The sequence below is a fragment of the Ammospiza nelsoni genome, chromosome 5, assembly GCF_027579445.1.
Source record: "Ammospiza nelsoni isolate bAmmNel1 chromosome 5, bAmmNel1.pri, whole genome shotgun sequence".
In the NCBI taxonomy this organism is placed as follows: domain Eukaryota; kingdom Metazoa; phylum Chordata; class Aves; order Passeriformes; family Passerellidae; genus Ammospiza; species Ammospiza nelsoni.
This window is the reverse complement of record NC_080637.1, coordinates 7,465,042-7,609,220: the sequence shown is the minus strand read 5'-3', so window position 1 is coordinate 7,609,220 and position 144,179 is coordinate 7,465,042. Positions and strand designations below refer to the sequence as shown.

General features: G+C 43.6%; 1 protein-coding gene across 1 annotated transcript; it reads left to right on the top strand.

The window, feature by feature from the left end:
* Positions 1–70,152: 70,152 nt before the first annotated feature.
* FAM107B (family with sequence similarity 107 member B) lies at positions 70,153–131,667 on the top strand. The gene is made up of 4 exons (XM_059472418.1): positions 70,153–70,289; positions 122,300–122,483; positions 126,474–126,627; positions 128,544–131,667. The coding sequence occupies exons 2-4, from the start codon at positions 122,356–122,358 to the stop codon at positions 128,658–128,660; spliced, it is 399 nt and encodes a 132-aa protein (XP_059328401.1). The 5' UTR covers positions 70,153–70,289; positions 122,300–122,355; the 3' UTR covers positions 128,661–131,667.
* Positions 131,668–144,179: the final 12,512 nt, after the last annotated feature.

The following is a 144,179-nucleotide window of genomic DNA, read 5'->3' as shown; positions in this document are numbered from 1 at the left end:
CAGGTACCTGATTCTCATTCCAAGAGCCATATGGTCTTCATTTAAATACTGGACAGTATTTACAAATGGGGGAGTGATACAGGACAGCAAGAGCTCCTGCAGGCCAAAATGCATTGTTGTGCAAGCTGGAGGTCACTTTGGACCTTTCTAAAACCCAAAACAGACACTGAGATATGCAGATGTGCAAGACTCAGTTAGAAAACAGTACAAAGAGAACTTTAAGGTTATTGGAGATGAGGGACTGAGATTGTTTTGCTCCCAGTGCTGAAAATTTACACATCAGGAATTTAACCCTCAACATTCTGCACTTTGGTTCCTCATGAGCTACTACTGGAAACATGAGTTTGTCTTAGTATGTCACTTTTTGCTCAGTATTACACCTTACAGGAATATGAAAGTAACAACTACAGGGAGAGTCTGACAAACATCTAACAACAAACCAGGCTAGAAAAATAAATGGAAGACTATGACCTTGTTGGGAAAGACTGAACGCCAGATTTCTCTCTAGAAGTTATTAGCAGGTAAATGCCATGTTTGTATTCAGAGATTTTCTGAATACCAGCAGCTTTAGGGCAAATAAGAACAAGCTGCTGCCCTCAAGAGTTTATAACCTTTTACAAAGAGACAGGATATGTATAATGGGTGGAAAAAAAGAAGTGATTACTCTCCTCCATTTTACAGATAGAGATCAAATAACATCTCTGCTATCACACAGGAAGCCTGTGGCAGCACAAAAGAGAAGGAACTGGGATTTTCTGGAAGCAGATGCTCTAACCACAAACTCCCTTCTTGACTCACTTCCCACATATTTTTGTTTTAACAGCCAGCCTCGAGGCACTGCACACTGAAAGAGGAAATGTCTCCCTTTACAACCACCCAGCAGCAGATGAGTTTTAGTAGGATGCTTCCATGGTTTTCTCTGGGGAGAGGGTGAGGAGAGCAGTGGTGACTTTGGGAGGGGCTGGGAGATATCACCATCGTATTTTCAGAAAAAATCCCCTTGCCCAGGATTCTTCTCCTGGGAAGCTGAGAAGCCTCAGAGAAAAAGGAAAACAATATTATCTCATTTGCTTCTCCTGTGATTTGCTGCTTTGGAATGTGGTTGGAGATTTTTTTATCCAACATGTGAATTGTTTTGACTTACTGGCCAGTTATGGTCAGGCTGTGTCGAGGCTCTGGAAGGAATCACGAATTTTCCTTTAGTATTTTTTAGCCTTTCTGTATTCTTTCATGTAGTTTAGTATAGTATTCTTTAATATAATATAGATCATAAAATAATAAATTAGCCTTCTGAGAACATGGAGTCAGTTTCATCTTTTCTCCCTTTCTCTGAAAATACCACAGGGCGATGCAATGCTTCATGTCTGGAGGAGGAGCTGGGGGACAGATCCTGCCTGTGCTGCAGGAGGGTGTGCTGCACATGGGGTGCCCACCCAGTACCCCATCTTCCCATTCCTGACCATTTTCCCATCTCAACGATGAGCATATCAGCCAGAGCCTGGCAGCACATTTTTGATCCAAGCCAGTGACAGATGAACGATTTGGGGGTTTATCGCTAATAACCACCCGAGCAGCGTAACCAGAGCCAGTTTTGCTATTGTTATGATGACACTGATACAGTGTTGATGCTGTTATGGCTGCAGAGCTCGGGCTACATTATCTTTTTGCCTCCTTCACCAGGTAACTTGAGGCCGTGGCACTATTGATTGAGGACTGCTGGTGCTGGAGCATCCGCTCCTGTAACCGTAGCCTGCCGGGGCTATGGGGCTATTGTGAGGGCTTTGTTCAGCTGCTGACAGCTCCCAGCAAGAGCATGCAAGGGCTGCAAACGTTTGTATTGTGCCTGCACCTCTTTGCCTTGTGGACAACAGGAGTGGGCTGCAGGGAGGAGATAGCGGGCTGACTTTGGAGGAGGACGGAGCAGGAGGTGTAGCACCCCACTTCTGAATGCTCCTAACAGCAGAAAAGGGGGTGCTCTCTCCAGGGAAGGCTGGAATGCCAGCATGCCAGGGCTCTCATTTTGGGCACTGCTGTGGATGTGAGTGCAGCCTGTTGATTATGCAGCTGTGGAAAGCAGGCTAAGCGGATCCGATAACCTGTCATCCAAGATGCATCCTTTCCCTTGCTCAGCCCTGCTCGCCTGCTTCGGAAACACACCTGAAAACACTCCATTTGAGCAGCCCAACGCAGCTCCTGTGTCCATGGAGGAGGAGGAGAAGGCAGAGGCAGCCCCAGCCGTGTGCCTGCAGCCACCCACAGCAGCAGCAGCAGCCAGCAGCATCGAGCACAGGGGAGAGAGGGACAGCGAGGAGATGTTCAAAGGCAGCAGGAGCTCTGAGAAGCAGAGCAGCTCCAGCAATCACTCTGCTGCTCAGGCAGTGCCTGCCACCACCCAGCCAGCAGTGTTTGCTGCTAAACAGCTGAGCCAGGAGGTCATTGCACTCTGCACCCACATCCCCAGGCCCTCCATCATCCACGTGCCAAAGGTGAGTGCTCTACAAGTCCCTGTGCAGCAAGGTAAGAGAGCTGGCTCGCTTTTACTGAGTACAGAAAGGGTAGGGAACAGAAAAATCCACGGGAGCATTTACCTTGTATTGGTTGGCATGTGGTCAGGAAGGGACTAATGGCTGTTCTCACTGAAATAATACAATATCACAGCTATAGATTTCCTGCTCTATTATCAGGAGCCTTAGGGGATGTTTGTAATAATACCAGGCATTTTTACAGTATGTTTTGATCACTTGCCTTCCTATCTCTTGTTGATCTTCCCTTATTTTGGATCTCATCCAAAATCCCTTGAAATGAACAGGCATCATCTTTTCCCCCCTGACTTGAATGAATGCTGCATTTTTGCCACCTCAGCCAAGTGCCTCAAGGCTGCAGAATCCCTTTTCCATCTTATTTTTAGCTTGTGTGTGTTTGGAGACAACAATAAGGTTTTGAGTGCAGTTTTGGTGCATTCAATTTATTCTTGCTTCAATAAGATCACAAAGTTGGGTGTTTTGCCATTGTTGTTACTAAAATAATAAATAGTAATGGACAAATGGTGCTGCTCTCATTTTCTCTTGGCTAGGTAACTGGAGATCACAGGCTTTCCCCCCCCCCGATAAACACTGAGGAATAGAAGCCGCATGTGGGACTCAAATTCTTTATATCACAGCTTTTGTTTAGGAGTCCATTCCTCTCCCAGTTTCCCTGCCAAATCACCTTTATTCAGAGCGCTGCTGTTTGCTTCCCCTTCACATCAGGCAGTACTGTGCTTGGCAAAGGTATTTGTCCTTCTTGTAGAACAGGTGCTAGAAAAAGGTTTAATGTGAGATATATCTGAGAATCAGAGTTTCCAAGTGGGTTATGCTGCAATTACCAGAGCTGGGAGCTCTTAGACCACCTCAGTCCTGTTGCCATCAGCCACAGCTCCCACACAGAATATAGGTAAATAATATAAAGAAGAAATAGAGTTGCCCAAGAAAAATAATTTGTAGAAGGGACTGACTATGAAGGTGCTCTGGATTCTGAAGAAGAGCTAGCTGGCCATTATCTGAGGATGGAGTCAGTACATTTACTCCTTCTGACATTCAAGGAGCCAAAACAGATGTTATCAAGGTCTCCCCCACGAGCTGTGGTTTCACTTATTTTGTTGCTTCCCTTCTGTAAAACATTTCTCTGGTTTCACTTTTGTTGTTGATGTTGGATTTTGTTGTTTTGCTTTGCTTTGCTTTGTTTTGCTTCGTTTGGTAGTGGTATTTTTGTTTGGTTTTGGTTTCTTTTGTATGGTTGTTTTTGGTTTTTTGGGTGTTTTTTGTTTTGTTTTATTTTGGTTTTTTGTTTTTTGTTTTTGTTTTGTTTTGGGGTTTTTTCCTTGTTTTGGAGGTTCAGGGTGGATGTTAGGAAAGGCTTTCTCACCTGGAGGGCAGTGCAGCATGGGAGGAGGTCACACAGAAGTGATGGGGATGCTGTGCTTGGAGGATTACAAACTTGGCTGGACAAATCAGGGCTGACCTGGCATACCCTTGGCAGCCCATCTGGCTTTGAGGAGGAGGCTGAAAAAGAGACCTCAGGAGGCTCCTTCCAGCCACCATTTGTGTGACTCTGTGATGTCTGCATTTTGATGCATGCACACAGCTTGTAAGCATCTTTTTGCTGTCCCTGAGACAGCTCTTGTGTGGTATTTTCTGGGGTCCCCCGTGGCAGGAAGGAATGAATCTGACTTCATGTTCTTAGAAGGCTAATTTATTATGATATGATATATATATGATATTATAGAATGCTATACTAAAACTATACTAAAGAATAGAGAAAGGATGCAGACAGAAGGCTACAAAGAATGATAATGAAAACTCATGACTCTCTCTTCAGAGTCTGACACAGCCTGTCTGTGATTGTTTATCCAACATGTGAATTGTTTTAATTTAATGACCAATCTCCAACCACATTCCAAAGCAGCAAAACACAGGAGAAGCAAATGAGATAATATTGTTTTCCTTTTTCTCTGAGGCTTCTCAGCTTCCCAGGAGAGAAATCCTGGGCAAAGAGGATTTTACAGAAAATATGATGGCGACACTCTTGGTTTTTTAATGGTGCTCTTGGTGTGATGCTTTTGGCTTTACAATGGTTTTGTGACAATTTCTCCCCTCTGTCTCCTCCCTTTCAAGCACTTCATCTTGCCTTTACTGACCTGCTGCTCTTCCCTGTGCTGTCAGAGCCACTGCCAGCCCCTCTCCCAGGCTGTGAGTGCTCACTGTGGCAGAAAATGTTCCTTATGTTGGGCACCTCAAACCTCCACAGGCTGTGGTGTTGGAACAGGGAGTGCTGAAGGGGCAATCCATGCTTATGCAGTGGTGGAGCAGGGATTCTGCTGGCTAACCTGAGCCAGGGGTGTCTCCAGGAGTACACATGGTCCAATTTTGGAATAAAATTTATAAGAATCTGCAGTCAGAGGAGAAGTCAGGAATGGGCCCAATCCCTCTGGATAATCTGGGTGATTCAAATTCAAATACAAGATACCACTTCAAATCTTTCATCACTGGTTTTAGGGATTTTTTAAAGAACAAGCTCCAAAAGAAACTTCAGTAGGGAGTGGGAAAGAGAGAGGGAGGTTATGGTCAAGGCATGTGATGGGCTGGGGACCGCACACACTGCTCCTGGTGTGAGAGGGAGGAAGAAGATGGAGAGGAAGGAGGGTGGGCAGCACACAGGACATCTGGTGTACATGTAAGGGAAGGGACTCAGGGAAAATGTGGTCCATGAGGAGAGAAAGAGGAGCACAGGATCTCTGTGAGCAGGGTGTGGGTGGCCTTGGTGGGAGGGTGGAGAGGAAAGGAGAGGAGGAAGCACAGGGCTGATGGAGATCCAGGGCTGGAGCATTTCAGTCCCAAAGCAGAGCTCATGCCTGTCCTAAAATAACAATATCCAGACATTGCTTAAGGAGCCAGTGAGGCCCAATGGAGAACGCTGAGATTTCCATCCTCTTTGTCATATCTGAATTTCCCTTTGTATCTCAGTGTCTTCAGCTATAAAACAGACAGAATTTGTCCTACTTCCTATGCAATCACAGTGAAATCTATAAATTAAAATAACATCTAGCTGCTAAGTGGCAAAGGCAAACATGCTATGTCCTTACAGGGATCTCACAGTCCTACACAGGAAATCTTTAATTCATGTTCTTGCATCAAATTCTTCAATAATAGCTGAATTAATGTGAGGATAAATGTTCATAGTATTTTGTCTCCTTCATTTCTGAGATTACATCAAGGGGCTAAGGACAAAACACCGAGGACTTCCAGCATCAAGACCTGCTGTCTACCTGTCAGCATAATCCCTTTCAAGCAGAGAGCATCAGTCCAGTTTTCACTAAGAGCACCATACAATTCTCATTTGAACACATAATATACTAATTAAAGAGATCTTCCAGCTGACTCTCCCTCCTGGGACATGTAGTCACATATTTTGGATTACAGTGGAGTTGCATGCATGTAACCAAATCCAGAATTTGATCAATTATTCCTTTTATGAGAAGACTGCATCTGCTCCAGATGGAGCCAAGCTTAAATCTGATATAGACATGATCCAAACAGAAATTAGACAAGAAAATAATTACCAAAGAGATTGAGTTACAGTTATTTGGTCACAATTACCATGGCAGCAATATGCTTGTAAACAACCAACCATCATTTTAATATTATGGGGTTGCCTCAGTAATAAAGCATGATTAAATTTCAATGAAGTGCTTGACATCTTGCATCTTTGTCCTGATTCTGATGTGTAAAGAATTAATTCTCTTGTGTTTTGTGTGCTGGAGAGTCTTTATCAGCCTTTACAAGGCCATAAATCAAAGCTGCCAGAACTAAAGACAGGAACTTGCTTGTCTGGTCTTTCAGCCTCAGCTACAGCATAAAAAATTTCTCATCTTTTATTTCCAAGTACAGTTTTAGCAACTGATAAAGTCTGGGGTGAAAACTTAGAGGAAATCCTTATTGCTCTGAACCAACAACTGTGCTATGACTCCAATAAATGTTTCATGTTGACAAAAGCATATCAGTGACCCTTTCTACTTGCAATATCACTCACCTGACTTAAACTCTTGACCTTCACAGCTCAGATTGGTTTATTTTCCAAAACAAAAGAAGCCCAAACATCATCCAATGCATCAAGGAATCATTTTTTCCCTTTCAAGCTATTTGAGCTACCGGAAAACCGGAAACTGAGAGCTTATACCAGAGATCATGGGAATGTCCTGGATGAAGATTCCCATTGTTGCTGGGAAGCCTTAAAGAAATTGGCCTCATCTGCAACTTCCTAGACAAAGTGCCAGTCACAGCTTCAGGGTACACAGAACCCTTCAGAGGATCTCATAGCTACTTTCAAATCTTGAATATTTAACTTTGTCTGTTTTGCATTTCCACCTTTTTGGTACCTGGAGCAGCTCCTTGGCTAGAGAAGACAGTGGATTTGACACAGTGAAGTTTATTTTCAAGACTCTGGACATAACACACAGACAACAAAATTCACAACAACTTTACAGGCTATGGCCCAGAACCGACATGAGTGTCAGGCTAAGGATGTAAAATGAAGCTGGTAGTGACTTGTCACACATTTACAGGAGGGGAAAGTGCTCACTGAGTAGAGACACAGGACTGCAAGGATGAGCACAGTTGAGATGGAGGATACCCACCACAGTAGCCTGGGCAAAGCCCTGCACTGAAGTTATACCCTGTAGGCAAACTCCATAAATACACTGAATATATCAACAGCTCATTGAAAATAATGGGACTTCTCACAGTCAAACTCACTGATAGATTTGTAACACCAGCTCCTGGGGACACAATGCTCCTGAGGATTCCTGACACTGAGGAATAGAAGCCACCTGTGGGACTCAAATTCTTTATATCACAGCTTTTGTTTAGGAGTCCATTCCTCTCCCAATTTCCCTGCCAAATCACCTTTATCAGAGCGCTGCTGTTTGCTTCCCCTTCACATCAGGCAGTACTGTGCTTGGCAAAGATATTTGTCCTTCTTGTAGAACAGGTGCTAGAAAAAGGTTTAATGTGAGATATATCTGCTGGAATGAAGAAACTTATCAGAATCAGTTTCCAAGTGGGTTATGCTGCAATTACCAGAGCTGGGAGCTCTTAGACCACCTCAGTCCTGTTGCCATCAACCACAGCTCCCACACAGAATATAGGTAAATAATATAAGGAAGAAATGGAGCTACTCAAGAACAATAATTTGTAGAAGGATGAGGATAATTGAGATGGAAGATACCCACCAGCAGTGGTCTGGGCAAAGCCCTGCACTGAAGTTATACCCTGTAGGTAAACCCCATAAATAAACTGAATATATCAACAGCACATTGAAAATAATGGGACTTGTGACCGTCCAACACACTGATGGGTTTGTAACACCAGCTCCTGGGGACACAATGCTCCTGAGCATTTCTGGCACTTCTCATGCTCTCCTGGGAAAACAGCCCAGGGTGGCTGTGCTCAAACTCCCCTCAGGAGCTGGCTGGCCCTGTGTCTGACTGCTGCAGGAACCATTTCAAGTATGCTTTGGGAGTTGTTAAGTATTTTGATAAGCAGCTAATAACTAGCAGGAAAAGAACATAATTACTTGGTGTTTGGCAGCTGCTCAGTACTGAGCTGTCCTTTTGCTTACCTTGGCAAAGGCTTCACTGCACCCCTCAGCAGAGGGTGTTTGTGATCATTTCATCATATAGGACTTGCACAGGGATAGTCTTTTCTCCAGCAACAAGGAAAAACTACTTTTATTTTCCCCAGTATTACTCTAGTGCAAATTTGCTTTAATTGAATCAAATTAAACCCAAAGGATAAACCCATCTCTTCCAAGTGCTCTAGCTGGATGCCCAATCTCAGGCTGTGGTTGCCAGAGGAGCATTAACACCCTTGGCTCCTTTGATATCTGCAGGAGCTTAGCATCTCAAATAAAACAGTGTCATTTACACAAATCATATTTATATTTTAATGCTTTGGCAAATTCATTAGGGAGATTATGGCCCTGGCCATTTGGCCATAACCCTCCAAGAGACTTGAGAGAGTCCTTGGACAGGATTGATTTTTTTTTCCCCCTCTCTGTTTCCTTGCTCTCTATGACCAAAATCTCTTACTAGAGCATGCTACTGTAATGTTTCCCTTCAAGTCTCCCTCTTAATCTTGACTCTGTAGCTGGCAGCTGTCTGGGGAGAGTGTGTGTGGGCTGGCAGTTCCTCACTCTCAACATAAACAGCACCTAAGTGAAACCAGACTTTCTCATTACATTTTTCTCTTTGCTCTCCACTCCCACACAAACACAGAGGTAATGGCAGCTCAGAGCCTTTTATGCTGGCTAACACACAACTCATTTTCCTCCATGGCCTGCACATATGCAAAATAAAATCCATCTTACTGGTAGAAGCAGCAGGCTCTGGTCAAAGAGACGCTGTGTCCCATCCCAGGTTGTGTTGTCCCCAGGTTGGCACATGCCTCACAGAGAATGATCACTGCCAACCCTCTCCCACCTGCAGAATTCCCCATCCCACAACTCCCCTTTCCTCCCTCACATGGCATTGCTTAAGCTGACCCCAACCCAAATGGTGCAGTTTCCCCTGTTTGACAAGAAGCTTTTCTTTTTGCTTTTTCTGAATCTCTCTCTCACCTCTCACTTCCTCAGCTTGCATCAGCTGGGTTATTTTTTGCAGAGGGGTTATGCAGTTGCATTTCAGCTGCTGTGCTACAGCATCTCCTGCCTAGCAGAGTGATGAGGGACAGCCTAAGAGCTTCTTTTAGCCCTCTGCCACACTGAAACCCATTCCAATAGCTCTCAGGAGCAATGAACCTCCTCTGTGCCAAAAACAATAACAGTGGAGCTTTTATAGAAATATAGAAACAGTGGAGCTTTCAGGAAGTGCTTGGAAGTAATTTAAAGGGGATCAAGGAGAATTTGTGAAGTTTCATGAAAGGTACTTCTGAAAACAAGATATTGTAACAGGAGCACTTTGAAACCTCCTCTAGGAAATTGGAGACCTCATGAAACTTGACAGGTTTTGGGTTTCATCACCAACACAGAACAGCCCAGGGTCAGTGAAGAGTTCATAGCCCTTCCACTCTTAGGGTAAGCACGAGGGTCCTGGGATGCTGCTGTGTGAGTAAACACTGGCATCCCTCTAGCATTCAGGATGTGGCTTTTGCTCACTTTAGCATCTGCAGAACTGCTACTGTTTTGTCACCACATTTCTCTTCACAGAGAAAAGCAAGGCACGATTCTTCCCAAGAATATTTCTGGGCTTCACATTCTCTGAACCTCAGAGAAAGAAAAAACAATTCTTATCTCATTTGCTGTGCTTATGTTGTGCCAAAGTAGAATGCAATATGGAGATTGTTTCCTAAAGTGATGGTGTTTTGTTTCCTTGGCCCATCAGTATCAGGGCCAGGGGTGTGTGTGTGTCAGGACTGTCAGGTGACAATCATGACATTTTGTGCAGTTGAGTGCTTGGCAGATTCAGTTTAGATGTAATATAATATAGTGTAATATAGTACAGAATAATATAGTATAATAAAGTAATTAATTAGCCTTCTGATAAGATGGAGTCAGATACATCATTCTCTCCCCTTTATCAGGGTCAAAAATATCCACTGTACTATTCAGCTCCATAGGTGTTCAAGCCCTGTTTGCATGTTCTCCACAGCCTTGCTCTGAACTCAGTGTGGATGTTATGGTAACATCCTCCTCCCTCCTGCCTTTCAGTAAATTAAAGGGTGTTTGCAGCTCTTGGGGGGAGATAAGATGCAGTTTGAATCAATGGAGTAATTACAGAATATGATACTAATGGGACTGATTTGAATGCATATCTAAGGATGAATGCTGTGGCTCCCTGCCCAGACAGTGCACACTTTCCCCATGATGAGTTATTTATGACTTGACACATCACAGCTCTGCTGTTTTGTCGTTGATAAAGCAAACTCTGTGCATTCTCACTGATCCAGGGCTGGCTGCTGAGCAGTTTTCACATCTGGTACAGCCATGGCCACTTGTGGTATTTGCTGGGTCCCCAGGATGGAGGATGAATTGAGAATCTGACTCCATGTTCTTAGAAGGCTAATTTATTATTTTATGGTATTATCTTATACTAAAGAATACTATACTAAAACTATACTAAAGAATACAGAAAGGATACCAACAAGATACTAATTAAAAACTCATGACTGACTCCTCAGAGTCCTGACACAGCTGGACAGTGATTTGTCATTAATTTAAAACAATTCACATGAAACCAATCAAACAACCACCTGTTGTATGAACAATCTCCAACCACATTCCAAAGCAGCAAAACACAGGAGAAGCAATTAGATAATAATTATTTTCATTTTTCTCTGAGGCTTCTCAGCCTCCCAGGAGAAGAAATCCTGGTGAAGGGATTTTTCAGAAAATATGACAGTGACAGCCACTCCCTCTGTGTCAGCAAAAGCAGAAGAGGAAGGCTGGTAGAGCTTCACCAAGGACAAGTTGTGCCTGAGTGGCCACAGAAGTGTCCTTCCTTGGTGGAGTGACGGCACCAGTGGACATGAGAAGAGCTACTGATCTCATCTACCTGGACTTCTGGAAGACCTTTTATATGGTCCTCCACAATATTCTTGGTTTGAGGTTAGTTTTGGTAACCTGGGAAGTTCTGTACCTAAGCAGCCTGATCCAGCACCAACCTACTCATCAGACAGCAGGGCTTTGGGGACTCTGCCTGTGAATAAAGATCAAGCCTTACATGAACCTGACCTTATTTGTCCAGAGACATAGAGCTCAAGAAATCCAAAACTTTATCAATTATATATATATATATATATATATATATATATATATATATATATATAATATAATATCTGAATATAATGATAAATTGATAATGATACACAGAGTATATATATATAAAATATATATAATATTTATATATATATAATATTTTTATATAGAAATATATATACATACTATATATAATATATAAAAATACATAATATCTATATACATACTTTGTGTATTTATATATAATTATTATATAAATAATATTATATGCTATATATTATAATATATAGTATATAAATTAGAATATATATTATATATCTATCATATCTCTATTCCATATATTTTTACATATATGCATTTTATAGTATTATTATATACATAATGTAGTATTGTAATATATAACATATATAACATATATATTATATATATATTTATAGATTATATATATACATACTATGCATATAATATACTATGCGGATCATTATCAATTTATAATTATATCCAGATATAATAGATTGCAGTATAAATATTTTGAGTCCTTCAGAGTGCACTCTGTGTGGAATCACACACTTCTGGCATGACAGCATTCATCTTTGCTTCTGCTTGTTTTCTTTGTCCCATAGCCATGTGTTGAGGACAGTTGTACCCAGAGATATTGTTACATCTAATGCACTGGGACTGGGTGTTAAAACAAAGTCTTGATCTGAAGGGCCACAGCTCAGCAGTCCAGCTGTACCCTGAGATCAGCATTCAGCCTCTCCCCATACAGCACACCTGAATACTGAGCTTTAGAAAAGTATTATCTAAGCCATAAGAATACAGGTCTAATTTCTTGATTATTTTCAATGGAAACATTTAGACCAAAACCAGTGCACCAACAGTACCAAACCCCCAAATCATCTGGGCCATTAATTCCTCTAATGAAACTACTGAGCACAGCCAGACTCAAGGGTTTGATATGGAGGGTCCCTCCCAATGGGAATTGTCACTGCTTTCAGAGCATCAGATGCAAAATGCTGTTGTTCGGGCTCTGCTTCAGACTGTGCACACACACACACAGAGCTTTGTGTTGGGTAAGGACTCCAGTGGAGGCTGAACACCCCTCAGAGCAATGGCAGGCTGCTGTAATTTGGGACTAAACATCTGCTATACATTTGGAATGGAGCCCTGTCCTGTCTGCCTGCTTTCCACACACCAGCAGTCAGGACTCTCCAGCTGTTCTGTCCAAATTGGTGTTTTTTGTAACTAGCACTAGCAGAAGGGACCCTTAGCTCTCTGCTCTGCCACAAAGCAGACAGATGCTGTGCTAAAAGACAAAGCCTTCTCAGGGATCAGGGCTGCCCTCTCACCTGTGCACACACACAGCTGCCTCCAGCCCTGCTGCTCTACTGGCTGCATGAAGGGAAGCTAAGCACACAGCTAACAAATAATTCAGTGGGTACAAGTTGCTGAATGATATTTAGTCCCAAATGCCACAAACCATGTGTTCCTTGCTGTGCAATTTCAGATCTAAATAGTGGGGGTTAATAAAAAGATCTAACTGACCTGTTTGCTGACAAGATTTGTGTCTGTCCTTTGGTTTAGTATCAAAAGCAGTGGCTAGATGCCAAAAGATAATTTTTTGGTACCTAAAGTGAAATTTTAACAGATACTTCTTGCCGCTGAGTACCTTGAGTCCTTCACTTGTCGTGTACAGGAACCAACCCCTGCTAACCAAAACCTGGCAATGAAAAGCAGTAATAGGGCAGGACCTTGTTTCAGTGGTAGATCTCAATCTTCCACAGCCCAGCTGTGTTACCATCATATTTTTGGAAAAATCTCTTTGCCCAGGATTTCTCTCCTGGGAAGCTGAGAAGCCTCAGAGAAAAATGAAAACAATAATTATCTGATTTGCTTCTCCTGTGTTTTGCTGCTTTGGAATGTGGTTGGACATTGTTTACCTACAGGTGGCTTTTTCATTTGTTTCATGTGAATTGTTTTGACTTTATGGCCAATCAGGATCAAGCTGTGTCAGGACTCTGGAGAGAATCACAAGTTTTTCATTAGTATTTTTTTAGCCTTCTGTCTGTATCCTTTCTCTATTCTTTAGTATAGTTTAGTTTAGTATTCTTTAATATAATATAGTATCATAAAATAATAAATCAGCCTTCTAAGAACATGGAGTCAGATTCACCATTCCTCCCTTTGTCGGGAGGCCTCACAAATACAACACAGCTGCATGATCTAGAACCTTCCAGAGGAAAAAGTTACTAAGTGCAGTGTGACTTTGCTGTCCAGGTTGCAGCACAATGAGATTTCAGATGACTGGTGGTACAAATTCTTAATGGCTGAGTGTTGTCTTCACCAGCACTGTTGCGTTTGTGTGAGCAAAAGTCTGCCTTATTCCCTATGAAGACCACAGTAATGTGTGTTCAGCTTCTTTCAATGTCTCAATGGGAAGGTCCTTTCCTAATATTAAGCTAAATTTGTCCTCTGATTCCACAAATCTGTCCAAAATCTCTTCTGTTCGCTGCCACCTTCCTTTGCAGACCTGCCAGACCCTGACAAACCTCTCCTTTAATGTCCCAAGGCTTCATGGTACTCTCTGTCCCAATGCTGAGTGGGTATGTCACCTCCTAGACATTAAAAGCAAATGTGTCTCAGGCTAAAATCAGTTTCAGTTCTTCTTCCTTCTACTCAGCTCTAAAACCTGAGTGAGCTTCACTCCTTCATGTTGTGTTTTTCTCCTCTCTCTGGAATTTTTTTCCACTTTCTCTGCTATTATTCAATCGTATGTGATTATTTGACAGAAGCATCTAATATTCATTATGCTGCTACCATTAAATTCCCATTATGCACAAACATCCACACTTTGCAGCTTTTAAAAACTGTGACATTTGTAAATGAGAAATTTTAAAAAAGCCCACTAGAATAGATTTTTCATGTTTCAGCCAAATATAGTCATATGAATAATTTCAAATGCTGCAACCTCATAATTTCAAGACAAGCTTGTTTTTACTGCACAAGAATTCAGCAGTTCCTCATCTGCTATTATAGCTTGGTTTAAAAGAAAAGCATGTGAAATCAAGTCCCAGACCTTGAGATCCTCTGGTCTGAAATCAAGCGCAATTTCTGGAAGGGAAGAGTGGCAGAACCAGCTCTCAGGAAACTCAAACAATAAACCCAAGCAGTAAAAGAAAATTATTTATACTGAGTCACCATCCATTAGCAGAAAAACCTCCCTAGTAGGATGGAATCTGTTGTACAATTTAGAGTAGTGAAAAAGAAAAGTATTTAAGGTACAAAAATGAGATGATAGATACAGGTAAATGTATAGGGAGCAGGGGAGGATTTTTGTGCCAACAAGATTCTCTCTGAAAGTCACAGTCAGAGCCCGTGGGTGCCTGCTGCTCCTGCCCCAGCACAGCTCCAGGGACAGCAGGGACTGGAACCAGATATTTGGGCTCTGACTGAAGCCAGTGGCCTTCAGCAACTGCTTGTCCTTATTTTTCTGGCTATTAGTTTTTGTGGAATTCTCCAGTTTTCAGAGGGATTTGTCTTTCTTGCAGGAGGATTTTCCCAGAGGACTTTGCTCATACATGTAGGGCAGAAAGCAAGCACAAGCAGATTTTAATTAAACTATTCTTTCAGCTCCCCAGGCTTGTGCAATTTAGCTTCTTCTCAGAGATAATATTAACACTTACATCATTTTTCAGTATCGTTAGTTTTGCTTGTGGAATTGCACTGGCAAGAAACCCCCTGGAAGCAAATGCTCATTGAATCCTATTGTTTCCATTCCCTTCAGCCATCATTTCTCAGCCAAAGAACAAATGTTACCAGCAACAGGAAGGAGCTTGATTTTCCAACAAAATCAGCAGAATTGCACATGCAGAGAACAAGCATAATATCTCACTAAGATCTGCCTGGTTAAGGGAGTTATTTGTCAATAAAATGTTTAAAAATTAAATAGAAATTGGTACTCTCTGTAGAGGACTGAGGTGGGAGACTTGGAAATCAGAGGCAGAGGTGTGGAGGAAGGGAGAGAGCAGGGGGGTGGGAAGTGGAGGGGACCTTCCAGTGGCCCCCAGTCAGCAGCTCTGCCCCTCTCCTGACCCCTGTGTCAGCTCATGAGCACCCTGATTGCCATCTGAACTGATAAAATAAACACCACCCCACTGGAATATCCCAGGATTGGCCTCTCAGGCCTGTCAGGGCACAAGCTCAAGCTTTGCCCTGCTCTGAAGAATGGACAGATAAATAGGAAAGTGGATTGAGTGAGTTAGTTATTACACTGCCCTCCAAAGTGCAAACCCTGAGCCACCTCATGTCAGAGGCTCAGCGTTTGTTGCAAGCACAGGGAGAAGGGGCAGCTCTCCTGAAGCTAAGTGCAAAGCCCAGTTAGGTTTAAACCCCGAGAGGGAGGAATGCAAATATAATGCAGATATAAAGAAGCATCTGGAGCCCAGTGTGCTCTCTCAGCAGACTGTGGGTGCCAGGCAAAGCTGGGATCATGTCAGCAGCTGACACTGACACACACTGGGGAGATGTCTCATCACCATATGGGCTCCAAACCAGAGATGTGCTGCCACTCTCCTCCCTTTCACAGGGTGAGATGCTCAGGGCCTTCCCCTGGCCTCCTCTGTTGTCATTATAGTGCAACAGTTCTATTGTCATTACATTGCAAGGGTTCCATATTGCTAGAGCTTTGTCCCTCCTTGGTGTTTCTTGCAGGCAGCTCCTCCAGGCACTGACTGTTCCTTGTCCTCACAGCACCAAATGACTCCAGTTCCCACCAATCCACTCTTTTATAACACTCTTCTTACTGGCTACAGCTGTGGCCTGTTAACATCAGGCCTGCCCCTAATCTTTAATAATTAACCCAGCTGCAACTCTTTAGGGGGTAAGATTACTTTCTATACTACCTTTATTTACTCATGTTCTAAGCCCCTGGGCTCCCCCATCTCCCTGGGCAGGGATGGATGCAGGAGAGTGAGCCCTGGCTGTACCTGCCCTTGGGCCATGGACATCACTCCCCAGCACAGGAGGGGACTATATGAGCTCAGAGGGTTTTTGCATACCCAGAACTCTCCCCCATATCAGGTTGATGTTGATAATTGCTGCCCCGAGATGTGCAGGATGTCTCTGCTTTGGCCTGTGCAACTGAAGAACGAGTCTGGACTCTTCAGTTTTAGGTCTTGAGGTTGTTTATTAATTCTTATCTATAAAATTTTCTTTCTGCACAGCCAAGATTGCTCAGCAAGGCACCAAAGGCACTCTGACCGCCCCTGAGGCAGTGTTGTTTTTTTATACTACAAACTATGTATAACATATTTACACTTAATTCCCAATACCTATCACCTATGTTAGACAGTGCGCTTCTATTCTAAACCAATCCCAAAGGGTCAACATCACAGCAGAAAATGGAGAACAAGGAGAAGAAAGAAGGACAAGATACGCCCTGATTCCTCTATCTTGTCCCCATAACTCCCATACCAAAAATCCTAAAATCTACATTTTCACCCTGTGAATATTTTATTATTACACCATTCAAACCTGTATGACTTTCACATCCTCATACAAAGCTGGTAACTTGCTCCAAGGGTGAAAATCAAATTCCCAGGTGTTCTGGGCAGCATGCCAGGGTCTCTGAGCCCCCTGGCAGGGGTTCTCGGCAACTCTGGACACCCAGAGGGATGCACTGAGTTCCGACACCCCCAGCCTGCAGGACTGTGTGGAACACACAGGTTATTTAAAGAAACCATGCTGCTCTTCAAGATGCACCAAGGCATTGGAGGAAAGAAGTCTAATTTAATCTGATGGGTTTTTTGTGACAACTTTCTTTCCTAAAATTCAGTGTCACTGTGATTTTCCTCTCTGCTCTGATGGCTGTCACAGTATGTGGGTCTGGCCCTTTGGTCCTTTACCACACTTTTTGCTTTCCTCTCCTCTCAGCCTGCCTTTCATCTTTTATTTCTTAACATTTCTCCCTAAAGTACATGTGCTGTTATAAAACTTAACCTGGCTTTTGAAATGCCTGTGTAATGCATAATAGGAAATGCTAGATATGGGATCTGGAGGATGCTGCTCCCCCACTTCCTTCCCACCCTCTCCAAAACAAACAAATAATTTAAATTTTTGGGCTGATGAGCTCTGTGAACTGGTTTTGCTCGAGGCTTTGGACCCAGTGCAGTTCGTTCAAGCACAACCAGGTGGAGTCCTAGAAAGGCAAAGAATAAATGCAGAGGGTGTGAGTTCTAACCCCGCCCATCACCCAAGAAATCCCAGCCCATGGGAGAGCATGGCCAGCAGGAGGCAGAAGTGGGAGGGAAAAAGAAACTCCTAATGCTGAAAAACTGTAAGTTTTGGGAGGTGACTGAAACCTGTCTTGGTCCTGCTTCCTCTGCTGTTCCTCCCGAGGTCCGTGTGGTTTGAACAAGAGCAACACAGAGACCTGACGGTGTATTTTGTCATTTCAATCTTTTATTCTTTGTCCCAAAACCATTTCATGCCTGAAATGATGTCTCTTTCTGCTGAAGGAATCTTTATTGTTGTTTGGCAAACAGAACAAAACAAAAAGCCAAGACGGAAAACTTGGACCAGCTCTAATAGCTTTATTAATATTCACCCTGACTGTATGTCAGAAAGCTCTAGTTTCATAAAATGGCTTCTAAAAGTATCGATGTTTGCTAACAGTGGGGCTATTTTGGCTCTGCTCTTCTGTCTTTCCTGGCTGTATCATTAAATGCATCACAAGGGTGACACCAGCCAACCTCCAGAAATACCCAACTACAGTGATGCTGCTGATTGTCTGTAAGTGATCACTTCAAAGGCTTTTAATGTGTTCTGGCCCTCAGTCCTAATGGATCTCTGAGGATGCCAAAGAGCAATAAGATAATGGTTGTGTGTGTGCTTCCCTGCTCCTGCCAGGCTGCTCTGTGCAGGTGGGGCTGGGGCAGGAACCCAAACCAGCTGCATTGCACATCAGGCCTGCAAGTGAAATAATAAGGCGCAGCTTAGGAGGATTACTGAACTGATGCAAGGGGTTGGCATCCCATCATCTCTCTGCTCACCCCAGGGGAGTGTGGTGAACATGTGTGATTCATGTTCTGGGTCTTGCAGAGGACACGGGCAATCTAATATGGCAAGGCAACTGTTTTTCAACAAGAAATTAGAAGTGAGCTACTCCACTTTGGATTTTTAACCTCTTTTTATCTTTTAGTCCATTGAATGGCTTGAAAACAAAGGCGGGGAAGTTTGGGAAGGAATGTCCCAGGTAACTGGGATGCAGGGATCTGATGCAGAGCTTTCCTTACTTCAAATTATAACATATCCTATCCATCATTATCAGGAGATTTGTGGGGCTGATCCACTGCCAAGGTCAGATTAGGAGCTCTGGAAGTTTAGCTTTGGTTTCAAAGGGAGATATTCAGGCACTAATCCTTTGCAGGTCTGCACAGGAAGGCAGAGGGGAGTTGTCTCTCTGCTGAGGGACTGACAGATTTATTCCCCTGCTATCTGCACAGAGCTGGGCTTGGCAAGGGCAGCAGTGGAAGACATTAAGCCCTGCCTTGCTGAGAGAAGCAAATCATGGTGGCTTCCCCCTCCTGGCAGCTCATTTCCCTTTCCCTTTCCCATCTTTTGTCCCCCTTCCTGCCATATCTAGGTACCTCACAGCAGCTCTGGCAGCTGCACCCCCAAATTGCTACAGCTCTGCCAGTGGTTTCTCTTCAGCACCCTCTGTTCTCTGAGAAAGATCATGTACAGAGCATGGTGGCTTGTTCTCAACTTAGGGAGCACCTCCTAAACCAGCTCTACTCCCTGCTTCAGAGGGACTTAAAAACAAAACTGTTGCTATAGGACATGAAAGAACACAAGCGCACACTGCTGTTCTCAAGGTGAAGAAAAAAGGGAAGTTTATTTTCTAACTCTAACATTTATAGTTTTCTAAAAGTGACAGTGGATTGGAGGGTGACAGTGCCACCTCTCCAATGACACTGGACAAGCTAACAGTTTATCAACTTTCTCTTCTTCTATAAAGGAATGCAAAACAATGAGTTATTTACAGAAAGTGTGTGAGAAAGTTTGCTACAAAAATGTCAACATCAAAAAACTTAGAAAATCTTAAAAAATCAAGGTGACACAAAATCTCCTGCCTAATATTTGCAAAGCCTTCTACAGAGCAGAGTCTGCAACCTCAGTGCCCCAAGCCTGCCAGGTGCTGCTGAAGGTGAGGTGGTTGTTCTTTCTGGACATTACACCTGGATTGAAGGTGGATTACAAGGAGGTACTTCCTTACACTTTTGGAGCATCTCCTGTTATAACCCAGATTTTGCAGAGCAGCCTGTGCAGACAGCACATGCTTCAGGTTTGTGTAGTGGCTCCTCACCTGCCTTCCTCCCCAGCAGAGCCTTCCTCATCTCCAGAGTCCTGGCTGCAGAGGGAGGATCCCTTTTTCCTCCCAGCTTTGGCCTGTGGGTTGACACATGGATCAACCTTGCCCCATCTGCTCTCCTGCCCTCTTTATTTGTCCCCTCTGCTCCCTAATTTCTTGCCACAGTGGGACTCAGGAGGTTTGGAGCAGGTTTTGGTGGGGCAGGGAGCAGTCTGACCACAGCAAGCCCAGACATGGGGCTGGTGTCACCACAGGGCTCTGCTGCAAACACTGAGGCTCACTGTGAGACACAGGCTCCATGCTCTGCTGAGCTCCCTGCTCCCCAACCTTGTCCCTCCTAAAGGTATCCCAAACATCACTGCAGGATAAGAAGCTGTCCTGAAAGGGTTGGGGTGAATGGGTTCTCCAGAGAGCAAAACTGCTCATGACAGCTCCCACCCACACAGCAGGGCTGCTCCATCCTTTCATTTCCACCTTGATCCAGGATATACCCTGGCAAGCAGCCTGCAGGCTCAAGTGACCTGTTGGCCTCCATCCCCTGCTTGCACAAATTCTGCAAGGAAGTCTGTCAATACTAAAACACCCAAGAAATGAGTTTGTATCAAATTCCTCTGTTCTCTCGTCAGACATTTGAAATCAGACTGTAGCTGACAGCCAGAGGTTGGACCACTTCACATTCCTGGGATATAAGTTGCTTTCCTTCACATCTTTCATACTGGGAGCCTCTCATTTATGGTACTCCCACATCCCTGCAGGATAAAAATTGCTCATTTCTGCTGATGTGGTCATGCAAAGTCCTCTAGAGAATTAGAAATCACTGCCTGTCTTCAGAATGTTGATGTAATAAAAAGAAGGCACTCTGAAAGAAATCCATGACAAAATGAATAGCCTGAAAAGGCAGAATCTTTATGCACATCTAATCAAACCTCCCAAAGAGCACAACCATTGACTGTTATATAGCAATATCCCCACAAAGACCAACAAGAAAATTCAGCAGCTTTTCAGCTTGTCTTTGAAAGACATGTCTGTTTTACTCCATCAGTTTTGAAAAGACATTGCTTAGAGCTAAGGAGCATGAGGGTTTTATTCAGTTTCTACAGAAAAAGAAAAGGGGATGCAGCCTTCTTCTCATTGCTGATGGCTGAATTTACTTCTTTCTCTAAATTCTTGTATCTTGAGCCTCTTGTAGGCATTTTTGCCTGGTTAACTTCTAGGAATTGTTCCTCAGTAATGAAAAATTCCTTGTTAGCAGCATCCCAAACACCACATTCCTGATGGGCCTTTGAACTCATGGGAAGGCAACACCTTCCTTTTCTGGAAAGCAAATCTGGACCAAGGATTTGGAAGTTATTTGTGCTTGGAATGCAGAATGCATTTGATAGGAATGCAACGGTTTGTTCCCTGCCAAAAATCACACCTGTGAGCCTTTGATTCAGGGAATCCTATTGTGATGAAAAAGGCTTTGTAAAACAGCAGTGTAGCCTCCCCCTGTGAAACAGAAGATTAAATCCTGATTACCCTGCTGTTGACTCGACTGTTAGCAGCTGAAATATTATTTGCTCAACACACTTAACTCAGTTATGATCTGCAGAAAGATGCTGTGGTTAGAGTGATTCTGAAACACAATAGAGCTGCACAACTTCCCCATTAAAAGAGAATTATTCTTATTTACCAAAGGGAAAATTAAAAGCAGGTTTTCACGAGAAGTTCAAGCCAGCCCAGCTCTGCCTGGCTGCCAAAAGGGACAATCCTGCTTGCCTGTCCAATCCCTTCCAACCCTGTTCCTGGCTGTGCATTCCTGCCACCCTCACTGTGCCAGGCTGGCAGATGTGGAGCCACATGGTGAGGCAGGTCAGCCTGCTAATCTGGCTGAAAAATGAGCCACCAAACAGATCCAACCGGCTGGAAGCTGCACCCCAAGCTGTGCTGACACAAGGGAGCAAGAAGAAACATGCAGCCAGGGCAGGGAGTAGGCAGGACCACATCTTTGGGTGACAATATGGTCTCAGATGGGCTTAAACTGTGAGCTGTGGGTGTAGGGGCTGAGGGTCAGAGCAGTGCTGGGACTGGTCCAGCACAGTCAGGTCCTGCTTCCCTCAGAGGTTTTACAAGCAGAGACCAGAAAATCTCCTGGCCAAGACAAGAGGAAGGCTGGTGCTGGCTGCAACCAGAGAATGAGGGTTGAGTGTGGTGGGGACCCAAGCCCAGCAGTCTGGCCAGTGCCCACATGTGGGAGCACAGCACCAGCTCTGCCCTGCCAGGGCTTGTTGTGGTCAGGAGCTGGCTTGGAGATCCCAACCCTTTGTGTTCATGTTGATATAAAGCTGTAAATGCACATGATGGCCCAAGAGAGAGATGATGCTGGTGTCTGCCATGGACAGGCAGTGAAGCATTTGCTGGGAGGGGCATAGGGAGTCCCTGTGACCGTGTTCACAGGGGTGCCAGGATGAGGGAAGAGATGAGGATCTGACTCCATGTTTCAGAAGGCTTGATCTATTATTTTATGATATATATTATATTAAAACTATACTAAAAGAATAGAAGAAAGGATTTCATCAGAAGGCTAGCTAAAAATAGAATAGAAAAAGAAGGAATGAATAACAAAGGCTTCTGTCTTGGACTGAGAGTCCAAGCCAGCTGAATGTGATTAATTACAAACAACTTTATGAGACCAATCCCAGATGCACCTGTTGCATTCCACAGCAGCAGATAATCGTTGTTTACATTTTGTTCCTGAGGCCTCCCAGCTCCTCAGGAGGAAAAATCCTAAGGAAATGATTTTTCAGAAAACATGTCTGTGACAAGTCCCCAGACCTTTTCTTCTCATTCCTCCACAAGGGTCAAAAGATTAATTTCCTGGGGCAATAAAGAAGGGAGTAACCCCCTCCACATTGCTACTACCCCATGTAACATGCATTTAACAACTTGTGCAATATTAACAACTCAGTTCCCACTGCAGCTGTGTCCTCCCCCAAAGCTCACATTATATGGGCTGCTCCTGGATCACAGGATTCAGTACACCCTCAGTGAGGAGATCTCTCCCCAGATATCTTTTCTGTGGTCTGCATTTCTGCATGTTTCATGCTGTGCTGCAGGCTCTACTCAGCCTCCTGTGGCATTCACATTCTCTGAAAAAATCCCTTCACCCAGGGTTTTTCTCCTGGGAAGCTGAAAAGCCTCGGAGAAAAGGAAAACAATTCTTATCTCATTTGCTTCTCCTGTGCTGTGCTCATGTGGAATGTGTTTGGAGATTGTTTACCCACAGGTGATTGTTTCATTGCATTCTGCTGTGAGTTGTTTTCACTCTTTGGCCAATCAGGGCCAACCTGTGTCAGGACTCTGGAAAGAGTCAGGAGTTTTCATTATTATCCTTTTAGCCTTCTGTAAGTATCTTTTCTGTATTCTTTAGTATAGTATAGTATTCTTTAATATAATATAGTATCATAAAGTAATAAATCAGGCTTCTGACGACATGGATCCAGATGCATCACTCCTGCCTTTGTGGGGGCATTCCCTGCATTTAAAATAGCTTCCAGCTCTGAGCTGATGCTCAGCTCACCCCTCCACATGCCACCTGCACAGAGGGGGGCTGGAGCAATGCTGGGCATAAATCACTGAGGAGGAACGTGCCCATTAAGGGAGGATGTGACAAAGCCCTGCACTAAGGCACCCCAGGGCTGTGCATCTTGTTTTCATCTTGTGAAAGCAGAACATTTTTAGATGATATTTCTACCAACTCTAGTGATGTTCAGATAAAAGGATTTCAAGTCTCTTTGGCTCATTTTCCTGTCTCATCCAGCAGAGGAGTGCAGCCCCTGTGATCTGGGTGCTGGGTGTCCAGGGAGCTGAAGCTGCTGCTGCTGTTGCTACCCACCCTCCTTGCACTGTACATGTGCCATCAACTGGTTCCCAAATATTAACAAGGATTTTCCTCTTAGCAAATCCCAGCTAAAAATGTGGAAGACCTCATCTTGAGCCAGCAGGAGCTGTAGAGACAAGGCTATAAGGCCAAGGAACAGGCAGAGCAGTTGAGGCTGAGAAACTGTCCTTCAAGGCTCCCACAACACAAATTCAAGATCAAATTTATTGTTTAAAATCAGCCCAAAAGCGCAGTCCATCCTCTCCCTCTTCCTTCCCCACCCTGCAGGCCTGGCGCTGGATTGAAGGTTGGTGCATTTACAGAGTGACAAGGGATGGTCACCAGAGTGACCAAGTGCTGGCACTGAGCAAAGAGCTTCATCCTAAACTGATTTGCTTCTCTGAGGGTCCCTTTCAGCTCTGGTCCCATGGAACTGTTCTGCTAGACAAAACATTTGCTGGAATTGTTAAAGCTGCTTTGCTGATAAAGATCTCACCACTCCCTCCCCCAGAAGCTCTACCAAGCTTCAGCAGAAATAAGAGCACACAGAGGCTGCTGTTCTGCTGCCAGCTGGCCCATCCCACACTGTGGGGGTCAAAGAGGATTTTGGGGTGATCAGTTCATGGCTCGGGGGGGCCTTTCCAGCCTGACACACCCGGGTGCCCCTGGACATGCAGGGACATGATCTGGCAGGTCTCTCTGCTCCACTTCTGACTACACCAGATCACCAGCCTGTTCCTTCTGACCTGTGGGCAATAATCAGGTTTTCTGTGGGGATTGGATCTCACTGCACTTCCCATGATCGAGGCTGAGGGGTCTTTTTCAGTCTCTGCAGGTTTGGGTACCCCTGATTCTGAGTGCATTTTCTGCACCCAGGGCTCACAGTGGGAGTGTGCTCTGTGGGAAATGGAGACACTTCCTAAAGAGGCTTAACTTTGCTCAAACCTTCACAACAAGAACAAGCAGAATGGGGAAGTCTTTATCCATCAGATTAAAACAGACTTTAAGCAATTCTCTTCTGGAACAAGAATACAGTGACCCCCATCTGAGTAACTGATAGCCAAGAAACACAGTTATTACACTAATTAATTTATTAATAGCCAAGTACCAGTCATGAAAGAAAGGTACTTGCTTTTCTGGGACTTTTATCTGAATGATTTAAGGTTGCGTGACTAATTCATGCTTTTGAGCAGACCAAGCTGCACATTAATCTGAGTTTAGTTTTTCCAAAGGGCAGTTCAATTCCAGGTTTTCAACACTAATAGACTTTTATGATTGCAGAAGTGAAGTTGAAAATAAACCAGAGACTGCAGAACGTTCTTTACTCTGAATGTTTGGTGACTTGTGGAGGCCAAGCAGATTTATGTATTTCTCCTTGTAGAGGTCACATATTTTTAGCTCCCAGACAATTTTGTGAGATGCAGAATCATCAGGATCTGAGACAAAAGTAACCAGAGACTTTTAAAAGTTGGTTCTGGTGTCTGTGTCTCTTGCTCTGGATTGTTTTGAGTTTTTTTTTTGTTTTAGTCTTTTTTTGTTATTTTTATTTTTGGTTGGTTTTTTAATTTATTTTGTGTTTGGTTGTTTTGTTTTGGTTTTTGTTTTGTTTTTGTCGTTTGTTTTCATTTAGATGGGTTTTTAAAATTATTTAAGACTAGAACATCATTGGATGCACAGGGATAGATGGATGGCAGAGGCTCTTTGGGAGTGAAGTTCTGCCATGCTGAAGGGGCACACCTGAAATAAGGGAATGGGAGTTGAGAAACCCATTGAGGAATGTGTAGAAGACACCCAGCATGTCCTCAGGGCCAAGAAGAGAACCTCAGTGCCAGAGAATATCAACAGGGGAGGTTTGCATTGGAGAGAAGAGGGATGGGCACTCTGAGGAGTGTCAGGCAAAGTTTCTGCTTTGAGTTTTACAGCCAAGGCTCCAGCTGCTAATCCCTGGGGAAGGCTGGATGGAAGGCTGCTGGGCTTGTGCATGTGAATATCACACAGAAAGGTGCTCCAGAACACATCCTAAACAGGAAGATCTGCTTGGTGAATTGTAGTGGGATCTGCACACATGTAGTGCAAAGGAATCTGAAGAAGCTGCATCCTATGATGTACTGTCCATAGAGCACATCACTGCAGTGCTCTTTGACACAAGTGACATCTGCTGTGTCACTTGAGGCCTCTAGTGTGCTACTAAAGGCCTGAAAACACTGGTGATTTAGGCTGGAAGCATTCTTCAAGTTGTCTGTGGCATCCACTTTTGCAGTGCTCATTTACTCACAGGACAGGCTCTCTCTCCACAGCCTGCCCACATTAATGTGCACTCACATTAATGTGGGATTAAGATTGATTCAGGATTCTTTGGGCTGCTCTGATTCCCCCTGGGAGCTGCAGAGGCCCCTTGCTGGTAATGCTCCATCCTGGCATGGAGGCTCCCAGGCAAGGGGCACCTGAGCCTGGATGATGGCACCCAAGTCCCTGAGCCCCTGCCCCTTCATGCTCCCTCTCACAACACAGAGCATCCTCTGCCATCCCACAGCAAATTTATTTCCTTCCCCTGCTTTGGCCCAAGGGAGATCAGCTGAGGGCTACAAAGGGAAAAATTAAGAGAAAATATCTCAGCTGTTCCCCTGCTGTGTGGGAGCACAGATACAGCTACAAGTGGCTGTAGCTCCTATCTTCTGGGAGACAGCTTTTTAGGAATGATGAACATTACCCAGAACTTTAAAAGCTGTCCTGGGCAGTGAGGGGAAGGACAGTGCTGAGAACTTCAAGATTTGCTTTTATAATTTGATTATCTCTGCCTTGAGATGGACACTTGTCTGCGGGTCAGGGGATCCTCTAAGACCCTAACTCCTGGCAGTAGGAAAATGGCTGCTTTCACATTTTTAACCAAACTCCACATTTTTAGGAAATGCTTCCAGCACAATCACCTGGAATTCTCTCCAGCCTCTAAGTTCTCTGTAAAACTGAGAAGTGAAACATTGCTCCCACCCTGTTTCCTCCCCTTAAACCTCAACATGAAGGGCTGGACAGAGAAGGGAAATTGCATGAGCAAACATTTGCTCTTAAATAAATTCCAATTGAGAAACAAAAGAAAAGACTGCAGCTTTTTCACCTGTCCCTTTCCCTGCCCCACCAGCTCTACTGGAAGGGACCCCTGTGCCATTCACATTCTCTGAAAAAATCCCTTCACCCAGGGTTTTTCTCCTGGGAAGCTGAAAAGCCTCAGAGAAAAGGAAAACAATTCTTATCTCATTTGCTTCTCCTGTGCTGTGCTCATGTGGAATGTGTTTGGAGATTGTTTACCCACAGGTGATTGTTTCACTGCATTCTGATGTGAGTTGTTTTCATTCATTGGCCAATTTGGGCCAAGCTGTGTCAGGACTCTTTCCAGAGTCAGGAGTTTTCATTATATTTTTTAGCATTCAGTAAGTATCCTTTCTGTATTCTTTAGTATAGTATAGTATTCTTTAATATAATTTAGCATAATGATCTTTAGTATAATATTAATAATATAAAAATTAGTATAAGAATTCAGTATAGTATTCTTTAATGTAATATAGTATCATAAAGTAATAAATACTAATAGTAAAATATTATAGTTCGTATAATATTATATATATTATGTAATATATATAATACTAAATAATATATATAATACTAAATAATAAATAATACTAATAGTTATTATAATATTATAATTAGTATAATATTAATAATATAATATTATATAATATGATATAATATGATATAATATAATATAATTAGTATAATATTAATAATATAATATAATATAATATAATATAAAATAATATAATATAATATAATAGTCTTCTGAGAACATGGAATCAGATGCATCATTCCCTCCCCTCATTGCTGGAACTGCATTTACAGTAGATCCCTCTAACCCAGGCACCCAAGCTCTGCTCCTGCAGAAACCCCTGTGCAGCTGGGGTGCAGGCAGTGCTGCTGCCCTTATTGCTGTGTCAGTGGATTGAGGAGCTGTTCCTCCTTGGAAGCTGTGCTGTGCATCCCCAGTGCCCCCCACACCAATCAGAGGAGAACTGTGGGGTGACAGAGAGCCTGTATTCCTCTTTTTTTGGCATTTTTCATGCTCCTTTACTCCTCTGGTGCAGTTAATGTGCAGCTGATCCTGGAGCTCTGACACCTGCAGCGGCCCAGGGGCAAAGGGGCTTTCAGAGGAGGGAGAGGGATGAGTGGGTCTGGGGGTGTCCCAGGGAAAGGGGGCTCCTCGCTCTGGGTGTCCCTGTGAGTTTGGAGAAGCACCTGCAGCACATGCTGGGGTGTCAGCAGCCTCAGAGCAGGCAGGAGCAGCCCTGCTGTGGGATATTTTCCATTCCTGGGTGTTTGGCAGCTGGCTTCAACCACAGAAACCAGCAGCTTCTGCTTTCTCAATTCTTATTGCAGAGCCCTTTGCAGCATTGCACAACTTGGCCTCACATCTGGCAGTATTGCTGTATCAAGGACAAATATATAAATGAGGATTTCATGAGGATTTCCTTTCTTTTCCTCTTCCTCTTCCCCCTTTGCTTTCAACTTTGCTGTTTTGCTTTAGGCAACCTTGCTTTGTCTATGGTGTGGAATCATAGAATAATTAAGGTTAGAAATACCTCCAAGATCAAGTCCAACCTTTGATTCAGCACCACCCTGCTCACTAAACCACATCACAAAGTGCCACATCTGCTCCTTTTCCAGTTCCACAGAGCCAGCAGTGCCTTCCCTTGGCACCAAAACACACAGCAAGAGTGAGGAGGTGAGGGAATATTTTTATTCAAGGACATTGTCTTCTAGACTGTGTTCCTTAAATATCCAGTCTGTCAAATACAGTCACACACTGGCTGGATCACCAGAAGTTGTGTGGGATGCAGAGGAAGTTGAAGGCAACTGTTCCTAGAAACTAAATGTCTCAAGGACAAGACTTTAGGTAAATGTTAATGAAAGTAAAGAAATTAGTAAAGAAGCCTACATGGCTTGTTCTTTGTGAAAAATGTGTACAAATGTGGTATTTTCTGGGTCTCCAGGATGAAGGAGGAATTGAGAACTTGACTCCATGTTCTTAGAAGGCTAATTTATTATTATATTATATTATATTATATTATATTATATTATATTATATTATATTATATTATATTATATCTATACTAAAGAATAGAGAAAGGATACAGACAGAAGGCTTAACAAAAATGATAATGAAAAACTCATGACTCCTCAGAGTCCCACACAGCTGATGGCGATTAGTCATTAAGTTAAAACAATTCACATGAAACCAATCAAACCTGTTGGATAAACAATCTCCAACCACATTCCAGAGCAGCAAAACACAGGAGAGGAAAATGAGATAATTATTGTTTTCCTTTTTCTCTGAGGCTTCTCAGCTTCCCAGGAGAAGAAATCCTGGCAAAGGGATTTTTCAGAAAATATGACAGTGACATGCAAATACTGCTATTGCCATAACCATGATCTATTTTTATGTCCTCTCCATAGAAAAGTACCTGGATGTGCTGAGGGCAGACAGGGAGACCTGGCTCATCCTTCTGCCTGTGTCCAGCTCCAAGCCTAAATTTCCTCTTCCCATTAGCCACAAACTCCTGAGTTGAGATTTTCTTGCCAGTTTTTGGATGGATCTCCTGTGCTCTGCCTCTGAGCTGCTCCTTTATGCAGAGAAAGCTTTCACCAGGCTCCCCAGTGGCAAATATCTGGCCACAGCTCATGGCCCTGTTTTGCTTGAGCTGTTTGTCACATGTAACACATTTTTGTGAGCTCTGTCCTTCCCTTTCAGATTTGGGGAAAATTCATGATGATGCTGTAAAAGCCAGAGAAAAGGAATATAAAGGGATTTACCTCTTGTACAAATATTAAACAATAGTTCCTGTTGTAGCCTCCTGTCTCCTTATCTTTCTAAAGTAATAACAAGTAGCTTTAATTTAACTCCCACTCTCCTTACAGGTTTAGCCACTCTGTCATTATTAAAAATAAGGCTATTTCAGGTGATTGGGTGATTGGCAGTAAATTCTGGTTTGGGTGAGTGGGATTCAGCTTGTACTCAGGAGCTCATGTGTGTCTTTTTGCAAGTACAGAGCAAATACTGCAGGAAAGGCAGAAATCAGGATAGGGAAAAACCATGGAAATCAACAAGTTTAGCCAGGGAATGTGCTGTTTTGTAGCAGTGAATTGGTTACAGAAAAACTGTCTGTAAATCACAGTCTGTTTCTGGTGGGTATATCATTCCTGGGAAAACAAAAAGCTGCAAACTTTGATTTTCCTCCAAACTGGTCCAAATGGAAAAGCCTTCAAAAATTTCCATGAATATACTAATTTCTGCAAGAAATCAATAAAATTCCATGTTCACAGTAAGGCTTTTTTTTTTTTTTTTTTTTTAATCTTGTATTTATTACAAGGCCTAGGATCTTCCCTCCTCCCCTTCATTCAGTTTGTTGCTACAAATCCTTTCTCAATTCAGAGATGCTCAACAATTGCAGGCCCAGTTTACTCTCATGGCACCACCTTTGAGACCCAGAGGGTGGAAGATCAGGACTGACCTTCTGTTTTTGACAAACAGGATGGAGGCTGGAACCTGATTCCAAGCAGAGGCGTTAGAGTTAAGTGTTTGAGAGGCCTTTGTTATCTTGAGGTGGAATTAAAATTTTGTTGATGCCTCCAGTGCCTTTTAATACAATCAAAAGGCTTAGAGACAGACAAAGTGAGGCTTTTATTTCAACTGGAAAGTGGTTTCTGCCCAAAGAAATTGTGAGAAAATGTTTCTGTAAGTGGACAAAGAGGTTTTCCAGGCAGAAAGTATGAAAGCTGTTTACATGGGCTTCAGCATTTGATCACAAAGCCTAGGGCAGGGCTGGAGAGAGCTTGTGACAAAGCATTCTTCCTTGAGGAAAACCAGCAAGAGGGAGTGAACTTCGAGAAGAGATCAGGCAAGACCAGTTTGACTGGCTTTAAACCCCTCCAAAATGCCACCTCTCTTTGTGAAAAGCCGTTCTACCATAAAGAGAACCCTTCCCAAAGCCACTTTGCAGTGCTGGCTTTGCCACTAACCTTGTAACTCCAACAGCCTCAAAATAAATGAGGTGAGAAGTGAATCCTCTCAAAAAAACCCCCAAAAACCTTTCTCAAATACGATTTTGAGAAATAGTATTTATTTCTATACATCTATTTGTATATTAAAAAAAAAAAAAAAAGAAAAGAGTGAAAGCAAATGCGTCCAGGAAATTCCCCACTGACTTGCTGTTGATTTTATGCAGAAAGAGCTCAGATCCTGCAGCAATGGGAAGCTCAGGACACATCTGGAAGCTTCTTCTGGATCTGAAAACCCCAAACCAAGAGCAGCCTCTGGCTCCCACATGCTTTTGGGCTGTGTGACTTGCACTGTTTGTGGAGAAATGTGCTTGCCTTACACCCACACCTTAAATTAAAGGGGAATATTCTGCTCAGAGAGCTCTGATCTGGGTGAGGGATGGGTGAGTGTGGATCAGCAGCTGTTTGCTGACCTTGAGGTCAGGCTGGTGCCTTTGCTGATGGGGTAGGATGGGGTTTTCTTTTTTAGCTTATATCAAGTTTTATATGCCCAGAATTGAGCACCTGTTGGGACCCCACTAAAGCCAACTGCAGTCCTGGGCAGGTGAAGTTTTTATACATGGGATTATCAAGGTGAACCACACAAACAGTGCCAGTCTGGCTGGATTAGAGACACTCCACTGTCCACCATCTGAAAGGCAGAGATTCCATCTGACACCCAGAATGGCTGATTTGTGCCTCACTGTCGCAGACATCCTTTATGAAAAATCCCCTCTTTAGGATTTTTCCTCCTGAGAAGCTGGGAGGCCTCAGGAACAAAATGTAAACAATGATTGTCTGCTGCTGTGGAATGCAACAGGTGCATCTGTGATTGGCCCATGTTGGTTTTTTTAATTAATGGCCAGTCACAGCCAGCTGGCTCAGACAGAGAGTCCGAGACAGCTGCCTTTGTTATCGTTCTTTCCTATTCTATTCTTAGCTGGCCTTCTGATGAAATCCTTTCTTCTATTCTTTTAGTATAGTTTTAATGTAATATATATTATAAAATAATAAATCAAGCCTTCTGAAACATGGAGTCAGATCCTCATCTCCTCCCTCATCCTCAGACCCCTGTGAGCACTGTCACACCTCTCCAACCCTGGGGCCTGGATTAGGGAGCCTGCCTTGGCTTTTGCCACCTGTCCTGTGGTCCCTGGGGGCAATCCCAAGTTTGCATGAATAATGCATCAACTATTCTAAATTATTGGGAGCTCAGAGTGGTGATGATTACACTATAAACATGGGATTCTGAGTGACCTTCACAGTGGCACCTCCCTGCCAAATTTGTGTCTTTGTCAGGGCTTTGGCCAGAACAAGCCCCAAGTCCTTTCTGCTCAGTCATTCTGATAGCTCTCAGATGAGGATGTGGACACTTTGAGGGCAGCTCTGGCCTCCAGGCATTTGTGTGAAAGGGCAGTGAGGTCCCTTGGTGGGGTTTAGGAGAGCCTGGGAGCGGAAGCTGAAGTGTGGGTGTGTGGGATGTCCCCCATGGCTTGTCCAGGCTGAAGGAAACCATCTGTCAGATCAAGTGCTCCCTGCTGGCCTGGTGGGCACTGAAAAGACCCAGCAGACAGGACCTGTGTGAACACCCATCCTCCATCCTTCCTGTGCATCCTGCTATCAGTGCCTTTTTCAGCATCCCACACCTTTCTCCAGGATTTACTTCTATCCCTGGAGACTCAGTGGGTTTTGTTCTTTGTCAGGGACTGAAGAGACACAGTCTATGTTAGAGAAGCACAAAGGCAGATTTTCTGCCAAGAAGAAAATTCTGTGGTTTGTCTACAAGCTGCAGAAGCACATCAGAAACATGTAAAAATCAAAGCTGAAAGTCCAAACAGAGCCATAGTCCTGCTATCATCTGTCCCCTTCCCCTGACACGGACCTGGGACATGAATCAGGAGGGTTTATTGATCCTTTGTTCAGGTTTCTTGGCTGGTCACTCATCTACCACTTACCTCAGCCTTGTGCTTCCTTTTCAACCTCTCCCCCAGCAGAGCCCTTCCAGCCTGTGTGGGGGCAAAGGGCTCTGCTCCCCAGCTCTGTCCCCTTGTGCCAAACCTCTGCCCAGATTCTCAGTGAGAGGGATGGAGGTGACAAGTGCCTGCTGGACAGATTCCCAAATAACTCTCCTATGAGAAGGGTGCTGCAGAATTTAAACCAGGTGTGGTGGTGGGAAGCCAGAGGTGACTTTACCAGACGAGGTGGGGCACAGCAGAAGAGGGGAGAGGTAAAGGGCCAAGGTCTGGGGTGAGGGTTGTGCACCCCACTGCATGGCTGGCTCTCAGCTACATGACCATTTCTTTGCAGGGTGATACAGCTGCATGCTCTGCTGGGCCAAGGGGAAACAGAAAGCTCAGCTTTAATTATTACAGCCCAAATTACATGATGGAATGAGCTGATCATGTAGCTTGTCTCTATGTCATAGTTGGCATATGGAGCAAATGCATTCATTTCCAAGGATTATAGGCCAGAAATGTAGCTATTATAAATCCTCTTATCTATTCCACGAGGCACATAAGAAAACCTTTTCTTTTTATCTTGGAAGGGCTGAAATATGTATGAAATGTTACTTGCCCTGCACACCCATAAATATGGCTCTTGCCTATCCTGGTGCTTTCGTTCAAGACATTATTTCATCCCCCTGGCATTAACCACACCAGCCCTCCCTCACCAGCCCATCCTGACAGGGAGGAGCACTCAGGCTCTGCTTGTCCCATTGTTCCCTGATCCATCTGGGTTGGGCACCCCAACCCAGCTTTGGGCTGAGGTGTGACCCTCCCTGCAAGGAGAGACACAAGCTTAGTGCTTGCAAGCTCCAGAGTCATTGATACTCTGGGAAAGTTTACCTGGATCCTGTGATGGTGTTCACAGGGGTCTGAGGATGAGGGAAGAGATGAGGATCTGACTCCATGTTTCAGAAGGCTTGATTTATTATTTTATGATATATATTATATTAAAACTAAACTAAAAGAATAGAATAAAGGATTTCATCAGAAGGCTAGCTAAGAATAGAATAGGAAGGAATGATAACAAAGGTTTGTGGCTCAGACTCTCTGTCTGAGCCGGCTGGGCTGTGATTGGCCATTAATTAGAAACAACCACATGAGACCAATCACAGATGCACCTGTTGCATTCCACAGCAGCAGATAATCATTGTTTACATTTTGTTTCTGAGGCCTCTCAGCTTTTCAGGAGGAAAAATCCTAAGGAAAGGATTTTTCATAAAAGATGTCTGCGACAGGATCCAAGCCAAGCTAAACCTGTGCCTGATGGAGAGGGGACCACTTTCCTTCCTCTCATCCTTGGGAGATGGAATGGAGAAGATATTCCCAGCATTTACTGGCAGGGAGTCTGTTACTCCACATGGCTTCTCTCCTAGCTTCCCTTTACTGCTTTTCTGGTAGATACAGAAATTAATTTATTCTTAAAAATAAAAAAGCAGAAAAGTGACACTCTCCCCTTGGATCCACCTGGCAGCTCCTGACTAAGGAATCCCACATTGCCCCATCAAGCCTGGCCTTGGACACTTCCAGGGATGGGGCAGCTTCTCTGGGCATCCTGTTCCAGAGCCTCACCACAGTCAAAACACTTAAATCTGATTGAATTTTCCAGGAGAGAGTGGTGGCCCCACATAGCAGGGAGCTACACTTGTTTGGATGCTTTGATGCTACATCCTGCAGCTACATGAAATAACCCAAAATTTTGGTCTGCTGCAGTAAAGACTCACAAGATTGATCTCAAGTCCCCACTGCATTGTGATCTGTATCTTCCAGGATATCTGGCTTCTGTGTCCCCAAAATCTGCCTGAAATTTCCACTTCCTGAAAAAAGGAGATGGTTTTAGAGACAGAGTATCACCTGTAAAATGAGAACAGAGCACCTCCAGCATACCTCACTCATCCATAAGCTCAAACCCAAACTAAACACCTGTGAGGCACCTTGGCAACATTTTGAGTCACTGCCTTCAATGTCTGATGAATACTGTTGTTTTTGAATTTTCCCCAAACATGAAGAATTTCCTATTTAGACCTTTCCATCTAGAATTTTCCCATGGAGAAGATTCAATTTGCAGCAAGTTGATGGTGCTGCCATCGTGGTGGTGAGGCAGCCCTCAGAGAGCTGCTGAGGGATGAATGATGAGAGGGACTGAAATGGTGCAGGGCTTACAAAGCCTTTGCCTGCAGATGGTGTGGCTCCCTCTTGGCATATCCCCTTGTGCTGGGCACCATCAGCTTTACTCTTACAGGGACTTTCAGTGTGGCCATGAAATGGTGCAGCAGGTGGAACCTGGTGTGCTCCAGAGCAGTGGAAAGCCAGGGAGATGGCAGAAGCTGATGGAGCCTTCACCCAGCATATCCCAGTGGCATTGCCAGCTCTTCCTCTCTGTCATTGCTGCTGCCATCTCCTCCCCTCCATCCCCACTATTCCCACTTTGCTTCTCTCCCCTTTCCGTTCTGCCTCACAAAACTGATTTTCCTAAGTCAATGCAGAACTTAATTCTCATTCATGGTCTTCTTTCCCCACCACAAGATTTCAAAGAAGCTTCCAAGTGGAAGAGAACATTTGCTCCTTGCCCCCCACACGGCTGCTTTGTGTAGTTTCTGTCAAAACAATGCTGAATAGCAGCAAACTGTTCACTGACCCGTCACTCGAGAGGCTGCTGTTGTCAGCAGGTTCTCCATAACCTCCTCATCCATCCTCCCCCTCCACGTGGTGCCTTGGGTGTGTGACAGATTTGCAATCCACACTGCATTTTTAATAAGCCTGTCCTCCCTCTTTGGACGTCAAAGGCACTGTTCTGAAAGTCAATCTCAGCCTCTGACCTCTCTGAGCTTCCCTCTTATATTTAATCTGGAAACACTACTCTGAAAGACGAATATGATCTGCCTGCTTTATGTCCAGCAGTGCCTCCCTGCCTTGCCAGCAGCTCTGTGGCATTTTGCCACTGCCAGCACGGAGCCCTCCAGGCTGGCTCGCTCACACTCATGGCCATGGCCCCAGGTGCCACAACAACACAGCTTTAAATACCTTCAGGACTCAGCCACCTCCCTGGTGCTCTGGTCTGAAAGCAAAACCAGTGAGAGACTCCAAGTCAGAAATACAATTTATAATAGCAAAAGGGAAAAAACCCCACCAAAATACATGCAGTAATACAAAAGAAAAACCAAAATACAACCTGACACCCTGTTGGTCAGGGTGTTGGTAGCAGTCCAATTGGAATTGTGGCTGCAGCCCTCCTGCAGTGTCAGATGTAGTTCTGTTGGAGCAGGGATCCTGTAGAAGGATGGAGTTTTCCTCTGAAGATCCAGTGGAGAAGGCAGCTGTTCCTCTGGGAAATCCAGTGGAAAGGCTGCTCTGGTGTCCCAAAAACTGAGATTATATCCAGGTAGGAATGCTTGGCTCCTCCCCCTGGGCAGAGCATCTCACAATGGGATGCTGTAATTTTATCAGCCAGGCAGTGACACTCACTGGCCCATTGACAGCAGATGTCTCCCCAGAGGGAGGATTGGTTGTGGAAGAGATAAAGAAAACTACCCAATTAACAGAAGTGACCCACTTCTAACTGATGGCAAATAGAATTCACATTGCCTTGCAATCTAGGACACCTGGGCAATCAGTTCCACTGCCTGGCAGCTCTCAGGGTAAAAAACTTCTCCTAACCTCCAACATGAACCTCCCCTGGTGCAACTTGTGGCCATTTCCTCTTGTCCCATCACTTGTTAATTGGGAGAAGAGACCGATTCCCCCTGCTACACCCTCCTGCCAGGGAGTTGTAGAGAGGAAGATGCTCCTTCCTCAGCCTCCTTTCATCCAAGCTAAACACCCCCAGATGTTCTTCACCAGATTTGTGCTCCAGACCCTTCCCCAGCTCCATTGCCCTTTTCTGGTGTCATTCCAGTCCCTCAATGTCCTTCTTGTCATGAGGGGCTCAAAACTGAACCTAGGATTCGAGGTGAGGCCTCACCAGTGCTGAATACAGGGGGACGGACAATCACTGCCCTGGTGCTGCTGGACACACCATTGCTGGCACAGCAGATGGCAGGGCTCATCTCATCTAGCTCAAGATATCCGAGATTGTGAATCAGAAGTTTGGTGGCTGTGAACAGATTTTTCCTCTGAATGCTGAAGACATTTGCTTATCAATGGGCAAAATAACACAAAAACCAATAATTTGGCCTTTTGCTTTGTTCTGTACTTGACATCAATGGATTTTTCAAAGGAAAGGCGTTAGTATTTTAATAAGGAAAATGGAATAATTCCAGTGAAACTTTCTCCTTTGAAATGGAAAAATAAGCTTAATGACTTCAGCTGGAGCATGGGACAGGCAACACAGGGTTCAAGTGTCAAGATTAAATCTTAGATTTAGAGGTGGCTCCAGCCAGCTTTTCCAGTCAAATGCTGTGTAATTCTCTGATGATTTCTGAGCTTCACCTCCTCCATAAGTACTACGGGCATTATGGGGAGTGATGCCTGACACAGGGCTGTTGGGAGCCTTGCTTTCATGCTGGGCATGAGTTACAAGAGTGTTTGATGAAAGATGATTTTGATGCAATTCATGTATTCTGTCTGGTATTAGTACTATTCAAAATTTTGTCTCGTTTTGACAAACAGTTTAGTGGTTTGCATTTTTCCTCTTTTTCTTTTTTTTTCCCGGCTTTCTGTTGGGAAATGCAACATAAAAGGAAGAAGAAGATGAAGAAGAAGAAGAGTCACCACAGAAGCAGCTGGATTTGCCAGTCTTGGAGCATGAGCCCTTATCAGGTATGAGTGATGTTCAGAGCTTGCACCCATTCTGTGGTGCAAATTAAAATCAGTCTTTTCTAGATGGGCCTGGGCTGGGATGATAATGTGCTGACATTCAGATCATGGCAAATGGAAAGAGAGATATCTGTGCTAACAGGAACTTGTTGCATGTCCATTACAGTTTGTCTATTGCCCTGGGATCTGTTTCCATTTGTGAGCACCGTGGTTCTCTGGGTCAGGCACTTGCAGCTAATGCAATTGAAATTGGCCTTCACCTCCTCGCTTGCAGAAGGCAGTGACTGTGGGTACATGCAGTGTTTGATCTCTCCCTCAATCTGCACACTGCAGAGACAGGCTCTTACAGCATGAATAGAGAGGAATTTGTCCATATCCCCCTATAAAGAACTTAATTCTCTTTTTGCTAACAAGAAATGATGGACTGTGAAACCTCTCTGTAAAGTTTTGGATATCAATCACAGCCAGGCTAAAGGTTCTTAACTCCAGTTTGGTAGATCTTGCTGTTAAAATCATTGGCCAAAACATCTGTTAAAAAGAAATCCAGCAGAGACTCTTTTTCTGCCACCCTGACTCTGTTTTGGTGGGAAATTCCTGCTTCTTCTACCTTCACCTGCTCAAATTTATTTTGGGAACCTTGTGTACCTCCTGCATCCAGACTTGTGTTGGGGAAGTGGACAAGAGGTATTTCTCACAAAGAGAAGCCTTCAGGCCTGCTGAGAGAACATCCATCCTCAGTGTCACTGTCCCTTCTCAGGCCCAGCTGCTGTATCTGCCTTGTAGGCTCAAAACCTGCAGGGATTCCATTTTTCTCTTGTGGCTTTCTAGACAAGACACAGCAAAGGAGAGGCCAGCACAGCTTTCAGCTCTGTAGTTTTTCCCTATCTTTCCCTCCCTGCCTGGTTTGCTGTGTGCAGAGCAATAAAATAAAACATTCTCAGCAAATCTGTGGTTACAGATTGAAGGGAGGGCCTGTGTTTAATATGGGCCCATCCAGACAGGGTCTGGATGTCTCAAGTGAGACATCAGAGCTGGAAAAGGAACCTGGAAAGGGTTGCCTGGTCATCTATTTATGGTGTTTAAAATTTTCTGGGTGAGTGAATGAATTGCTTGGTAATATCCAGTGCTGGGAATTTTCTGTTTATTTATGATAATAATACAAGCCCTGGTGCAAAGGGCTGTCACCAGCTGCAGATGCTGAGATTTAGGATGCTGGGAAAGGGAAAACAAACAACTGAGCAGCTGCTGGTCAGGGCAGCACATCAGGACAAACCTGCTGAGGGATGGCATTCAAACTGATAGAGATGGGGGGAAAATGTAGGTGGAAAAAAGCCTTAAAGCCAAGCTGTGCCATCCTCCCCACTCATGTCAGCTCTGAACCAGCCTGGCATGGACACTCAGAGCTCATGTGCAGCATCTGTGCCACGTCCTGAGGGAGCACTGCAGGGATGCAGCAGGGAAATGAAACATTTGTACCATTGTAGCTTTTACCCTCCATCACTTGCAATCAGTCACGAGGCTGCTTTTATTTTTTGTGGCAGAGGAATGGAAGTGAACCCCTGGCTGTGGCATTTACAATCCAGCAGGCAAATTGGTGGGCAGAGATGCTCTGAGAAGCACACAGCTCTGGGATTGCTGTTTCAGAGGCAAGTGGAGATCAATATTGAACCACCATTTATCTAAACTCCACCAAAGAGAGAACATGAGCAAGGTTTATGTCATTTTCCATGCAGATGAATAACAGATATTTTCCATGTAAAGTCTGAAAAGCTCAGACATGATTTTGTTATTGTTTTTTAATATTACTCAGAGGAATGTGAATTTTTTAAAATAAAAACCCACATATTTTCCTGACTTGAAAACAGAATGGTGCCAACAGAAAGGCGAGTTTGTGAAGAAAATACTCTTAAAAAAAACATAAACAACAAAAGGATTGTTTTAAATAAATTGTAAAATAATAGAAAAACCTGACAGAATGGTTTGGATTGGAAGAGACCTTAAAGACTATCCAGCCTGCCATGGACAGGGACACTTCCCACCTGGATCAGGTTGCTCAAAGTCCCATCCAACCTGGCCCTGAACATTCCCAAGGATGAATATCTGAAAAAGAATCAGTTCAGGACCAGCAAGATGCCAAGAGGAACTGGGAGGAGAGACAGAAGCTCTGGGAAGCACATTGATGTCCATCTGCTGTCTGCATCTATCTGAAACAGCCTTTCCCAGCCCAGATCTCTGTGAGGCTGGGCATGGAAGCTGGCAGGAGCTGTGCTGGGCGGCAGTGAAGCTGCTTTGCATGGTGAGGCTGAGGGAGTTTTCCCCTTGGCACCCCCTTAGGCCTCCCTCCAGGCAGGCACTAGATCAGATCTTCCTCTCCTGGGATTACCCAGGCCTGTTACTGCAAAAAGGGACAATCTCTGACCACAGACAGCACATGACAAACTCTGACCACAGACAGCACCCATGTACTGCTGGGGACCCTCCCGGTGAGCTGGCAGGCTCCAACAAGCTGCAAAGTATTGTATTGGCAGGGAACCTCATGGCAGGAGGGAATGATGCATCTGACTCCATGTTCTCAGAAGGATAATTTATTATTTTATGATACTATGTTATATTAAAGAATGCTATGCTAAACTATACTAAACAATACAGAAAGGATACTTACAGAAGGCTAAAAAGATAATAATGAAAACTCCTGACTCTTTCCAGAGTCCTGACACAGCTTGGCCCAAATTGGCCAAAGAGTGAAAACAACTCACAGCAGAATCCAATGAAACAATCACCTGTGGGTAAACAATCTCCAAACACATTCCACATGAGCAAAACACAGGAGAAGCAAATGAGATAATAATTGTTTCCCCTTTCTCTGAGGCTTTTCAGCTTCCCAGGGGAAAATCCTGAGGGAAGGGATTTTTCAGAGAATGTGAATGCCACAGCAAAGGGTGGAAGAAGGAGCAGCACCCCTGGCAGAGCCAGCAGGAAGGGGTGAGAGTGTTTGGCTGCCCGGGGAGTGAAAGAGTAGGGGAATTAGTCGACAAATTCCTCATCTTAGCAGTGCTCACCTTTCTGCAGGAAGCCAGCCCCACCTTCACTCTCTGGGCTGGAGCTGCCACACTGCTCCTGCTGCTCTTGACAGGTCCCTCCATAGCTCTGGGTCATTGCTGGAACATCTGTGGCACAGGGGGGATCCCTGCCAAGGGCTTCAGTGTGAGCCCTGTGTGATGCACAGAGTGAGTCTGCTCAGCCTCCTCAGCACTGCTCTGTGGTGGTGTTCACAGGGGTGCCAGGATGAGGGAAGAGACAAGGATCTAACTCCACGTTTCAGAAGGCTTGATTTATTATTTTATGATATATATTACATTGAAACTATACTAAAAGAATAGAAGAAAAGGTTCTCATCAGAAGGCTAGCTAAGCTAAGAATAGAAAGGAATGATAACAAAGGTTTGTGGCTCAGATAGAGAGCCTGAGCCAACTGGGCTGTGATTGGCCATTAATTAGAAACAACCACATGAGACCAATCACAGATGCACCTGCTGCATTCCACAGCAGCAGATAATCATTGTTTACATTTTGTTCCTGAGGCCTCTCAGTTCTCAGGAGGGAAAATCCTAAGGAAAGGATTTTTCATAAAAGATGTCTGCGACACTGCTCTGCAGCTGCAGCCTCAGCAGCCCCATCACCCATCACAGACACCACGAGCAATGCTGGCACAGGCTGTGAGCTCCACAGGGACACAGCACCCAGGGAAAGGTCAGCTCCCCAGCCCAGCCAAAAACCACCCATCCCTCCTCCACAAACCTGGAAAGCAAAGTCAGAGTAGGAAACCAAGGGGAATGAAGGAAAAACAACGTTCTGGGTCCTTGCTAAAGAAAACCCTCAGGGTGGCTCCTCTCTTCTGCTGTGGCTGCAGCTGCTCCACAAGCCAAATGGCCATGGTCCAAGCAAAGCAGAAAGCACATTTCTGAGCAGGAATCAGGGGCTTTGCAGGTAACTGGCAAGTGGATGTAGCTGCAGTAATTTAATATATTAAGGACGCTGCCTGGATGAGCTGTCCATCTGCTCCTGCACCAGGGAACATGATTAAATCTTCTAGTGATAAAGAATATGGAAATTCCAGCTCTGGATGGTGAGCTGCCCAGTGAGCCAAGGGCCTGTGCTCATTCCTGCAGCTTATCAGGTCAGCCTGTGCTGTTGGTGACACTACGGCAAACATCTGCCCTGTTGCAAAATTACTTTTTTAAAAAAATGTATTTCTTAATCTAGGGCAGACTTCCTTCAATTCTGGCGGGATCAAGCCACAGGTATTTTTAACCAGCTCTGAAGCAACTGCATTTTTGCTCAGCTGCAAACCAGAGTTTTCTGGGTTCAGCAGGTCCCTCCTCTGCTCACAGGGCTTCTCCAGAAAGCCACAACTTCCTTCTACAGCTACCAGAGAATGAAATATTTCGTGATCTGGAACTTTATCTTTTTCTAAGACAGCAGCTGCCATAATAAAAGCCTCAACTGCCCAACCCTTGGCAAAAAAAGCTGCTTGAGCAAAAGTGGAGGTGCAGGTAAAAAACTGGCAAATGAAGCAGGTCCTAAGAAAGTATTTTGCTGAAGGAACCCACTGGTGCAAAGGGGAGTTCAACCTCTGATTTGGGCCTTGCAAACCAGCAAATACCTCATGATCCAGATTAACCTCCCTCAGCACACTGCAGGTTTCTTTGTGTGAGTGACTGGGGGTCAAGCCAGCCATGATCTTGCAGGAAGAGTGTGAATCTGTGGGAAGAAAAATCTGGATTGTTTCCATCCCTGTTACACAGCACCTATTATGTCATATATAAACATGAAGCTGAAAATCCCAGGCAGTGCTGAAAATAAAAAAAGAAAGGGCCCAAGGTGGGCAGGTGTTTTATTACATGGAGCTCCCTCAACGTGGCTTCCCTTCCATTGACAAAAATTCTTTTCTTGCTCAAAGCATCACCAGCATCACAGATGCTCTTCCAAATTACAGTCTGTTTGTTTACATTGAGCCAAAAATAAGAACTTCAAAAAAATCCCTTCCTGCAGCCCAGGATGCAGATATAGAGCACACACCTTGAACATAATTTAAAATAACAACCCATGGCACATGTGACTTGATCCAAAATACAAATAGCACATGACATGGCAGGGACCAGAGAGCAGATCCTTTCATGTTGGGTGAACTAGCGCTGCCCTGTCTTTCCTGAGAGCAGGAGCCTTTGTCACAGCCCATCTGAAGGGGGCAGACAGAGGGAGGGCTCCTTGTCAGCCCCCCCAGATGCCAAGAGCTGGGGGTGTCCCTCTGCAGGACATGGAGAAGCTGCAGGGCCTGGAGCACCAGCCAGCTCAGTACAAACTGCTTTGGGTACTGCTTCCCAAAAAGCAGATGGTTTGCAGTTTCCCTGCTGGTGTGGTTGATAGGCAAGCACAGGATGGGGGATTTATCTTGAAATGGCCAAATGGAATTGGGAATCTGGAGGGATTTCTGGCATTTCCTACTTTCAATCAGAATAAATGCACTTAAAGATGACCTTTATCTTGATATCTTACCCCTACCTCTTCTAATGCTGATGTGAAAAACAAAGCAAAGAGGTTCCTGGAAATGTGAGGTTGAAGAAAAAAAGGTGCTGGTCCTCCTCTTTTTCCATCTCTGGAAAGGGAATGTGGTCATTAAGGGGTTTGGCAGTTCAGCCTGGTTATTATTTTATTCCACGTAAATCCAGAGTTCTTTCATTGTGCTCAGTGAAACTTTCCTCACCTCCTACTTTTTTTAAATAGAAAATATAAATCACTTACATTTAAACTACTTTTGGACCACCATAGATCCCTAGCCATTAAAAACTTTTTACTGGAGGAATTAGTGCTCTCAGTTAAAATTTCAGTATCCTTGAAACAGAGTCAGCAAAACTCCTGACCAATTAAAGCTTTTGCTTTTAACCATAAAAGTTGTTTCCCAAAGAAAATTCCAGGAGAACAATCTGTTGTCAGCATTGCTTTTAGGGAGCACTGAACCTCTGGCAGACATGCTGGATAGAAATCCTCTTCAGGAAGCTTCTGCAAGGAGTTTTCCTCCAGCCTTTTGTATCTCCCAGATTCCTTCTCTCCAGAATTGGGTCTTCCTCTGTGCTCAGTGAGAGATCAGCCACTTTGGCACAACAGACTTGGGCCAGGTTTTTATTCCTCACTTGGGGCTCTCCAGCAGCTCCAAGCTAACAGCTCTTAGAAAAAGACTTCAGAAAATAAAAAAAAAATAGTTTTTGTATTCAAAAATATTGCATTTCCTGCTGTATTTCAGGAAAGTCTGTGTGCAAGGATCCAGATGAACTGTCCCTCTCCACGTCTGCTTGTGTGACAGGGGACATTCCCTCTCCTGTCCTCCTGCAGAGTAAGACTTTGGGCATATTGTTTCTGTGTCCTGAAAGGCCCCTTAGCAGACAGGCCTTTCAGTGAAAAAATTGTTCCTAATATCCAACCTAAACCTCTTACTTCTTCTTCTTATATTCTCCTTTCTTTTAACTCAAGGCAATGAAGTACTGTGTATGGAGGAGGTAAATGAAGGCTCATATAATCAAATTCTTTAAATTCTTCAGTCTTGAGACCCCTTTTATGGGAGAGTTTGGGAGATACAGAACTTGCATGGAGCTAGTTAGGGCAGGAGAGATATAAAAATACAAAAATTAAGGGTGTTTATTAGCACTTGTAGAAGGGAAATATAATCTTCATAGCTGAAGGGATATGATTATCTGCTCTTGAAGTCAGTGGTTTCAGACTTATTTGGAGGTTTGATACTCATCTGGCTGGACTTCAGGTCAGAGCCAGTGCAGTGATGCTCCTGTTGTTCCCATCCATGTGCATGTCCCATTCCTGCAGCCAGACTCTTCCTGAGGAGTCAGTTTTGTATCCAGGCTGGATCTGTCCCTAATTCTGTCCCTTAAAATCCCAACCAGCCTCAAACTGAGTGCATACAAAACAGGAAGCACCTTAGGGTGCTGCTGGAAAGCAAATTTCAGTAACAAGGAGCTGTTTGCACACAGTTCAGGGATTTGGCAGCTCCTCTTACCCAAGTCAGTAGAAAAAACCCATTACCATTATCTTCCAATCTTTGAGTGCTGCTCTGCACACTCAGTGGCACTGTGTTTACCAGTCAGCACTGGTTCTATTTGTGAAAGGGGAGCTGCAAACAAAGGCCCAGCTCTTGTCTCCAGCAGCGGGGGAGGATGGATTTCCTGTGGAGAGGAAGCTGGGGCAGGTGGTGAAAACTTTGTGGAAAGATTTGTTTTGCCAGCTGTGGTGTGGTGGGACACATCCCAAACACCCCACACCTATGGCTCCTGCTGCTTGTCATGCAGCAAGAATAAAACCTCAGGTCTCCTGGGCTTTGCTCAGACTGGAAAGTGCATCCTTAGAGCCAGAAAGGTCAGCAGAGTATTTCCTGCCTGCAGAAAGTGGCATGTCAGTGAGCAGCAGCACATCTCCATGCGCCAGGAGGAGGCAGGGAAAAGTCACTGAGGAGTTAGACAAAGCCAAGTATTGCTGGAAACTACAAAGAACTGTGTGATATCTGTGATGTAAGGGCTGACTAGAGCAGAGAGAGATTAATTTCTATTCTTTCTGCTACAGACAGAACAAAAGCACTCACACTACTCAGCACCAAGCCATGCCCTGGGCATAAAATCAGTTATTTACCCAAGAAGGGATGAAAGCTCCTGGTGCTCTGGGGTCAGAGCAGGCAGGACAACACCAAGCAGGGCTGCTGCTCACAGCACAGACTGAACAGCACTGTAAATAATTCACATTCCCCCCCTCCCAACCTCCTCTCCTATTTCAGTGTGGAGAGTGGGAGGGTACAGGATTGGTACCAAGAGGTACCTGAAGACCCTCCAACAGTGCTGAGGGAGGAGTAAATAAAGAAACAGATTAATTTAGGTGGTTTTCCAGCTCACGCAATGAAAAATTGTGGTTTTCCCCCTGGAAAAAGGGCTCTCCTTCCTAATGGCTGGAACTGCATGAAGCATCCCAGTCCCAGGCCATGCCTGGAGCAGGGTAAATGATGTGCTCTGTGAAATATGGTCAGGTTTCTGTATCAGATTGGCTAAATATGCTTCTGAGGCAGCAGGGTCTTCTCCATGCTAGACTGTGCTGATGTGTTTAAAATAGCTTCAGCACATGCAGATTCCTGCTCCCTCTGAGGGCCCTCAGATCCGTCTGCTCAGGCTGGTGGAGCCCAACTGCAAGAAGCAACAAGCTGCAGGACCATCTGCCTTCAGAGCGGCACTGCCAGGCAGAGCACAGCCCAGCACAAAGCAGCAGGAGCAGGGGACGTCCACGCAGGGTGGTTTGTGCCACCACGTCCCAACAGGGCCACCGGGGTCCCCAAAACATGCCCACACCTGCTTCCCATGGGAAAAACAATCTGTGCCACGAGCTTGGGGCTGAGGAGGGACAAATCACCTCCCCTGGGCATCTCCTCCATCAGCACTGCTGCAGGGGTGGATTTGGGCCCCATTGCCTGTGGGGAATACCAAGAGGAAGGAAATGGGACATTTTTATTTTCAGGTGAGAAGCACTTGCTGTGGCACACCAAATAGATCATGGCTCTGATTTCTATAGGAGTACTCCTATACCTGGGGGCCTGGAAGGGAGGAACCATGAATGTGAGCATAGTCCAAGGATTAGAAGAACACCCTGGGGACCTGGCTTCAGGTTTTGTTCTGCCACAGTCCCTCTGTATGTCCCTCTGTATGTATTCCCATTCCTGGAATGATTTAAAAGAGAGGTGGATGTGGCACTTGGTGGATGTGGCACTTGAGGATATAATTTAATGGTGGACTTGACAGTGCTGACTTAATGGCTGGAGCTGATGACCTTAAGGGTCTTTTCCAACCTAAAGAACTCTATGATTCTATGATCATTGTCCAGTTTGTGTCTCACTGAGCCAGTGTTAATGGAAAGCAATGCCATTTTCCATGCTAACAGTGGTCTGGAGGAGGAAAGATGTGCAAGACTGCAGAGGGCTGAGCTGTTGCAGAAGAGCACAGGGAACAGCCAGTGCAAGGGAGCTGAGGGTGTACAATACATCCAGCCCTCTGACAATTTATTCTGTGCTTTCTTACATTTCCACTTGGCTTCCTCTCCTGCCCCAGCCCAGCTGCCCACTCTCTCACTGAATATCTGATTTCCCAGCTGGTAATCCTCACCCCATCCACATCCCTGCTGAATGGGGTCTAGACAGCCTAATTGTATTTAATCCTAGAGCTACATCAACCCCCCAGCTAAACCCTGCAGTTCTGTGCACCAGGGATTCATTTGCACACTCATTCATTCTGAGCACGTGTCATTGAGGAGAACTTGGGGATTAAAAGGTGAGGGTGAGGTGAAGATGAAGGCACATCCTCCCCAGTGTGGGACAGACAGCACTGCCTCGGACTGAGTTTTGTTTATGATGTGACAAATGTTGAAGGGAGTCACAATATCACCTCAGAGCACCTCGTGCTGTCCTTGCTCTGCTACTGCTCTTGGCATCTCTCTCTCCTCCTTTGTGACCCAGCCATGGTATCTGTGCACATCTGAGAGGGGCACAACTCTCTGCACACTCTGCCTGCCTCACAGGAATCCATTGTGTTCTTCATGGGCACCATGCAGTGTTGCCTTCTCATTTCTGCTGCAAGACCTAGAAATCTCTTAAAATCACAACCCATTTTTCCTTTTGTCTCCCTTCCCTTGCTAAAGAGGGACTCAGCCTCAGTAGGGCACCCCATAAGTGCACTGGGGGACCCAAGCTGAAGAGCTGGCCTCTGAAATGACAGCCTGGCCTCTGAAATGACAGCCTGGCCTCTGGTGAGATAGACAAAGGGCTGTGGGACGTTCTGGGAAAGGCACACTGAAGACCTGGCTGGTGTTTTTACTTAACACAGGCTATTCTCTATCAGTCTCAAGGGCATGTCTGTGTGCAAGCTTCAAGTTTTGGAAAGTGTGAAAATGAGCTGGATGAAATCAGGAAGGGAACTTATCTGGCTTTGCAGCAGAGCCAGGGGCCAGATGCCGAGAGGTTACTGGGAAAACAGATGACAAGGTTTTATTATGACAAGTGTTTATCTTCAGTTGCTCACAAACATTCTTTGTCAGGAGAGGATGGGTGGGGAAGAACAACATCTTTTTCTGTTTTTTGAAGCCTTAGAAATAGAGACAAATTCTTGCTATGGCAAACACCCTTGCAAGTTCCAACAGCCACATGCCCCAAGGAAGCAGTGGAGCAAGTGGGAGAGGTCTTTGGCAGCTCATGCTGTGGTGTCACAGGGCTGCCAGTACCCTGAAACATGTAAAGGATAAAGGGGAACTTCATGGCAGTCAGGGGGAAAGGGCAGAAAGGAGAAAACCTTGCCTTGGGACTGGGGTGTTTGAGGAGTAACAGGGTGTGGCGGTGTTTTGCAGGGAAGAGATGAGAATCTTCACTCCATATTTCAGATTTATTATTTGTTATGTTATATTCAGATTTATATTTATTATAAATCAGGTTGATTTATTATTTTATGATATATATTATATTAAAAGAAAATGATATATTAAAACTATACTAAAAGAATAGAAGAAAGGATTTTATCAGAAAGCTAGCAAGGAATAGAAAGGAATGATAATAAAATCTTTTGACTGACCAGAGTGTGAGCCAGCTGACTGTGATTGGCCATTAATTAAAAACAACCAACATGGACCAATCAAAGATTCACCTGTTGCATTCCACAGCAGCAGATAATTATTATTTTTCTTTTCCTCTGAGGCTTCTCAGCTTCTCAGGAGAAAAAATCCTAATGAAAGCATTTTTCATAAAATATCATGGCAACAACAGGGAAGGTGTTGGAGTCAAGGGTTGGACTTTTATGGACCTGTTCACAGCAGGAAAGACTCAAATGTGGCTCCTCTTACACAGAGGACGTCCTGAAGGAGATTTATGAAGCAGAGAGAAGTGGGCAATAAGGGAACTTGGCAGAACTGATGTGCAGGTCAGTGTGAAAGGACAGCCAGGGCGCATCTGTGAAGGAGCAGCTCCTCACACTGACGTGCACAGCTACCAAAACACCATTATCAAGGCCAGCTTTCATTGGTTTTCCTCTCTTCACTGACTTTTTTTTGCCCTTTCCTTTTTTCTCTACTGTACCCAAAGCAAACACGCTCTGCTCAGGCTGCTGCCCTGACACAGCAGCCAGGCTGGGTTAAACAGCAATCCATGTTTTCCAAGCTGGGTTTAGCAGCAATCCATGTTTCCAAAGCTGGGTTTAGCAGCAATCCATGTTTTCCAAGCTGGGTTTAGCAGCAATCCATGTTTCCAAAGCTGGGTTTAACAGCAATCCATGTTTTCCAAGCTGTGTTTAACAGCAATCCATGTTTCCAAAGCTGGGTTTAGCAGCAATCCATGTTTCCAAGCTGGGTTTAGCAGCAATCCATGTTTTCCAAGCTGTGTTTAGCAGCAATCCATGTTTTCCAAGCTGTGTTTAGCAGCAATCCATGTTTCCAAGCTCCAGCAGATGAAGTGTGAAGCACTTCCAGCCCCTCACAGGCCGGCTCCCAGTGGGGCAGCGGCTGGTGCACTGAGCAATGTGTTTCCTGCCCTGCAGCAGCAAACCAGAGGTGGATGGAGGAAACAGATGTGGAAAATACACAGAATGCACTGCCTCCCTCCCCCTCCCCTGCAGCCTGTCTCTCAGAAGCTGCAAAAAGCAGATTTGGGGTTTTTTTTTTTTTGGTGTGCTGGTAAGGACTGCTTGGTTTTGCTAATGGAAAAGGGCTGCTGGTTCTGGCAGTGGGGTTATCATGTTGCCATGCAAACACACAAAGCAGGAGGGAAACACTTTGCTTTTGTCTCTTGCTGTTTTTCTTACCATTAGTCAGGTAAAAACTTCACAGGGCAGCTTGGTGGGTATCCCAGATGCACCAATAACAACAATCTTCTCTCTGAACCACTGACTGCAGTGGGTGTGATGCCTCTGGTCATCTCCCAGCTCCTTGCAATCCCAGCTGGAAGGGTACAACGGTTCAGCCACCCCACGTGAGCAGAGGCTTGGGATGGCTGAAGTTTTATCTCCAGCAGAGGTGAGTGTTCATTAGAGTTTGCATTGCCAACAGCTCAGCTCTCTGCTAGGGAATAAATACACCACCCTCAGATGCAGCAGCTGCCAAAAGCCTGGGAGCACAAACCTTGAAACACTCATTGGGCTCCCTCTGAAAAGAGAATTTGACAGGCCTACACTTATTTGCATGGAAAATTCCTTAAGGATGGGGACTGGGATCTGCACTGCTCCGAGCAGAGGTTTGCTGTTGCCCACTAAATGTTATCTTGTCCATTATACCTGGTGCACATGCAAATTCTCTCATTCTAATTGGAATATCTAGCTGAAAACAGCCATTATGGAAATTCCTGTAATTATTAGCTATACACTTTATTTAGTCTTGGATTGCACTGAATCAGGAAGAGAAGTCTGATAAGGGTTTGGAAGAGGGCTTAGATACATCAAAATATTCCACAGAGAATAAACCCATGAGGGATATGGTGAATCTCTTAGTTAAATAGATATACATGGTCCCAAAATACCCCTGCAGCTCTCACTTTTGATGAATTTCCCAAAGAAAGCCCTAAGAAATTGATGCCATCTCCCCCAAACACCTGGGAACCGAGAAGGCTTCCAGTGCATCACTGGTGCATCAGCCTTCCTCTTTTCTCTGGAAGAGCATGGACATGGCCATGGACAAGAGAAGTTTTATGAGGCAAGCACAGAGCCAGCAGAGCTGGGACTGCTGCCTGGGACTCAGCCATCAATCCAATAAATAATCACTAAATGAAGAAAGCACTGCTGCTGCTGTCAAAACCAGAGAAATTTTTATCTTCAGTTTCACAGGAAACTGGATGGGCCCCTTAATCTTCCTTACTTAGGGAGGGGCAGGGGTGGGAAAATGCAACTTTTGCTACGGAAGAAAAAAATTGTACAGATAATGTGTAGTGTTTTTGTCAGGCTTTTAATTGCTGTTGCCAAGGAAATGTATACACTTGGGTCAGGGATAGTGTAATGACAAAATGCAAACAGCTTGATTCATGTTTGTAGAGACACAGAGCCAAATTCATCCCTGGTGCAATTGGGCTGAAATGCAGAGATGGATTTGGCTTGTTATCTAGCTAGCAGTTCTGTGTTAACATGTTCTCCCAAGCTATTTTACAAACAACACCTAATTTATTAAAAGGGAAAGTTTAGGAAATGTTTTTTGCATGATTTACTGCTACTTGCCCACCAGTTGTTCAAACAAGACTCCACCAGTCTGTTCCTCTTTGCATTTTTATTTGTTAAAAGAAATGCTCTGGCTTTGGGATTTAAAATCTGCCTTAGCAAGCTTTTAAATCAACAGCAGTAATCCCTTCACCCTTGATTATCACTTATTCCTATGTCTTTTTTTTTACAAGACAACATTTCTAAAATAATCAGCAATTATTAAATTCCCATTTGCAATATCACACTGACTGCACAATAGTTTTACTACCAATCTGCTGCATAAATTATCTCTGTAGATCACAGTTACAGCTTTAAAACAAGGGATTGGAATTAAAATACTTTTAAAGGTCTCTTGCTTTTTAAGTGTTTCCTCAGTCCCATCTCAGTCATATCCTGCATAATGAAGATCAATGGGAGTTTTGCCTCAGTGTGGGATCAGCACATCAATCTGGGTTGTGATCATGGGATAAGCTCCAGGTGCCTGGGTGTGCACAGGATCCTTTTTGACTTCAGCAGAGCCCAGAGCAGGCTTAATCCTTGTTTGTGATGTCAGTGTGTGACCATGGTCACAGGAGTTTTCATGTGAGGGAAGAGACAAGAATGTTGACTCCATGTTTCAGAAGGCTTGATTTATTATTTTATGATATATGTATTACATTATACTAAAAAGAAAAGAAGGAAAAGTTTCACCCCACAAGGCTAGCTAAGCCAAGAATAGAATGGGATGAAAACAAAAGACAGAGAGAGACAGCCAGCTCTGCCGTGACTGGTCACTAACCCCAAACACCCACATGAGACCAATCCCAGATGCACCTGTTGCATTCCACAGCAGCAGATAATCATTGTTTACATTTTGTTTCTGAGGCCTCTCAGCTTCTCAGAAGGGAAAATATCCTAAGAAAGGATTTTCACAAAAAGATGTCTGTGACATCAGTGCCTCAGGGATGCGCCCTGCAGGGTGTCAGCAGTCAGAGCCTCTTCCTTTCTTACAAAAGTGGGAGAATGGGAGCACCTTGCTTGCAAAGAGGAGTTTGGGAACGCTCAGCTTTCAGATCAGGTCCATGCCCAGCCACATTAAAGAGCTCAGATGTCTGTGTACCTCCCTGGGTACACACACAGCTCTTCCTCCTCTGGCAGAGTTTGCAATTGGTTTTTCCAGCAAAGCAAAGGTGACATCGGTTCCTCCTGAATTTCCAGCAGAACTGGAAAGAAAAGAGGGGCTTCTCCAAAAACAAAATGTGTTTTCAGAGGAAATACATTCTCCAAGACACTTTATGAAGAAAATGAAAATGTTCCAAGGCTTGCAACACAAAACTGAAAATTTTGTGATTCTAAGCCAACATTTTTTGATTTTGGGGTTTTACAAAAAGCCCCAAAGATGCCTAGAGAGGGAACCTCCAGTTAGCAGTTACCAGACTGGATTCTTGCAACTCAGTGATGCTGACTATTGACATGGAAAGTGTTAGGGTGGCTAAATCTTGTTCTAAAATACCAAAGAGGAAGCAAGCTGAGGAAGGAGAGAGGGAGGGGCATGAACAGATCTTTGATAAGGAGAGCTTTTAGCTGTGGAATGAACTTGCAGCGCAGTCAGGGCACAGCTTGGATGCTATCTTTAGGAGCCAGGAAGCAGGAAAGATTAATCCTATTCTTCCAAAAGACCTTGCTACCCCAGCAGAAAATGACAGATGCTGTGGAAACTCTACATTCTTTACTCTAATTGTCATCAAAAATGTCCACAATGTCCTTATGAAAGTTGCAACTGGAAGCAAAACTAAAAAAAAAAAAACCTGTAGAATTAATCAACATATAAAAAAATTAACTGAAGACACTAAGAAGTTCATCTGCTCCGTATTTTATGTGATAGATGCCTCTGTAGTACAGAACCTGATGGAAAACCCTGAAAGATGGGTGCAATTCCCCACCAGCGCACTGCAGAATTGCAGCACAGCTGGTGTTTTACATAATTGAAAGAATTGGAATTTCATAGGAACCTAGAATCACAGAACACCAGGTGGGAAAAGACCTCAAGGATCATGTCATCCAATTTCTCTTGGCAAAAGCATGGTCTAGATGGCCCAGGACCCTGTCCAGTTTAATCTTATAAGTGTCTAATGCTGAGGAATCCAGCGCTTCCCTGAGGAGATTATTTTAGTGGCTGATTGTTTTCATTATGAAAAGTTTTCCTCTTGTGTCAAACTGGAATCTCCCCAGGAATAACTTGTCTAACTCATCTTCTCTATGTGACTCCTTGTAAAAAGGGAGTTTCTATCTTCTTTGTAGGCATCCTTCGAATACTGAAACATGGTGAGAGGGTGTTTTCCCTAACCCTTTTCTCAAGGCTGAGCAAACCCAGCTCTCTCAGCCTTTCCTCACTCAACAGGCTTCCCAATCTTGGATCATCTCTGTGGCCCCTCTCCAGCCTGCCCACACCTCTTTTTGATGTGGGCACCAAAACAGAACACACAATTCCAGGTGTGGCCTGACAAGTGCTGAGTGGAACAATGATTTTATCCTCTCTCCCTTGTAGATGCAGCTCAGCATCCTGCTCTTTGTTTGAGCAGCAGCCCAGAGCTCACTCATCCTGAGCTGGCTGCCCCCCAGGTCCCTTCCCACAGAGCTGCTCCCCAGCCTTTGCTGCACTCCTGGAGTGTTTTCCCAGGTTCAAGACCTCACACTGGTCCTTGCTGAACTTCACAAGGTTCTTGATAGCACGTCCTCTCAGCCTATCCAGGTCTTCCTGCAGGGTTGTTCTCCCTTCCAAAGTGTCCAATCCCCCACTCATTGGCAAATTTTATTAGGGTACATCGATCCAGGTCAGGGATTTGTTGCTAATCTGTCCTTCACAAATATCTGCTGCTATTTTTTTCCTCTATAACTCTAATGCTGTATATTTTTAACCTACTGTTTACTGTTATCTGTAGCACAGGAATTCTGGAAAAGCTCAGGTTTAAATAACTTGGAATGCCCTGGAGGGATCTTATTTTGCTGGCTTTGTTTTCAGCGTCAAGTAGCTGCTACATTTTATAGTAATGTAAAACCACATTTAAAAAATAATAAAAATTCCAAGATCAAATTAGGCTGGTCCTGGGCAAACTTAACAAAGTTTGTCTACTTCCTGTCAGACATACAGACTGTTCTGCTCAGGAATTCATGCCTTTCAGTCCACATTTAATTCCATTTGCTGCCTGATTTCTATTTATAATGCACAAAGCAATATTATTTGCCAGTAACACTTTAAACAATGCCAGAAATATACTGCAATGTGAGCAGCATGGGAAAGAGGAGAAGGCTTTCCTAAGTTACTCAACTGAATTTCTGTCTTTGAATGTTCAGAGAACCACGGGAATGAACTTTAGGTGTTCACATTGGAGCCTGACAATTCTGTGTTAATAAAGGTTCTGTTAACCATGTGGTGGCCAGAGTGGGAGGTCTTTTCAGAAGGGGCCTTGTTTCCCTCAGGTTTTGTTGTTCTTATGATCTGTGATTTTCTTCATTTTGTGTACACATTCAAACCAAACTATTGCAAGCTAAGCCCAGACCTAAATTACAGGCAGAAACCAAATTACTGAACCTTATGCTTCTTTTTCCTCCCTCCATCTCACATCATCACCTGTACCACTGACATCTCTACCTCTGTGTGTGTGTGTCTTCCCCAGATCTTTCCAGAGCCACTCATTTTCTTCTCACCCTTTTCCTTTCCTTTTGGAGTATGTCAGTCTACCTGCTTTCCTCTCACTGTTTGAGCATCCAAACCTTTGCTGAGTGTCTCACTGGGTGACACAGATAAAAGCAAAGTTATCCCTTGAGCTGATGACTGAATGTCTGTGTGTTCAGGTGCTCTCACCTCAGGCAGGTCCTTCAAACACATTGGTGCTTTCCCCATGGGGAGCTCAACTTCAGGTGTGCTGGTCAGCAGTCCAGGATGAACAAAATATGGAAGAGTTTTATCTCTGATGTTGGTCTCAAGTATAACATTCTGTCAATTAAACTACCCTACAGCCCACACAACACCTGAGTGCTGTGTAGGAGGTGTTGTGTTGCCAAACAGCAGGTACAAATCAAAGGAAAGTAGAGTTCACCATAATGTTTTGTTTATGGGAAGTTTGGGCTACCAGCAGTTTACATGAGTTCATTAATGCAAAAATTCATAAAAAGTCACTGAAATGACAGAAGGTTGCTAAAACATAAAGATGCCATCTGTGGCTCAGAACATCCCATACCTCGTTGAGGACTGGGAAACCATTATAATTTTATAATTATACCTACGTACCTTCACTGCTGGGGCTTGTGGAAAACATAAAATAGAAAACAACCTTAATGAGGCCAGTCCCATCTTTTAATGACACTTAAATGACAACTAAATGCAGAAACAATTCTTGCTCCACACCCCCAGAAATGTGAGGTTAAACCAGCAGGATCTTACACAGGACAAGAGTCCATCTCCAGCTCTGCTGCTTCCTCAGGGTTGCTGCTCAATAAAGCCCCAGTAATTCAGAGCAGAGACACAGTCCAAAGCAATCAGCTCCTAGCCAGGAAATCCCCCCAATGTCAAGAGCATAAATCTCCCAGCCCACGCAGAGCCTTGCATTCCTGCAGCACATGGGGCCCATTAAGGCCCCTCACAGCCCTCAGGAAGGATGGGCAGTGCTGGAGCAGCTCTGCTCCAGTGCCCTTCAGCTGCCACATCTGCCCTGTTTGCCCCTGTTCCCTTTGGGGCTACTGAAGATTTCTTTAATATTCCAGAAAAAGCCTGAGTGGATCTTCTGCCCTGTCCCAGAGCCAGGTGCTGCAGGAGGGGCTGGTGGCTCTTACCTGGCTGGCTTTGAGGACAGTCATGATATGAATCCCTCAGCAGTGCCAGCAAACCCTGCAATTTTGCATCATTATGTTCTAATGAAGCAGAACAGGACAGAGCTTCAGTTTAGTGGTTTTCTTTCCTGACAAGGCTGACAAATGTCATCTGTCACGGAGCAATGAAGCTCGGAGGACTCAGCTAAGTTAAGATTCTTCCTGTTCAGCTCAGTTCTTTAGAAGCAAGAGGCTCCTACTACACACACCAAAAACTAAAGATCCTTCCAAGCTCCTCATGCCTTTCACCAAAGCTTTTCATTGCTATATTTACAAGTAGGACAGGATTAGTTTGCAGCATCAGTGGGGAAAGTGCTCTGGTCCTAGTCCTGGATGTGGACTATAACTTTTAAATCTAAGAGAGGCCATTCATGATGAAGGAGCAGCTCTGTGAGAGACAGGTCTCACTGCCTGCCTTGGCCTCAGCTGTGCTGCAGAGCATGGAAAGGGAAGGGGGAGCCCAGCACAGAGCCACAGACAGCTTTTCACATGGCTCCACCACCAGCCTTCCTTCCACTACAGCTGGCCAGGGCTTTGTTGGGGGATAGACCAGCTGGTTTCTTCTAACATGATTACAGCCTTAAAGAGGGAAATGGACTGTAAAATATGCACACTGTTTTCTCACATGGAGAAAAAAAAAAATGCTTGTGTGTATACTCTTACTGCAAAAAACACCCACAGCATTCTCATGGAGCACCTCGACCCATCTGAGCTAACCCTGCCTGAATTTCAAAGTTATTTATAGTTATTCACAGACTTTGGAAAAAGAAACAGCAAAGCTTTTTTTTTTTGCTTTGCCTCAGTAAGATGGGATGCGCAGGGTGATGCACAATGTGTTTGGAACTTGAAAAGTTTTATACCACTTTCAGTCTAAAGGGAGGCCTGGCTTTGCCCTGTCTGAATGAAAGCCCAGCTGTGAACCTCAGTGTTACCAAGTCCTGTGAGTGCTGAGTGAGACAATTTCAAATGAAGACATTGAGAAGGAGGTATTGGTATCCTTACTGGATATGCACTGGAGATGTGAGAACTCAATTAGGCACAGCAGGATTTGACTTTGGCTTGCTCATCTTAAGAAAATTCCCTAAATTCTGAATTCTTACTATTCTGAGGAAGGGCAAGCTGATTATCATGTTCTGTAGATTTTTCCAGGAATGCCATTGCTGCTGAAACTGGTGTGAAAATTCCCCCAGAAACCCCTCAGATCAGGTGCATGAATTTTCTTTGTTTTCCAGTAAAAATCCATCTCACTGGAAAATTCCCAGTCTTGTCTTAGCATTATCCTTATAATTTGCACCCATGGACACACAACTGCAGGTGCTTTTTGTTTTCCAGAACTAGGCACAAAGAAACCAGTGCCCATAAGAGGCACAAATTATCCTCCCTGATAACTGAGGGCAGAAAACCACACTTACAGTAATTTGTAGGTACAAAAGAAGAAAATGTTTTTACAAAGGAAGAAAAAAGTGAAGGCCCTGTTGCATAGCAGGGATCTGTCACGTTCAAATGCACATTCAGAGTGTGAAAGGACACAGAGGAGTGAAAGGAGAAGGCATGGGTGAGAAAGAGAAGTATCTTCAAGCAATTTAAAGCTGTGTCAGGAAAACAAGCTGAGGAGGTAAAAGACACTGGGGAGGACTGTGTGATATTTAATGAACTCCCTGCCCTTGACATGCTACTGACCAAAGAGATGGGAACAGGAATGTCTTATAGCTGAGTCTACAGAAATTAAATCAGATTTACTGCCTTTGTGAGGTTCTTTCATTCTAATAACAAAAGTCGCAAAATTCTACTCATCCTACCACTTTTAATTCATGGCACTTAGGGTGTTGGAAAGCCCAGCTCCTGTGTGAGTGCCAAAGGACCCATGTAGCAGTCCAAGCCATGAGCAGGGAGGTAGGATCTGGGATCTGACATGGATTGTTCAAACCAAAACCAAGGTGTGCCAATCTCTGATGGTGTCACAGAATCCTGGAATGGCCTGGGGGCCTGGCTGCCTCCCTGGTGCTGCCATGTCCCCAGGCACAGCACCCTTGGCAGCAGAGCTTCAGCTCATGGATCCCCCAAGAAGCAGCTCTTGTGTTGCTGTGCTTGTTAAAGCATTGAGGGATGCATGGATAACTGTTTTTTAACCCAGAACCTTTGTGAACAGGCAGACCTCAGTCAAATCCCTGCTCAGCTGCCTTTGCTCCAAAGTGCAGCTGAGTTTCAGCCTTTTCTGCCCCTCTTTGTGAGGCAGCTGCTCCATCCCCTTGCCCTCAGCTGTCTTCCTCTGCACCTTCTCCAGCCCCACCAGGTCCCCACTCTGATACATCAAAGCTGAGATGAATTGTGCTGGGTTTGTCCTGCAGAGCCTTTGGACATGTGTGACAAAGGGACACTGCAAATTATGAGTCACACAACCTGGCTGATACAATTTGGAGACCAAGAATTATCCCTAACTCATAACATATTGTATATCAATTATTCCATAATTAATAAATGTTTCCTCATTTGTTTGTTTGAATTGCTGCAATCATGAATAGTTTGTGAATATAAATAGTACGAAATCCAGGGAACAAATAGTATATTCACAAACAATTCATGAATAGTTTGTGAATATAAATAGTACGAAATCCAGGGAACAAATTGTGCATGGAATTACCTGCTGAGTTCCCTTTGCTATGAATAAGAATTCTAGCCCTTGCTTTTGTTAAATTGTCACTCTAACTTCTTGCACTTTCTTTGTTTTTAATCACAACCTTGCAAGAATCCCCTGGAAGTACCTTTTTTGACTATTCCTAACAAAACAGATCAACTTGCAGCTGGATTGAAGTACAGTTGATGAGAAAAGCATTTCATTGTTTCATCAAACTACCCCCTTCTCCTTGTTTCCTTCCACTGTGAGCCCTCTAGTTAGCAGAATATTTCCTACAGCAGAAAAAAGCCATCAGGCCTTTGGTCAGACTCCAGCTCTGCTAGGAAAGCTGTTGTGCTGATGGACCAAATGCTTCCAGCTCCACCCTTTTCCTCTGTCCTTTCTTGCCATCACCTCAGCACATTCCCATCATCCCAGGCACCCAAGTGGACTTGCAGACCCAAGTCCTGTATCCTGTAGTCAGGCACAGAGCTGTACCAGGGGATTTCAGTATCCAAAAATCTAGAAATTGGCTGGAACTGTTGTGTCATGTATGAAATATGACAATCTCCTAACCCACAGGTACAATTTATTAATGATGGTTGAGATGGGAGAAGATAAACTGATGATACAGATATTCATGCTCTAGAGCCCTGAATGATGTCAGAAGCACTGAAATTTAGTCTAATTCCATAGATCTAAATAGCTCAGGATTGTTTTAATTGGGTTATGTATTTAGTTTAAATGAGCAAGAGATGGCTCTAAGTAGTCCCTGAATAACAAGATTAACAAAGGACATGAATTGAAACCAGAACCAGAACCATTTGTCTAACACTTCCCAGTCAGGGACTTTTGATTACACCCCTGTCATTCCCACTTTGGGTTTTGCAAACACAAATCTGCCATATGCTGTCATGTGCAAACAGGGCCTCAGGTTCAGTGCTTGGGCTGGTAAAACCATGTTTGTATGCAAGATGTGGCAGGTCCTAGGAGGGCTGGTCACACATGCTAAGCTTCAGCTTGCTCCCTCTGATCCCTTGATCTCAGCGGTCTCTGAAACGAAACGTGCCATGGGAACACTCCTGCCAGCCTTTTTCCATTCACTTAATTGCTAACAAAATGTGTGTCTCCACTCTGGATGCTGTGAGACCAGCACAATGACAAAACCAAGGGGCCGTGAGTAAGCACTGCTGAGCTTCCCTCTCCAAAATTCATTCTGTTAACACATACATCAATTAGAAAAAAACCATTGATTTTCTATTCTGCTTCTTTCTGGGAAGGAACATATGGAAAAACACCACTCATCACAGGGGGTGAATGAAATACCCCTCCACTGCCATTAAATCCAGGGAATACAGACAGTGAGAGACACACTGGGGAGGAGTTGGTGTTGCAGGCAGTGGAAATGCCATTTATCCAGGTTTTGATGCATAGGAAGCTTCCATAAGAAAAACAAACAGAATCATCCACATTACAGAGTATGCCCAGGATCACCCAAAGTCCAACATCAGTTTTGCTGGGAGAATTGGCATTTCCAAAAGAAGATTTCTATTCGCCCAGAAACAGGTTTTTAGACTAAATGGACTAAATTTGTTAACATTTTAGGAAGGCATGTGGGTTTTGCTTAATACATGAACAAATCCTGAAAAAAACATTTGATTTTAAACTGAAACAAAATTGTTTTCAAGTTTTCATTTAAACATTTTGCAAGAAAGCCAGAAATTATGTCTGAACAGCTGTTTTTATCAGATCAGTCAGCTTGAGTACTGTATGTCTACCAATAAAGACAAATTTGCAACTCAGTATAACTCCTCTCAGAGGAGTTTATATAAACTCCTGCCAAAACCCACCCTGTAACTATGTCCATCCAAGGGGTGCACTTTCCCCTTATGATTTCCACAGTTCAAGGACATTTAGTCTGAGTAAAGACTAAATGCTTTCTGCAGGGCCATGATGGTGAGTGAATACACTGGGAAAACTCCACTTTTCTCTACAGCCAAGTTGCTCATTCTCTCACTTCTGGGGCTGTATTTTTCTAAAGATTGATTTCTGATGTTTTATAGCCATCCTTTATTTCCACAGGACACCAAAGTGAATTATTTCACTTCTGTGCTTCCAGGAAAAGCCAGCAGGAAGCCCTTTGTTTCCCTTTCTTCCTCCTTTGTGCTAAGGGGATTTATTTAATACAGCTGGGAGGTCGGGCCCCCAGAGGTCTATTTGTACGTAATTCTACAACTGCCTTGCATTATAAAAGAATGCAAATGCAATATGTATTGACTCTATGGGTCACAGTGGCACATCTTGTTTGGGGAAATACTGAAGTTATCTGTAAGTACATAAATAAAGGAGTTATGTTTTAATATATGTTTTAATATTTATGTACTGTTTTAATATTATGTTTTAATATTTATGTACTGAAGTATGCTCTATTTGCAGGGTGCCTCTGCCTTAGTTAATAGCACAGAAGAAACAGCTGATCAAAACCAGAATTCAAATGGCATAAATTTGAGGGAATTACAAGGAGATAATTCAGATTTTAATCTTTTGATAAAAGGGGCCACAATTTAGCAAGATGAGTCCTGTAGCCATGTAAATGAGAGCAGAGCTTTTTGTTGGACCTATTTGTTTCAGTAATTGTTTGTCATGGGGCAGCCTCACTCACCATTCAGCCTTTCATCTCTCCTTAAAAAACACTCTGTAGCTTTTTTTAAAGTGAAATTATTGTTTTGATGAAACCTGCTAGAAACTAAGGCAGGATTACAAAACCAGAACTGCAATAAAGGATACTGGGTACTTAGGGAGAGGTGAAACCTCACTCTGACTAAATTGTAATTTGAACTGTTTTTTCCAGTCAGCCAGGAATTATGGATCTAACTAAAATTAAGAATCTCTTAATTTTGCTAATTTTGAGGGGGCTTGGGTTAAAAAATACTGCTGAGATATAGCACCAGAGAAGCCTATAGAAGTTTTCCTCCATTGACCATAGGATAATGTTTCCTTTAAGAAGAATTGTACTAAGCAATAGCAACTAACATTTACAAAACCCTTACTAACCAGGGCAGAATGAGAAGGTTATTGAGCTTTGAAATTTCTTGCCAAAAGACACTACCAGAGTCTCACACGAATTTAAGGGGAGGCTGGACAGGTCCAGGGGAAAAAAAATCGATGGAGGGTTGTGTCTAGAAATCTTCATCTATTTGTAGAAATTAGTAGGAATCTGCAGTCAGTTCAGGAGGCTGTGAATACCTAGCAACTGTGAGTGCAGTATCATGTATGTTTGCCCTTTTCTTGTAGGACTCCTTGGGAATTTACTTTTGTGCATGGCTTGTGACAGATTTTTGACCTGAACACTACAGCTACTCTTTACAGACTTTTTATGTCTTTATACCATGACTGATCAGGGGTAAGCACACGAAAGGTTCCCCAGAGGATCCTGTGAGGCCTGTCCCAGGACAGGCAGTGTTTCCTTGGGCTGGCAATGCAGGCTGAGAGAGGATTATCTGTGTGTAGTCCCACCATGCCCTATGAGAGCTCCTCTTTTATCATCTGACATCCCAATTTAGCACTAATTAATGATCTAGCAAACAGCTCACATAGATGACAGCAGCAATGAGACAGATTGTTGATTTCCCACCAGAGACATCAAAATTCACTCTGTATTTGGAGCTGAGTGAACAATAAACTTCTCTTTGACAAAAGGAAATGCTGTGGAATAAACATAATCCGAGACATTAATGCATAATTAGAATAAGTCATTAATGTTATGTTAAGTCAAACTGCCATGTAACCTTGGTGTTGGTTTACGGATTCCATTAATTTAATTCCTAAATGCACATTTCCCCCTGAATGGAATAAATCCTGTTTCTTCCCATTTATCCTGGTGAAAACACAAAGCTGTAAATAAGTCATCCATTTAATAGTGCTCAAACATTGTTTTTATATTTGCATAAAGTCAACATGCAATGTAAGGCTTTTTCCAGAGGAAGGGTTCTCACAAAAGGTGAGGTTTAAGACAGACCAGAGCTCAGGCAGGACCTGCAAAGCTGGATGTGTGTGTAACACCACAGAAAGTGACAGCAGGTGTCTCAGTCACTGGAACTTGGAGTAGCTGCTGATCCAGTAGGAGCACTAACAGGCTCCTTTACTCACCCTTTATTCACTATAATAGGATGACTCCACAAATGAGATACTTTTGTTCATGGAGTTGTAAGATGGACTATCTCCATCAGCACTGATGTGCTGAAACTCATCCAGCAATCCAGAATATAATTTATCTGCCTAACACAAAAAGATGTTAAAATAAGCTTGTCCCTTTTCCATTTGCTCTCTCACATTCATTGATCTCATAAATTAAATGTCTTTCCTGTATTTTGGCTTGGCCATGAAGGATCTCCCAAGGGTTTCTGTGGCAGGCTGGGGACTCTAAAGTGACTTACCCAATTCCTTTCCCAAGGTTGTCACCTGAATTGTCATACATGTTGTTCCTGCAAATAGAAATATTTACAAGTAGTTCTACTGACAGGTAGAACTTTCAAACTGATTTTTAGAACTGATTATCGCGAAATAACAGTCAACATTAATAGGAGTGGTGATATGTTTTTCCTTTGGAAACCACATGAAAATCAGAAGGAGACTGGCCTGAAAATGCTTAGCTTCACTCTTGAGCAGTCATGTTTACCTTATGTAGGAATAGTTTATCTCATTTCATGTTCACTGGGGAGGCCACTTCTTGAATTGTGCTCTCCAATAATTGAGGAGACGTGCAGGATTAGATCAGGATTTATACAGAGGGGAGAGCAGCCCTGAGACAGATGCTCTTAAGCAGAGCTATAATTTACTGGCAACCTTATCTAAGATATGGTCAGTCAATAAGAAAGCCTCAGAGGATGTCAGGGTAGCCACAGCTCCAATCAACCTGCTGATTTCTTCATAAGGAATACCAGCTGGTTGCTAAACCACAGGGGGCAGACAATAAAAATGAAGAGTCAGAATAATGATTTACTTCAAGTGGAAAACCAGGAAAATAGTTTGAAACCTATTTCAGTTAATTGCTTGCTTTGCTGTCATTACTCCATTACTGTTTGTAGCAGAATTGGTGACAAGAGACTCAGGTGAAATTCTAAACTGATCAAGCTGAACTGGACCTATTGTGCTCACACTGTGCCCTCATGCCCATTGCTGAAGGCTCTGATACAGCATTCCCCACATTTTCTTTCTTGATTTACACAATACACTAATACACAACCCAGATTCCCAGCCATGGCTGGAAGCTCAGCTCTGCTTTCCCCTGGGATTCTATCCCATTTACTTTGTCTCTTCAGCTTCTTCCCACAGTTCTCCCCATGTGTCTAGAGGACCAAGACAAGCACTCCCATGATGAATGACTCACTGAGAAAGAATCAGAGAGACTTTGAACTTATTTTAGCACAACTTCCCCCCATAGGAAGAATGACCCCAGAAGTCCCAACTGCATGCAGGACTAGGGATAATCCAGGCAGAATTTTGTGGTGTAACTGCCTGAGACAGGCCTGAGCCATGTGGAGATGCCATGAGGTGATCACAGACCAGTTCTGGGGTGGGCATGCACTCCAGTGTGCCACCTGCCTGTTGCTGGGACAGTGAGAACCTGGAGCTTTGACTCCTGTTCCCAGAACTGTTACTAGCTCAGTGTGTCAGGCTGGAAGTCTCTGTCACCCCTACCACTCCTCTACATCATCTGCCATCCTGTGGCTTTTTTTGTATTTATGGAAATTATGGAAAACCAGAGCAGCTTGGCTATATTAAGGATTTCTAGGTGCTCAACAACAGTTGTGGTATAATAAATTGGGCTAACCTGCCCATGCAAGGGGATTTGCATACATTCAAAACTATTTCTGCATGGACCTACCAGTTCTGCAGAGCCTGCACAGAAGGTCTGAGATGCTGAGCTTGCTCAAGACTCTCTGCTTGGCACAGCATAACCCATATTCATGGATTTCTGCATAGGGAATCCCACATAGAAATATAGGGAACTCAACACCTAGAGAATCAACTTTTTGCTTTAGAGATCAAAGGTGAGCAGGTGTGGGTTTTTTTCTTTTTTTTCATTTTATTTTTAGGCATAGTGATTTCTAATTCTCCTCTTAACTTCAACTAGGGTTGGAAGTTGAAAATCTGCTTTATCATTTCTAAACTAGACATGCTTATATATTCTGGTGATGGGGATGCTGCAAACACCATGATTATTGATATCTTACAGTATCAGCTGCTAGGAGGAAAATTAACTTTATCCCAGCCAAAACCAGGACAAGTTGTTAGGTTTAACCAGCACATTGAAGGAAGGAAGGAAGATGTAGAGTCTTCCTTCCTTCCTGTGAAGGAAGATGCTGTAGGGTCTTGTGCATGAACCTCTGCAAGTGTGTACATGGCCCATTGAAAGTTCCCAGAGTGCAATCATTACTGCACAAAAGACACAAATAAAGCTACTTGTCCCTTGCAATTTGCAACATCTCTGATGTCAGAATTTCAGCAGTATTGTTTAACCCAAGCCCCCTCAAAATTAGCAAGAGATTCTTAATTTTAGTTACATCCACAATTCTTGACTGACTGGAAAAAATAGTCCAAATTACAATTTAGTCAAAGCAAAGTTTCACCTCTCCCTAAGTACCCAGTACTTATGTAATTTATGGTTTAGAGCACAGAGAATATCTGCCCATCTTTCCTTTCATGGAGGAAAGAGCACTTGATTATTTCTGGTAGTGGGAAATGATATGAGATTGTCTGTTCCAATTGCTGTAGGGCCACCCCAAGGACAGTCTGCTAACAGCCTGTCACTCTGGGTAAATAAACCAGCTTGGGAATGGAAAAATTTGCCCAGCCTGCACAACAGTCCAGATGTGTCCTGGCTGGAGGCAGGGACAGACCTCAGAGGCTTTGTCCCACGTTTTCTGCGTCTCCAGCTATTACAGACTTTCCTGTGTCATCCCTGGGAAGACAGCTGGCCATGTCTTTTTAGGCCCAGTAAAGCAAAATTCCTCATGATCTCCTCAGGAGCAGCTTCCAAGCCTTCATCAGGCTTTGTTGCTTCATCTCATCTAAGAGGCTGACAGAAATACAAGGCTCAGTCTAAACGTACTTGAGGGCTGTGGCAATTTTAGCAATGGTTTAATTAGCTGAATGAGGCTTTCTGTGTCAGACATGACTGCAGAGAAGTAAAATGGGAAGGAACTCTGGTATCATGAATCCAGAGAAGTAAAATGGGAAGGAATTTTGGTATCATGACTCCAGAGAAGTCAAATGGGAAGGAATTCTGGTATCATTACTTGCAGCACCTCAAGGCTTTGGCCTTTCAGAGGATGTCAGTGATGTATTGTTGAGTCTGTTAAAATGTTCTGCATTACAACCCTGAGCCCACCTGTAAATGTATGTTTGAGGATCTGATTTATGCAGAAAAGTGCCATGGGATGTCAGGCACTATATATCTGTATTTTACATAGGATGTGTACCTTTCCATAGATCCTGTGCCCTACAGGATCAAACTGACGCATAGGCTCAGAGATCGTGGTGCCTGCTTCCCTGTGCCAGTGCCAGGGGTACAGTTTGTGTCTCTAGAATGATGTAAGATCACTATATGAAAAGGCAAGCAAAGGCACATAAAAATGGCAAGATTAGGGGAGAACATGGCCAGAAAGCCACAATCCAAGCATATCTATAGTTTTCTGACCTAATCTTATGATACCTTGAGGTTCTAGAGGTCAATATCGAGTTTTATCTGAAGATGAACCTCAGTGTATTCTGTCTGCAAGTTCAAATGGTGTCAGTAAGGAAGTCAGAGTTATTTTCTCTGTTCTTATAGACCAGAACCTGAGGCAAAATGACTTATTTCAGGTTGCTCAGAGAGTCAGTAGTGGAGGCAAGATGAGAAGCTTGGTCTTGAGTCCTAGCAGAGGGAATGCAGAACAGCTCATCAGAGCCCAGACTACAGGCAGGGATAAAATCAGCCTCAAAAAAAGTTATCAAACTAAGTTCTGCTTTTGGAAGGTAAATTAATCCCCCCCACCACTTTTATTTATTTTTTCTGCAGCCTGAGGAATGAGCATGTTTTGGATCCAACTGTGTGACATTAATCACTATATGGAATATTTGAGCCAAAGGTCACCCACAGGGGGCCAACTATTAACATATGGGATTTATCTGTCTACTTCTTCCATAAAGATGCAGTGTGCTGGATAATCAAACTTCTGAGTGCCAGCGTGGAGTGGAGTTTGGTTTTTTCCACTGCTCTTTGTGATTCGATCCAGAACCATTTCCTTTCACTGTATGCTCAGAAGGGGAGGAAGCAAAGGTGGCATCCTGATCTTCATTATTAATACACAGGAAAACTTGGAGGAAATCCCTTTTATGCCCCTGGCTTTGTGTAAAGAAAACCCTGCAAGCTCTGAAGTCATATTGTTCAGCTCCTATATATATATATATATTCATCTATGTGCATAGCAGATGTTTCTTCAAATACTGAACTGATGTTTCTGCAGAATTATGGTATGGAAAAACATTCATAGCAACCTGCATTCCCATTGATTTACTTCTATTAAATTAAAAATCTAGGGGAAAAATGACATTTAAAGTGGCTAGAGAGTAATAAAGAAAACCACAGTCTTCTATGATTCAAGTCAGGGCTTCCCCACATTATTTGGAATAAAAATCCTGGTGTGCAGGCAGCCCTCAACTCCTGTTTGCAAAGGGGAGCAGGAGGACACAGGGAGGCATTTTCCCCACTCTGAGTGAAGAAATTACACAAAGCTAAAGAAATTCTGAGGAAGGCATCTAGCTGGAGCTGGTCAGGTCCTGCCTTGTACAACCACCAGAATCACTTCCAAAGCAACCAGTCCAATTCTAGCACAGAAATTCAGGGTAGGAGGCACAAATCCCTCTCTGAGGGTACTTTCCTCTTGCCCAGCCTTCATGACCTGCTTAGACGAGACGTCTGCTTGCAGACAGCCAAAACTAAGCAAGGGGAATCCCACAGCAGCTGACTCCACTTGTGTCTGCCCTTGTAAAATACTCCACTTTGTTTCTGCTACAGTAAAATTGTTATTGCTATTATTTAAGGTTATAATGTGGTAACACTCAAAGGCCAGGTATGGCTCAGGCACAGCATAAAATGCCTCACAAAGAGGGATTTAAATTAAAGGATGATTTTGCTTTTAGTTCTGCAGTTTGACTAAAAAAATTACAAACAGCAATAGGCAATTAAAATACATAATATTTGATTAATGAGATATCAAAATGCCAAAGTACATATTACAAATGTCCTCTGATAATCATATGATAGAATGTCTATACACTTTTGGCTATAATATTAACAAGAAGGGAATTTTTCATATTAAGTATTTCTAGTAAATCATTCTGTCTAAAGTGCAGCCAGTTTATTATTTTTTTTTAATTCCAATACACTGCTTTTAATTTAAAGTAAAATGGTAATGTTTTACATTTATATATTATTTTTCATCTAGAAAGATCCCTGAGGCTTTTTTGAGTGTTTCTAGAGTTTCAGTGCCCAGAGTGCTGGGGGCAGAAGGCTTGTCATGAGTAAAATGCAGTTGTGGCCACATTTCTTCATCACATGAACCATGGACTGTAATTTCCATGTGGTCAAAAGGCAAAAGGCACCTATGAAGTGCCTTAAAGAAAGAACAGGAATTCCAGGAATGTGAGTGGCTCACAGATGGGATACAGCGCTGATCACCGGTGTGTTCCTCTCTCAGGGGCTGCAGCTGAGCTGGACTGACTCATCCCCTGCCAGGGGTCTGAGGTACCAGGCAGCTCTTGCACCAAAGCCAGGCAATGTGATGACTCAAATTATCCCTCGTGAGGTGTTTGACTCAGAGCTTTCATTTGATCACTGTCTTTTATGAGGAATTAAGACAACAGCATAACAGCTTGATCTCAGCCATTGCTGGTCTTCTGGTGTGTCCTTGGTAAGTCCTTTCAACTTTCTGCCCCTCACAAATATTCCCCTTTCTCACTTCTGTCCAGCAATATTTTTCAGGTCTGGATATGGCCATGGCAGCTTAGGGGCTGCACAGCATTACAGTAATTTCACAAAGCACAAGATAATTCTGTATGTGTGTGGACTTTGCTAAATCTGCATCTGCCAACGATGCTCCATAACCACACACTTAAACTGAATGTAACTCTGGAACAAAACCCCATGAAAAATGCCCATGCTCCCTTTGACAAGCCATGGCAAGAGACACAGAGTTTTTTGTCATTTTGCCTGAGAAAAGTGTTACATTCCATTTAAAGGTGTGGATGTGCAGGATCTGCTGGGAAGACCATACATATGACAACAAAATAGCTGTCTGAGCTGAGGAAGGGTTGGGAAACACTGAGGTAATGTGTCAGATTTCAGAGCAGGGACAGTTGCCTGTGCAGTGTCTAAGGCAACAGAGATAAATCTTCATCAGGGCTACTACAAAGTGTCTTTAGAAAACAAATTGTTAATGCTTGCATACAGAAATTGTATGGAGAGGTCTGTAAGGTCAAGATAGGGAAATCCAGCATTCTGCTGGCCTGGCAGTTAATTTTACTTCATTGCAAAATTTTGGCCGTAAACTATTTCCCCCTCCCATGCTTCAGACAGAGGGTTGCTCCCAGACCAGGGAACTAATCAATATTTATACTGCCTCATTCATTCAGGCACATCATTTTACCATATTTATTTTAAAATAATCAATTTTTATGAGATTTTCTCCATACAGCGTCCATGAGCACCACATAGAGAACAACCATATCTCACAACACTCCTGTAAAGGAAAGCGAGCTGGGGAACGAGGCTGCCCATCACCAGGGCTGACACTGTGGACATGGACAACACAAATAGCTGTCCAGATTGCCATGTCACAAGGGACTTTTGGAGCAGCATTTAGTATTTTTTAGCATTTCATCTGTTCACTGGACAGCTCTGATTGTGTATGCAGGTGCTTGGCAGTGGGCTTGAACTGAACCAGATGTGCCAATGGCCACTGGTGCCCTGGATTTCATCCATTTCCTAGGTTTCAACCCGGCTGCCGATTATTCCTAGCGGAAGAACAGCTGCACACAAAGACCTGAGCAGTCTTTTAGTACACACCAGCACTCCGGATTTCAGTCCTTCCTCATGGAAAACCTGTTTCTCCGACTCACTGCCCTTCCCATCCTGGGGCAGAGGGTTATTTGGGATAAATTCGGTGGAAATAGCACCATCTACTGAGCACCCAAGACTCTTCCTGCTGGGACCTCTGGGGCTAGGGGGTTTTGCAGGGGAAGGGTCTGCACAGCCCAAGGGATGCTGAATGTTCAGGTCCTCAAATTACTGAGCTGCCCAGACCAGGCTGAAGCTTTCCATCCCTGAGGTGTCTCCAGTCGCTGTGCTGTGATACAAGTCATCTGTTTTGAAGAAACGCAAAATAATCCCAGTAATAAACACACAAAAGAAATCTGTTTAGTCCCAGTGTGTACCCCAATGTAAACATACATTTCATCCCCAAATGCCTTTGTTTGGGTTCATTCCCAACTCTGTGCACGCTATGCCGTGTCCCCGATATTTTCTCATGTCCCCATCGTGTAGTGCTCCCTCGGAGACAGATTTTGGGTACACTGAAAACCTGTTGGCTGGCCGGCCGTGACCTCCTAGCCTTTAATTTGGATGGGGACCTTAATTTCTACAGAATGAACGGTGAGAGCATCCACAGGAACAGGGCTGCGGGATACGGGAAGGAAACAGTGAGAAAGTTACAGAAAAAAATCTTTTCCATGGGAGGAGAGGTGTCTCCCGAAGGTGAGCCCCGGCAGGAGTTTGAGAACACCCGTGGCTGCCCCACGCGCCTTGTCCCTGCCGGGGCAGCGCTGAGCCCGTAGAGCGTAGCCCAGGCCGCCACACAGTCCCAGTTTTCCCGCTTTTCTCTCGGGATTTCCCCCCAGCCATCCCCGCCACCCCGGATTTTTCCACGCCTGACAACAAAGGAGGCGGCGGGGCGGCCGCGGCGGTGACTCAGCGCCGGGCCCGCCCCCGGCCCGCCCCGGCCGCTCCCCTCAGGCGCGGCCGGGCCGGCTCCGCGCGTGTGGCGGGGCCGGGCGGACACTCGGCAGGCATCGGGCGGGCGGGCAGGCAGTGGCTGCTCCTCTCCGTCCCTTCTCGGCTTCCCTTGCCCTCGTTCCCCGCGCTGCCGAGCGGGCAGAGCCGCCCCGCCGAGGTAGGTTCTGTGTCTGCTCCGCACACAAAGGCGCTGGCGCGGAGGGACGGGATATCCCAGCCCAGGGGGGGCTGAGGGACGGCGGCTCCCGGGGAAGAGAGGCGGGAGCGGCGGGTCCCTGCTGGGGGGGCACCCGCGCCTTCCTTCGTGAAGGGAAACACGGGGAGTTCGTCGTGGCTCTGCATAAATTAAAGGGGGAGCAAGCAGGAGGGTGCCCCGGGTGTGCGGGGCTCCGGCGGCGCTGCCGCCTCCCGTGGGTGTCCCCGGCTCTCCCCTCGGGTGTTCGGTGTGTCCGTGGGGTGTTCGGGTGTTCTTGGGGTGACTCTTACAGCCGTGGGGGCACCCCCATAGAAATGCGGGATCCCTGGGGGAGTGGGTAGTGGTGGTCGGGAAGAGGAGTTGGAAAAGCAAATTAAAATGATAAATGTTTTATTTCCTATACGTGGTGCTATGTGAAATGAGCGTTCAGAGCAGCTGAACTTCTGGTGTGGACAGTCGATGTCTTCTTACAGATCTTTAAACCAAGTAGAAGCTGGGAGCGGCACAAGCCCCGAGGAGTTCTCTTGTGCTCCCACCAATCCCACCTGGGTCTGTCAAACTTTCCCTCAAGGACTCTGGAAATTCAAATGTCCAGGTTTTCCTGTGCATTGGGTTTAAAGGCTGTGAAGCTGGCCAGGGAAACTGCACGGAGAAACTCATTTTGGGGGTGCATAAGAGAAAAGGGTGCAGTATAGGAGCTCTGTGTGCCCGAACTACTTGTTTGCTTCAGCCACTGGATTTTTTCATAGCTTAATGAGTTCTGGCATAAATGGATACTATGCAAATGTGGTGTTCGGCCGTGGCTGCCATTGGAGCAGATTCTGGCCCCGTAAGGCCAGGGTATGTTTGTGGCAAACTCGAGAGCGGCAGAAACATGTGAACTGTGGGATTTTGTTGGGAATTCACATGGCCAAACCAAAATGTAACAAAAGGAGGAAAAAGATGTTTCTGTGTGAGCACAGTGTGGTCGCAGGGTATAGTTTGTGGTGGGAGTATTGTTGAATAACTCTGGCAGTGGAGCTGCTCAGCGTTGTGGTACGTCAGTGTGTGCTGAGTGAGTTCTGTAGCACCAGTCAGGACATTCAACTTTCCTTGACTTGGCAGAGGAAGGTGGAAGGATGTTGCTGAAAATGAGAATGATTGCTTGTGGATCTGGTAGGCAATTTGGGAGGCATTTAAACTGTCTTTAATTTCCTTGTGATATGAACAGGACGCTGGTAATCTGTTGCTTTATTGATGGATGTTTTCCTATGGACAGACAGTGTGTGCTATGAATGTGCTGGCTGCTTGTTTGGTGTCAGGGGTATTTGCTTAGGGACAGTAAACAATTGCTGAGCTTTATTATAAAGAACCACAAATTCCCTATATCTCCTGAAACAAAGCCTTTTTTGTCTTAGTGCAACTGTGGGCCAATTTCATGCTTGGTGTAGTTCCACTGATGATGGTGGAGTTTTGCCAGGGATGGTTTTGGCAGGTGAAATGTCACTTCTGTGTCCATAATGCTCAAGAGTAGTGTCACTATATTGTCTTCAGCACTAAGTATTGTTAATTTAAATGGCATGTTGATGTTCCTGAAAGTTAGAAGTGGGAGAATCATCTCATCAGGTCCTCATGATACTTTCCCACTTGCTTTCTCCTTTCTGCTTCAGATCTCACAGCCCTTAATTTATACTCTTCCTTCTTTTTCAGTCTTAGCATCTTTTTTCTCTCTTCAAAATTTAGAAGTTTCTCTGCAGTCCAGTTCACCTCCAGGCATTTAAAGGCTTTGAGACTGTGTTGACCCGTGCACTGCCCCTGCACGACTGGGTAAGTGAGGAGCTCCGTGGCAGCTGCAGCTGGGAGATCTTTCTGGTGCTCTCCCTCACAATCAGATTTGTGTGGTGCCTCTGGTCAGTGCCTTTGCTGAAGTGGCAGATTGTTTGTCAGAGTCACACAGTGGAACAGCCTGGCTTGATACAGAGTGATAGACTGGCCTGGGGCTGGGGGAGTCTCTCAATTTTTACACAGCTGCCCATACTTAGGGCATTGAGAAACTGGTTTTTAGAACATTCCTTCGTGACTTCAGTAAGGACAGGGAAATTACCTAAAAATTGGGGCAGAAGGAAAAATGGGGGAAGAGAGAAGGAAATAATCATGTTTGCTAGCTGTGGGAAGAAGAGTGGAACTGTTTAACAAGTAATTTGCTCTAACACAGCTTTTGCTCTATCAACGTTTCAAAGAAAATATTTTATTGAATAAAGCTATGTTATCTTTGTATGTGGTTAGCAGTATTAAATACATGTGGCCAGCTCTTAATCTGTTCTGGGACTGTGGTGGTTGTAAGCAGAGCCAGTTTCAGTGCTCAGCCTCTGCTGAGCCCTTTTGTATCTGACATCCCTGTGCTGTACAACTTTGGATCTGTTTGCATCTCATAAGAACCCAAAGAGGGCATGTCCGACACAGCTCAGGGCTGATGCTGTTCTGACACAGTATCAAAAACCAAGATACATGCACATCTCACTGTGAAGGGGAAGAAAATGCTCAATGCTTCTTCAACTTCAGTTATTGTTCTAAAGTTTGCTCTGGTTTGGCCAGACCTGGGGTGTTTTTCACTGTCAGTCAAGTATGGTTTGCAGCACAACATAATGTGCAAAGAGCCTGCAACTCTTCTGTGTTTGCTTAAAAGGCAAGTCAGGGGTTTGATGTTTTGTTTTGACATAAAACAGTGGAAGGATTCAGATGTGGAAAGAGAATAGTTTCACATGCTAACCTGTACATAAAGCTGCAAATTTGATAGGAAAAACCTATTTTTACAAGAAAGATAAATGATCTGTTTAGAACTACATTTATCAGTGATACTTCCCATGTCTTGCATGCTCTTGCCAGGCTTATCTCTTGGAATGCTTCATTTATATTAATCCTTCTAAAACCATGCTGAAGTGGAATACCCTGTGTTCCCATTGTGGGGAAGACACTTCCCCTTTGCAGATGGGGAATAGGATCACAACCAAGAAAATGAGTTGTCTGTGACCACACAGGAACTGTGTAGTGGTGGAAGAGCTTGAACTCATGTGTCCTGAGCTGTTGGCTACTGAAATGAAAGTATTGCCCCTGCCAGAAGGAGTGGGAGAAGAGAAGAGGCACAGCCCAAAAGGCACAGTGTTAAACTGGTTGGGTTACCTGGCTGTGATGCACTCACTGGCTGACTGCTCTTCCATCACAGCCATGCTGGTCTCTGTTAGACTGTGGGAAACAGGGGGGTTTTGTAGTGATGAGTTCTTAAAGAGAGTCAGCATACACAGGAGAGAAGAGAAAATGGAAAGGGACCTTTTTCTTCTCCTTTCTCTACCTGCCCTCAAACAGTGGGTGCTGTTTTTACAGATGGGTCTCTGGCTGGGTCTTTGGGGAGGTCCTGCATCTGTCCCACTGTACAGTTGTGTGTGAGCAGGAGGAGACTTTGCAGAGCCAGGTGGGTGAAGGCAAGGCCAGACTGCCTTTCTGTGACCCCAGCAGCTGGGTGAGGTGGTCTGAGTGCAGATCCCCACCCTGAGAGACCAGGCTTGTGGTTTGTTTTTTTTTTTAATTGTTTTCTAAAGGGGTGGCTGCTCTTCACTGTGATATGCACAGACACTCACGTAGCTGCTCTTCTGACCTGGCTGCTTTTCTGCTTTGGCTTGTTGGTGTGAAGGGCTGTGGGTGTTGCATGACAGCAGGGAGTGGCCTGTGGCAGTTCTCCTGTGGCAGAAATCTTTTGGGGCTGTATGAGCAGGGAGCACTTTATTGCAGGTGTCTGCAAAAAGAGGAAGGATGTGGTCTTTTCTTCCCTTTTCTGTGTAACAAGCACTGCAGCTTACCTGCTACCCCTGTGCTCTGTCACTTTGGGAAAACTAAAGTAATTTAGTTTTTTGTAATTTAGCTTTTCCCTACAGTGCTGTGTTTGGTGCTTGATGGTTACAATTGTGAAGTCAGTCCTGTTTGTCACTTTGGTTTCAAAAGAACTTCTGTGCTGACAGGCTGCTACTTGTGCTAGGCCAGGGCTGTAAGTTTTGTGCAATGAAGGGTGGGACTCTCACAGGTGGGAGAACAGTGTTTCCAAGCCGTGGCTGTTAAAGAATAAGTTGCAAAGATTTTGGAGCATTTGGGGGTAGTGCTGTCTGCTGGTCTGTGTCATATTTTAAAATAACTTTTGAAATCAGTATTTCCTCCATGGATTTAGCCTGTGTAGCTGAAAGGGCAGGTTTTGTGGTGACTTGGTACAGTTTGCTTGTAGCTGCAATGGAGTTTACTGGGTCTTTAGCAGGTCTTCAGCTTGCTTAGCTGGGACAAGAATCCCAGTTTTATGATAGCAGCAGGGAGCACAAATGCAACCTTTGCCTTGTTTAGCTTTATTTATCCTAGAAGCAAAACTCCTGGATTTGCTTACATTTTTAAAATGTTTTTGACATCATGAAGGCAGAAGGTTGCTTTTTGTGCACATAGATGCTCCTCATCAAGAAAGAAACAGTGCAGTTATTTAGGAACAGTGGGACAAATCCCTTTCATTTAGATGAGCTCAATTTCTTTATTTTTACATTTTTACTGCCGTTTTTGGCAGCATGTGTGCTTTCAGGATGAGCTGTAAAACCTCTGTGCAGTCCTTTAGCAAATCTCAGCATTTACATTTACAGCCTCTCTGTGTGAGCTGCATTGGAGTCCTGTAGAGAACTTGTGATGACAAAGCATGAAAAGTGCTGCTGCTGTGAGGGGTATTTTAATATCCTGCAGAACAACCTTGTTGTGGGATAGATCCTGTGTTTTACCTTGTACTGGGGAATTACCTGTCTTCTAAGCTATAGAGCTGAAACCCAGGAATGCTTCTGAAGGAGGAACTGCCCTCATGCTTGGCTTCATTTGAAGCAGTGCCTCTGCTTTGTAGTATATTTTTTTTTTAGGCAGGAGAAACTCAGTCTTGAAAGTGTTACTCTATAAAGGGGAGCTCTCTTTGAGCTTCTTTTCTTTATTTGATGATTTAGAGCTCTCCTGTGCCCCTTGGAGGATGTCCAGCTCCCTGTGCTTGTGCCCCCTGGTGCTGAGTGCCTCACCAGGCCAGCAGTGTCTACCCTGAAGGGGAGGCAAGCTCTGCCCACCAAAGGTATTTCAGCAGCCATGGCATTCAGTGGGCTGGCAAGAGGAGGATGATGATGGCAAATAATAGAACAATTCCTTTCATTCCTTGCCTGTGCAGTGAGTGGGCATTTGTCAGACCTCATGTACATACACAGGCTTTTTTTTGTTCTGGTGCTAATAATAAATGGAGTTCACAGCTCCGAGTGGCCAGGATGAGAAGTGGGTCAGGACCATTCGTGTGTGCATAACTGCATTCCTCATCCAGGCCAGTGCCTGTGCTGCATGCCTCTAAACAAGCTGGGAAGATCTCAGGGAAGCTGGAGTTTGTGCTGTCAGCTGGGTGGAGTGCACCTCTAGCTGACTGCAGCACTTTGGGACAGGGCTCAGAGTGAATGCTCTGCAGTAGCTTTGCATGTTAGGAGGACCACAAGGTGCAGCTTCACTGTTTAGAACCTCTGAAGAGTGAGGAGTTTAAGGCAAAGTAAACTTTCCTCTTCCTGGCAGGATGACTTGCTGAGCAGCCCTTTGAACATGTGCGCTGCCCTGCTATTTCACTGAAATATCTCTGCTACCTCAGTTTCCTCTGAAGTGTCACTGGGGACAAGGATGACTTGCTGAATGTCTCCTTGCATTGCTGCCACATCCTTCAGACTTGCTGCTCCTTGTTGCCCTTCAAGGAAGAGTGGGTGCCTGGCCTCACCCTGAGATGCAGTTTGGGGCTTGGCTGGTAGAAGAAGAAAACCAATTTCCATCTGAAGCCACTGGGATTTGTTGAGTTTGTTTTTGGAAAGAATCGGGAGGAGGAGTTTCATTGGCTTATGATTTATTTTATGGTTCTGTGCTTAGGGTTTTTTTTTCATCCTAGAGCTTTTTGAGGTTACTTGTCCTTGAGGAAGATCTATGACATATCAGGCAAGCTGTAATAGACTTGTTTAACTCTCATAATACCTGGCACATCACTGCTGCTTCCTGAAAACAGTCTGTCAGAAATTTATACACAAGTCTGGATGGGAATGGAGGAAAAGATAGGGGAAAGAATCATGGTAGTTTTGCTATTTTCATTGTCTGGGATTGTTTTTTTGGTATCTAAAAGTAAACCAATCCTTTCTTCCAAGCCTCAAATACATTTGAGGCCATCCCTGTCTAACATGCAGAAGCAAACAGGTGCTGGGGTGTGGGATCTCAGCACCTCAGGACTGATGTGCTGAGTCACCGAGACCACCCTTGGGGGGCTCGGAGGTTCTGGAATGTTGCCAGAAGTGTCTGGTGGCTGGACTTTGATCCTGCAAGGGAGACGACACCTGTATGAGGATGGGAGGATTTCACTGGGTAAATGATGAAGGGATAAGTTAATTAGAGTGTGAAACACAGGGTTTAGGATTTCTGTACAGGGGGGTCTAAAGAAGTAAGATGGAGGAATTGGGGCGTGTCCTTTCCTTCTTCTTTTTAGCCTCCATCTTCTGTGGTGATAGTGGCACTTCGGGATTGGTTATTACTAAAGGTGTACTGGTCAATAAGGGTGAAAGGTATTGGGGAAAATAGGTAAATATTGTATACGTAATTTTGAGTATAAAGATAGGTGACCGCCCCGGGGGCTCGCAGTGTGCTCATGGCTGGCTGCTGAGCAGACCTCTGTCGGGCTGAGAGAAAATCTTTTAGATAAACAACTAATAAACACTGAAGACTGAGAAAACACCTGAAGCCTCTTTTCGTCCTTTGGAGTGCGGGCTGTCCAAGACCATCCCGAGCCTTTCCAGCCGAGACAGTGACACTGGGGGTTGTACCCAGGGTGTTGAGGGTGTGGGCAGTGGGCTTTGCCACACAAGGGGGTGACCTTTGGAAGGTGAATAGGAATGGAGGAAAGGACAGGGAAAGAATCATGGTAGTTTTGCTATTTTCATTGTCTGGTATCTAAAAGCAAACCAATCTTTTCTTCCGAGCCTCAAGTACATTTGAGGCGATCCCTGTCTAACATGCAGAAGCAAACAGAGAAGACAGAGAAGGCAGAAGCTGTGTGGAGAGCCTGGTTCAAGCATGGCTTGGAGAGAGAGGCCATGAAGGTATACAGCTGATGGGAGGGTGAGGGGCAGCTGTGAAGCAGCAGTTCCCAGGCTTGATTTTGTAGATGACTAGGTTCTCAGGCACCTTTTCTGTGAACAGAGGGATTCTCAGACAGTCTTCTCATAGCAGTCCTTGGCTGCTCTGGGAGCAGATATGAAGGTTTTGAGAACTTTTCATATAACAGTGAGAACACTAATTTTGGTTTCAATAAACAACCACGGGTATTGTAAACAGAGGGAGGGGTTAGAGTTTTCTCTGTAGCCTATCGTGAGCTCAGATTTTGCAATATGCATGAAGTTAATTAACACTATTATAAAAAGTGACTGATTTGATCAATAAATCGGAGTTGATGCTGATCAACAACAAAGATGGGTCGTCTCCCTTCGCTTTCAACAGTGCTGGGGGTTGTACCCAGGGTGTTGAGGGCGTGGGCAGTGGGCTTTGCCACACACAGGGGTGACCTTTGGGAGGTGAGCATGGCTTGCCTTGGCACTGTCCCACTGTCTCCTGTGTCCTTTGTCATGGTGAGCAGCCAGTGACACAGCCCCTGATCAGAAGGGCTCAGGCACAGGGAGTCTGTGTGTTCTGGAGGGGAGCCCTGGCTGTGAGTGGTTTGTTACCACAGATGGCAACTGTGGGAGCCAGTGACTCTCCAAAGGCAATGTTAGCCTGCCCATTACTATTTATCTGTTTGTTCTTTCAAGTAGAAGAAGGCTGGGCAAGTCATAAACTTCTTACACAAAATATGAGCAAATATATTTTTCCTTTTTCAAAAAATACATTGAAAGCAAACTTTGGAATTCAAGAAGGTAATGTCTCTGAAGAGCAGAAAGCATTTATCTCTTGGTGTGAAACTAAATCCTGATGAAAAGATTTAAAAAATATTTTCTGAAGTACAGCAACTAGAAAGCCAACCTTGAAGCTTGACATGAAGCTTGGAGTTTGTGAATGTCTGTGCCTGTGAGTCTTAGGTGGAGGATTTAGTTTAAAAGGTCCAAGCAGTGTTACAGATGCCATTGTATCACAGCTCTCTTCTGGGGAAGCTCCAGTCTGGGTTCTGGGCCTGTCTTGCTTTGTCTGCAGGTAATGGCTGATTCATGTGGGTATAAAGAGGGAGAGGCTAGAGGCATCACCTGGCCATGTTATATTCTACATCCTTTTCCTAATTGGGCAAAAGTGCAGTACCTTCCAAGTTTCCTCTATAAATCTAACTTACTGAGTGTGCAGTGACTGCTTTGGTTTTGGTTTGTTGGTTGGGGTCTTTTTCAGTGTAGTATGTAAGCAAAATAAAATAAATTTCCTTGTTTGAGGATTTGAGGACAAGTTAGCACATGAAGTTAGAAAATAAGTGTGCCAACTATTGTTTTGTTTTCCAGTGGCCTGAGGGTCCTTCCCACTTATCACTGTTGTAAAGAGACAGTCTGACCTGAAGAACTTAACAGTTTAAGTAAGGAAGAGTGTGTGAATGGATATTAAAGACACAAAAAGGTGAAGCATGTTGATGTGAGGGTTGAAGTGGAACAAGTTTTCTTGCAATGAATACAGCTGCTTTGATGGAGAGAGATTTTTACCTAAACTTCCACTATAGCATTATGTACCTGTATAAAGCTGCTTCATTGCTCATGTTTATTGCACTACAGGAGGAAATTTTAGCACTGTAAGCTGTTCCAGAGGGTTCTATATAATTTTAAGGTAGTTAGGGCCTACTTTTTCTCTGTAGAAGCCCTAAAAAGCATCTCCTCAACCTTGGTACCTATTTCCAGGTAACTAATAGGATCAACAGATCCAAGACAACGTGTTCCTTTAGCTAAATGTAATCCATTTGCCAGCTTCAGCCAAAAATACTGCAGAGAGGAGAAACACTGGTCTATATAGTAAATCTAATTTTCAAAAAAAGCAGGGCTTAATGCAAGTTAGACCAGTACTTTTTTCCTAGAAAATTTCCAAAAATGTCACTTTAATTGTGCAGTTTTAGAGCAGAAGACTAAAACTGGGAGCCAGCTCAAAAAGCCGAGTCAGGCAGGTCAGTGATCCTGGGATAACTTTTTAAAGGAACTGGGAGAAGAACTTCAGGATGGGGAAGGAAAAATCCAAGTCCTGGGGGATTTGCATGTTGTGGCAGTGGGCCATATGGATACCTAAGCAGCTAAATTTTTTGCTCAAATTGTAATTCCTGTGTCTGTGTAGTCTCTTCCTCATCCCCTGCCATGGTTTCCTGTGGCTGAGTAGTTCTTCCTTCTCCCAGAGCTGTCCCAGAGTTGTTAGCACGGGATGGCTGCAGGCAGGGGGAGGCTCCTGTTCCTGTGGTACTGAAGTTGAGGTGGCCTCAGTGTGTCACATACAGCAGCTTTGAGATGGCCTCAGTGTGTCACATACAGCAGCTTTGAGATGGCCTCAGTGTGTCATGGACAGCAGCTTTGAGGTGGCCTCAGTGTGTCACATACAGCAGCTTTGAGGTGCCTCAGTGTGCCACATACAGCAGCTTTGAGGTGGCCTCAGTGTCTCACATACAGCAGCTTTGAGGTGCCTCAGTGTGCCACATACAGCAGCTTTGAGGTGGCCTCAGTGTCTCACATACAGCAGCTTTGAGGTGCCTCAGTGTGTCACATACAGCAGCTTTGAGGTGCCTCAGTGTGCCATGGACAGCAGCTTTGCCCAGAAGGATGCCCAGGTTTATACTGCTGTGCCAATTAAGATCTCGGTGTCTGGTGTACAAAATTCTTCATTGCTGAAGCATCCTCATATCAGCTTTCAGTAAAGTTGTTTTCCAAGTTTTAGTTTTCATTCCCCATGACAGAACTATGAAAGGAAAAGGTGACTGGTTGCTGGAGAACAAGTGATGTCACCTGTTCTACTCTCCTGTGGATTTATTTTGTATTGATGGAAGGCTTTGTTTTGATGCTTAATTCTTGTGACTGACAGCATGTGGTGGCATACAGGGGAGTGCTGCAGTGTAATGCCTGTTCTGTGCACTAAAGTTTAGAATCAGCTTTAAAGCAGAGGAGTGTGTGCTTTCAAAGACTTTATTCCTTCCAACACTGAAATTGGAGTAATAAATCAAATTGGGCATGGCATGCATTGATAAAGTGGTGCTTTGTTAAATGACTGCTCTAAGGGATTGTTTCAACCCCTTCCTCCCATTTTAGTATTGGATCTTAATCTCTTTATTGCAAGTCATGAGCACTAGTAGAATTAAGAATTAAAGTTTGAGCCAGTGGTATTTATTCCTGTTTTATCTCTAATAGTGGAGAATCCTCAGCTGATTTCCTGCTCAGATTTGATGATTCACAAGGCTTGAGGTTTATCTTTATTTTATTTCCAGAATCTCATTTTGGTTTAGGGTATTTTCCCCTCTAATAGGAAGCTGATTAATTGACTGGTAGTTTATTTATTTTAGAAGTGCAGATGTTTTGCGTGCGAGGAAATCGGGCAAAGGTTGGATTTAGAAAGGCTCAGATTAACAGACACCAGTGAACAAAACATTGAATATCACAAAAAACTTATTGCTGTAAAAGCAATGACATAAGGAGCTCTTACTCCTCTGTATTTTCCCCCAGGAAGAGGAATGGAAAAAATTCTGTACTATAGTATTTAGTCATTCAGATTCCTAAGATTAAATGTCTCTGTAATCAATGCACTCTTTCTTTTTTTTTAATTTTTTGTTACACTATCATAATTAGGATGCCATGAACTCAGCTCAGGGTTGCATGGTTTGCTACATGGGAGGCTTTTCAAGAACTGTAAGAAATGGTCTCCTTGAGGAGGGAAAGGATAGGGAGTTCCACAAACCATTTACAAAAATTACAACCATTCCAGTTAAAGTGGGTAAACTGGGTAATTTTTGCATAGAATTTTATAAAATGGTGTATTTTAAGAACTGTGTCAGGGTAAACACATCTTTCCAATATCTATTTAAAGTACATAAATATTTATTATTGTCCTTCTTTTACAGATTAAGAAACAAAGGCAGAATTGGCTTGCCTAAAGCTATAACTAATTAATACAAGGATAGAATGTGAACTTGGGACTTTGAACTGAGAGAACAAACAAGATGAAACACTGCAAATAGAAGCATAATGAAAAGATAATATAAACTTTATATTTCAAGCATAAACTCACTACCCCAATATACAAATCATCCTCCCATAAATGCCTTTAGGCAAACAAGCAGCCTGAAAAGCTGTTTCTCACTGAAAACAGAATCTGTTTAGACCAGATCATTTCTTTACTTGCCAATTTTGTGCATCTAGCATTAAGCTTGTTGCTTCTGAGAAAATTCCTGAAGACAAACTAGAATTTAAATTAAATTTTCAAACAATTTGAGTTCAAATGAAGAGAACCAGGCAAATTTAAACTTCATCATGAAAAGCTGCAGCAAAATCATGCTTGAAATTTCTTTTATTTTTCTCCCAGGTAGATGGTTGGTGTGAGTCAGCCAGAGCACTTGTACTAAATGTGGGAATGGAGCTGACTCAGAGACAAGTGATTGGCGTCATTTTATGGGGTGTCATCAACTGCAGCTTCTATAAATGTCAGTTTTTCCTCTGTCTTGGTCAAATGTTAATTTTCATTGCAATTTTGACTGAACATAGCAGGATTTTTTTTTTTGTTTTTTGTTTTTTTTTTTTTGTTTGTTTGTTTGTTTTTTTGTTTTTGTTTTTTGGTGTTTGATGAGTTCCCTGGATCACAAGGGCCATCCATAATTAGTTTTTTTAGGGGAAAGGATGGTGGATCTTCAAGCACAATTCTTATTTCTCTGAACTGCATGCCCTTGAGGTGATAGCATAGACATGGTCACTGCACCACTCCAGTGTTTGTGCATTTTGGAATAACAGAGTAGTCCTGTAACAGGGTTTGGGATTTCTCTCCTCTTTTTCTGGACATTAATTTGGAAGGAATTTTGGAAAGAATTCATTGCAGTGGTTTTGGTAAATGCCTTTGTGTCACTGGTGGAAATTGAGAGATCAGGAGTTTTTACTGGCACTTCTGTACAACTTTAAGCAATTTCAGACTTCCAAAATGATTTTTTTTTCTAAACATGCTAAGTTAATAGCAGACCGAACATTTCTTAGTTTTCTGAGTTTCTAAATGCCTTCTGTACTGGATGTTGTTTGAATTGCATTCCTTTGCCTGAACTGTCTTGTTTGTTCTGGTGTTTGTGATTCATTTGAATGTGCACCAGCCAGCACCTGAATAATGGAAAACCTAAAGTAAATAAGTGATAGTGCCTGCTAGAGAATCAAAAGGTTCTACAGTGAGCTGTGGTGATCTTTAGAACAATTTAAATATCTTTCTGTAAACAAACTGTTGAATGAAGAGTGATTGAATGGAAGCTGAAAAGGTTGAATCATTCAAGTTTGGGACACTGGGAGTCGAGTCTAAATTTAAGTGTTATTACTTTGAAGTCCTTAAAAGGGACTATAGGGCATTCTGAGAAGGGCTTTCTTTACCTCTGCTCAGGATTTATAATTTAATCTAGGGTTTGGAGGATTAAACTGGGTTTATTCTCATTGCACCAGAGTTAGTTTACTCCCATATATGGCATTTTTTAAATGTCAGTGGGTTGGGGTTTTTTTCCTTAAAGTGAAAGATGCTTTAGAATTTAGATGCCAGTTCTGTAGTTAACAACAGGAAGTTTGTAAAATGACTGGATGTGGTTCTTGAAAGATTCTGAAATATTAATCATGTTCATTACATTGATGTTGGTATGTTCTTCCTCATAGAAGACATATTTGTATTTTAAACCTGAGTAATTTTGGCTTCTGGGGATTTTTTTGTTTTGGGGGGGGCTTTGTTTTTGTTTTGGGTTGGGGTTTTGTTGTGTGGGTTTTTTGTGTATTTGGTTTTGATTTTTTTCCTTAAATGTGCCCCAGAAGCCAGAACTATCTTCCAGGACTCCTACTTTCAGAAAGAATGAGGCAGGTGGGTACATTAGAGTAGATCCTTTCATCATGTTTGATAAATTTTGAAAGAAAATGGGTCAGACTGTAACATTAGAATGTAAAGAAAGTGAAATATGAGATAACTAGAAAAACAAGGTATATCTGTTTGTACCATATGTATTTAAACTTTCTGTCTGAGCTGCATGAGATAAGCTTGTGTGAATCTTTCACCCCATCATCACAAACGTGACCTCTTCTGTGTCACATAACTGTTGTCATACAGTTCACATGTGGTCAGTGTGGTGGTACTCCAGTTTTGCCTTCTATAAACCTTGGTTTTGTTTTTCTGACAATTCATTTCCTGTGGATTCAAATTCTTTGTTTGTTTGTTGTTGTTTTTAACATTCTGCCAAAAGCTGTTACTTGAAATTGTCTGGCGGTGCTGGACTGAAGCTTGGCAGAGCCTGGACTCCTTCCATTGCTCAGCCACCAGTTTACATGAAGTTTAGGGGAATTTCATGGAGGCTTCAGACCCCTTAAAAATTTGGCTGCTACTGGCCAAAAGTTATGGGGAACATTGCATATGCACACTTATGTTATCATACAAGAAATATAAGAAAGTTGTTTAATGTATTTCCTGACCTGGCTCTGTATTTGCTTCTGGGTTATGGAACAATTTCCCTGAATGTGTTTTTGCAGCCTTGCTTTGTATCCAGGGAACTCCCTGTGGGTTTTACCAGAGCCATACTGATTTCATGAAGATGTGGCCATCAGAATGGCATCCTAGAGTTGTCCTGTCTCATGTTGTAAATGCTTTGCTACATGGTTGCTCCCTCTTTAGCAAGGCTGTTGTGCAAGCAAACCACACTGATTTCCTTCAGCATTATCTAACTGGCAGTTTGTGGGTAGCAAGTGAGGAACAGCAGATAAAGATTTTGTTCTTTCTGACTTTCTGACCAGTGAACCACATGAAATTTTGTAAAGCTGGAGGTGGGGAAAAAACCCAGTGTGTTTCAGTCACGTTATTTGGTTACAGCTGTAAAGGGTATTATTCATTTATCACTTCCTTTAGAAGCTTTCTGCAACTGCATGAGCTATTCCTGCAATTCAGTGACATGTGCATCACAAAGGCTTGAAAACTGGAATGGATGGGAAACTCCTGTTATTTCACATTATGTAGTTCTAAACTGGCTGCAGGCCTTTGGGTTAAAAGCATTGATTTCAGCATAGTGCTGGGTTGTATCACAGAGGAGATAAAAGTTGATTTTACAGGAAGTGGAAATTTAGACACGCTAGTATAGAGCTCAGTGAGCCCACAGTGAATATATGTTGGCTGCTCAGAGATCATATCATAAAGCAATTTATTTGTATCAGTGGCCTGTCACATCATGTAGGATCAATCTTTCCTTTAATAGAGAATACTTATTAAGGAAAGCTACTGCAGACCTGAGCTTGCATTCTAGCTGTGGTATCTCTGTGGGCCAATAACCACATGTTCTATCTGGTTTTCTTCCCAGTGCAGGGACATGCCTAGTGAGTAACACATGAAAACCAAATATAACAAGGGTTGATACATTTGGCCAACTTAGAGAGTATAAGTATCTCATTATTTTTTCCTACTTCCTGCCTTTTTTTTATTTGAAATGCAGCTATCTAATTTCTTTTTAGCAGCCTAGGCAAGGTTCTTTCCTATTTCATCTGCAAATTAGTCTTTTTATGTTGAATGATGAACTTTGTTGTTATTTATTTTTGTGGTAGCTTTTTTACTTGGCTCTTGAAGGAAGTAACAGTTGTTTTTTCTTATTTTTTGTGTACATCAAGGAAGATGAGGGTTACATTCTACAGGGGAGGAACAAAGAAGGACGTCAGAAATGCACCACTTACCACTATCAATAAAACTTTAATTAACTAAATGCTCTGTCTGGCTTCTTGCCCATGTAATATATAAAATTCAGAGGGATTCTCCTAAGTCATTATTGCTGGTTATCAGAAATACTTATGTTTCCATTTACAGTAAAGCCTGAAGAATAATTGGTTGACAAGTCTCAATATGCAAAGGAAATTTGGTTATTCAGGTTATGCATTTCCCTACATTTGCATGTTTACACTGGTGTGCTGAACAGTTGCCTTTATCAATCCAATCCATATTTAAAATTGCCTTCATATATCCAAAGTGTGAGTCCCATAGCAGGATCCCTGCTGACATTCTTGTAAGGTCTGCCCAGGGTTTGTAGCATCACAGATGAGTTTGGGTTGGAAGGGACTTTAAAGATTATTTACTTGCAATTCCCTGCCACGGGCAGGGACACCTCCCACTGGAGCAGGTTTGGTCAGTGCCCATCCAGTCTGGCTTTGAGCACTTCCAGCATCCTCTGGATTTGCTGCAGTATGAGGGATTCCATCTGCAGGAATCCTGGAGAGGAGAGCTCCTGGTGAGCAAAGCCTGTGCCTTTAATCTGGTTTCTTTTGTGCCTCCTCCTGTGCCATTAACCTGGTTTCTCTTGATGTGATGTCTTGCTGCAAGTGCTGTTCACCACTCAGTCAGGATTTAAATTGTCTGAGCAGGAATTGGGCAGCTGGGCTGCCACTGCAGATGGTGTGACTCATCTTGCCTCCCCTGGGAGGAATCAACCTCCCTGCTCCAAATTTCTGTGAGTTTTTAGTAATTCCCAACCTTTCCTGCTGGAGACCAGTAACAGTCTGCTCACCTGTCCAGAAGGGATTGAACCAGAATCAGTTTGGCCTGCAATTGGCAGCATTTACAGTCATGTGTAATGAGAAAAAAACAACTCTGACTGCCTTGCTTTACTTTTTATTCCTGAATCTTCTGGTTTTTGTCTCTTAATCTTCAGGCTCAGACAATAAATGGGGTTTAACTGTGGATCCTAACACTGAGCTGATTAGGTGCCGATCTGTGGATCAAACATTGAGCTGTCAGAAGGGAGACTTGCCATGCTGCTCACAATGAAGTGGTGTCTTGTTAGATCCCCATCAGGCAAACCACAGGTCAGTGTGTTTGCCCAGAGCCCAGCAGTCCCTGGGTGCCATCCTGTGTGTACCACGGGAGGGGAGAATGCAGGGGCAGCACCCACACCATTGTTAGGGCAGCCCTGGCACCAGGCAGGAGCTGGGACTCCATCAGCTGCAGATTTGGTGTGACTCTCCCCCATTTATCCTCTTTGTGGGGATTCTGGGTCCCTCTTTCCAAAGGGTCACTGCATCACCTGCTGCAGGAACTGTGGCACTGTGCCCGGGTGGCCCTTGTGGCACACAGGGGTGAGCTCAGGCAGCATTTCCCACCACTGAGCCTCCCCACATCAGCTCCTTGATTGCCCATTTCCCATTAACTGCAGATGCTGTCAGAGTCCCCTGGCTCTTCTCTTGGCAGTGTTGTTATAAGAAAGCATTTTTAGTAGCTGCTTTTCACCATCAAAATGGTTATTCTGCTGTGAATCAGAGTTGACTTTAATGCAGGTGAAGGATGGCTCCCTAAGCTGGGGTGTCTCTGCCAGACCCCAAAAGCAGTGGAGCTTTCTGCCCATGAGCTGTCCTGAGCTGCCTCACATCATCTCCATGTCCCTGAGTGGGGTTTACCACAGCTGACAGCAGCCTGTCCTGACAGCCTGCAAAGGCTGGGGGAAAGAAAACATCCTGAAATCCCACTCCCTACAAATGGAGAGCCCTGGTAACCATTATTATCTTTTGAGAGCCAGGACTTCGCAGGGTTGCTCTTTGGGGCACAGGAAAACTCATTGTTTTCTTCCAGCTCTTTTTTTTTTTATTCCCTGGTTCGCCATCACGTAAATTTCCTTTTAAGTGGTGTTTACATTTGCAGCTTTAAAAATGTGGGAAAGGTTCTGTGGTGGCAGGCTGTAATACAGCCCAAGTAACCATTTCTGAGCTGGCCTTGCATTGCCTCTTGCCCTCTCATCTGTCATCAGCTCCCTCCTGTGTTTTGTGAAGTTTTTGCTTCACTGCTGAGAGTGGCACAGCAAAAAGTGAGCTCATCCAGAGCTCAAATTACTGTTGAACCAGTTCAGGTCTGTTTAATGGAAACCTTCCTTCTCCAAACCCTTTCACACTCCTTTTACTTGAGTCATAAAACTTCTTCTGTTTGAACTTAGTGAAAACAAACCCCAAACCCTTTCTGTTCTAGTTACAAAACACTTTGATTCCTTTCCCTGGTTTTGTTTAGCATTATTTACTGAGCTCCTGCTGGAGCAGTGTCTTGGGGTAAAAAGACACTGCTTCTTAGCTGAACAATTTAAATTTTTCATCAAGGGAGATGTATAACCAAACTCTTTGTGACATGAGTTAGCCATCCAGTCTACTCCAGCTCCAGGAAGGAAGTGTGGATCATTTCAAAACCCAGGAGAATTTGGACACGACAGGGTAGGTACCTAGGCAATAGTACCTCATCAGCTGTGGACATAAAGGAAAACTTTCTGGCAAAAGCTGCCATAAATGTATGACTTTGGGGGTGTGTGTGCATCTGAGCTCATGAGAATTTTGCATGTTTGCTGGGTAGTGGTGTGTGAGCATCAGCCCATATTTACAAAAACTGTGGTATGTGTCTTCTCCATTTTTGAAATTTTTTCCTGAGGCAAAGATGTGCCAAGATCCATTGTTGACCTTGTTAAGTAAATTCCATCTCTCCTTCTATGTTCTAGTTTTGCTTTATGGGTTTCTGTGCAATTGGCTAACCTGTTAGTGATGCTTAAGTTTAAGGGGATCTAAGTTGCAGAGTCAGTCATGTGAAGAAAAAAATAAATTGCATTACTTCTGAGTTTTGTCTCTGAACTCCTTGTATTGCTTTTTTCTTTTTTCAATGGGTGATATGAAGTTACTATGGCAGGCTGTGGACAGCTTTTTAAAATTATCAGTCTTGCATTTATGCAGGAAAACCTTTACTATCTTCTGCAGTCAGAATTTCAGCAAACCCACTATCACTGCAGAATCATTTGGGTGTGGGTTCTCTCCACTTGCTGTGTTTGACTTTCACAAGGATCTGTACATATCTAAAAACATTTAATGAGAACTAGTAAAATATTTTAGCCCTGCAGACTTGTTTCTCTGTAAGCATTCAGGCAACATCATTGAGATCAATGGTTTCCTGTGTTTTATTAGCACAGCAGTTTCAGCTGGTTGTGCAATCTCACATTTCTTTTTATAACTATTTTATAAGGAGAAGGACCCAGTTGAACCAGTTCAGGTTTCTCTGTTGCAGTGCTCTGATGCTTGCTGTCATTGTAACAAATCTGTCTTGGCTGTCCATCTGCTGTGCTTCCCCAGCCTGTGCTGTGTCTCTTTTGGCACACCTGCATTTGTGCCAAAGGCTCTGCAGTCACTTAGGCAGCCGTATCTTTTTGACCATCTTTGCCTCCCTGTTTCCAGATGTGTACACAAAAGTGCACAATCCTATGTTTGCTTGGAATTTTTGAGCCAGCACGGGCTGAGATAACAAGGTGGTTCCACCTCTCCTTGCAGGACTGCTCTCCTGAGCCAGAGCTGTGTGTCCCTCACAGCCTGGGGACAGAGCAGGGCTGGTAAAGAGAGTGGGTGGCAGCTGCTGTGGGGTGGTCAGGACAGCTTGTGCCATCTGATACAGGGAGCCAGGTGGTTTCTGTTGTTGCCAGTAAGGGTGGGGATAAAAGGTGGGCAGGAAAGAGAGGCCATCCTATACCTGCATCCATTGCCCCAGTGCAGGGAGCTCAGCTGTAGCAAGAAGACTTCAGCTCTTGGGGCCTTGTGCCTCAAATATTTGTTTTCTGCTTCTCCAGACCAGAAAAATACAGGTGAGCAGAACCTGAAGGCTTTTTCAAGACCTAATCCTGAGGTGACTCTGATCCTGCTCTGGATACCTGTGGCTGGTAGAGCTGTGCCACTGTGATCTCTGCTCTGGTGGCACCAGGGGATGTGTGGGAGAATCCACTGCATTTGTGCCTTTGTCTCCATGCAGGAGTGAGGTCAGAGGGGGAGGGTTCTTTACATTCTCAGCTGGGGTGGTAAAACTTAGGTGCTCACTATGAATTCAGGATTGGCAAAAACCTGTTGAAGGGTGGAATGGCTTGGTTTGTCTTGCTAACTTCCAAGTATTTTGTTGAATGTATAAATAGGGGTAGGTCTTTAGGATTCAGCAGGTAAAAATGTTAATTTTAACTGGAGTAGAAATACATAAAAGTAATAGGGAAAATATTTGTTTGTAAATTAGGTTTAAATTAATCTGTAGTTTAGCCATAGTGAAATAATTCAATCTAACAACCTTCCTTACTTCCCCTGTTCTAAGCAGCTTCAGGCTTCCCCCTTTATTACCTCTTGAAATTTACTGGTCAAGAGGTCAGAACCAGGGATTTTTGTAGAAATAAGCAAAATGTCTCAGTAATCTTTCAAATTCAGAGGTATTTTCTTGATTTTTATTACATTCATTGAATTCTGCAACTAGCTATTTTAATTCAATAAATAGTTATTCCAAAGCTGAGAAAGTGATGAAAAGTCATGAATGTGACTAAAATAGAACAAGATATCTCTAGTAGTTCTAAAATCTGGAATCAGGACCAAAAATAATCAATTTGTAGACTTGAGATAATAATTACTTTCATAAATTTTATCTATAAACAAGATGTCTGTTCCACTTTGTGCCCAGGCTGCTTCAGGGGGTTTTAGCTAAGTAAATAAAATCAGTTTTGCTTTGATGCTTTTGTGATCCTACTCTGCCTTCACTCACCTCTCTTATGCAACGCTGATAGGAATATCAGTTGGAAGTGTGTTCATGTAGAACATTAGCACTGAGTAATTTTCCATGTGTAATGAAGAATTTGGGTAAGTGTGTGTTGTGACTAATTAGTGGTGCAGTTTATCTGCTTGTTCAGCAAACAAAAGGCTCATGTTACAGCAACCCTTCTGCAGAGAATAGCAATCAAGATTTCTGCTTAAATGATTTTCATCTTTTAGCGTCTGTTCACTTCTAGAATACAAATCAACACCAGTGCATTCTCCTCTGATATGTCTTCTTTGAATCCTTTTTAGCTGAAGAGAAAAATGGAGGCATGGCATCATTTTGAGCCTGCATGTGCTTTGCTCTTGATGTAAAACAGTGGAGCTCACAGACTGCAAGCTTTCGATATGCAGAGGTTGCCCCTGGCTGTGCAAGATGTTTAGATGTGCAGATCATGAAGAAAATTTGTGGTCTTTTAAGGAAAGATTATATTGGGTAAAAATGAGTTTGAGAATTGAAGGTTGCTGTGACTTCTTTCTTAAATCTAATAGATGCCTGGATAGAGGGAATTACTCATAAGAAGGAAGTCATAAAACTGGTTTGAATTAGATTTCAAAGGCAAGGGTTATGTTGGTCATTTAAAGCCTTGGATTTCTCACCACCACCAGAGTCAAAAAATAGCAACCTAACACAAGGTTCTGGCAAAGTATGGTCTGCTATGTAAAGGCCCTTTTGCAAGTTAAAACTGAGTGATTTGGGATCATATTTAGCATTGTGGCTTGTGCCGGAGTTGTACATGGGAGGAGATGGCTTGTTCATCCCACCAGTGTGGGATGCTTGGAGATCCCACTGAAACTGAGCCATTATTTTATTTTATTTAGGCATGTTTTGACTTGGCCTTCAGCTCTGAGCTGGAGAATGTAGGTCAGCTGCACGGTGAGGCTCTGGGTTCTGAAAGGAGATTTCCAGTCCTGTCCCAGTGCCTCTTTCCAGTACCCTTTGGGCTTCATTAGCAGGCTGCTTGCTGGCTCCTCCAGCACAGACACTATTAGCCAGCTGACACTCCTTTGCCCAGGGGCAGCATGTTTGCTCACTAATGAAGGAAATGGCTACATCTTTCTAAAGCTGTTACAATTTCCCTACACCACCATCTTTACTGTTAATCCAAATATTTGATATTAACAAAATCACAGCAGACTAAATAACATTTTCAATTCCAACTGGATGAGATTGCTTCCAGGATGTTACCAAGCAGTATCTTAAAACATTTCTATCTGAATACAAAATCTGACTGATGGGAGAGGGAAGAAGAGGCTGCTAATGAGATTATGAAGTGAAATACTGGCAAACAACATTTTCTGTCATGGAGACTAGGGAAGGAGGAGAACAATTTATGCAAGATAAATAGAGACCTTTTTTTACATATTAATTATGGATTAAATTTTGTAGTTTAAACAGTGGGATTTAATTTCTTAGCTGAATCAGATTTTGTAGTTAGTCTGTGGAATAGACTGTAGTTAGTCTGTGAATTTGGGATAAATATTCAGAACATAATTATTGTAAGAATTTAAACCAGAAGTGGGAAGGGGAAAAGGAATGGGGAGAAGGAGGAAGCAGCTCTCTGTAAGGCTGTGAGACTAGGACTTGTGTATTTAATTGAGGATTTTGTTTTGGTTTTGTTGAAGCTTTTGAAGCTTTTTCAGTCAGTAATACACACCTGCTCTTCTGAGAAGTCAAGGATCTCTGACAGACACCTTAACCAGGGTTACCCAATGAAAACATATCATCTGTAGCACCCACCTTCCATTAAACTGCTTCAACATCAAAGGGCTTTCACTGAGGCTAAGTTTTCTTATGTTTTGCATGATCCACAGTTCATTTTGCTTCTTGAATTCTTCATAGGACTGTCTGCTATGAAGCCATTTATTGCCTTGGTAATAAGTGAGGACTTTTTGCTTAGGAAACATTTGCACAATGGTGGTGCCTATTAAACATAAAATGCTTCTGAGATATCCACTGGAAAGAATATCCATGAATAAAAAATGAACCACTTAAATCAATACTATTACTTTAAATTCTCTGCTTTCTTAATCTTGCCTGTTGCTTTCATTCTCTTTATTAGCTTTCCATGATGGGAAAGTTTTCTTTCCAAAAGAGGCAATGTGGCCCTGTTATTCTCCATTGCTTTGTTTCATCTGCAGCTCACACAGTAATGTGATAGGGACATTGGGAGTTACACTTTCAGAACTGTGCATGCAGGTAGTTTGTCTTTGAAACATATTTTTTTTCCTTCCCCTTGCTACTACTTGGGGTTTTTGCCATATCATCTCTTCTATTTTACTGAGTTTTATTATTTCATTTTATGGCGTCTTACATAGTCTGTGAACACAAAGTAAATTGATGGCTTCTGAATCAGAGGCTATTACAGCATTTTCCTGATTAGATGAGGTCTCCTTGCTCTCACTCAGCTAAATCTTAAATAATCCAAAGCACTTTAGGTGGAAGAATAATTTTAATAAAACTTACCCTGTGTTAAATTCCTGGAGATTTTTGTCTTTCTATCAGCAGTCCTCATTAATATAGAGTTATTAACTTTCAGATATTCACTAAGGCCATGTTTCATTCACTTCTCTTCAGTTTTCTTTTAATCTTTTAATAAAATAGCATCATTAGATCTTTGTCACATCTGGACTTGTCTCTTATGTGTGGAGGATAGAGGTGATTTACTGCCTTATTTCAAAGTCCCAGATTTTATGCTAAGTACAGTGGCCAGTGCTCAGTGCAGCTGACAGACCTTCCCAGAGCAAGGCTGGGTCAGTAACAGCAGAGGAATGAAGATGATTTTGAGAGGGAATGGGCAGGTGTTAATGCTGGGCAAAACCAGTAAAGTGAATAATGGCCAGGCAGTGAGAGTGACCCTCCAGCACTGACTTCTGTTCAGACTCATTTTGTTCCCCTATTCTTTCTGTGATCACAAAACTTGTGATATAATTTAGTGCATTCTCCTCCCCATCCTTGTTAGCATGGAGGTGGCAATGAGCCCAAGCACTGTCCAAAGTCAGGGAAGGCTGCTCTTCATTGCTGCTGTGCCCAGGCCCATCTAATAAATTTTGAAAGCATGCAGCAGCAGTGGGTGCATTTTAGGGTGATGACAGAACCTCTTAGGCTTTAAATGCACTTTATTTCCAGTACCATGACAGGGTTTTCATGCAGCTTGATGCTGTGTCTAAGATCTACCTTAACATTTCCATTATAAGCCCCTGATTTCAAAGTATGGTGCTGTGCAGCAGTCTGGTTACAGAGGTCTTAGTGGGAAAGGATTTTGTCAAGATTAAGAAAGGGAAAATTTTCAACTCCTGAAGTTATGTAGAGTAAAAATATTGAAAGGAAAGAAAGCCTCTGTGTGTGTGATTAAAATGGTCTTAGGTGGAGTTTGAGGTGTTTGGAATAAGAGGCATGTCTGTCGTGGAGTGGGAACGTGCAGGGGGTTAAAGGTAGACTGGGACAGCATTTTTCCTGCAGTGAGGACTGTGAAGTTGTTGGCACTGACCTGGAGTAGTAAACACAAATGTTAGCAAGGCTCCTGCAGGGAGCAGGGGCTGCAGTGCCTGTAAGTGCTGTTCTGCTGGAGTTCAGCACCCCCTGTGCTGGGAGCTGTTCCAGCCACAGGATCTGCCTGCAGAGCTCTTTCTCTGCATCACCATTTCCATGAGATGGGATTGCTGATGGCCTCTGGCTTACTTCATGTGGCTTGATGCTGGAATGGTGTCTTCTGTTTGTTGGGAATTGTCTCTGGTTTGGAAGGGAAACTCTTGGATCTTTACTGGTGGCATATTTGTGACTTGTAATAAACTTTTCTGTGACTGTGAACCATGTGCTTGACTGAAATGTAAGAGGAAATTAGTGGGACATCTGGCCTTTGGAAGGGTCAGACTTTCATTTTTACTTTCTTGACTAAAGTTTCATGAATTCTTAGTTAATCTGAGTTGAGTGACCTTTTGACTAGGGTAAAGCCTATCTTGTCTTTCTTTTTCTTTTCCCAATTTAAAAAGGTTTCATGGATCTGTGAAAGTGTAATTCTATGTGGTGTGTAAGATGGTCATTCCTTGCTCATACACTCAGATCTAAACACAAAATAGTTGGAGGCAGTTTGTGGTATTAATTAGTGGAAAAGGAAGACTTGAGTTAATCAGCTCCTGGTGAATGAAATCTTAATGTTGTACTGACAAATTCCAGTGCTGGCCTTGTAGACTTTTGTAGGAATTCAGCAGTGTGCAGTGATATTCACTTCCCAAATGAAAGTCTGTTAAAAAAGAAGTACTGTATTTGCATGACTTCAATTCTAAATCATCTGTATTAATTTTTAATTTCATATTTTTAATGTAAATTAAATGAATAGTTGATCTAGAACTAATAAAGCAAATGATATGTCAGATTTTTAGAGTGAGAAGGGATTTCTGGCACTAATGCTAAACAGGCTTACATGTTACTCAGCCTCCAACTTTAGTCTGCCAATCAGACTTTGTTTTTCACGTATTTTCTTAATAGTTTGCACATTCAGGGAAGGTTTTTTTTACAAGAAACACTGTAAAAATATCAAATGGAGGTGATTCATCAAGATCTGATTATTTACAAAGGTAAATAGTATGTGTGCCTATGTATGTGCATATGTATCTCTGTGTTTATGTGTATGTTTTAAACCAGCAGGCCTTACCCACACACAGAATGTAATCACATTGTGGATTTTTTGGCCACATTTGTGGCCAAGAAATGATCTGTTTAGTCTCCTTTTAATTCTATTTGTGGACTTTAAAGGAAAACAAATATATGTAAGCAAGACTGACACTTGAGATTATAAGGAATTCTAATACTCTCTGCCAGAGTTAGGGTCATCTTTTTCCAATGATGTAAAATTCACGAGTCATATGTTACAGTTTAAGTAGGCAGGATTTGAAATTGCTGCACATCTAGAAGTGTAAGAATTAGTTAAATGCAGAAGGGCTTATTTTACAGAGCTCACTTTGGACTTTCATGGTCCACCTTGAGTTTCCTGTTCTGCCTAATTCCTCAAGTAAGTTGATTCCTGATGTGGATTTTTAATTTATTTTTTTTAATGTTCACCTTCTTACAAAGTAAGGAAGCTTGATCTCAGTGCCATGAAGGTAAATTGGAACGTGTTAGTGGATGAACACCATGTTTCTGCTCCTGGCTTTAGTCCTGGGCTACCATGATAACCAGTCAGGTGGGGAGAAACATTTCCAGAAAGTGACATCTTTTATATATATATTATGTGCATGCTCCTACATACACAATGCAAAGCACTGCAAAAAAAGCTCTGGAAACTTGAAAAACCACTAATGAGAAGTCTCATGTGAATTTAAGCCTATATTTGATTTGAATTTATTTAAATAACTGTGAGAACATGTGCTACCAAAGCCACTTTTCTCAAGACCTAATTGCTTTTAAGTCTTGAAGAACTCATCTTGTGGATGCACGTCTGCAATTCTAAACAGCTTTAAGATAAATGTAGATTAATGAAATGTCTTGAGAGTACTTGCCTATACATGCACTTAACTAAATGGATGAATAACTGATTATATGAATGTTTCATTACAGAGAGGCAGAGGAGAGTCTGAAGTTTTTAATTGAAATTAAGGAGGCTGGGACTGACTTTCATACGTGTCCAAATGGTGTTCACGTGTCTCCTTGCTAGGAGTCTGCCACTCATTTACAGTCTGATCTCATCCCTCTCCAACAGGAGCAGATGGGGATTCTTGAACTTGGCCCAAATTCCTAGAAAGTCTCTGCACTGACATTTTGTAAAGTGTGAGAGGAACTGGGAATTTGGATGGCACAGGGTGCAGTAACAGAGAATGGTACAAGGATGAAGCAGCAACACTTCCTGCTCATCATTCATCACTGTGGTTATAGAATGTCTCAGTGTGGCAGAATGAATGCTCCTGTCTTGCCATCTAGCTGACATCTGACATGGATATTCTTTGCTTGATTGTTATGTTCCCCATCACCCCCCTCTTCCCCTCCCCCATTTAATTAGCTCAAAATGATCATTCTTAATGACGTTTCCAAATTGGAACATCCTGATACTTGAGTCTTTCCCTCCCTCCTCTCTCATTCAGATTTGTATGGGAATTTTGGCTGTTTTGTGGATATTTTGAGGCCTGTGCTGAAGATGGGTCTGAAAGCCACATGCAGATATTTCCTATTCCTCTTTCTCTGGCACATGCCTGCCTTCCTTGTGGTCCTGGCACTGCTGCTCCCCTCTGGGGGAACCTGGGAAGGAAGGCTCAGATCCCAGGGGATTTTGAACATGACTGGTTCTGCTACCCATTGCTGTCTAATGGAACAAGCAGAGATGAGTGTGTACATTATTGGAAATAAAATAGAGAGGGAAAATTTGGGTTGTTATATTTAGTTACAATAACTTCAACATTTTCCACATGGAAACATGATTCTGCCTTTCTTAACAGGCAATTTTCCCTTGCAAGTCAGACTGGTAATCCTGTTTGCCCACAGCTTTTCTGATTAAGTTCTTGTTTGCTTCTTCAGGGGCTGGAGATTTTGTGAGAAATCTTACAAGTTGATTATTTATAATTTAAAGCAAAACACTAAAGATAACAGAGAGTGCTTCTGGTGGAGTAACTTCTGAATACAAAATCCTCTTGCTTCTCTCAAAACATTAAATATTCACTCAAGGAAAAGTGTGGAAGCTCTTCCTGAAAATGTGTGACTTCAGCCTCTGTGCCAGCAAGATTTGTGTTAGAATGAAATTGCCATATTGTGTCTGACTACAGTTGTCTCTGTATTTATTAGGTGTCTGCTTGCATGGTAGGCTTTTCAAAGGAGAGCTGAGCACATCTTTTGTGCATTAGTAACATTTAATTAGTAGCATTATTTTAATGTGTGGAAAACCTGTGTCTCTGCATGTGTGTAAAATTGCACACTAAGCTGAATTACTGCTTTGCAAATAATTTTCAGTTCTTGAACTTAAATTTGTTCCTCTTTTTCTTAAAGTTTCCATTTATCAGTTATTTGTTTCACTGTTCCAACACAAAAGTCAGATATTGTTAATTCATGTATTTTAAGTCTCTGGGACTGGGTGAGGGCATGTAACAGAAGATTGAAGCAGGAGAGGGAGTTACTGGTGAGTGATTAGATGGATGCTGCTTTTCAGTACCTAGCAAGAAAACTGGCAGATGTGTAGGCTGCACACCCAGTATCTGTTTAATGCAGGCTGTTGGAGTTATTATCTCTCACAGCCAGCTCTGACAAGCATGGACCAACATTGTGTGCATCCCTCAGTGCAGGAGTCCTTTGCTGTCTCTCGCTGCTTCCTTCCTTCTTTGTCTTTCTCTGTGACAAAACAGCCAGCACTGAAATGGCTCATGTCAACCACCCTGCTGATCTGAACACAGCCCTCATCCTCAGAAATTCCTCCGCAGCTTCCAGCCCCCCCTGGCATCAGTCAGTGCTGTGCTCTGCCCCTCAGGGTGCCCTATAAACCATGTGCAGTTCGTAGCCAGCCCAGAGGCACTCTGCTTCTGCAGGAAGCACGATGCCATTTGGCACTGCTGTGCAGCTGAAAGCCACAGCAGAGGAAATGCAAGGAATAGTCTGCCTTTCAAGCTAAATATTCAAGCAGCTGCTTTTGAGCAGCAAGCCTGCCAGCTCTCTGGATGCAATGGATAATAGTATCCCTTGCTGCTCAGTCTCCTTCTGTGCAAGGAACAGACCTCAGCTGACGTTTCTTCTCAAGTTTTTTACCCCCATTTTCAGGCTTGCACATGTGTTTGCGGTTTTCTTTTAAACTGTATGATACAGTTCCTATAGTGAATCTTAATTTACTTCTTGTCTGACAAAGGTCCTCTTGTCTGTTTTACAAGAAGCATATGCTGACATCCACTCAATTCTTTTCATCAAGGATTTGGCAGTGTAATTATATACGAAGAGTTGTTCAGACTGTACACCTGCTGAAAGATCTGGCCTACAGTATGTATTTTTTCCCTGGGTTTTGATCTACTCAACACTTGGAAGATAATACAAATATAGTTGAGGCATAACCATCAGTATTCAAAATCTGAGTTTTTTTATTTCAGTCTTATCTGTTGGTTTTATATTCGGTTTAATTTATGAAAGCAAAAAACTATTACCCACACTTGCTAATGCATAGATTATGTAAAGAATTTAGAAAGGCATAAAAAGTTTCAAGTGCTAAATGAAGCTTCACATTTTGGTGACTGTGAGGTTAATTGCTCACTACTGAAAGTTTTCCATCCCTCTTGGATGGATTGGGCCTTAAGGAATCTCTGGAATAAAGGAGACTCCTTGGATCCTTGTGTTGTTGCTTACTTCAATGGTAAATTGGGACCTAATAAGAAGAAATCACCTTATTTTCTTAACTTCTCATGGAGCATAGGTTTTAGTAGCAGCTGGTGTGTTTTCCTAACTCAGCCCTGGAAAGCTCAGGGATGGGTGGCCATGGGTGTTTTATCCAAGATTCAGATAATGTGGCAGCTAACAGTTGTGCACTTCTTGTACACCCCCTCCTGCCTGTGCTCTATGGGATTCAGCTTAAATGGCTTTGTATGCAAAAACCCTGGATCCCATGTGGTGTCACTTGCTTTTTGTGAGCCAGTTCTAGAGGAGGCATCACTCTCTCTGTCTGGTTACCTCCAGAGGGAACAACATTCGTGCTGTCTTTCACAGTGAATATGCCTGGAGAGTTTCTGTGATCAGTGACCTGTTTTATTGTTGTCTGAGCTCTGCACATCTGTGAGACTCAGCTTTTTCTCTCCCCATTAACACAGATGCAGAACAGGGGGATTTTTTTCTGAAATGGTTGTGACATCTGTGTAGGTGGTTGAGAGCTGAGACTGAATCACAGAGTCTTCAGTGCTCTGTGTCCATCTCTGCTGTTGTCACAGTCTGTATGTCACAGCACATGGATGAGCAACAGGCACCAATGGGAATGGAACTGGGCCATACTTCTGACTTCTGACTCTGATGTGATACAGCCACTTCTGGTGATACAGATATTGAAGAGATCAGTGTTACTCCAGCTTCTACATTCCTTTTTTCCATCTGTTTGAACTTTTCAGGAGTAAGTAGCTTGATGCACCAAATAAACCCAATAGATAGGTGTTTTGGGGACTCTCACTGGTCAGAGTGACTCAGAGAAAATGTTAGAAAGTCTCTTTTCTCAGCCTGGTGCTTGAAGAAGGAGTCAGAGCTCTTCAGTTCTCAGTCTCAAGGTTGTTTATTGTTCCTTATCTCTAAAATATTTTCTCTTGTCCAGCTGAGGTCCGTTCAGCAAGACAGTCTGAGGCACTCTGCCTGCCCCTGGGGCAATGTTATGTCTGTATACATAGTTTTTAGTATAAAATGTTTACAATTACTTTACAAAACCTATCACCTATGTTAGACAGTGAGCTGCTACTGCCAACATCACAGCAGAAGATGGAGGCCAAGAAGAAGGAGAAAGGCTGGACACACCCAAATTTCTCCATCTTGCCTCCTGAGCTCCCATTCTAGAAAAGCCCAAAATCTACTTTTTCACCCCATGACAAATTCACTGTTATGCTACTTAAACTGTCCTGGCCTGAAGATCTTCATCTAAGGTTGGTAACTTGCTCCATGGGTCACAAAGTCACAGGGGTCTTGGGCTCTGTGTCAGGGTCTTGGGGTCTTGGCCATCCAGGACAGCCAGAGGGATGTCCTGAATTCTGACAGATAGGGATGAGCTCTCAAATAGAATTAAAGCCAGATGTCTGTAGTCAATATAAGGACACATTGCCATTTCCCCTTTCCATCAGCTGGGACAGAGCTGGCTGTTGCAGCAACTGGGTGCTCCTTGTACATGGGGAGCAGTTGTTTTTACAGCAGCTGCCAAAGTGGGCCTGGTGGGGTCTTCAGGAGGACATGAACTGGTGCAGGACACCTCAGGCTTAACTGGGACAACTGTGCTTGTTGCCTTTCCAAAAACAAGGGGAAGTGTGTTGGGGGGAAATCCTGTGCATGGGCAGCTGTGAGAGTTTGTGCTCTGGGATGGAAATCTGCCAGTGCAGCCCCTGAGCACAGTGAGTACAACGTCTGTTATGGGTCAAGGGAGACACCCTGCCTGTCACTTGTACAGAAAGGGACAGAGCCACTACAGATGCTTCTGGTTCAGTGTTTTTGCCTTTTCTCGTGAATACACAATTCACTGGGGATTTTTAATGCTAACATCCAAACTGTTTAATTTAGTGATTCTCTGGTTTCTAAGAAAATGCTTTGCAGGTCTCCATCTCATTAATGCCTTTATTCAAAGTGCAGATCCAAGCAGGAGACTAATAATAGAATTTAACACTGTTGCTTTTGATTTGAAGAATGGTGTCAAATTACAATACATGAAGAACGGTGTCAAATTAAAATACTTTTTTTTTTGTGTGTTGCTCTTTGTAGTCTGAACCTTTTTTGTGACAAGTGGCATGAATTTTCTACAATTCTATGAGAAATCAAATGGCTATCTATTTCTAATTGCTACTGGTTAGGAATGTGATATGTATGTAATGCAAGAGAGATTGATTAGCCTCATTAATGACACAAAATTAAAATGTCAGAGTATAAAAATAAGCAACACAGTCACTGCATTTTTTATTACACTTTTGCCTTGGGTTTTGCATAATTAAAAAAGGATCATACACACAAAAAGGAATCTTGCCCTGAAAAACAGAACATCTGAGAAGAAAAAAGCCCTCTCAATTATTGCCATAAACTGAGTCCCAGGGGACTGGGGAGTTATTTGAATAATTGCATGAAAAAAAAATATATAGGGGAAAAAATAGAAGCAATATATATATTCTGGTTTAGAATCACAATGAGAAAACTGGGTTGCATCTGAACATGAGCACATGATTGTTTTCAGGACTGGCAGAAGCAGTGGAAACACTTCCAAACAGATCCTAGTGATTCCATGCCTGGAAGATGAGGAAGGAAATAAATGTTCTTATTTGTGCCTTATTTTCTTTAAATAAGCTGCAGTGCCTTGTTACAAGAATTGAGGCCTTGCTTTAATAATTTAAAACTTTAAGACTTGGATCTTATGTTCAGACCCTTCTCCCTTTACCACTGAAGTGTCATCAGTAGCTGTTAGTCCTGAATTCTTCTGTGCTCCTGAGAGCCATCCAAGTACTATTTCTGCAAAATGGTTTATTGAATGGCTTTCCCCACCAGCCTCCCCTTTCTTTCCTCCTCAGACTCTTTATCTCTGGATTTGTGGCCCATGAGGTTTGGAAGGCAGAGGATCCATGAGTTCTCTGCTCCATGGGACTCTCTCCTGAGCCAGTGATTTCTGGTGGGAAAACAGAGGGAAGGACAAGTACACGCCCCTCTGCCACTGCAAGGGGGTTCTGTGACAAGCTTGTAAAAGCTGGGGAGGTTGAAATCAGACTTGGTAAGTGCAAGGCAGGAGAGGAGAACCTCTCTGGGAACAGAGTGGCCTCTTCTGTATGGCAGTGGGAATACTTCTCTCAGTGCCTGTCATGGAGATGATGGCCTCAATGAGAGCATTGCAGGTTTTCTCATGAACTCTGTGGTCTCTTCCAGATGTGCTAAAAATATCTCCTGCAATGGAGATTAAAAAAAAAATCTGTTGAACAGATTTGTAAATTTCTGCTACATTTGACTCCTGCACTAAATAAATTTGTCATCTATCTGTTTATATCTTCTGCTGTCCCCACTTTCGTGAAGGCTCAGCTCTGCTCACATTGGATCTTAACCAACCAGATGTTCTGTATGTTCATTAGCATTAAATGTCAATGCCTGGGGCTTAAAATCAGATGAACAACTGGGTTTAAGTCACATCTTGTTTTGGATTAAGATCAAGAATGAAAAATTTTGGCTCAAAAACATCTTTGGCAGGAGAAGACTTCAGGGGTGTGTAGGTGTGCTACAGCTTGCCCTGGGGCAGGGAAGGGCTGAGGGGCCTCTTGAAGTTCCTTCCAGATTTTCCATGTTTAAACAAAAATATGATTACAGTGGTTGCTGGCTGTGCAAATTGCTGTAGATAAATTGCTTGTGGCAAGTTGTGTGTGGTTCATGGCTGTCCATCACTGCAGCTGATGCAGTGTTCCGTGGGAGCAGCGTTACAGGTGCACCCATGCAGGGCTGCAGCATCAGGTGAGGCTCCCCAGGCCACTGCTCTCACCAGCACCTCTGCACCTGTGACTTTGTGCAGAGCTGTAGTACCAATACTGCCCACATTCCCTCAGGAGTCAGACAAGCTGAGGACGATAAATTGATTTTAGTAGACTGGCTCCAACTCATGCCAGCTGAGAGTCTAGACACCTGATGCTGTTTGTAGTTGTATTTTGTCTGATTGCATAATCTCAATGTAAAAATTTGAAATCTTGAATTCATGGGTCTGATTTTCCATGCACATCTAATTTCTGAGCTTCTTAATTCATGGCACACAACCCAAGTTGCATATCTAAGGTAGCCTTTATTTAAGACTGCAAATACTTAGGTATTAAGAAAAAAACAAAATAAATACCCAAACCAATCAAAACCCCCACAATCCCTCCCCACTCCAAAAAAACCACACAGAAAACAAATTAAAAAATGGAACTATCTACGACAACAAAACTACCCCCCACAGAACCAGACAGTAAGAATATCAGATTGATCACCTGAAAACAGAGTACTCTGAAACACTGTCTTGACATGTTCCATCTATTTAATACTGGGAACTCTCTGTTCCAATTTATTTTTAAATAAGTGCTCTGGGAACACAAATGAAAATGTTTCAAGTATTTCCACACAGATTTATTTTAGTAGAATTTATTCTGAAACTCATTTTTGTTGAAAAAACATTACTGGGCCAGATTTATCCCTGGAGTAATTGCCCTTGATTTTTAATAGCATTGCAGGAAGGGTACATTTGGCTTGTATTTAGTTTATAACACAGGAAATATGTACAGCTACAGAACATCTTTACCCAGGGCATGGTACACAAGGGGAAAACATGCGTGGTTCTATCAGTACTTTGTTAATTTAATTGGAACAACAGATGCAGCATTTCACTTATTTGACTGTTGTTACTGAGCTGCTATTCCAGCTCTGGGGCCCACAAGGTAAAACAGGGACCTGTTGGAGTGAATCCAAAGATGCTCAAAGGGTTGGAGCACCTCTGCTGTGGAGTCAGCTCAGAGATTTGGGGCTGTTGAGCCTGGAGAAGGGAAGGCTTTGGGGACACCTTAGAGCCCCTTCCAGTGCCTGAACTGGCTGCAAGAGAGTGGAGAGGGACATTGGAGAAGGTGGAATGGCTTTAGACTGAAGGAGGGCAGGTTTAGATTAGGTAGTAGGAAGAAATTCTTTACTGTGAGGGTGGAATAAGTTGCCCAGAGAAGTGGTGTCTCTTTCCATCCCTGGAAGTGTTCACAGTCCGGTTAAACAGGGTTTTGAGCAGCCTGGCCTAGTGGAAGGTGTCCCTGCCCATGGCAGGGCTGTTGGAACTAAACAAATGATCTTTTGAGCTCCCTTCTAGTCCAAACCTCTGTATGATACTCAGAGTGTGTGTCTGTTTTTCCCAGCTACAACACTAAGTGAAAAGCTTCAGACCTTCTTGAAATGTTAAGCAGTTTTGCAACTTCCTCTCTCTCTGCCTCAAGAATCTAATAGTTTTGCTGAGAGCTCTTGGTTTTGAATCTCTGAGATGTCTTCCTTTGTGCTTATACCAACACCTGTTTCTTCCTGTGTTCAGAGAAAGAAAAATGCCACAGACAAAGTTTCTTCCTCTTTTCCTCTTTGTTTTTTTTATTCCCTCCTCTCCTCCCTTTTTAGGTTACAACATTCTCAGACTTAATTTTAAAATGGAGCTCTCTAGGAGGTGCAGTTTAGGCACAATTATGTTCAGTGGCATTTGGTATGTGTTCAAATAAGTGCTTCCATTAAAGGCATTTCTTAAATTGGAAACCGGAGTAGTAAACTAGTGAGTGCTACTTGTGTTTGGTGGCCTGGAAATAACAGAAATATTTCTAGGGGTATTTCCAGTGGTGTGGTTTAGATTGCTTTCAAACAGAAATTTGTGCCTCTTGCTTAAGCAGGACACACAGAAATTAGATGTTTCCAGCTGTGTTGTGGGTAGTGGTGTGTGGCCATACCTGTGGCTGGGGACAGCAGTAATTGTGCTCAAGGGCTTCCTTCCCCTGTGTGGATGTCCTGGTCCAGGAGAGGAGCAGCATCTTGCCCACTGTTGGAGTCCTTCTGTGCACAGGCACCCCCAAAATGTGTTCATCCCCTCCTCATATAAATGTCAGCAGTCAGAGTCATGGGAGGCTTTGAGTTGGAAGAGACCTTTGAAATTCATTAAGTCCAACCCCCTGCAGTGGGTAGGGACATCTTTCACTTGACTGTGTTTCTCAAAACTCCATCCAACCTGACTCTGAAACACTTCCAGTGATGGGGCATCCAGAGCTTCTGTGGACAGCCTGTGCCAGCGTCTCACTCACCACCTTCCCCATAAAACATTTCTTCCTTGGTGACCCCTCTCTCCATTCCTTTAAACACTTTGGCTTCTAGGTGTGAAAGCCCTTTTCTGTCTTTAATTTTCCCAATCTTTGGGACTTTCCACAGTTGCTTCATGGTTTACTCACCTTCCTGTGCAGGGAGGAAGGGTTTTTTATCACTTTGTGTAGCAGGGGGTTGTTCTTTAGCTCAGCTCTCATGCTGCAGATCACAGGAGCACACTGCTCTCATTATTTAGATCACTACTTCAAACCAGCAGCATTAAAGGCACTTGCAGTCATTTTATCTGGATAATTAATCCACAAGGTATTGCACACAATGTGGTGAATAATACAGGAAATGATTAAACTGAGTATTTTCCCTGGGTTTACATCATATTGTATGTGAATCTGGAAGTAATGGGCATGCTGGGGATGGTGTAAAAAGCAGTGGCAGGCTGGATTTGTTCAGTATTGCTGTGGTTTATAAAATTTGAGCTGCAGTTTCTACTACTTTGATTTTTGAAGGCACTTCTCCCATTGCTTTAAAAAAGCCATTTGGGAATCTAGATTCCCTGGAGTTCTCATAACCTCAGTGGAGGAAGGTGAGAGTGTCTGGAAGCTGCTTGAGAGTGATGATATTTGACTTTAGTGCTGAACATAGCTGCTTTGATTTGCCCTCTGGATCACCATGCTAATGCCATAAGGAGCTTGCTTTCCCATTTTAGCTGCAGCAGTTAAAGGCCTAAAGGTAGGTGACATGAATGCTTCTATAAATATGTATGTTTTAATCAAGCCATTGTTTATAATTAGATAATAATCATAATGGTGTAAATAAGGGTTAGAGTGGGATGCATAAAAGGTCTTGAGCAAGAGAGAGACAAGAGCTTGATGTCTTTAGTTTTTAGCTGAGGTATTGGGTAAGATTTAGAGCCAGCAGCTGCAGCTGAACAACGCTGATTCATCTGATGTAAGGAAGGGTAGAGCGAGGTGTGTGAAATTGGATGAAATTCTTGTTGCCTTGGCCTCTGTGTCTGCCTTGCTCATTTAATATGCTGTCTCCTCCTGCTTCTCGAGTCACTTGTTGAAGTAATGAAGTTCTCCCATGGGAGGTTTTTGGAAAGGGATGTTTAAAAGACTTGTTCAGAGGTTTTCTGCTAAATGGATGTCAGCAAGAAAAATATTTTTCTAGCAATAGAAAAAAAACCTGGATGGGATAAAAACCTTTGAAATCTGCATAGATCTCTTTTCCTGATAGAGTCTGTGCTGTAGACTTTACAAACTTATCTATCTTGGCTCTACTATAAAATTACAAATTTGTTACCTCCCTCCTAGTGAGAGTAGTACTTCTGAGGGTGCACAAGCACATTTGCTGGCATGCACTTTAGTAAAGCTGCTGTTACTGTGTGGGAAAGTTCTTCCACTGATTTCAAACTTTTAATGTTCTTATTGTAATTTTTTATCACTGTGTGAATTTAACTAAACATTGTTTTCCTGGAAGCACTGTGTTTTCAATGGTAGTTAATGTTTATGTTGAATGGAAGCCATAGGAAAGCACTGAGCACAGTAGGGTGCAGATCAAAATTAATTTGTAGACATACACTTCCTGAATCAAAACCTGCACCCTGCCCAGCCACAAAGACTTGCTGTTTATCCCACCAGGCCCTGAGGTGTTTGTGTAATTAAGTGTGTTGGTTGGGGGAAATAGCTCTTGAAAAGAGGATGTTTCACCCAAAACTATGGGGCTGATGGCTTAGCTACATATGGGATAGTGCCATGCTGCTGGGCTCTCATGGGTGGCAGCCACCCTGCTCAAGGGCACATAATGCTGTATCTCATGCAGCCCAATTTGCAGCAAACAGATTAGTAGTGCAAGGTCAGGTTTGGGGATGAAGGTGGCAACCAACATCTTTTTTACCTGGGAACTCAACTGGACAGTTACTTAAAATGTGAGCAGGATGTTACCTTTGTGTGAAAGATGAGCTGACAATGTCTCCCTGTAAGGACACAATGTTGGCTGAGCCCAGTCAGTAAAATTTACAAAAGCTTTACTACTTGTAAGTCCCAAAGCCCTTTGGCTTCCAGGAAGATGGAGTATATAAAAATGGGGATAATGATTCTGTCATAGTGACTCCCTCAAGTATGTGTGAACAGTGAGGTTGCTCTAACTTTTGATCCAATTGTCATTTGTAAAATAAATGTATAACATGGGGTCTAATGAAACTGGAATAGGATTGATATTTTGTCATTTCAGAGTTACTGGGATTCTAATCTTTTCATACAAGTTGTTCTGTAGGGTTCAAGGGATCTGAGTCTCTGCACTAGCCAATTGTGTTTTTGCTGGTGCAGCTGTTCCCCCTCTGGAGGAACTTTGCTTGATCCTGGTACAGACAGATCCCTGTGCTGATTTTCACAAGTACATTGCACAGAAGCTGCAAACCCAGCTGACTGTGCTTGTCTCTTCTGAGGGTTTTGCTTCCTTGCAGGGCTCTTTGCTCATGCAGGTACAGCAGGAGCTGCTCTAGAGTTTCTCTGGTGTGAGGAGCTGGGACTGGCTGGAGCAGTGTTGTCTGCTGGAAAGATATTTAAGATGCACATCTGGATGAGCACACACTGTGTTCAGCCCATATTCACCATCTTCATTTGCCAGTTGCAGTGTGCTGCCATTGGTACCTGTGGTGTTTGCTGGAAAGGTGCAGGTGAGAAAACAAGTATTAATGACAAATCTGTGCAGGGGAAGCTCCTGGATTACTTCTGATAGCCTAGCTGTCATAAATGAATGCCTTTCTAAACTAGAAGTGGATCCTGTTGCTGCTGTTGTGTTTCTGTGCAACTTTTCTGGTCTTGTGTGAGGATCAGTGGAACCACATCCTCTGTGCAGGCAGGCTGCTGGGTTCATTTTATCAGGTCAGAATCTTGTGTTCAACATCACAGATCTCCATGATATGAAAAAAGTTATGGCTGGTTTGTTAAAATTCACATTACACGATGACTATTAACATCCTTAGATGAAATGGGACTTAATTATAGCAAGCATTTGCTTCAGTCTTAAACACTAATGTACGTGTTGAACTGCCATTGGGGAAGTGGTGCAGTATTTACACCCTGGTGCAGTATTTACACCCTGCTGAGCACTGAGGCTGTAGAGGAATACACACTGTTTTAAAGAGGACACATTTTGACAAATGGCTCTCTGTCTTATTACAAACATGCTCAAAAAGAACGTGCTGTATTCACCAGTGGGATAGGAAGGCCCTCAGGCTCCCAGCTCTCATTCCAGCTTTTCAATGTGGATTTTTGTCTTGGAGTCATTTCTGAGAACATATTTACTAGTGCAGCTTAAAAAAGCATGTGTTTAATCTATCTCTTTTTGTAGTTGAGATGAGAAATCCACAGACAAATAACAAAAAAAAAATCACTGGGGACTTTGGTAATAACTTGGGAAGGAAGAAATTCATAAAAATAGGCTTGGGGTGAAAATAGCGTCAATCCTTTAGGCATGAGACTTGTAAATCCCTGACGTTTGTTTTGCAGCACCAAGAAGTTCACAGCCTCTGTGTTATTAACTCTTAACATCTCTCTAAATTTTATTCTGTGTATCTCTTAATCCATAACTTTGTGTCTTATTTTAAACATCATCAGTTTAATTTTCTAAACTTCTTTCAGCAAATTACCTGTTTGGATTTTGCCTCTTGATTCTAAGCAAGCCTTTGTTCAAACCTAAAAAAAAGAGTGGTTAACATGAAATGGCTCCAAAATGTCTGACAAAATGCTGCCTATAATAGAACAAAGCACAGTGTTGTTGTAATTTATGATGTTTCTTATTGATTTGCTCATCCAAGAAAGCCTGTCTTGCTCTCTCTGCATTCAGTATCCAAAATGTTGTCTTGCACTGACAACCACAGCTTGTTCCAGAGTAATTTAAGGCTCAGCAACTTGCTCAGCATCACAAATCTAGTTTTTGGTAAAGCTGAGAATAGAGCCTCTCTCTTCTGTCATGGCTCAGTTCCTCACTGTAATTGTGGGGCAGCTTTCCTACTGACTGACTGAGTCTCTGATGTGACCAAGCCTGTTATAATGAACAGTGCTACTTCAAATTTTGATGAATTCTCCTCATTCAGTATTTTTTTTGCAGTTTTAAAATACAATTCCTCAGTGAATCGTGGCAAAATATGATTGTCTAATTAAGAAAAGCAGATGTTAATATTCTCCTTTGCAGTGTGGAGTTCTCCACTGCTTGTTAAGCAAGCAGGTTGAGAAAGTGATTGTGTTGTAAGATGAGAGACAACTGTGGTGCATGCAGGAACTTGAGCAACTTGTGTTAAAATGTTTGAAAGTGTTGTGGCAGTTTGGTCTGGTTTGCTCAGGTTTATGGGACTACTAACAGCTCAAGATTTTACAGTAAAGGGGCTTCCACCTCCTTTTATTTTTTAAGAAACAGAGCTCACATTTGCAGATCACCTTTCCCTCAGTGAGGTGCAGCTCCAGCAATCAGCAATGCATGAGATGCCTACACAAATATCAATTCATGTTTCACCTTTGGTCATAAAGAAAGTTCCTCTAGTAAGTCCATAACATCTTTGTAGGTTAGGCTGTGATAGAGAAAACTAGAAATTAATTTAGTGACAGGAAGGATTAGGGGCAGTGCTTGATCTATGTGACAAGGAACAATGTTTCCACTTGGAAAATGTGGAAATGTTTCCACTATTCACCTGTGACCTGTATTTGTTGGAATACTTCTCCTTGTAAAACAGAGGTGTGCTTTTTTAAGTCTTGGAGGCTACATGGGCTCATTGGAATTTTAATTACAATTTTTCTGTGTGTGTTTTTTTGTTGTTATATTTTTTAATAGCCCATTTAGTTATTGAAAGAGATCAGGAAAAGGATGACAGAAACACCTCTTGCCATTTCTTCCTTCTTTCTACAAATGTCTGAGACAGTGAGGTGATATCCTGCTGAGGACACTGCATGGTGACATTTTTAAGGAGTCTTTAACATGCAGTTTATTGCCAACATAGAAAGTTTGCTTGCCTGAAAGTTTCCCCTCTTTGGTTGCAGGCCCAGCAGGTGCTGAGAGTGCTCCAAGTTGTGTTTTCAGCAGCAGAACAAAGAGCAGGACTGGCTTCAGGCATGGAGAGGTGCAGCTGGCACTGGAGGCTGTGATTGCCTGTCAATAGGTATTCATCCTATTAATTAGGCTGCTGCTGTAAAACCCAGCTAGAGGACAGCTTTTCAGCCTGCCTGTTGTAGAGTTAGCTGAGTCACCTGAGAAATGATGTTAATAAGAGGGCTCCAAGGCTTGTGAGGAGGCTTTTTTTAAGCCCTCTTGTCTTGGGGCTGGCAGCAGCCTCTTTCAGAGACCTGGCTTCCAGGCTCCCTGTGAATGACAAATGGCACTCACTGCTCTGGAAGCTCTGTGTGCTGCTTTTGTGAACCTTGACTAGCAGGAGCCAGGCTGTGACCTCACACTGCTTTTGTTCCTCAGCTGTAGGCAAGTTAGGATAAAGGCTTTCAGCTCCTTTCTTGGCTCTACTGAAGTCTTCTTTTGCAAGCCTTTGGTTTTTGGCTTCTTTAAAGTTTTTCTTTATTTTTGAACGTGAAGAAGCAAGAGCTTGCACAGTTTATTTTCCTTTATGTGACCAGTGTAAACGTTTTGGGATGCAGGTGGTTTGTTTTAACCATTTGCTGGAGATCCTTGTAGTGCCTCTTAAGACTACTCAGTGGTTTCTTCTTGTTCAAGTTACATAATTCAAAGTTCTTGCATTTCAAGTTTAGCTCCAGTTCAGTTCCACTTCTGTAGGGCACCAGGCAAGTGAACTGCCCTCTCTAAAGCCCTGGAGAAGGATGTGAGGAGCAGAGTGGGGGGTCCTACAAACTCCAGCTCACCCTCCACAAGTGCTGCTGAGGAAGGACAGCCTGAGACTTTCCTCCAGGTGGTCTCTCAAGCAGAAAGGTAACAATTGTAGGAAATTCCTTTCCTGCCACCAGTTCACAAGCTCAACAAACAATCCCTTTGTGGAGGAATTGGGGTCATCCTTCTAGTTTCTTACTCTTCTTTGCTAACTACTTGGAATTTGTTAAACAGTTCCTTTCTGGAGGCATTAGGGAGTGGTGGTCTGTTTCTCCCTTCCTGAACCTTTTCAAGTCTTTCTAAAAAGACAAGAAAGAGAAAAAGTTGACAGTAAACATCCTGGAAACAGTCCCATGTCACCACACACAACAAATTGTTCTGCCAAATTATATGCTCAAATCTCCCTTGTGTTCATGCTAAGCTTGTGTGACTGCTTTTGCTTTAGGTATTGACATTCTGGGATGTTCATTGCAGCTCAGTTGTGTGCATAACACCTCAGTCCTGTTCAGATGGAGGCTGGTTTCTTTAAGAGAACAACGCCCTTCCTCCGCTGCCCTTTCATGTGCAGCCCTCTGGCTGATACTCAGCCCTGCCCTGGTGCCACAGCTTCCTGATTTATGAGCTTGCAGGAGAAGCTGCTGATTGTAGCTGCTCATCAAGAGCACCACTGAAAAGTCACCAGATTTGACAGATGTGACTGAGTGTCAACTTTTTTCTCTGTTTTTATTTTCTGTAAATTCCTGGGTTTCAGAGCTCTCATTCTTCCCATCAAGCAGTGAGCAGATGATGTTCCTCTCCATGCCCTGTGGCATGTTGTGTTGTTCACTGTTGTATTTTAAGCCTTGTGTATTGGGCTTGGCTGTTCTAAGCCCACTTGTAGTTTCCAGGAGGCTTGTGCTGGCTACCATGCATTCTTACACCCACTCCATCCTTTCAAACCATTAGAGCATCGTGCTCTTGGTTAAGGTCATGAATAGGGTGTGGAACAGCCTTTTTTAAAAATTTCTTACTCTACCTCACTTTTAGAAGATTGGTCATCAGTTTCACTGGTGTCCTCATTTCTGCTTTTTCCTTCAGGCTCTGTTTTCCCTCCTTTGCAGTGGTTTCTTTTTCCACAGAGTTGCAGTGCAGAGCCTCATACTGAAATTTATCTGTGCCAGCTGAGAGTGAATAAAACAGGTCTGGGCAAGGAAAGGTGTTCTTTGTGGACACAGTGCAGGCTGGAATGTGGATGTAGTTCCCTGAGCCAAAACTAACTCCTTGAGGTGAAGGTTTTATTTCTTTTCTGTGATAAGGCTGGGAGTGTGTGTGTTTGGAGTAGCAATAGGTTTAAGGAAATGATTTCTTTTTGTTTCCTTTTGTCTGTTTCTAGGAAATCTCCCTGTGTTAAGAAATCAAAACAGAGGCTGAATTCTTGCTCTGAGCCATTTGTCACCAAAGAGAAGGGGAAAAAGCAATCTTTGCTAGTTCTGATTTCATTTTTTTTCCTCCTAGGAAAAGGGTTTCTTCCTAGAAAATGAAAAGAGCTTGAGTTGTTGAGTTGGCAGGTAATTGATACATATCTGCCCGGTCTGAAGAAGTACTTAACTTTTACATAACTACCTACGAGTCTGTTTAGGAGGCTGCCAAGCTGTAGTGAACTGTGTGGTTTTCATTATGTCAGTGTATTTAAACTTGTTGCAAATGGCCTTCTTTTATGGGTGGTTAGAATTCCTTTTAAGTTGTCATTCAGAAAGCCCCGGAGGGGAGGGGAGCTGTGGCAGCTCAGCAGATCGTGCTGTGCCCTAACTCCAGGCAGGATGCTGCTGTGCCCTAAGGAGCAGCACGTGGCTCGGAGCAAAATCTGGCTCAGCATCCCTGCCGTGCTCCTTTGGCAGGATTTGGGGATTTACAGCACTGGAGTAACTGAGGCAGCATGAGAAACACTTTGCTTCTTGGTCTCATTTTGATGCTGTAGCTCCTGAATGCATAACTACCTGATTAATGCAGAGATTTTAATCTTCTGACCCCCTTGCAAAAACTTATTAATTGCACTCATAGATTTTAAATTTGTAGAACTAGAAGGGATAATTATAATCCTGTAATTTGGTCTCTCCGTGCAGCTGAACACAAATCTTTTACTAAATCACTGTCTTTACTCCCCTCACTTTAAATGAGTACTCTTTATTTTAGTAATTTCTTTTCTAGCCTCAAAACCCAGTCATCAAAATTTCTCAAAGCATTGTCAGACTTGTTGCTTATACAATTATTAAGCTGTTATTAATCTTCACTTCTTAAAAACCACATGAGCAGAGCTGTTAGAACAGCCTCAATATGGGACACATTCTCCCATTTACAGATGTTCCTCTTCCATTTGCTTTTTAACTTCCTAATTTCTTTTTAACAAAGAAAACTTTGTTTGCTGTGCAGTTTGTTTGCTGTTGTTTGTCATGTTCACAGGGTTGCTAAGTACCCTGCCTCTTCTCTTGCTGCAAATTTTCTCCCACATATAAAAGGTAATTTTAACCTTTTTGGCTTGTGTCTGATATAAACTCCTGCCTGGTTGGATATTTGCTAGGACCCTCCATCATCACCATCCTCACTATCATAACAGCATCCAGAAGAGGATTCCTGTTCCAGGAGAATGTCCTACACCCTTTGGTCCTGGGCATTGTTTACCTCACTGGGACACTCATTAGTCTTTAATCTTTCTCTCTAGATCAGGTGAAGAAAATACAGAACAAGTGGAAAAACAACCACTACCAACATGTTTCTCTCTTCCCTGGAGGAATCCTGCTGAACTAGATTTTAACAGCATTTGTTTGAGGTTCACCACTCTCCTTTTAGGTATCTCAAGTCAGATGTTTGAAATGTTTGCAATCTCCCAATTGATAAGGGGCTGTTGGCTGCTTTGGATTTCCCCCTCTCCCTCAGAAATACCTGTTTATTGTTAAGCCTTTTGTATTTGAAGAATCACTATTCTCTAATGCTGATGTTTGCAGAAATAGAATGTCTTAGGTTGCTGAAATTGTGGGGGATTTGGTATGTTTGCTCTTTCAGTTCAGCATTTTTGTATATAAACATGGATTTGGGTCAGTCTTCCCCCTTCTCCCTCCCGAGATTTTCCATCATGTTCCTGTTTGCAGGAAGTCCTTTACCACTGGGTGCCACTGTTTGATAGCTCTTAACATTTGCTTCAGTCAAGCCCTGAAGAAACTCTCCCCTTGCTCTTTGGACTACTCCTTTTAAATCAAAGCTCAGTTTTCATGCAGCATCCCATGTTTCAATGTAGGAAAATTTGATTCAAGCAAAGTTGCCCTGATTTTATTTTAGTGGTCCACATTGATGGGTCTGCAGCACTGATAGTGCACTGTAGCTGCAGGGAGTATAAACTGATCTTGTTTGCTTTTCTGCTCTTAAAATCTCTTTTAAAAATGTGTCATTCCAGAATTGCATGTGAACACTGTTGACCCATGTATAAATAAATTGCTTCTTACCTTTGGGGATTAATCTAGTGGCAAACTGTGCTGCTGAGTGCCTTTCCTAAGAGGCATAATTTCAATTACCATCTCCTGAAAATCATGTTACTGTGCTATAATTACCTGTGTAGTGTTTTGGTGGAAGTTATGTGTATATTCAGTTGTGTGCCTTTGTCAGTCATGATTTATTCCTTGCAAAGGACTGACATAGATGAGAGGACAGCAGGGTGTGCAAAAATGCTATTGTTCTGCAGGGCAAAAGCACTGTAGTCACTTAGGGCCTTTTGGTGTCCAAACCCCTGGGTCTCCATCAGAATGGCTTTCCACATGCCCAGCCCTAAAATCCCAGTCTTGGGATTTAGATAATCACAGGATCCTGAGTATTGGAATATGAATCCCAATATTACCAGTTAGATAGTGCCTGGGCCAGTCTGGCCCTCGCTGCTGGGCCAAAGGCAGCAGCTGTGGTGTGTCACCCCAGAGATACCTTGGCTTGCTGGAGATTGCAGCTGGGCACTGAACAAGTCCAGGCTTGTTAGGAACTCCGTTTACCTCAGGAGGAACGGCTTCAGGCGGTGGTGAAGAGAAAAAGAGATGGATTCTGCTGGAGGGTTTAAATCCAGAGGTTTATTCCGTGGTTACAGAGGTCTGAATGTAGGCAACTGCTCCAACAGAATCCCGGACACGTGCTCTGATCACCTTTTTAAGCTCAGGGACAGGGGAGGGGAGGGAACAGGTGAGCACCAACCGGGTGAGAGGGGCAGGGTCTCAGGGGGGGATTGACACCCAGACAGGCCAATGACCCCTGGGCCTGAGGGGCATCCTTTGAACTTGACCAACCACACGATGCCTTGCTGGAATGTTACGCCTGATTGACAGGACTCACTCAGCATGGGGGCAAGGGGAAGGGAGACAGGTATAGGCACACCTGGGGAAGTGACCTGGAAGTCTAAAATGGGGCATTACAGCACACCACAACACCTGAGAAAAATGAGTATGGGGAATATAAAGTCCTTAAGAAATATGTAGAGAATTAGGAAAGACAGGTGATGTAAGATGCACAGTGTGTGTTATCTGCTGTTAGTCCCAGACTGAACCATGGTGTTACAGTGGGTGCATCACACACCAGGATTTAGGGAAGATGAGTGCTGTTCAGTGTGCTGCTCTTCATCCTGTGTCTGTCTTTTCTACTGCCTGTATTACAAATTAGATTAAGTAGTTTGTTGCAGTGAAAGTCACCATCTGAGTTTTGCCTGTGTCTGACAAAAAGGGGACCTTTTGGAAGGTCTCCATCTTTTCCTCTCTCAGTATTCTTAAAGCACCTTGTGTGCAGACCTCTTCTTGCAGCAGGAGGGGAGAGGCTCTTTCTTTCTTTCTGTCTTCTGCCTCTCATTACACAGTGAAGTCCTGACACCTCTTCAGTGTTTTAACCAAACAAGTGAAGAAAGAAATGCAGCTATTCAGAGCTGAGCCTTTCAGCTGGTTTGAAAGCCAATGGCAGAGGCTTTCAAACCTGCTGAAACGATCAGCTCTAAGTAGTTGCATTTCTTTCTTGCATTCTTCCTTGCAGATTTTGCAGCCTGAGGAAAATTTCTGTAGGATTAATACAAATTCTTCCCATTAAGGTTTTTAGTGGAAGGTGTGAGGCCTCCACTCACACCTTTCCCAAGTAAACTATACACCAAGAGGAAGGAGCCAGTTTGTCCTCACCAGCACTGCTCTCCAGGCCTTTGCCTCTCTGGGGGTCAAGGCTGTTCCCTCCACACCCAAGACTTGACTGAACTTCAAAGCCCTGGATCAGAGATTGCCTGGTGCTGTTTAAATTGAATAAGAGCCATGAGCAGCTCTGCATTTGAGAGAATTGTAACACTGACCCAGATCTTGCACTCTGCCTTCCTTTAGGTGTCAGTGCCAATGCAAACATCTTTAAAATGACCCTCTTTCTTCTGGTTTCTCATTTATTGGATGTTTTATCTGTGCTTTGTTGATGTTACTCTCAGCAGTACTTAAGGGAAGAAAATGAGTGTTAACTGGATTTCCTTCAGATTTTGAGTGGGTTAGGTCATTTTAATATCGTCTAAAGTGACAACAGGAACAGCTTCAGGAGCCAGCCAGCTCTGCTTCTTTCCATATCCTTGACATCACTGAGATTGCTTTGGACTGCCCTAATCAAGTGAGCCTTGTTCCTGAGAGAATTCTATGTGGTCTGCCAGTCTTTTGGCAGCTGTGGAACTAATGAAGCCATGATACCTCGTGTCAGGGGAGTGCTGTGAATTAAACTGTCCTGGCATGGCATGGACAGAACTTTGTCAGCTTTGGAATGGGATGTGAGATTTTGAAGTCCACAAGAAGCAGTGAGATTGGCCTTGCAGAAACACGTGGTAATTTCTAAGATTCTCTTCTCTTCTCTTCTCTTCTCTTCTCTTCTCTTCTCTTCTCTTCTCTTCTCTTCTCTTCTCTTCTCTTCTCTTCTCTTCTCTTCTCTTCTCTTCTCTTCTCTTCTCTTCTCTTCTCTTCTCTTCTCTTCTCTTCTCTTCTCTCCTCTCCTCTCCTCTCCTCTCCTCTCCTCTCCTCTCCTCTCCTCTCCTCTCCTCTCCTCTCCTCTCCTCTCCTCTCCTCTCCTCTCCTCTCCTCTCCTCTCCTCTCCTCTCCTCTCCTCTCCTCTCCTCTCCTCTCCTCTCCTCTCCTCTCCTCAGCTATAAACAAAAGCCAGATGTCTGCTAAAGGATTTAAAAGCTCCATGATGTTAATTTTGAAGAGCAGTAGTGTAGGAAGTAACCTGTTAGCAAGACAGTGCTCAGTGGGCAATCCCAGGTTCATGCTGCCCTGCATGTGTTTGATTTTGAGGCAGGTGAAGACAATACTCTTCAGATCTTCCACTGGGAGGTGGCAGCCTTTTGAACAAAGAACGAGGGGCTGGGAGGAGTTGCAGCCACCAGGACCTCTCTGGTCCTCCCCTCTCCCTCCTCAGGCAGTGTAGCTGTGTTTTGCCATGGCCCAAACTCCATCCTCCCTTTCAGCCACAAAAGACAGTATGAGTAAGAGTCAAATTCCTTTGTTGGTGTCTGACTTGAGCATCTCGGCTGGGGAAAAGTATTTTGTATTCTGTTTTCAGGAACTCTTCCTTTGAACTAAAGGGTGAACTGTGGGAAATTATTAATGATATCTATAATCAAGGATTAATCAAGTAAATCTCTCTAGTGGAGTGCCTCTTACTGCACTGAGAGCATACAGATAAAGGAGATAGCAGTGTGAGCTTTCATGTTCAAACAGTGCTGAGGTGCTGCCTGCAAAGCACACCCTGCATTTAAGCAGCTCTTTTGCTTTCTACCCAAACTGGCTGATGCAAGGTAGTACTTGGTCATGTAACATCTGAGCAGAAACGTGCTGAAGAATTTTTATTTCAATTCCTCTTGAAATTGGAAGGGGAAGAGTAAAACAAGATTTTTTTTTCCCCAAGAATGCCTTTGGGTTACTTGTAGCAAACTGCAAGTCTGCACGGTAGTTTAAAAAGCTAAAAATGTAAGTCTTAAAACAAAGTGTTTGATGGTTTACAGTACAGCCCAGAACAGATGTTAAAGCTTTTTCAAGAATAAAATTTTCAGGAGGTATTCAGTGTTTGAGCTAGTGCTCCTGTGGAAGATATTAGTTCAAGAATTTATTAAAATAAAAAGGAAATCACGTGAATTTAGGCTTAATGTAAGTTTTGGATCTAGTATAGTCTATTATTTTCATGTCTGTTGGTATTTTTAGGCATTTATTTATCTGCTTTTTAAGGGGCCTCAACTCTACCTCTGCTTTCACAGCTGGAAATAATTGTGGGAATCATTTGAAGGGTGAAAATGCCATGTATATGTGTAATAATATAAATATATGGTGTCTCACAGGAATTTTTATATTCAGATTCCATATGTAGAAAGTGATTTCTGGTATGAAAAATATCAGATAGAAAATAAATGCAATTCCCTGAATGCCATATAACCATGAGAGGGTTGGGGGGTTTGTTTTGTTTTGTTTTTTGTTTGGTTTTGATTTTTTTGTGAATTTCTTTCTCCTGTGGAAGCCATGGGAGCCCTGTTGTAGCAAAAACTGGCAGCTGCTGAATCCTTAACCTGGCATTGTTAAGATATCTGTTAACAACACTGGTATCTGTGTGTAGTTCTCTCTGTACACGTTTCCAGTGTTACTACCATTAAGGGACTTTTGCTGGAAAAAGCCCTCTGTAGATAGAATAAAAAGTAAATAATATTGGAAGCAAAGGTATCTGCTGGACATGTTCCCCCAGATGTGACTCACACTTCTGGCATGCCCTGGTTTGGTTGTATCTCTTCAGCAGGACCAATTTTTGAAGGGTCTTTTCTGTTTTCCCTGGACCCACTCGTGCTCCAAGGAAATCAAAATGAGAGTTGCAAGTATGTGTCCACTTGGTCTTGGCTCTTCAAGGCTGAGATATTTGTTGGTTACTCCAGGAGCATCTTTTTGTCTGGAAACTTTAAACTTCTGTCTGGGACAATACCTGAAGCAGTTTTTCTACAGAGGCATTTTCTTTGTCTAGTGGGATGTTGAAATTGCCTTGCAGTTGTCTGAGGAGTTAAAATTCCTCTTCCATGCAGGATCCCCAGTTTATTCTTTCTCTCTGTGGATCAAAATCCACATACACCAAAGAAGTGGTGGACAAAGGCTGTGTTGGTTACTCAGGCACAACAAATTAAGGTAGATAAATGCTTTTGTGCTGCTTGTGCAGTAACAGCTAATTCAGCACATGCACTGGGAAAGCACCTGCCAAAGGAGTGGGTGTATTAAACTTGAGCCAAGCTCAGCTAAAACATTCCCTGAATCCAAATCCCCTTTATTTGGAGTGAGGTAACAAGGAAACACAGCCATGGATTGTGCATTCTCAGTCGATCATGGAGCAGCAGATGGTTAAAAGGAGCCTCTCGGATGCTCTTCAGGCAGCATATCCTTGCTAAGTGATTATTTGGATTATTAATGTCCCACTGTAGCACCTAGTGATGATCTGAAAGCAGCTTTATGGGCTGTGACTTTTGTGGTTATGAGCACTAGAGACTCATGGAATTAATAATGATTTAATTGTTATTGCTTGAACATTGATTAAACTTGTTTAAGGACTTTTAAGGGATTCTGTCATTGAGCTTGACTAGTTTATTGGTGTGAGGCTGAACCTCAGAATGAAACTCTGGGGATAAACTGCTCTGTTCCTGTCTGCTCTTGGAGTGGTGAATCCTTTGTGCCTCAGTTTCCTTTTTATGTGCAACTTGCCTGTGCTTTGTAAATGTTAGCTTTGACAGGGTGTGGGTAGAGATCACCTTATCTTAATTGTATTGTTTGCATATAATATTACACAGTGACTGTGCAGGCCTTTGTCAGTGGCCATCAGCCAGGCTGAGGTTTGCCAGGGGTGTGAGAGAATTCCCAGAGTGGGAACTGGGTGCCCTGTGTTGCTGGCACTATTTGGAAATCCTAGTTGAAGTCATTTGCAGCTAAATCACACATGGAAAAACTCTTCTTTTCCCAGGAGAGTTTTTATTCATTCATGTTTGCTGCTAGTAGAGTTCATGTTACAGTGGGAAACCACGATTCCTGACCTCTGAGTTGAATACATGTTTTAAAAATAGTGATGGGACAGAAGAAGGAAGAATAAATAAACTTCTCTTTAAGGGCTTGCTCAAACCAAATCGATGTGCTGCAAATTACAGCACCACACTTTGAGAAATGATTGAATCAAATTGTTTTTCTGGGGCTTGTGTCAAGAAAATTGTACATTGTTTATGGCAGTTGTAGAGTAATTCTGTGTTTTTCATCTCCACCTAAGAAAACAAGAATTATTTTGAAGAAGCAGCAGGTTATTTTTGGATTTACTTTAAAAGAGAGCTGTTGATGATAAATAGCTTCCACAAGACTCACAGGTCCATCAGTGCAACAGAACTGATAGAGGAGTGAAGCAAAACAAATATTTACAGAGAAGGTTTATTTTGGGTGGAGGTTGGGTATGTAATATTTGAGTTATTTAGATGTGATAAGCTTGATGTGAACACTGAGGAAGAATGAAATGTCCTTAAGAATGATCATTATGTAAGAAAAGAACTGCAGCTGGTTTACTCCCTGTCTGTGCTAAAGAGAATAGACCTCTACAGATGTTAACAGCCTGATGCTGAGTGGTGTTGAGGGATTTTGGGGGCTGTTTTTGGTTTTTATATGGCATGCTGTGGAGCAGTGAGAGATCTGAGATGTGATTTTTGCCAAGGGCCCCCAAGATGAGCTGTGGTGGAGGCTGAGGGAGCTGGGCTGGCTCAGCCAGAGCAGAGGTTTGGCAGGACCAGCAGCAGCCCCTGTGCCTTTCCAAGGAGAGTGACGCAGGCTCCTCACCAGAGTGCATGGCTGGGGCATGAGAGGCTGCAGGCTGGAGCTGAAACAAGAGGTTCAGCTGTGGGTGTGAGGGGGGCATCCACAGAGGCTCTGCAGCCTTGGGGATCTTCAGGGTCCTACTGGGAAATGTCCTGAGCAAGCTGCTCTGATCTCATAGCTGTTCCTGCTCTCAGGAGGAGGCTGAATTAGAAGTCTTCCAAGCTTCTTGTGGCCTATTTTCCAGTGATCCTGTGTATTTGCCATGTGTGGTGATAGCTGGTTGCTTGATTTGAAGCAAGGACTCTGATGGGGTGACAGGAGAGGTTTTCTTATTGCATGATCAGTGTCACTAAGAGGTTTCTGCCATGTACAGCAATACATTTCCATAGCTTTGAACTGTGCACAACTTTTATAGTAGTTTCAGAGGTCCCTGTGAGACCTGACACCCTCACAAAACTCAAAAATTCTTTATATGAACTTGAAGAACCCATGAAGGAGCCACCCTGAGAGCAGCTCACACTGGTGAGCTGTTTCTCATTGAAGTTGCTCCACAGAAATTTGGTGTGTGAGATGTAACACCACTAACACACAGTTCACATCATCCATTCTAAAAAAAGAAGCTGAAAGAGCTTTGCCAGGTCTGCTGGACACATTCACATCTTGAATGACCTTCTTGCATCTGCTGAGAACTTCCATGGTGTTTTGCTTCCTCACCTGCAAGCAGCTGCAGCTGGGTGATGGTGGTACTGTTCAGTTTTAATCTCCTGAAGTATTAAGTGAAAATCTTTCTGCCATATCAAGTGGATTTGGTCAGACCTGAGCAGCAGTATGAGATTCCTACTGAAAGAAAATAGCTCAGGGATTAATCTGCAGCTGAACATAGGTTTTGTAGCCCATGGGGTGAGACAGGGAGGGAAGGGCTGGTAACAATGGGATGTGAATTAAAGCCCTTATTCAGCTTTTGCTGGAAAGAGCACAGCAAATCCCAGTGATTCTCTGGGTTGTCCCTTAGCCCTGTGGGTACAGTGTGCAGCATTCAGCTGTTCTGCTAGTCAGGAGAATGGAAGGCTCTTGCCTTTTCTTTCCTGTCCCATTGATGCATGTCTGTAAACCCACATGCTGTGAGATTATTTTTGAGGGGCCAACGTTTCATCAAACTGACAATTGCAAATTCTGTGTACAGGTTTTCACTACAGTGAAGAGAAACAGAATTTCCCTGAACGTGTTTTGGATGCTGGTTATCTTGTGCTTTTTAATGGAAAGGGGTATCAATGGTCACATAGGAATTATTTGAAAAGCCATCATTTACTTGTCAGCTGTTGATTTAAAACGTTGTGATTTGATGAGCAGATAAGTTTTCTATAGTAGGATAGGAAAGTGCCACTTTTCCAAATTAAATAAATCATAATTCATTGTCTTCAGGTCAGTGGATTTCTGTGGATTTTCACTGGGTGGAATACAGCCTTTAAAGAACAACCTCACCTAACTTTTTTCTCCTCAGCTTTGCCACTCAGAAGTCAGTCCCCCATCACAAAGAATTGCAGATTTGGCCATTTCCACATGGAAGCTTTGCTCTATACAGTTCAGGGCTTGCTTATCCACAGAGGCATTTTCCCCACAGCTGATGTGACACTGACAGCACAAAATGAGACTTTGCTTTTGATACACATTCACAGCATTTAATACAGACAGCATTTAAAATGTCTTTAGGGTCTCAGTACTACTGATCAAAAAATGTTTCATCTGAATCAGCTTATTAAAATCAATAAGGCTCTTCACACACTTAAACTAAATTATTTGTCAAGTTCTTCTCAAAAAGGGGGAAACTTGTCTCCAAGTCACTGGATGAAGGCTGTTGGAGATGCCATTGTTATAGAATTGCTGCCCATTTAAAAAATGCTACTGATGTTTTCTCTGAGAGCCTTTACTTTCTACAGAAAAAACTAATCCAGCAAAAGCATGACTGCTGCCAGTGTAATATGCTGCCTTTGTTGTTTAGGACATCTTTAAAAGGTCTTTCAGTGTAGATTCACTACAGTTTTTCCCATTTTACAGATACTGTGAACAAGGACACTGAACCCAAAGATCCATTTCCCATTCCAAGAAAGATTATGGCTGAACCAGACTACATAGATGATGACAATCCTGAATTAATTAGACCTCAGAAATTAATTAATCCTGTGAAGTCATCCCGGAATCATCAAGATCTCCATCGAGAGCTGCTTATGAATCAGAAAAGGTAAGAGTCTAAAAATCACTTTTGCCACTCTCCCACCCCAAACACACAACTGGAATTTTAGTTTCATCAAAATGAAGCTAAGTCCCCAGCAGGCACTTTTTTTTGGGTCAGGTCTTGTAAATTGAAAGACTCTGATTCTTAACCATGGCATTTATTTCTGTTTGAGTTTCAGTGCAAAAGCTTGCCTTAGAAGGCTTCTCATTTTGTTTTTGTAAATACTCAGAGGGTCAGTTTTGAGAGGAAGCAGTTCAGTTCTCCTCTGTTACATTTCATATGAGTTACTTGGCCACTGTAATTTATCTTGTACTCTTAATGTTATCAAATATTTGACAAAATTTTGCTGTTAAGCGTTGGATGATAAAATCTGTGAGCTTTCACCAGTGCACTGAGTTTATGAGGCCATTTCTCTTAAATCAGAGAAATCATAGTTTATTTCACATGCAACTGTTCTCCACTTATTTGATCTGTCTTACAATGCAGTGTGATAGTCTGGGGCCTGCTCTGCTGCTGCACAAGTGTTTCTTTGTGTGTTTTGCAAATGCTGCCTGCCCCTCTCTGGGATGGGATGCACAGCTGTTGCTCTGTATATTGCTTTTAGAGATGTAAACAACCATGTCTTCATTTCATCAACTTCAGAGACACAAGCACCTGGCCCAGAAATAGCTGAAGTTCTGTTAATAAATCTCTTCAGCAACAGAGAAGTCACTTAGAAAGCACATTAAGAAAATAGCCACCAGACCACCTGGTGGAGGAAAAGGCAGAAAATCTGTTGATGCTGCTTTGTTTAAACCAACAGAAACCAACTATGATATCAGTTGGTGATTTGTTGCATTGAAGACACCCAAAATGGACTTTACAAAGGCAAAATGTGGGGATCTATAAAATAGAAGTGGAATAACTGTATTTCAGAGTGCATTTGGGCAGAAAGCTGGTGGTAGCAGCCAATCTGACTTTTTGAGACCTAGGACTTTGATAAAGAAGAGTAAAAACCCATGAATTTGGCTACTCCAGCACAAGTGGATTTGTGTATTTGGCAGGAAGAGTCACATTATGGCAGTTTTTCTCTTTCTTTTTTTTTTTTTAATCCTTTAGCACTGTAATATTTTGAGGGGAGAATGGGTCTTTTTATATGTAGTAGCAAAATCCTCACATATGCTGGGCTTAGAGACTTAATTCTAAATGAATTGCATACACAATATAGCATTTCTTTAGTGATGAAGAAGGAAAGATATTTTACAGAATGCCAACTGAATTGGAAGAAACTGGCCTAAATAGGTGTTTGTCCTATTTTTTGTTAATGGGATTAAACATCAAAGTCAGTTCCTGGCACCAAGGAGTTTATAGTCATTGAAAGAGAAATAGTTGAAGTTTCCTGATGATCTTAATCTAGAGGATGTGGAGGCTGCAATAAATTAAGACTATTTTTTTTTCTTTTAAGTTTATGAAAGCATAAAGCACTTTAAAATAGTATGGAGTTCTTTTCTTCTAGGAAAATATCCTATTACACAGAAAAGTTGTGCAGACCTCAATACCCTCTCTTCTCTTATTGTAATTTTGATTAGCTGCAGCTGGTAATTTTAGATTCTTATTTATTGCTGCAGAAATAAATACTGTGAGGATTTTCACCAGCAGAAAAACTGGTATCCTTTAGAGGAGGGTTAGTCTTCTGTGCTTTGTGTCACTGTAGGAGCTCTGATTGGAGGCTTTTCAGTAATGTAGATATTAGGCTCTGTTCTGCTTTGTTACAGCAAATTTTCAAGTGTAAGGAGGACTTTCAGTGCTCTTATAGAAGTCTGCTTAACATGCTGCTTATTTTGTTGCAAAGACTCAGTGCAGACATCAGCAGCTTCACTTTTTGGACCCATCAGCTCTGAACAGCCAGAAAGTTGGAAGATGTTAGTACTGGTCCAGTCATTCTCCACTGTGAGGAGTGTCTGTCAGGTCTAGAAGTGATGTAGTTATTTACTTGCAGAAAGGGTAATTGTAATGGAGGGGAAAAAAAGGGATTCAGGTGGTGCTACCTCAAGGCATTGGTCACTTAAATTGTTTTTCCTTATTAGGAGTAAACCTCAGCTCTGCAGAATATTGGTGCTGTCCCTTCCAGAGGTTTTAGCCCTGTCAGCTCTCACTTGTGTTGTAACACACTTTGCTTGCTGTATATCAAAGCCTTAGGATTTGTGATTTAACCAGAACAGTCACCAGGAGGGGATACAAGACCCCAGTTAGTCCAGTACCCACCAGTTTGTTGCTTTTCCTTTTTACCTAACAGTGGAAACAGGATTGACTTTATAGCTCTGTTACAGAGCTGCCACCCCCACCTGGTTGGACTGAGGGGTTTATTTTCTTGTAGCTTCTGTGTGTTCCCTTTGTTACAGCACATCTGAACCAGTCAGTGCCTGTGCTTTGTTATGGTGCATCCTCAGTGAGAAAAGCAGCAACAGTGATGTTACTTAGCAGCTGCTCCCTGGTTTGTGGCTGTTTTGGCTCCTGATTGCCAGTGTGGAAGCTTCCACTGACTCTGCTCTCACCAATCCAGTAGTAGTAGTCGTAGTGGTAGTGAAGAATGACTCCAGTTTTTCCTGCCTGACTTCAGTTTTATGTGCTAAAATGTAATTAAAATAGCATGAAACATAAAATATGAGCACAGCCTTGTAGCTTCTGTTGCACTCAGGCCATGAGATCTATTATGTGAAATAGGGAACAGCATTTGGTGTTGCTAAATATTTGATTTTGCTGTCAGGGTATCTACAGGGAGAGAGTGTTGCATAATATATGGAGTAATTCCTAGATGCCACCATAAAATGGCATTTTAATGTTTTATTGGACATGCTGTCAGATATGCATATTAATGAATAATTAGGAAACCACAGATGTATAGCAAGTAGGAAGGATAAAAATACTCTTCCTGAAAGCTTATTCAGGTTATTGAATTTCTTAAAGTTGAAATAAAAAATGGTTGATGTTAAACTTAACGCTGGATGCTTTCACATAATTGTCTTCCCAGGAAAGACAACAATAACAAAGACAAATTTCAGATCTCCCTGCTCTGCTGTAAGTGATGCTAATACCTGAATAACAGGGAGAGCTTTGAATCTTATAACAAATTTTGAAACCATCACAGCGTAACAGAGATAAAAGAAACAGCTGAAGTCACAAAAATAAGTAGAAGTGAGTATCCATGTGTGTGCCTGTATAAATAATGTCATGCATCTTCCCAAGGAGGGAGCTTTCTCATTCCAGAGTAGCTGGCTTGGAAAGCAATTTGTGCTGAACAGGCTCAAAACATTCAGTTCATGTAGCACCTAAAGGCTTCTCAGAGGGGGAATCCTCCAGGCTTTGTCTGGTCTCCAAGGTGATGGCAACTTTTTTATTCTGGATTTTTGTTGTCTTAGGCTCTTTGTGATGTAGCCTGGGAGCTCTGACTGGAAATAGCTTCACAACCAGGCATGGGTAAAGCTGTCTGTCACATTTTCAAGGCAAGGAGAGAATCCATGATTTCCAGGAGCAGTGTGACAGACCACTTTTTAGTTTTGTCCGTGCAGACTTCTGTGAACAGAATAGCCTGCACAGGGCTGTCTGAACCCAGTCCTTCGGAGTTATCAGGCACCAAGCAAATTCTTCTTGTCCAAAATTTGTTTCTAGTTCTGATAATGTCTTCATTTGTGATGGTTTTTTCAGTCCATTCTTCTGGAATCAAGATAATACACTGAAGGCTAAAGATGAAAGTTAATGAAGGATACAGGAGAAATGCTACCATGCACATTCAAGGGAAATGTCTTAAAGGCTTAAATTCTAGCTTAGGGTGCTGGTTAGAAATCAGGCAAATGTCTGCATGTTTGTTTTTTTTTTTTATTTATTTATATCCCAATAGGCATTTATTTATATCTAAATAGGCAACTACTTGATTTTAGTAAAGCTGCCTGCAATTCTGTGTGAATTCCAGCTAATTGAAATGGATCTCTCTTTTCTCCCCCCTCATGTAACTTGCAGGGGTCTTGCACCTCAGAACAAACCAGAGCTACAGAAGGTGATGGAGAAAAGGAAACGAGATCAGGTTATTAAACAACAGAAAGAAGAGGAAGCCCAGAAGAAGAAGTCAGACCTGGAAATAGAATTACTGAAACGGCAGCAGAAACTGGAGCAGGTAAGATAAGGAATTACAGACATTTACACATCTGCATCTGAGCTACTCACCTGAGGCTCCCTTTCTAGACAGAAAAGAAGCAGCAGCCAATTTTTGTCATATTTTCCCTGGTTAAATTCAGGTATCTCTTAGGATAAATCAAATCATGCTCTTTAATTACCTGTTGTCACTTACTGTACAGGAACTGCTTATGGGGTCTGCCTTTGGTCAAATGAATCCTGCTTCAGCCAGCAGGAATGTGTGTGGAGCACTGATGAAACTGTGGTGTTTTACTCAATTTTTGTATGATCCACTAAAAATGGCTATTATGCTGTAGTACCTCAAAATTACATTTAATTAATCAAAACCAATTGATTCTCTTGGGTTATGTAAGAAACTAGATATTTTTTAAAATATCTTATGTTGTCTTAAAATGTGTGAGCCCATTGGTGTTAAGTGAAAGAAAAAGTCCTCCAGCCCTGTGCATGGAGCTGATGTGGAGTTGGAGTTCCTTGTGGTGAAGCTTTTTGCCAGGCACAGGATGAGCCAAATGTCTCTGTGGCTCTGGAAGCACTTCATGTGCCTGAGAGAAAATATTCCTACAGTGAAACAGCTCATCAGAGAAGTCACTGTGCATCGAGCAATTTTAAAATAAATTAATGCTATAAATAAGTGCTTTAAAACAGTACCTCCTGTGTTTCTCAAAAGAAATCAATTAAGCCAAATAATTGCTGTTAAAAATTACATGTAATCCAATCATTATAGGTTTTAGGGTTTTATTATAGGTTGAGGTTTTTTTGTTTTAATTAGGTTTAGAAATATTTTTGGAGAAAGCTATTGTATTTTTAAGTGTATCATCCTGTCATTTTTCTTATTTCTCTTAAGGGCCCAGCTTGTGGGAAGATATGATTTGAAACTGAGCCATCCAACATAGATTATGTAGATCAGAAAATTCTGTTAGAAGAGGAAAAGCCTGCCCATGCAAACAGTGCTGTGACTTCATAAACATCACAGGAATGGCATTAATTGACAACATGACTCATGGGGGGACATTGTTCTGATTTATAGAAACAAGGCATGTCCCTTGTCAGTGAGCCAGAGACAAAGCAGAGATTATTAAGGTGTGCTGTACGTGGTCCCCATTAATCAGGGAGACCTTGGTCTGATGAAAAAGGGAAAAAAAAAAGCTCATTTCAGGTACTTTTGTTAGTTTTCTAAAGGGTTTTTTCTCCCTTTCTGCCAACTGATCTGCCTTCCCTAAGGATGGGTAAGCAATCCATATTCTGTGGGCACTGCAGAGCCTTCTCACACAGAGCATTTCCATTCCTCACATGGAAATTTCATGTGTCTGCATGGGCAGGAGCTCCAGCTTGGTTAAAAAAGGCAGTAAATGGCCTCTCAGAAATGAATGGCTTAGGGCCAATGAAGATTTTTGGATTTTTATTGCTTTTTGTGATAGACAAACCAGATACTCTTAAAGAGGCTCAAGTTAGATACAGAACTTCATAGCTAAACTTTCAGAAATCAGTTCTGCAGGTGTGCTCAGTAGTAGCTGTTCACGTGTTCTCCCACGAGGCACATTCTTCCTTGTTCTGTTGTAAAAGCCAGAGAAGGGAATTACTGTTGTTTCTTTAATGAAGATGTCCAAGAATTTCTTAAAAAATGCTTCATCTTGTTCTTGTACTGGGCTTGCAGAGTTTTTGTCTGTCTGGCAAAGGTGGACATCTGGAACAAGCTAGAGCCAAGGATTTGAAAAGATTTATTGTTTATGAGAACATATACTCCCAAAGAAAAGCAATTTTATCTTTTCCATGAGACAAAGAAAGGAAGCAATTTAAAGAGTTTGGCATGGTCAGTTATTGAAACCTTTCGTTTTTTGTCTTCTATTTCAATGATGTGTTTTCTAAACTTTTTTTAACATGTGATTCCCTTTTAAGCTGGAACTGGAGAAGCAGAAGATACAGGAAGAGCAGGAAAACGCTCCTGAATTTGTCAAAGTCAAGGGCAACTTGAGGAGGACGGTCCAGGAAGCAACAGAAGCACCAGACTCCTAGAGCCAGAGCCTGCTTAGACTTCCAGCTTTCCTGCAGAGAGAGGCTTTTGCAAGTTGTCTCACATTTGCCCCTCAAGAGGCAAAATAACAGCATCAGCTGAACTTACTGAAGACGAGATTTTTAATTCCTGGGACGTGTGGATTAAAAAGACAATATCGTAAACAGATCGATTGCCAAATACAGTCCTGAGATCAATGGATAAGGAGTGTCTTTGTCAGTTCAGTGTCATGGACCAGGCTGACATGCTTTCTCAGAGATTTTAACCAGGGATATAGAGAAACTCCTTCAGTGTTGCACTGCTTTAACTCTTGTGATCCTCGTTTAGTGGAGATACACAGATTATATTTTGCTTTAAAACAGAAAAAAAGTCCTCCTGTTATATCAAGCTTTGCTAAGCAGGTAGATGTCCTCCATCTAGACTACAGCTTGTGTATATCCCACAATAATGTGTGTTTAGTTGGAATTTTTATTAAATCTAGGAGAATATGAGGTGTGCTGGTTACTGCTGCCCATCCCCACTAGGATAGGTAGGTGTGGGCAAGATGAGAATGCTTAAAATTCACCAGCAGTGAAAAGTTAAGCAGCCTTAAAGCCCATTTCTTGCTGTTTGGCATGTAGAATTTGGGCTATGAAAGAATGAAAATGTGATGATCCTTTCACAGGGAGACTCCAGAGACTGATTTGTCTCTGTCTGGAAAGTTACACTGTTGTGTACAGGTCTGTGAAGTGCTACCTGTGAATTTACCTCTCAAAGCAAAATTATCTGTCTTCTACTTCTCATGTTTTGAAATCCTGCTTACTTTGGTGTTGTGGCCTTTCTCCTCCAAGGACATGCTGAACAGAGTACAGTGTTAACACATCACTTGGTAGTGTTTGAACTCATTTGCTGGAACTGATCTACCATCAGTTCCTACTCTGCTTGCAGACACATTGCTGTTTCTGCAGTAGAGAAGTGTTTAAACCAGACCAAACCAATTACTGAAATCTACTGAAATGGATTTTTTTACCCTAAAGTGAGGCATAAAATGAAATTCATTTTATCCCATCCTTCATTCAGCCTCAAGAAGGAAGTTTGTTACCATTGAGACTTTGGGTCCAATTCTGTCATCTTCTGCCTTTCCACAAGTTGCCCCTGTGATTTGCCATTACATAAAATATTGCTTAGCTTGCACAGGGATGACAGAATCTGATCCTTCATGCTTATGACTACTAGTTACCCAGGAAAGCCTGGGATGAGGAGTGGGGAACAGATTGCTCATGTAGGATTATAGAATTGGATTCTTACCTGGTGTGATTGGGTGCAGATGTATCTTCACAATGTGGGGACAAACCCTGATCTTCCTTGCTCAGAGCAGTCCTAGCTCTCACTGAAACTGTGTTCATACATACCTGCTGAGGATCTAATCCCTAGCCTTTGCCTTAGGATGCTAAACACAACAATTTCTACTTTGTAATTACATTGGACATAACTGTTTGAGAACACTTTTTATTAATATCAGCAGTGGCATGTTTGTATTGTAAAGGTGTGGTGGAGGGTTGTTTGCTTGGTTTTTATAGTTCCTTTTGCCTTTCCTATAAGTATTGGACATTTTAAATACAATTTCAGATTAGCACTGGGGACAATACACTCACAATTAGAAATGTTTCCTAGACACAGACTTTAATTTGTTAAGATACAGGCATTTTTTGTGAGGACATAATCAGATTGAGGGTAAATTGAATTGTGATAAGCATATTGCCATTGATTTAGACTTGCAGTGTGACTCACGCCTAGAGGATTAAACGTGAAGATGGTCTAACACTGTTCAGATTATGGACATACAAAAGACAAAGGCCAAATGTAAGACTCTTCCATGTATTATCTCAACAAAGGAGCACCCTGAATGCTGCAGGTACTTCCCTCTCTTCTTCCCTTCTCCTGGCAAGAGAGGATCTTTTCTGGCAATACATCATTCCAACGCTTGCACTGATTCTGTGTTGAGACATGCACTATGTCTGACACTTCCACACCCCACTCACGTTTCATCTTAGCTGTTCCCAGCCTACCAAACATCCTGCCTCTTGCTTCCAGCTCCACATTAACCTTCTGCTCAGTATGGAGAAGTCTACAAGTGAGTGAGGAAGCCTTCCTCTGGTTTGAGCAGACCACTTGGTGTTAGCCATTTCCCCTTGGTGACCATGGCAATCCTCCCACACATTTACAGTGAAATGGAATCAGTGGCACTGGGAGTGGTGGGGGACAAGGACCCCCTGTGTGGCTTCAGTGGCTGTGCTGGATCAGGCCCTCAAGACTAAGGGCAGCCTGCTTTCACCCCCAGGTTAGCCTGTGATTCAGGGCAGAGTTTCTCTTTCTGAAGCACAGGAGGCCAGAAAACTCCCTTGTACATACAGCATGAAGTGGTTTTATTTTTGTTTTTCATTGGAATTAACTCTCTGTGTGAACAGAACATCAACGTGTGTGTTAGAACATCTTTGAGTCCTGCTAGTCCTAGGAACCCCAGCCACCTTCATATCAATTTTGACAGGAAAAAGCTTGATTTGAAGTCAGGATTGAACAACCCTTCAATGGGTGGCCAGTCAGTCACACCACAAGTGTCCTGTGCAGCTACTCAAGTAAGAAACTGCTTGCAGTGAGCATAAGCAATTCCTGCTCTGCCCTTCAGCTCTGTGGGTTTTGAAGCAATCCAGTGAATCCTTCAGTGATCTGAAAATTGCTCACTTACCACTTTGTACTTTTTTAAAAACTCTTGCTTTTTGATAGTATAGTAGTAAATTTTTTAGCATTTTTGTGGCTTTAACATTCTGTTAATATCTGCACTTGTTTGAGTGTACATATATAAATATATATAAATATAAAAAGGGAGCCTTAATGGATTTGTTTTCATAATTTAATATTTTTTGTATTTGCTCTTGTATAATTGTTTTTAACTAAAGGTATTACAAGAATGAGGGTGGATTACTTAGAACCAAAGCTATGCTTAATAAAATCTACTACATGCTTGGTGTATGTGGTGGTGTCTGTCATATCCTGCCAAAAACAAAACTTTGGGGGCTGCACTGAGATATCCAGATTGTTTCACATTCTGCAGTGTGGGGGGAAATATCAAGATCATGATGATTCTTGGTTCCTTAAAACCCTGCATCCCTCTTTATGTGTGCAAAAGTTGACAGAAAGACTTTGCTGTGTCTCTGAACAGTGTTATCCTTCAAATAAATGAGATGCAGGAAATTTTTAACAGGACTGTGCAGCTGTTCAGGTGATGCAAGGTGAGGCAGAGCATGAAGGAAAACTTCTGATGGGAGACAAGTAATTGTGGAAATCATTCCCTGTCAATCCTTGGAATTATCAGCATTGCAATAGCTCCATTTCAAATGGGAGTGAGAAGAGAGTAACAAGCCTGGTCCTCATTCAAGTCCTACAATGCTCCTTTTAATTTAGCCAGTGCTCCAAGGTGTGGTTCCAGTAGGAAAGACTTGGGCATGAGAAAGAAGGTGCAGGCACAAAGGATTTGCTGGGTTAGGGTCAGACAGCTCAGTGCAAAGAGCAAAATCCTGTGCCAACAGCAGAGAGGGAAGGTGGCAGGGGATGGACAGGGCTGAAGAGCTGTGTGCCATCAGCTCTGCACAAAGCTCACACTGGGGAGCCCTGTGAGCTGGGCAGGTGACAGTGGAGGGGGAGCTGAGAGGAGCATGGGGTGAAATGAGGTGGGGGAGGAGGAGAGCAGTGAATTCAGAACAGATGTCAGGAAATGGTTTTTTCCTTCAGAAAGTGCTCAGCATGTGGAATGGGTCCTGGCAGCTCTGCTGATGCAATGGTGCTGGAGCCGCTCCCGGAGCTCTCAGATGAGGGGGAGGTAAAAGAGAACAGAGTTAATAAGGGGTGAGTTCCTGTGGCCTGCTGGAGACACTGCCCTGTGCTCTCCTTCCTCAAGTGTAGCCAAATGTGTTCTGAATTATCCTTCAATATTTCACTCCAGCTCCACAAGGAAAATGGTGAAGACGCGTGACCTGCTTTTGTAGCTTGTCCAGAATTAAAAATGATCCTCCTTTTGTCTGCTTTTTTGGACTGCATTGAGCTGATAGGTTCTAGCATGTGGCTTTGCAAGCACCAATCCACTGGGGGCTTTGCCTGTGCTCCTGTGGCCATGGGCAGATGGGTTGTGCCATGCCATAGCTGTGTGGAAAGAAGCACCTCGAGGTCCCTTAGCTGCTCTTAGAGGGTCTGTGGGTAGTGTCTGTGACCTGAAGTGCCTGGTGGCACTTGCAGTGACCAGTTAAGAAAATAACTGGAGACCAAAGAGCTGCTGCTGTGCAATTTCCATAGGATCAGAACTGATGTTTATAGAGGGAAGAATGGGAGGGCAAGTTGAGTTCTCAAGGCTTTGCAATAGGAAGAGCACAAACACTTGAGATTTGAGGAGGGGAAATACAAGATGCTTTTTCCTTCCCCCTGCCAGTTTAAACCGTTTGAAATCTTCCATCTGTCAGAGTAAAGGTTTGTTGTGCTGCTGTCAATATTAAGGATGATTCTCCTCAATGGATGTTGTGGAAACTGTGGCCACAGGAAGTGTTTGGTGATGGTAACAGAGCACAGATGTCCTCACTGTCACTCCAGTGCTTGTGTTCCACAGATTTTGCATTGCTTCAGACCTAGGGGAGGGCTGCACTGGGTCTCTCCCATGGCCTGCAGTGCCTCTCTGAGCTTAGCAGGGACTGCTTCTGTTCTCTGGGCTGATTTTGCTGAACTCAAGTACCTGCATTTGAGCTAATCATCTACTTTTCCTTGCTATCAGAGCAGAGCAATCAGCCCTGTGGAGTGTGTTGCCTTCCTTTGACTGTGCAGGAGCCCACAGTGCCTGACTGGCAGGGAACACTGTCTACCTTGCAAGCATTCTGAAGCCAGGAATTCAAATGCCACCTCCAAACCACCCCTCTCTTTTTCATGGAGTTTTGTGCCCCAGGACCGATCAGGCACTGGATGCCTTCAGTAGATTTGGCCCTTCATGTCTGTGTGGTTCATCACTGACCAGCAGGAGGGGAGGTGGCATCTCCACAATGCTGTGAGGGAAGGAGGAGGATGGGAAGCACCTCCCACAGTCAGAATCACCCACTGCTACAGCCACAGTACTTAATTATCTAAGTAATCATTTTGGAAATTAACTTCCATTATGCACCCAAGTCTAATCTCTCAGTTGGACAGCACGAGCAGTTTAACACAGATTGAAGGTGGCACATGGAAACTTCAGCCTGATTAGATGGGAAGGAGAAACATGTTTCTTTCCCCCTCTTCAACTATTCGGAAACAAACCTTTAATAATGCAATCGAAATGCCAGGTCTACTTTATTGTGCTCAAAACTTAAGAGTACCCAGAAAGCCTGAGCCCCTGAGTGGGGTTCATTTAAGGTAAGTGTTGCTTGGTACAGAAAGGCAAAGGGAGCTGCCTGTGGAGTCAGGACATGGCAACCCAGCCCATCTGAAATGGTCTCCCTGAAGGAGGGATTGTGTCCATCTGGTTATCTGTCCTTTCACTCTTCCTTTGGTAAATGAAGCCTAAAAGATTCTCTGATGAAAAGCTGATGAGGATTTTGCTTTCATCAGTAGCAGGAGAAAAAGAGAGAGACCCCTTAAATTTACATTGTTAAACCTGAAACATCCTTCATCACTGTGGTTGTGGGTCATAAGGGGTGATTTCTCTAATGTACAATTTGAGCTCTTGTCTTCATCCAGCTTTGTTTTGGTGCTAATCCTTTCAGTGAATTCTGCTCCATACAATTTCAGGGAACCACCTTCATGAGCTGAGCTCAGCAACAAAGTGGATTTGGGGAATTTGCTAAGCCCAGTGGGCCCCAAACATCACAACCTCTGGTTTGTTGGGGAAATTTTACTCTCACTTCTAGTACTGATAGAATTAACTTCTTAAATACCAAGGAGTAAATTCTCTTCAAACAAAGATCTTGCAATTTTTATAATTTTCTTGTTGCAAGGGAGTTGCAGGAGTACCAGGAACTCTATTCCCTGTGTATTAGGAAATTGTTATGATAACCAGACAAGAGGTGAGCTGCAAACTTGCTACAGGCCCCTCTGCAGTTAAAGCCACTCAGTCATGCTGGAAAGCAAGGTTGCTGTCTGGGGAGGAAAAAGGAGGAACAGACAGTGGGAAGGCAAGAGCCTGAGTGATGAAGGTTTCCACCTTGTAGTCAAGGTTAAACAGCAGTTCTGAGGATGCTGCACTCAGCCTGCATCTGTGTTCACATCTAATGTACCCTGTGCCTTTTTATTTCCCCTGAAGTCTCATTGTGTTTTTCATTCCTTTCCTATTGTCTCCTTTCACCCCAAGCTCTTCCTGCCTATTCAGGCCTCCTTGCCTTTGGATTATTTCCCAGGGCTGGTTTGTAATGAAAGGCATTTAATTAACAAAGAATCCTTGGGATGGATCCTGAAATGGGTGTTTGAAGCTGACTGCTGCAGCTTGGAGGGAAACCCAGCCTGAGCCCTTGGTTTGTGGGGAGTGGAGATGGGAAATACTGGGTATGCAGGGACCAGGAGCAGGTGGGGATAAAAACTCTGACAGATCATAAATGAGAAACTAATAAAGACATCTCAAAGCTTGTATCTCAGAGCCCTACTCAAAAAGGACCATGATGACAAAAACCCTACGAGGGTGAAAAGGAGAGTGCCAAAAGTTTGTTCCTTGATTCCATCTCCACTGCCCCTGACCTGGAGAGACCCCAGCAGGAATGCTGCATCCAGCCCTGGGGTCCCAGCACCAGGAGGACATGGAGCTGTCACAGTGGGTGCAGACAAGACCACAAAGATGATCTGAGGGCAGGAGGTTTTCTCCTCATTCTCTCCTAGGAAGACAGGCTGAGAGAGCTGGGTTTGTTCAGCCTGGAGAAGAGAAAACTCTGAGGAAAACTCATTGTGGCCTCCAGTACCTGAAGGGATCCTACAAAATTGAGGGGGAGCAACTTTCTATGTGGGCAGACAGTCACAGGACAAGGGGGGATGGTTTTAAACTAAAAGAGGAGAGACTTAGGTTAGATGTTGGAAGTTCCTTATTCACAGGGTGGTGAATCACTAGAACAGGTTGCCCAGAGAAGCTGTGGATGCTCCATCCCTGAAAGTGTTTGAGGCCAGGTTGGATGGAGCCCTGAGCAGCCTGGTCTAGGGGTGCATCCCTGTCTGTGGCAGGGGGTTGGAAATACATGATCAATAAATTCCCTTCCAACCCAAGCCATTCTGTGATTAGCAAGAAGCCCAAAATACATAGAAGCAATGTGAGGGCAAACTCACCTTGCCCTCCTTAAAGCCATGAAAAGCCTCTTGGAAGGATTTGCTGTGCAGGCGTTTCCTTGCCCGGGTCCTGAGGCCGCTGCCGGGATGAGCAGGGATGCTCGGGGATGCTCAGGGATGCTCGGGGATGCTCGGGGATGCTCGGGGATGCTCGGGATGCTCAGGGATGCTTGGGATGCTCAGGGATGCTCAGGGATGCTCGGGGATGCTCGGGGATGCTCGGGGATGCTCGGGATGTTCGGGGATGCTCGGGATGCTCGGGATGCTCGGGGATGCTCGGGATGCTCGGGGATGCTTGGGATGCCAGGGCAGGATGCTCAGGAATGCTCGGGATGCTCAGGGATGCTCGGGGATGCTTGGGGATGCTCGGGATGCCAGGGCAGGATGCTCAGGAATGCTCGGGATGCTCGGGGATGCTCGGGATGCTCATGGATGCTCAGGGATGCTCATGGATGCTCAGGGATGCTCGGGGATGCTTGGGATGCCAGGGCAGGATGCTCGGGGATGCTCGGGGATGCTCCCGCAGCCCCCGCTCAACTCCCACCGCCTGCTGCCCTCTCCTGGGCAAAGCAGGGATCCAGGGCTTGCCTTTCCTTCCCTCCAGAGCTTTCCTCTAAAAACACGGCAGCGCTGAGCTGTCGAGACCGATGACTGCTGCTTCCTCGGGGAAATGCGTTATTATTTCGTGATTTTTCTGTGCAAATGTCATCAACATTTCCGCTAAGACATCGTTGATTTTCCGCATTTAAAAGCCTTGACTGAGTGTGTTTCAAGAGTTCAGGAGCTGGATTCACAGAGGGGTGTTTGGTGTCCTGTGCTAAAGCTTGAGGGTCCACCATGGAGAGATCTCTGGTGGCTCCTGTGGAGTCTCTGGGGCTATCCACAGGCAGGTCCCTGAAGAGATCCCAGGTGTTCTCAGCACAGGTTGGAGATGTGATAAGCCCAAATGTGCCAGGGTTGTGTTTGGAGCAGCCTTCTCCAGCAGCTGCTCCTTTGCTTTATGTGGTGACAGCCACCACTGCTGCAGTCTGGGGTCCTGCAGAGGATTCACCTCCTGCTGCAATCCCATCAGCAATCCCATCCCTGTGCCATCCCCCTGTGCTCCCTTCCACTGCCTGCACCACCAGCAGGGTGTTCATCCTGCTGTCACCCCAGAGAGCACTGATGTGCCCTCTGTGGCCTGGCAGCCCTTCCCAGCAGCAGGGACAGCCCAGCCAGAGCCTCCCCCTGCCCCAGGGAAGGAGCAATGGGACCATGAGAATGCAGGTGGGGAGAATCCCCCATTCCCACACATCCCACTCATCTGCCTGCGTTTGCCATGCTGGTTTCCATACCTACAACTTCTCTCTCTGTACCCATTCAAACTTTCTCTTTGCTTTCTAAAAATGTTCCCCATCCTCAGCTCCATCCTCACTGGCAGCAGGCTCCTCCTGTTGCTATAACAACGAGCAGCAGCCCAGCCAAATCAGCCAGACCCTGCCACATTTCCCTGCCTGCATCCAAATCATCCCCCTAGGTGTGAACACACTCTCTCCTTCCTCGAGCCTTTGCCATCTGCCTGCAAGGGGGAGATTGCTCCCTTTGGAGCCCTCTGCACCCCCCATGTGCCTCCTTTCCCCTCTGTGCATGGTTTGCAGCCCCCCCAGCTGGGTCCACACATGTGAGCTGGGCCACACTGACTGTCCCACACACCCTCTGAGATAAAACACCACCCTTGTGCCTCATAAACCCCATGTGCAGATTAAATTGTGAATGGGAATGGGGAGATTTGCTTGAAATACAGAAAATATGTGCCCAGGGTTGTATCCTGGTGTCTTGGTTCGGAAAGATAGGAGTCTTTCCTTGAAGTATGTGTTGGACTCGATGATCTTAAAGGTCTCTTCCAACCTAAAAAATTCTGTGATTCTGTGAGTCAGCTAAGGAAGGTGGGAGCCTGTCCTGAAATGGAGAATGTGAACCTTCCTCACCCTTCTGAATTGCTATAAATTTTAAATTAAGGGGCTCTCAGGCAAAAATATGGGAGCAGAAATAACAGTTTTTTTAATAGGAAAAAGAAAAAAAAATAAAAGGATAAAATAAACAATGCAGTACACTAGAACAACACTGACAGAGTCAGAACCCAACCTGACAACCTGTGGGTCAGGGTGTTGGTGGCAGTCCCATTGGAAATATGGCTGCAGCCTTCCTGCAGTGTCAGGGGGGGTTCTGTTGGAGCAAGGGGCATCTGTAGAGAAGGATGTATTCTTCCTCTGAAGATCCAGTGGGAGAAGAGGCAGCTGCTGTTCCTCTGGGAAATCCCATGGAGAAAGCCATGCTGGTGTCTCAAAACCTCTGGATTATATCTGGGTAGGAATGCTTGGCTCCTCCCTCTGGGCGGAGCATCTCACAATGGGATCTTATAGTTCTTATCAGCCATGCAGTGACATTCAATAGTCTGTTATCAGCAGAGGTCCCCTCCCGAGGGAGGTGTGAATGTGGTCACTCAAAGAGAGAGATAAGGCAAACTGCCCACTTGACAAAGGTAATCTGCCATACAGATGGGAATGGAAAACATCTTGCATTGCAATCTTCAACACGTGGCTGGTCTGAAAGCTGGAAGGTGTGTCTAGCACAAAGGTGCAGGGAAAAGAATTTTTTTCCTGGAGTCTCAGGGTGTCTCTGCCCTGTGGCCTAAGCCACGCATCCAACCCAGGCAGTACCACTGGTGCTGTGTAAAGCCTCTCTGTCACTGCAAGGGTGCTGTAGGCACAGCTTGCTGATCCTGCAGACGGCAGGGAAACAAGCCCTGCCACCCCTGAGGTGCTTGAGGGCCCTCCTAGCAGACATCCATGGTGGCTTTTCCACCCTTGATCATGAGCTCCATTTAAAACTGATTTCTCCCAGCCTGTCTGGGCTGGCAGCAGCAGAATGGAAGGTGCAGGTGGAAATGGTGAGTTCCTCTCTGTCACTGAGACTGTGGTGCTGGGAAGGATGAGAGTTTGACAAGAAAGTCTCACAGATGTGTGTGCTTACCAGAAAGATTTTTAAATGTAGAGTCTGATGAAGGAATAGAGATAGAAGCAAGTTTTGATATAGAAGAAAAGAATTGCTGAGCCAGCCTTACTGGATAACCAAGGAGGCAAAGGGTGTGTTAGTTAGAAGGGGTTTTTATGACTTTGAGCAAAGGATAAACCCACCCCAAAAAAGATGTTTTTATCAAACAGAAAGATATCACAGGCAAACAAGTCAGCAAAGTTGCAAGTAGAAAAAAGGTCTCAGAATTTTCCACTGCAAGAAAACTGAAAAACAACTTCTAGCTTAAACTGTAATGTACTAACTTTTAGTGATTGGAGAGCAGTAACATGAATATGGTAATTACAGTAGTTATGACAGGCTAGAGATAAAAGTTAAGGTATAGATTGGTTCTACTGTATTAAGATGCTCAGCAAAGGAAAGGATATAATGCAATGTAACCAAATCCAAAGGGTCTGGAGCTGACAGCTGTAGGCACAGCTCTGTCACCCGCTATTACAGTGACCTGAGGAGGTCACTGGGGTGAGAGAAGTGGAGAATCTTGTTTGATGATCAGAAGGCTGGATTTATTGATATATGACATATAATAAATTATTACTATACTAAAAAGAATAAGAAGAGAAGTTGCAGAGCTACTAAGCTAAGAATAGAATAGCCAAGAATGCATAACAAAGTTCTGTGTCCAGGGAATCTGTCCCCGAGGTGCTCCTGTGATTGGCCCCCAATTGTAAACACGGAACATGATCCAATCACAGGAGCACCTGCTACATTTCACAGCAGCCAATAACAATTGTTTACATTCTTCTTCTGGGGCCTTTGCTTCCCAGAAGATGCACAAATCCCAAAGAAAGGATTTCTATGAAAAAATGTCTGCGACAACCCGCAACCCTGGACTGCTGTAACCCCTTGGATGGAATAAACTGCATTTTGGAGAGCCCCGGAGTCCTGCCTCATTTAGGCTCTTACAGTGCAGCACAAGGCTCCTCATCCTGAGCTGCATCTCTGCTGCCCTTTTCTTGGGCCAGCTGCTGTCCCAGGGCTCACCACAAGGATTTCTTAACTCCCTGATAAAAAAAAAACCAAAACCTAGGACAGCCTCATGAGATGATGCCAGACTGGAGGGACACCAAGAACCACCCTCGAGTGCTGTGCCCTCAGCTCAGGAAGGGCCTTGAGGGGCTGGAGAGTGCCCAGAGAGGGGCAATGGGGCTGGGGAAGGGGCTGGAGCACAAGGCTGAGGAGGAGCAGCTGAGGGGGTGGAGGATGAAGAAAAGGAGGCTCAAGGAGGGATTCTATCACTACAATTTATTAGGTAATAGCCAGGTGGGGGTCGGGCTCTTCTTCCAGGTGTAGAACAGGAGGAAATGGCCTCAAGTTGCACCAGGGGAGGCTCAGATCAGACATTAGGAAAAATTTCTTCACTAGAAGGGTTTGCCAGCATTGGAACAAGCTGCCCAGGGAGTCACCATCCCTGGAGGCATTGAAAGGATTTGTAGATGGGACATGGTTTCCTGGTGGACTTGTCCATGGGTTAACATTTGGATTCAATGATGTTAAAGGTCCTTTCCAGCCTGAATGATCCTATATCCTCTGCCTCTTCTCACCTCAGGACAGCTCGAGCTGTTGCTTTACCTGTAACATTTTCCATTTTCCATTTTCCATTCCTAGGCTGGAGGCCAGGGGAACTCTGGGGTTTTCCCAATATGTATTAAACAGTGCTGCCTCCTCTAGTGAGTGGGCTGGCGAGACTGAGGGACTGTTTTTCTCCAACATTTTTTGTTTGCCAAGCAAGGTACATGGCCAAAGAGTGCTGGGAGCTTGTTCCCTAAAAGTACCTTTGTGTGCAGTTTTAAATTCTCCAGCCCCTTGGCATTTATATCTCACCCTCACTGACTGGAGTGAAATCACTTCAAACCCAGGAAATTGGAAAGCTCTTCAGAATACTTATGGCAATTTCTGCTCTTTTTAGCAGTGAACTGTTTTTGCACTCTTGGCTGCAGCTGGAACTACATATCTGCTACTGTTAATTTTGGGAGCTTTTGTGGCCTCAACAGCAATATAAATTTACTTCTTTATATATGGAGCATTTGACTAAAAACCTGTTCTTTCAGTTCATCTTGGACTTCTGGGTTCAAGAGCTCCCTTACTCTAGAGCTATGGAGCTCTTCTTTTTTAAAATTACTTTTAGGTGCAAAATGTTTTTGGCTGGGTGTCCAGATGGGCTTTTCACACAACCTGGTTTTGATAATTGGGAAAAGGCTCCAGAAGACAAATCTGAGCTGCTACTGCCACTCTTCCATCAGGAGGAGACACACATATGTTCTTCCTGTGGCCCCAGGGGACAGTGCCCCTTTGTGCTGAGCTTTCCACCCTCCCAGGAAGCAGTGAGGAAATCTTTAATGAAGCTGGTGAATGTTGTGGGTTCTCTTAGCAAAGAGAGGTTTGCTCCAATAAGTGGAGACTCCCAGCTGCCCTTTTTTTGCCTGTACTCTGTGCAGGCTCAACTGGAACCTCCACAGCAGGCCCAGATGTTCTTGTGTGGCTGTGGTGGTGTTTGTGGGTCCCCAGGATGAGGGAAGAGATGAGAACCTTGACTCCATGTTTCAGAAGGCTCATTCATTATTTTATGATATATATTATATTAAAAGAAAATTATATACTAAAACTATACTAAAGAAAGAGAAAGGAGACATCAGAAAGCCAGAAAGGAATAATAATAAAATCTTGTGACTGACCAGAGAGTCTGACACAGCTGACTGTGATTGGTCATCAAATAAAAACAACCACATGACCCCAATCAAAGATGCACCCGCCACATTCCACAGCAGCAGATAATCATTGTTCACATTTCGTTTCTGAGGCCTCTCAGCTTCTCAGGAGATAAAATCCTGGCAAAAGGATTTTTCACAAAATATGTCTGTGACACATGGCCGCATTTCTCTTCACAGAGAAAAGCAAGGCACAGCTTCCCGAGGATATTTCTGGGAATTGCAGCGAGGAACCTCAGAGAAAGAACAAACAATTCTTATCTCATTTACTGCTCCTCTTGTTGTGCTCACGTGGAATGTGTTCTGGAGATTGTTTTTACCCAAGGTGACCAATTGCATCCACATGTGTGTGTTGGGACTCTCAGCAGAGTGTCATGAGATTTGGTTGAGTGCTTGTGCATTTTCAGTTTAGATGTAATGTAATGTAGTGTAATATAACATAGAATAATATAGTATAATAAAGTAATTAATTAGCCTTCTGATATTTTGGAGTCCTCCTCATCATTCTCCCCAGACACTGGGGTTGTCCTGTGATACAATATTCTTATCCTCACCTTGGCTGAGGACCCTGCTGCTTCCCAGCCCAATCTCCACCTCCAGTGGTGCCTTCCTCAGCGTGGGGAGGCTCCAGAGACAGGGACAGGAGCAGCTGCCCAGCAGTGACATGGCATGCCCACAGCCCTTGACCCAAGCTGACTTATCCAGAGAAATCGAAGAAATTCCAGTAGCAGATCACCTTGGTACCAGAGATCCTGCATCCCCTATTTTCTCCAGGGAAAGCATCACTCTTTCATTGATCCCACCCAAATAGGAATGGGTGAGGGATCCTGGCTTTCCACTCTCAGGGCTCTAGCTGGTCAGAATGATCCCAAGATACATCAGAAAGTCTCTTTTCCCAGCCCAGCGCTTGAAGAAGGAGTCAGAGCTCTTCATTTCTCAGTCTCAAGGTTGTTTATTGTATCTTATCTATAAAATTCTTTTTCCTGTCCAGCCGAGATCTGCTCAGCAGGACAGACAGAGGCACTCTGACTGCCCCCAGGGCAGTGTTATCTTTTTATACTAAAACTGCATATACAATATTTACCATAACTTCCCAGTACTGATTGTTATGAACAAAAACTCGGTTAATATTTTTTATGAGAAAAAGTTTCAAAAAGGCAGCCAGACCACTGGCCCTGCCCAAGTTCTGTGTGTTTTGTTATTGTAATCACGGGTCGTTGTCGTTAATGGTTGTCTTTGTATTGGTAAAAGCCCTGGCTGGGGCGAGGTAATGGCCCTTCTCCTGGGTGGGGACCTTGCCCAAGGCTAAGTTTTACCTTTCTCAGAATAGGGAAGATACCTGAGAAGGTGGGGGGGGTTATGCAAAGTGACTCGCAAGACCAGAATGCTTTGTGGGACCCCCATCTCCAAACTCGTGGAGAAACCCCAAAAACAACGAGCCACCTAAGAGTTAAGAGACTGGAGTGATGTCTGGACGTGAGGAACCAAGTGCTGAGCCTGCAGAGACGCAGAACACCTTCGGACCCTCTCACCCTGACCATGGGAGTTGACCCCTGCGGTGAGACCAAGCTGACGGAATGGGAGGGGTACCATCTTATGGGATCAGGAGGCCCTAAAGGCTCCCAAGAGGATCTGATCCCCAGCTCTGCCCCTGGTGGACAGAGCTGTGCATATCCTCCTCCTCTGAGTCGCCCTGGGAGAGACGACGGGAGACTGCAGCCCCGCCGAGCTACCCAATCCTGAGCTGATCACTTTTAATAAAGGCATTAAACAGGAGAAGAAGTCTCCTGGCCCTTTGTTTATTTCAGCTGGGGGCACTCGTCCGGGATAGCCACGCCGCAAGAGGACTCAGGACTGGCCATCTTGGATCTTCAGAGGACAGCTGGCTACCAGGACCAGAGGGACCGGCTCAGGACAGCGACGCAGAGGAGCACCGGAGCACTGGACTGGTGAGAAATCCGGTGGCGGGAGTGGGAGACGTGCGCATGTGTGTGTGAGTGAGACGAGGGCCGGCAGCCGGACCTTCGAAGCGAGAGTGGACCCCTCAGTACTGCGGTTCCGGCTTTTCGCGAGAAAAGCGGCCAGGAACAGGGGGACGCGAGTGGAATTAGCGCGAGTGAGTCGTCTCCCAAGGGGGAATAAAGGGACCCCCCACTCCGGGCGTGCGGAGTGAATTACTGTGTATGAGTGGCACGCACCCCAAAGTCCTGACAAAGGGAGGTCAGGCACTTTTGTAAGTCTCGAGAAGGATTCGAGTAAGATTTGTCAGTCCCGAGAAGGATTCGGGTGTTTCACAAGCCCTGCAGGCAAAGTAAGTCCTGACAAAAGAGTCAGGCACAAACCCCAGCGAAGGAGGCTGCGGTTTGCTTTTAAGTCCTGATACAGTGAAGCCTAAAAATTGGCAGGTTAGGCAAACTAAAAAATCAGGCAGTTGTTTTTCCTGAC

What these genes read in the sequence shown, in the direction of transcription:
- FAM107B (XM_059472418.1), top strand. Translation starts at nt 122,356, where the DNA reads ATGGCTGAACCAGACTACATAGATGATGACAATCCTGAATTAATTAGA. An exon ending in CTGCTTATGAATCAGAAAAG is followed by an intron (nt 122,484 to 126,473) that starts GTAAGAGTCTAA and finishes TGTAACTTGCAG; the next exon opens with GGGTCTTGCACCTCAGAACA. An exon ending in GGCAGCAGAAACTGGAGCAG is followed by an intron (nt 126,628 to 128,543) that starts GTAAGATAAGGA and finishes TTCCCTTTTAAG; the next exon opens with CTGGAACTGGAGAAGCAGAA.